Genomic DNA, 121,896 nt, shown 5'->3' on the forward strand with positions numbered 1-121,896 from the left:
TGCAAAGATGTGCACTTTGCACATGTCAAGTGTGTGACTTTGACTCCCCAATGAGAACATACTGTCTCTGTCTCTCTTTCCACCTTCTTTTTCCTCTTTCAATCTATTTATTACAGTTTATGTACGTACATCTCACTCATTTCCCCCCACAAAGCCTACACACAAAAAACACATCAGAAATCATTGTATTGTGATGACGTCACATCTTTTCACTACACCTAATTTAAAAATGTTAAGGTGCTGATCATGAGGTAAATCTATTCACTCCTATCTATTTGTCTTCAGTGGTTTGCTATATTGCATGACAAAGAGACTTTCTATCTATCTACCCCGCAATAATAAGAATTACATTTCATTTTTTTTTAGATTCTAGTACATCTTCGAAAATCGTCTTACCTGTACTGGAAAATTCTCCCGCTGCTGTGTTGTTCAGCATCGTTCATCGGCGCAACTGAGTCGATGGAGACGGACGGACCCACCTTTCTACTTCACATGATCAGTTTTGGTGAGAAACCCGCCGCAGCTGCAACACAACATGGGCTATGGCATCCGTCTGAAAAAGGAAGTTATTCCGTGTGTGAGAGAATGGACTTTGCTCGCTGAGCTCTGCCCGCCATGGCACCGCCGCTGCGTCTGGCAGGTAGATTTTACGCACAGTCTCGCACTGACTGACTGGGCTCAAGCTCCAAACAACTCCGGCAGACGCTGAGCTACCTCAAGCCAAATGATTGGTTGCGTGTGCCGCGCTGTAAACTCTAATACCGTCCACGGATTTGACATTTCCAAAACTTGCCTTTGCTTTCCTCCAGCCCAGTGTCGCATGTGCTGACTGGGTTGTTGCTTTTACGCGCCTTTACCGAGATGCTATTTTGTCTCGTTGCCTAAGCAGTGAGTCCTTTGGGGAACAGGTGGAGTGTGGGGTGCCTCCCGAGACGCCGCTGTGTTTGTGTGTGTGTGTGTGTGTGTGTGTGTGTGTGTGTGTGTGTGTGTGTGTGTGTGTGTGTGTGTGTGTGTGTGTGTGTGTGTGTGCGTGCGTGTGTGTGTGTGTGTCTGAAATTCATTTGCATATCCTGTATGACTTGGACGATTGATTTGTTAGCTGTTCAAGTGTTATTTTTCCCCACTCCCAACGCCCACCAAATGAGAAAAAAACACAACACAAAAACTTCACACATCCTTATTTCTCTCTCATTCTACTGAATGCATGATAGGATTCCCCTCATTAACACGATTTGAGCTTTTATTCTCTCTGTCATGAATTGTGCCAATTTACCTTTAGCTTCTCCAAATGTCCATGGAGTGTGCACGACTCCAAATATAGCTTATATGACTAAGCCACTATTATATTCATTGCAGTTATATTTGATGAATATTTTATACAAACCCCATGCATTTATCATGAGCCTGCCAATTTAGTTGTGATTTTAACCCCGCACCCCTAAGCTGCTTCTGATGATTATGATTCTATGCCACAATTTCTCATTGTAAACGCTGTTAACATAACATTATATATATTTCCCATGCATGCAAGCAAACGGGTGATATCATATCATAGATTCCACACAGCTTAACTAAACCTAATTTATTTCTATGCTGCTGGGGAATAATAATGACATAAGTGCTTGTATTTACTGTGGTTTAGACTCTTGCAAAAACTCACTAAAAGCAGTGTGGCTTTCGGAGGCTGCAATGCTCTGCCAAGAGCTGAAAAGACAGATATACAGCCGATAAAAACTGGACACATATCTTATTCAGAAGGAGCACTCTCTTCCACAGGCTCATAAAAATGTCTGGAGTTAATAATGTGTATGCCCAGGCTCTGTCACTTTCACTGGGAGATGCATTAAGGCGCTGATGGACACTTTATGTGGGAAACATGGGGCTGCATTTAGAAGACTGGGCCTATATGAGCCGGCTGTCATGGAGTCACCTTGTGTTAACATGCACAAGGCAGTGTGGCATAACAACACAACCATGTCCCATGATGGATACCAAGTATATTAGAAGAGGGGGGTGAGGCGCCGACCGGAACCTGCAACTGTTTAACCACTATTCCTCTTTCTTCATAGTAGCAATTTTATAATGAAGATCTGTGTCTGAATGGCACACAAGCAACTGCAGCTCAAAACACCTACATCTAAAAAGAAGGCAAAACCTGTGCAGCACAGTAGTGTCACATTAGGGGCTCAGTTTACGAGAAGAGACGATTTCTCCTTGGACCAGGCTTTTGCAAGCTCTTTCTGTGGATGGACTGTGAATAATTATGGCCCTGACTGTGTGCCCCTTTCCTCTGCTCCATTTTCCACGCTATATTTAGGCACCCATGTCACCACATAGCAGATGCACTATTCGTCAAACATGTTGTCCTCAGAGTCTTGTAATTTCAAGAAACCAACCAAAAGATTGTTAGAGCTTAATATGCCGGCATTTGTGTGACAAACAACACTTAAGTATAGAATATGTTCTAAAAGTTACCACTTACTGACTCTCCTCCACACCACTGCTGATATCGCAGCCAACTGTTGACACCATGAACTTTGATGTGGCCCATTAACAGGCTTTAATCATTTAAACACTTTTGGGAATTAACCGGCCTAATCCGACTGGCAGAGAACGTATCAAACCACTTAATTTGATCTGGCCTAGCCGGCTTTTGCAAAGGAAGGGGGATTTAAGCAGCTTTTCCCAAATGCATCATTTCCTGTTTGATTAAACACTCCACAAGCCAATAGAGCACCTCTGACCACAGGAGGCGGATGAAGAAGAACAAAAATACACCTCTAAATCTGTAAAGAGACATTGGAGTTAACATTTCCTGTACAATTGGGACACAAGTGTGCAATTACAGCTGAAAGTTGTTGAATCTCTTTCACTATTTTCATATCAAAAAGATAGAATAGACAGATTCTTATACATTCATATGTGGTTCTTTTCTTAACATCAATGATTTCCTGCTGGTGGTGTTTATTGCAGACATCAGGTGATGTGTGAGGAACTGGACCATTTGGCCAACGAGGTCAGTGTGCAGTAAACAGCGGGGCTTCAATCCCTGCAGTGTCAGGTTCAGGTGCTAGAGAAGGAGGAGGACAGGCATTTTGGAAGCTGTGGGCAGGAACAAAAAGGCAAAAGCTCCTTCCAGACCTGCGGGCATGCTGCAAGCCTCCTGCTGAAAACCCACAAGTATACTGCCTAATATTCACCACCTGACTCAGGTTACAATGAGCTGGCTAGGAAGGGAGGGTGACAGCATCACGACCAGTTATGTAAATTAGACTTGGTGATGAGGAAGATAGTAGGTATAAGGTTAGAGAATAAATAATAGATCCAGCTGAATGGCTTCAGGCTGTGGATATTTCACCCAAAAGGAGCAAATTGAGCTTAAGTGCTGACAAGCGCAACACACACTCTTTTATAAAGCCCAGTTTGTTTACCATAAAACGCTGCTATCAGGCTCCCACATAATTCAATTCAGAGGGCTGTATTATAGAACTCCAATTTAGGTCTGATAGTAAAGCTAGGTGGGTGGATTTGGATTTTAAATGAATTTATTGGCCTCTTTCATCCAGTGAAAATGAAAATGAGCTTGTCTCCAACAGTGGCCTAGGTTGTCATAATGAAAGACATAATAGTCTGTGAATGCCAACATTATGAGAAGCAATTTCATTAAAGTGTTAGAAAGTTGCACACTATGTGACTTTTCAAGGTCCTTCTACAAATGTTCAATCAGAATATTAGTAGTGTGTGTCTGGAAGCTGGCCCACATCTGCGCGCGTCGATGCAGGGGGAATGGATGTGCTGGGTAGTCCCGAGGGACCAGCAGAAGCTTTTGGCTTCACAATTTTCCAACACACAAGTGCAATATGTTTTGGATTAGTTGAAAGCGCTCCATCAGGTAGGGGAGAGGTCGGAGTTTCTCATCCACGGTTTCAGACAGAAGTACCACTTTGTAGCTCTGCCCTTCACCTATACTAGAACACATCCCCTTTAGCGGTGCATAAAAACATGCAAAGTGTGCAACTTGGGAGAGATCCAGTCTGGAGCTTTAGTAGTTAACGTCAATCATAATTGCACTTCCTCCCACCGAAGGTAAGGGGAACGGGGACAGTGGGGAGCTTCTCATCTTCACAGATCGCTGGCACTCCTTACAGTAGCCGACCGTTCCACTCCGGAGAAACGCTGTGTGCAGATTAATGGCATCCTCTGTGGCGAGATTTGAAAACTTCCATTAATGGAACACCAATGATAATTTATTTGGACAGCCAAGCTGCTTCTCTGTGAATAATGAAGCAGCCCTGAGATCATTAATATGATGGATTCCCTCTAATGTGGCGATGCCGTGCCAGAAGTCTTAGCTGTTAAAAAAACAGGAAAAAACATAATAGCAGGGTACATTGTTTGCAATATTGATTCGTAGACTGGAAACAGCAAGGATCAGATACTAACACTGTGTCCCTTTTAAAGGGGATTAAAGTTTATTTTTTTCTAAATGTTATCTCAGAGGCTTACCATTTGAAACATTAGTGCTAATGAGCAACACGCTAATCCTGTACAGAGTGTTTTGAAGGCATACCAGGTGATGAGTCAGCCAAGCATGGCAGTCTGCTGTATGACTTGCAGGATATGTTTTCATACTTAATCTCATTGGTCCAATAAGAACAATTAACAGTTAAGCGAGAGCCAACTGCTGTCTGTGATGGAGTCCCAGGACCGGCCTGCATATTAAGCTATTAAGTTATTTATTAAACAGCAGAGGAGTTGGCTTAATGTCTTCAATATGCTTCTGAGGTAAACAAATGAAGCCAAATTCTGCCCATCAGTCTGTCAGCAGTGGTGGGACTGCTGCGCAAGGGCTATAAATAGGGGAAGGTATAGGAGCTTTTGAAGGTTAGGTAGAATGGCTAGGGGTGACTCATTGCCCTGTCTCTTTGCTTAATGTCAGTTACCTGGTGTTTGCACCTGTCACTGCATCCCCTAGCACCACATCAAAACTACTGACTTACACACACACATAAAAGCCTGTAGGTGTGTGCTTCAACTACTCTCTGCGCCACTGTATTAAAGAGGTCATAATGAATATTTTGCTTTAAAGCTATTGTGCGTAATTTCTGTCACCCCCATAAGGGATTCTGAGTAGGCTAATTACAACAACAATGTCAGTGCATCGACATGAGGTAAGCCTTCGGTGATCGCACATGGATTATATACCTTCTGCTCTGCTGTATCTTCAGGTTTTTTCTAAGCAGTAGAATCAACAACTGAAACCTTTCTGGGGGTCTTTCTGAGCTCCTGCGGCAGTGTCAGGGGGTGACACCAGTTGTTGCCATACAGAGAAATACAGAGAGAGTTTTGTGGAGCTATATCGCCCATAGTGACAAAACCAGAGGGTTTTTATCACTCTGCTCTGCACGCAGTTGTTCACTGTTTTAGCATCTTTCAGCTCATTGTTTTGATATTATTACCCGCACCTTTACTTTTTCGATTTTCGATGTCAATCTAGGCCTCAGCAGGCAGCTGTTCTCAGCAAACCCCTTTTTATACCACCAAGTCCAGCAACATTGCAACTCCATATTAATGCTAATGTTGTGCTGTGTCTATAAAGATGCAAGTATTTGCTAGCATATGAGCCACAACAACTTCATATATGAGAGTTGTGTTCAATTAATTGCAAGTTTAGACAATGACCTTACCAAAGCTGTTTGAATGAATAGGTGAAATATTATCTGCGGAAACTTAGGATTGCTTTGTCTTGCTTTTAGTTTTCCATAGTTTAGCTCCCCAGTCCTATTACCGTGCAGGCACTTGAGAGCCCTATAATAAAGACTGGTTCATTTACGGAAACCCTAATGCCTTTGTGCATTCTGCAGCTCCAGCATTCTTATCCAGCAATACTTTATCAGGGTGTGTAAGTTTTTTTATCGTGCACAATATCATTTGGTACTTTGTGAAAACTGAAACTGATGTAAAGATTGTAGTAGATTACGTAATCTTCTGCAGTGCAACACGTTTGAATACAATATATAATGCAGAAACAAAAACTGAAAAAGTAATTATTTCATTTCAGTCTGCATTATGTGTGCTCCGTAAAACCCCCCTCTGATTTAAATCAATAGCCACATGTTCCCCTATGTTCCCCTCTAATGTTCTTCTCAGAACTGTAATTTCAGGTGGGTTTATTGTCTGAGTCCTGGCAGGCTGCCGGTTGTGCCCTTATTCAAAAAGCTATTTTTAGTGCACACTGACACTGTTGCGACTAGTAAACAATACAAGAGACTCCAGGATTCCTGTCCACAAAGGTCGGGAAGGACTAGTTGTTTGTGTGTGCCTCTAATGGACCCGCAGGAGATGCCAATGTTTCACGTTGAAGGTCCAATCTGAACATAATAACATCACGCCAGAAGGCTATGACGCAGCGCCACATGATCGCTTTGTGTGTCAATGGTAGCTCCGCAGGATATGTGTTGACCTGGGCAGCCTTTTCAGATAATCAATGCCTGCTTGTGCAACCCCTGGGACGGGTGCAATCATCTATGGGATCTAAGATGAAGATAGATTAATTTCTTCGACTGCTCATCCATTCTAGTGCTCCTGTCCAAGACAGACATTGAAACAACCATGCTGCTCTGCCATATTAGTTTGCTCATCTATCCTGGGACAGCTGTCTGCAGCAATAGAGCGATCCCTGTGAAAAAGCAGCAAGGAGAAGCTATAGGTAGCTGATTTTTTGTTTTTGTTTTGTTGTTTATGTAATAAAAAATTTGAGAACCATGCGTTTGCTAGATAATGAAAGCTTCTGACTATGGTAAATACTTGACAACAAGTGTGAACTATAAATGACATTGCTTCTCCCTTGTTAGGCTGAATGGTAAATGCTTGGCTATGCATTATTCAAATGAAATGCAGTATATACAGTATATATATATTTTTTTTATAAGTTCAAGTCTGGAGTTTTCACTGGCGCAGTCACAGTCCCAGTTGTTTATACTTGTCATCAAGAGAGACACGGACGCTATCTGCATGATGTAAAGAGAACATCAAAACAAGTGGAGCAATCGGAGCACGCTAAACCACAGAGGAAGTGTTTGTTTTGCCTCTTAGTTGGAATTTTAAACTGAACATTGATGCATTTGAATAAATACATGCGCATAATATTATAAATCTAAATTTAAATCTCAACAGATTTATAAGATTCATGACAAACTAACTGTGACCCCAGAGATGATGGACACTTATGTTCAGTCCGTCCAACACTGGGGACTGCTCAAAGTATACATATTTTATTGGCATATCCATATTTTATTGAAGCGCTCATTAGGTTGAGTGATGGCTCGGATGGCGATATAATCAGGTTCTTTTTAATCTCTCATTCATTTCATAATGACCTATATTTCTCGCTTGACATTGAGTCAGAGGCGAGTATGCTATTTTTTACTGTGGCATCATCAGCGTGAAAGTAACATGTAGATTCACACTGTGCAAGCCAGAAATAAAATACTAATGTACGTGAGATAGTGATGGTTTTAGCGATAGCTGGATAACACAAGGACCTTTCCCTTAATTTAAAGAAATTAAATCAAATCGAGAAAAGACTGTGGATAATTATCTTTTAATGGCTAAATCAGGGATGTAGTGGTAACTAAAATGTTGGGTAGTAGACTATAGTTGGTGTTTTATGCCTGTTTGATTAGATCTTGTTTTCATGCCTATTATGTTAACTCATGAATGGCATATTAATCAACACTTTATTCTACGGCCACTTTAACAGCTTAAGCTGAAGGCGATCATAGATAAAAAGTAAAGGAGATCGCCAAAGTTATTACGGGCCATCTTGAGGGTCCCAAAATGAATGAAGGCAATCCATCCAATAGGCCTAGTTGACGATAAATTTCACTCAAACAATAATGTGTCTTAATGAGTGTGCAGCCAATGTAGCACATCATGTATGTACATGTGTGTTATCAAGGGATTTAAGTTTAGGGCACTTTAAGGTAAACATTACGTAACTGAAAGTCTCGGCATGACATAGAGTATAGCCTCCTCCTACAAAGTGTGTGTGTGTGCGATACTCCATAAGGGATGATTGTTTCCTAAAATAGGTTGACACCTTAAGGTTACCAAGTATGAGGTATAGAGGAAGGGATTGGTTTGTGGACATGTAGGGGAAGGCAATATGGGTTATATGGCTTGGTGCAATTAATTGACAAGAGATTTTTCCACTATATGTCTGGGCATTTTCATGTATTTTCTGTGGATACAGTGTGCTGATTAAAGTCTATGTGCATGTGCATATAGATTTGAAGTAATAAACATGTGACGATTGCTATAGCAAGGAGTGCTAATATTGAAGTGCCTAAATGGCTTTGGTCCATGTAAATGTTCCTGTAGATGCAGGCTTGCTCGCCAAGTTACACTGGCAGGCAATGTATGTGAGAAACAGGAAATCATCAACAGTCATGTAGGCAAGAGAAACATCTTCATGGAAGTGTTTGATTTATTTGTGTTTGGTTTGGCACAACAGGAGGAACAATTTAGATTCTGAATATTTATGCGAAAAAAACATCAAATTAATTTGCAACTAGAGAGGTGCATGCTCTTACCACAGTGGATATTTCTGATATGAAATCTTGCTGGACGTTCACAAATACTGTCTATTAGTGTTTGCGTGCTGATCTCAAACAATAACAATTGTAGATGATTGACTAATAAGTGTATTATCCATGTATAGATATTCAACAGTTGTGCTATTTTGACATCTCAAAAGGTAGTCTATACATTATACATGTCCTGGTATTTTTAAAGTATAGTAGATGACTAAGATCATCATTTAATGGAAACAGTAATAAATACTAAATGATGTGTATGAGTGCTATCTAATGATATACTGCACGTAGTTTGAAAGAGACTATCCCGTGTTGTCTAGAGAATTCTTCAAATGATACTCTGAACTGGGGCGGCTGCATCCTAACCTTGTTTTTGCTCATTATTTTTGCTGTTTCCTCTCCCTGTCCACTTCCCATTCCAATTCTATATGTACGGAACTCTTGCAAGCAATTGCAACACTTCTCATCCCGTTCAAGCACAGACCAACACATCCTAAATACTGTTTTGCGTAGCATGTTATTCAAATTTTACCAGGCATCGACGAAAAAGTAAAAATGTACAAGGGAGAAGTGTATTCTTAGCAGTGTGGAGCCACATCAAAATTCCCATAACTCCGGGAGACATGATCTGTCTGTCCCTCAGTTTGTGAAGCATATTACACCATTCTCTGGCTCAAGCAGGACGTGAGAGTTTGAGGTTTTCTGACATGCCAGGAAAGATGTTCCTAGCCGATGTGATGTATAAATGAAGAGCTGTGGCTGCACACGTCTGAGCTGTCTACTCACATTATCTTTGGTCTTCTGCCTCTCATGGGGATTGTCGAGTCACGCAGAGGGTCAGGAGTCAGTCACATCAGCAGACCTTGTGGGACGACTGAAGGATTCCATAAAGCCTTGCTCTAGCAATTTCACAAAATTGACAAATGAGGAACAGCAAAGGTAGGTCTCGGTTTTGACTGTCGATCAAATCTACACTAATGCGAAATTCCAATAAATAAAAAGAGGACCATCTTTCACTTCCCATGATCCTCCTCTGGAGGAAGTGGCTGCAATGCTAGTGGTCACTCTCCGGGGACACCCACATGAAGAAAAGCATCAAACCACATTAACGTGAACAGTTGGCCGTTCCCTGTGGGTTGGCTGTTCACAGATGGCGGAGACGTGCTTGAGACGTGCTTGAGACGTGTTTAACTTCCACCCATGTTGACTCAAATTAACTTCAGGGATCATCAAGGTGACTACAGCCAGGAGAAGATTAACTTAGCTTAGCATTGAGACTGAAAACATTGGAAGGGGAACAAGCTAGCCTTTGTCTTCCCAAATCTAAGAGCTACACTAGTTTACCAAAATTAGGATTTTACAGGGGGTTATGTGCAGGATTATTTCTTGAGCAGTTGGCACTTTTTTTTAACTTTTTGTACACATCTTACAAGACACAGTATGTGTGAATTAGTGAATCTTATAGGTGCCAGTATGGATTGTGTTCCCTTTGGACATATCCAGGCTAGCTGTTTCTCCCTTCGAAACTGTAACAGACTTTTGGCTGTAGCATCACATAACTGTCGAAACACGAGAGTTGTATCCATGTTCTCATCTAAACTTTGTCAAAAGATCTAATAATTGCAATTTGCTAAATGTGCAACTATTCCTTCAAGTGGATTATACAAGCTGCAGGTTCCATGCGAGGCACACACGGGTTCATCATGTACATCATTGGAGGAATTGAACAATGTCAGTAAAAATCAGCACCCACTAAATACAGACCATTGTTCTTTGACATTTTTAGACAAGTGTCCTTCTGTTTGTCTTATGTGCTGTTCTAAGACAACACAATAAAATAAAAGCAGCTGTTTTTTTTCTTTTTACAGAAACGTTGCAGGATTTCAATCAGTTTTTATTCCATCATGCAGTGACCAGACGGCTTCTCATTTCCACTTTTTCTCCCGAATATCTGACCTTCAGAGAGCACATAGGGTAGATTTTGGGACGGAATGACGGAACCATCTCTACATCTGACCTTTAAGTGATGTATCACCACTGATGTGAGATATCTATGGTTGCATGCCGTTATGATGCACCAAGTACATATGTCACTGTGTCCTCCACGCATCTTGGTGTGACTGTGTTGTAGCCCACACATGGTCATGACCTTATGTCTATGGTCATTGTAGAAAGCAACAGAGAACCAACAGGAATGGGCAGGCTCTTAAGCAGCCTACTGGCCTTTATTTAAGTCCTATATGATTATTTCAGACAGTCATGATGGGGAGGTCTTGGTCTGGGGCAGGTTGTGTGAGTAAATGGTCTATTCTCTCTGCGTGGCTGCAGCAGCTAACAACTTACCATTATACGGTACATCGTTGCAGTGCTGCAAACTGAATAGCTCCATTTAACAAATTATAATAACTCTGTGACTCTGTGATTGTATTTCAAAAGCCCTGAGATTTGAGTGTGATTCAGTTTGACTGCAGCATTAACTGCATTAACGCACCATGTGCTGAAGTGAATATATCACAAGCTCTGACTGCGAGGCTCCTGGGTCGAAATGCTGAATCAAAAGTCTGGTAATATTGTCCGACTCCATACCATGGCCTTGTTAGAGAATGAATCAGTCAGGGAGATATAAATGAATATGATACGCAGCTTAGTGCCAGTGCGTATCTTTACTCTAATAGTATAGTGTTACTTCTAATTTGTATTTTCACTTTTTATAGGACACATTCAGTGGACAAGCAGCAGTTATTGCAGATGATCAATGTAATGTGCTATCACACCCAAAACCATTGCTCCGCTTATTACATTTGTCTGCCTTGTGAAATCCCCAAAGAATCTGTCCCAGCTGGAACACACACACACACACACACATATTGGAACAAACTATAATTGTTTGGAGATACACAGTGCAAATATACTGTCTACAGCCCGTCGTATGCAAATGAAGCGCAGCAGCTGTCTCGCCTCCAGGAAAACAATAAAGTCTGAAGAAGAATATGAGAAGAGAAATTGATCTAAAATAATGTTCTCTGCTTTTATTGAACCTTGTATGACTTGACAATATGTGGAATAGAAAATCTGTAGCCATACGCTAGTGCAACATTTTATTGCAACACGAAGTCACCCCCATACATCGTCATGAACAAGTTTCTAGCCATTCCAGCAGCTCTATTTAATTTGTTAAATATTTTATGACCAATGATATATATAACAGTATCTGCAAAACCAATAGCATTCCCCACGTATACTTTGTTTGGTGCTTATTAGCAAATGTAAGCGTGCTAAAATAACATGGTCAAGATATTTCCCTCGTCAGTTGGTGGGGACCAACAATGGAGCTCAAAGAGAGTAAATATTGGACTTACATTTGCCAGTTGGCCAGAAACACAACCCCAAATGAATGACAGTGTTGCTCTGTAAATGTGATAAACTTTCAATATAATGCTATGTCAATGTTGAGTTCGCAACTTGTGTGCGCGCAACTGAGTCCATGATGGTAACACATATCTATGTAGTAGGTATGTAGTAGCTACTACAATTTTGTGTACCTTATTGTAAAGTGTTACCAGCGTTTTTTTTCTTTCTAATATGTTGGATTCTTCAGTTCTTTACGTACAGATATTTACACTATTACCTAATTTGTACCACCTCAAACTTTCTAACAAGTCCAGTCTCAAGTGTTAAAGCATCGCTGGTGGTAATGTATTCATTTCAAATGATACATTTTATAATCTGACCATTTTATAGCATACACAGTCTTCACTGAGGATTCTCCAAAACAGGTGTTAAAGCTGTCCCATCCTAACGGGACATTTCTCATATCAGTGATCTGTAGTCCTACTGCACATTCTATTTCTGTGTTGGAGTGAGGAACGAGAAGGAGTTTTTGAGTATAGAGAGGGTTCAGATATAGACCAGCTCAGGCGAGCGCTTGATTTGCTCTGTGTTACTCACCTTCAATAAGGTCTTCTCACTGGGGGAAACTCGCTCTCCTCCTACTACTTCCTCCCCTCCTCGCTCTACAGTATATCAGTTTCTTTGCTGCATTGCTTTGCCTCCCTTTCCTTGATCTCAGCAATGTGTTTTGTTTCAGAGGGTTCTGCTGATTGTGGGAGCAGCATCTGCTCTACTCTCAGTTCCTGTCTCTCCTATTTTTATTATTTGTCTCAACAGCTTGCTTCCTTCTTCTTTTTTATTCAAATAAATCTTCCTCCCCTCTCATTGCAGCATTTGTTCTGTTACATACCATATGGCCTTCAGTTCTTGGCAAGAGTGAGTTCCTTGCATCAAACGCCCTGATGAAATTTGGCAGCTTCATGATGTACAACTAAGAAATGATAACACTCTGCTCTTGCAACATTCAGGTTTTCTTTTCATTCCGCCTATACTTCGCACCAGTATACACCTTGAGGAGCAGTAAAGTGAAATAAGAATCAATCATAAATTCTTATGACTGCTGCACTGACAAATTGTATGTCATTAACACAAATCTCACGTCACATAAACAACATGTAACTCAAAGCAGTACCGTTCCCTTAGTCATGATGTGTATTATTAATGTAATACAATACAGATATCTCACTATGACAGCGTGCACAAATCAACATGAATAAAGGGATGTGTTTTGGGCCTTTTTAAATGTACCATCCTGTGAGTGTTGAATGTAGTATAAGTTTGCTTCTACGCAGCCAAAATATATGCCTGTGCCAAACCCAACGGGGAACCATTACTACAGGAAGAGAAGTTGCATTGTCTGGATTGCCAACGAGAGAAATAGGCCTACTTGAAGCCACTTCATTGGATATAACATTCTGGACTCACAGATTGCTTTATGTGAGCACACAGCCTTATTCCAAGGAACTCGGAATACGGAGACTGATGTTTCTCCTGTGGGTTCTTTCAAAGCCACCAATGTTGCCCACACATTAAGTTCCCTAGTATCCTCTTCAGGCTACACCGCTTCTCTCTCTATTCGACATTTACCAGGAACTGATAAGTGGATGTAAGTCTGCATTATGGATCTAAAGCTACATGATTGTTTAAGGCCAAAGAGGGATACGGCTGAGCAATGACGTTTCTTTTGGCAAACTTCTGTACAGCCCTTCCCTTGTTACACTCCTCTGCTATCATTGAGGTTAATTAAAAAATTTCAATCCACCTCCAGAAAATTTCCAAAAGATTTGCCTTCCTCTCTTTTTTCCTCCACATACACAGTTTCTCTCTCTCTGCTCTTCCACAAGGGTCCTGTGGCCATCATTAGAACTTAATGAACTGAGTTTAATAATCTAGGGAATTAGTGGAGTTGAGTTTGGCGGTTGTCGTTTTACTATATCCTGGAGGCATTCTAACATGGTGGGGTGAGCTTGTCCGGATGTTTTGGAATAAGCATCTCCCGTGCGTTAAATGTGTTGTGTTCTCGCTGTGTTCTCCGTGTCCCACCCTCTGCTTTCAGGGGGACATGATGGGACGCTCCACATCTTTCCCTAATTAGTTTCAGAGTGTGTTCATTAGACTTAGCAGATTTACTTAATTTCTGGGTATCTCACAATGGCCCCAATTCCCCCGAAAGTGCACTGATGGCTTGGTGATACATCATCTCTGTCTGTATGCAGTAATTACTCACACTTTTGAGGTGTCACATTTTTTGCTCTTAAAGTATGGAGAGCTCCGTGGTGCTCTGTATCAGTTATCCTACATCTGTTTTGCAGTCTTCTTCAGGCTTTAAATGCATCGCAATTAATTATGTTTACATTCACCGTTAGGTTTGTAAATTGAATGTCTGACATATTAATCTGTACGATGTCAGCGTGCAAACATTTCTGCTTCCATGCTTGCATTATTGAGCTATGATGGTGTGGGAGGTTCCCTTTGCTGGGGCAGAATAATCCCCCCAGCCTTTACACGTGTTCCCTCTGTCACTTTCTCTCAGCCAGCCATGATATTGGAAATTATTCAGCATTAGTGTGCACGCTAGCCTGGTAGACTTGGGGCGTTACTCCCCTTGCAGCCGGGTTGTCACATTCTAATAGAAGTAAATTAGCTGTCACCGAGGCTGGGCTTGGGAGCTGCTGCTGTTGTGCCTCAGAGACTTATCCCTTTTTTCACTGGGTCCCTGCTCACTGCCAAGCCAATGCAAGGCAACAAGTCATTATAGCTGCAAGAGATGAAGAATCACGGAACAATTAGGGGGGCCAAATGGCTTTCCTTTCTCCGAGGATGAATTACAGCTACATAAATGTAAACACAGAATCCCAACATCAAGGAGGTATAGGCGAGTAAAAACCGCCTGCTGTTTTCAATTGTTGCTGAAGGATGAAGGTACTTGGTTTGAATCCCAGCTTCTTCAACAGCAGACAGGTGCCCTCTCATTATCTCTAGGCCAAAAGTACCCGTGGAAACTTGACTCATTACCGGCAGCAAAGCCTAAGGTACAAGGAAGATTAGGATGGTCTCCTAACAGGTTGACACAACCTGTCTGTTAAGGTTTATACTGACAAATCCATCATTCCACCATGATGGACAAGAAGATATATATAGAACTATTATGTCTTTGTTTTGTGATTTTTTTTGCCATTTAAGTTGCCATTTAACGAACAAGTAGCTAATTAGTGGGCAGCATTTATAGTACAAGTCTCTGAGAGTTCGAGTGTATCAACAATCATTAACGTGAAGCTGAAGGATATATTATGAGGCTTGAGTGACTCCCAGTGGTCAAACCGAGTAACACATGTTTTATATGGAATGCAGTTTTATTCTTACAATAAGGAAACAATACTGAGCGAAGGGATGCACCTTGACGTAATAAACATGGCACTGTGTGAACATCTTATTTACAGCACATAATACGCATTACAAACACGCACATCTTGACACCCATTCACAGCACAACACTGCTACAATGGACAAGGCAATAATAACATGACCTGGCTGAGAAATAAAAGTAAAAAGTATCAATATGATGCCTACAAAAAACACACATACAAGCATAAATAATTCACTGGAGGTACCAGCATACTGTACAAAATGCTTATTTAAGCCACTCCAAATGAACTGTGTAGTGTTGGAGACAATAAATATGAACAGAAGCGCTTAAAAACACCATGTGAACAGTGGCAATGATGTGTAGAGCAACAACAGTTCTGTACATCTGAGGCCTCCAGCTTTCATTCTGCTGCTGTAATCAGTGTGCCCTCGTTAATAATAATAATAATAATAATAATAATAATAATAATAATAATAATAATAATAATAATAATAATAATGATAATATTTAATGCACCTGTCATACTCACAATGAACCACTTGCTGCAGCCTCAGATTTCCATTTTATGTTTAACATAAATATCTGGTCTCGTTATAGTTCAATTCTTGATCAAACAAATGATGTTCTAATTTTTTCTAAAGTACTGAACTCATCCGTTTATGATGTTTATAAACCTTTTACTAACACCGAAATCTCCAACTACTCTCCATGGTCCACACAATTAAGCGAGCAATGATCATTGGGATGAATGAAATGTTTCTGTCAACTGTAAAATACAGTAAGTAGGGCATAACACTACAGCCTTTTATACTGTATTTCTTGTACTACGTATGTAAAATAAATCTGTACACACGTCAAACATGTTCTTCTTATTGGTGAGGTACTGATTGGCTTTTTTGGATTCAATCCCGCTTTCTACCATGTAATGCCAATTTGCCTGCACTTCATTGTACTGATAAAATACTTGCACTGTTCACGATCAAAAAGTTAAACAGTGGATTCAGATTTGTACATGCTGCCATACGGGGGCAGCACTTGTCACCCTGGTGGAGGTCCAGTGTGTGTGTGTGTGTGTGTGTGTGTGTGTGTGTGTGTGTGTGTGTGTGTGTGTGTGTGTGTGTGTGTGTGTGTGTGTGTGTGTGTGTGTGTGTGTGTGTGTGTGTGTGTGTGTGTGTGTGTGTGTGTGTGTGTGTGTGTGTGTGTGTGTGTGTGTGTGTGTGTGTGTGTGTGTGTGTGTGTGTGTGTGTGTGTGTGTGTGACTAGGAGGAGGAGTCCTCCTCCACAGGATGGAGAGCATGCCTCTTCAGCAGAGTCTTAAGCATATCCACTTCCCGCTCTGCCTCCTTCAGCTTCCTACGTAGTGCCTCGTTGGCTTTCTGGAGCCTCTGGTTGTCCTGGGAAAGACGCAGAAGATTTGGTTTTGATGTACGATGCATTCAAGTACTGTTCACTTGTTAGGAAGAAAAAATAAAACGTGGCATTGACTGACACCTGACTGACACTCACTGATTCAAGAGATTCGTAGTTGGGCTTGCTCTCTTCCCCTGCCTCCTTAGGCACAACACACACTCTGTTTTCCCACTTGGCACAGTATCTCTGTTTCCTCTGGGGCACCGGGCTGGGACACGGTGGGAGGCTGGGGGCTGTCAGGACCAGCAGAGACGGCTGAAGCCGGCTGGCCTCGGGGGATGCTGGGATGAGGTGCTGGGGTCCCTCTGTCTGGGTCCCACTGTGGACCCTGCCAGGCCTCAATTTACAGGTAACTGGGGACTCTGGGCTCCAGTCTTTTCTTTCTTCTTGTGGGTGGGGGAAAGGACATTCTTCTAAACCTACAGAGAGGGGTCATATTAGCTTTTTGCAAACACAGATTGTTCATCATGATAACCTTGACTGTATAATAAGTTCACAACAACTAAGCCATCAACGAGCACCCTCACATGACAATACAGCACGTCATGAGGACTCATTTAGAAAGGGGCTGTGTTAATATAGCCCCCGTGTTTTGAAGATGAGTCTAGTTGTGGCTATCCATATTAAGTAAAAACAAAAGTTATTCTGCTCTGAACATGTCAGCGTTCTCACAGCAGGTGGGTGGAACAGTGGAACCGTTCCTAAAGACACCTGCAGGGAAATAACCCTGAAAATAAGATGATGTGGTCTAGAGTTGTTTGCTTTAAGCTGCAGCAAACGCATGTGAAATCATGTAAACTGTGACTTGTATTGTTTTCTTTACAGTGTGGCAGGCAGTGATTACAGGAAGTAACAGTGCTTTCTATATGAACACATGCCTTGAAAAGTCTCTGCCAACAGATGGCACATGTCAAAGGGGCTTATTGATTGCTGACATGCTACATGCATGTTGTTGTCTTTATACTTTAGGTGAGAGTTTTCATCTTGGGGAACTTGTGTAAAAGAAGTATACAGTATTTGTGATTTGACAACACTGTGTGCATCAATGGGATTGTTCCCGTGTCACTCAAACCCACCCTCTGAGGGGCCCATGCCGACAGGCGTGGAGCTCGGTGTGGGACTGTCCATGGCGTTGGTCATTTTGGCGTTCTTCTTGCACTCAAAAGCCACCTGGTCCCTGCACAGCTTGTGGCAGTTCATCCCGCAGTCTGAGCAAGCCAAAAGAATTCACAGCGTGTCAGAACAGGAACTAGCAATAGCCGAAAATCAACAAACTGACTTCTGCACGGAATTTTTTTTAACACCGTCGGTTCTGCAAGTGCAGCAACCAGAGCTGTGCGTGCTCACTGTCAAGCAAACAAATAGCTCTCAGATCTTTTGAAGGACGGGGGAGGGGTAAAAAACTGTGGTTCTGGCTGCACTTTTTTTTCATGTGCTGCAAGAATAGCTTTGTGCAACACAGAAAACCACACTATTCCTTCTCAAGATAGCTTCACTCTACCTGCTCCCCACAAGACACTGTGTACCTCTACTCACTTTTAAGAATGACACTGACTGACATTTGGCTTAAGATCGACATGAAAAAAAGTTGTGCAAAAGTGCAATAATTACCTTTGCATCTGTAGCCTTGCTTGATGACACCCCACAACTGCAAGGGGAAACAATGGATATATGGACTCTTCCCTCAATATCATCAAGCAAAGGGCAAAACTTAAAGTTGGAGATGTTGTATAATGTGACATATCAGCAAAGCAGTGTATATATTTCATCATGCGCCTCAACTCCCTTCAGTTTGTGTGTGCTCACTTACAAATCCTGAACAGTTGTCACAGAACGTTGGTTTCATGTAAGTGGTCTCCTGGAAGTTGTGGACAAAGCCGAGACCCAGTTTGGAGCAGATGACACTGGCCCGCATGAAATAGGCCGTGATCTCCTTTCTGCTGATGAGGCCCTCCCTGAGCAAGCACAACACATACACAGCATTGTTTAAAAGAGGAACTACAGCTGGGAATGATATGGTATAAAAAGGGTAGTAAACAATCTAACTTCACCTTTAATAGATTGGTAAGGTCTGACCTTACAAAAAGAAGAAGTAAAAAAAAAAAAAGTTTGACCTGTTCTTTTAATGACTGCCCCATGCGTTAAACACTAAACCACTTTGCCATTGTGTAATGTGAGAAGAGTAACATCAACTATGGCCGTTTTCATGCTTAGGTCAGAATGAGACTTCTGATGCTCTTCTGTGGTTTGCTAGAATCATGTGCCTCTGGATGTGCATGAGAAAATAAAACTGTGACTGTTTGGTGGTGGGGGTTATGGTTACTTCTGCAGCTATTTTATGTTTCCTGTTGCTACACCCGTCACTACAAATACCACTTTTTCTTCCTCTCCTATGAAGTCACAAATGAGCTCTGAGACAGTGGGTGACCTGTCAAAACACTCACTTCTCTTTGTCCATGACACAGAAAGAAAAGGGAAAGCTGGCAGCAATTTTCTCAAATTCCCCTTGAGAAATGAAGCCGTTCTCGTCGTGATCGTAGTTCTTAAACACGGACTGTAAAAAACAAGAGGCAAACACCGTTGCTGCTCAACTATTAATGAACAATGGCTGTGAGAGCAGGCTGTCAAAATGGCAGCATCCAAAAGAATAGTTTAAAAAAACGAGTAGGGTTATATAACAGCTTTGCTGAGTTGCTATGCAGAGGGTCCACTTGAAAAAAGGAAGCACTTACGTCCACCATTCTCTGCACATGTTTGCCGATGGTTCGGGGGTCTGGTTTAGGTGCCACCCCTGGTGCCCAGTTCACAACCATTGGAGGTCGAGAGGGGGTGGCTGGCTGATTAGAAAATGAATTATTCATTAAAATAATGAAGCCTGAGCAGGCAGATACACATGTAAAATATTATCTGAGCAATTCTATTACACTAAATCTATGCACTACCTGCTTTTCAGAAGCAGAAGCTACACTGTCAACTGCCTAGAGTCCAATCAAGGTTTTTTTAGTTAAAAATAAAAAATTAAAATCTGAGAAGACTAATAATGGTATTTAAGTATTTTGCTTAAATGTTGGGAAATATGCTTATTATCTTAATGCAGAGAATACAATTATACGCTTGAGACCTTTCTCATGTCTGTTTGTAGCTGGAGCCAGCAGTCGGTTAGCTTAGCTTAACATAAAGACTGGATAACTGGGGGAAACAGTTATCATGGCTACGTTTAAACACTTTGTTTTTGTCCGGATAAAACAAAAGCGCTATTAATTGTTACTTAGTGAGCTTTAGAGGTGCTGGTAGGTGGATTTTGTTACCTTTGGACAGAGGCAGGTTATCTGTTCCCCTCTGTTTCCAGTCTTTGTACTGAGCTGATCTAACCTCCTGCTGGCTCTAGCTGGATATGAAGCTCATTGCTGAGAGAGGGATCTCTTATCAAACTCAACAAGAAAACGAATAAGCTTTTTTCCCAAAATGTCTACAAAATCCTCAATCAGATTTGATGTGACTTGTGGTTGACAGGCCAGCTGCTTCCCCCTATTTCCAGTCATTGAGCTAAGCTAACAGGCTTCCAGCTGTAGTTTCATATTTAGAATACAGATGAATACCTCGGTCTAAAGCCAACATTTCTGAAATGCATAAGCATTGCTTTAAAGACAGCTGGCAAACAGTTGTTAACTTAAAGCATGTCTGCTTCTATCACTCACAGGTGCTTTGTGGTTCTTGGGTTCCCTGGTGTATGACAGCTCATAGATCTCATCCTCAGTGTAGTAAAGGTCCAAGGAAAGCTTTAGGGCAGGAGAGAGCACATCAGCACATGGTTGGTAAACAGAAAGAGAAAGAGCCCTCCGCATATCGAGATGTTTCTCCTTGAAAACATGTTTTGATGTGGGCAAAAGTAGGCCACAGGGTAACAATGATCTCTTCATGGGCATTCTGTTGTTCAAGTACGATTAAAGCGCCACACAACAATACACACTCATGGATCATAGGCTATCATCACACCCACACGAGCACGGACAATCCACATCGCTGTAATTCGCTCATTCGCATTGGCGCTTACATTCAATACAATCTAGTGAATCATATGAAGCTCTGTATCAGTTCAAAAAGGACCTGAAGACAAAGGCGGCCTAAAAGATGCACTACCGTCAACAGATGGACCAGGTCCTTGTTAGCGTCCAGCCGGGGAGGGATCTGTTGGAGCTGGATCAGCTCATTAATGTGGCTGTAGAGTGCCTGGAGCTTCTGGACGTTCACCTTGTTGTCCTCCACATAGTCCGACATGGCCTCATTGACCGAAATCAGGTCCTTGAGGTGGACGCCCATGATAGGGATTTTAAAACCTGTGCACCTGTTGTAAGCTTGTCTATAGTTGTCATAGTTTCTGCAGGAGGACAGCAGGTCAGTCATCTCGTTCAGAACCTGCAGGAGTGAGTAGAATTTTTTTCAAAGGATTAATGTGAGGATGTTTTAACTCTGGTATGAGCTGAACCTATTCGGGGTGGGTGTCCTTTACCTTGGTGACCTCACTGGGTACATGTGAAGTGGTGTCCTTCAGTCTGGAGATCGAGCTGTGACAAAGCCCTCCCACCACTGCCATTAGTGTGTTGTAATTGTGCATAAGATGAAGACTCTGGTGGAAGCAAACAAACAAAGCACACATATCAGTCTATTCACGCACACGCACATAAACACGCACAATTACACTCGTTCAGGTAGCCCTGGTTATATAACCCACAACAGTGCCCTTATGTAAGCCACTTATATTGTTGGCTCTTTCTTACTGCGCTCTGCTATCGCACTCTTTTTTGAAAGTGCTTTTTTCCCTCTCTTTTCAGTTCTCTAATTCGTGCTGTCACTGGAGCATTACGTGTGAAACTCGTTTTCCACACCCGTGGGTTTTGAGGTTGAGAGCAGTGAGCAGCAGCAGACTGGTGCATTAGTGTGACAGAGCAAAAGGGTCTTCCAGAGAACAAGGCTGCTTAACGGCTCCCTGAAACCAGTGCATCGCTTCTCAGCAGGCTGCATGCAGCTTCACATTTTTTTTCCTTTTAAAACAAGCAAGGTCTGCTCAGGGAGTACACTCCCGAGTCATCTCTCTCCTTTCCACTTTCACAAACTACCCAATGTCTAAGTGTGTTCCACTCAATGTCTCCATTAGCTAGCATTCAGTTTATATTTTTCTATTGGTAAGATCTTTTGATTTCCTAAAACCCGCAGAAGAGCTCTTGAAAATCATTAACCAGCTCTCTGTGAATATGCATAATGCAACTGCCAATTATGTAGTGTATAGTGTTGTTCAGAGTATGACAATAGACTGCCTGCATCTATGTTCTGCTGTTCACATACCTTATCTAACTAATGACTAAGAACAACTGTGCTAAATATAGTTACATTTTTATTCTTCTAGGTAAACCAGGAACAGAAACAGTGTGAGTGACTGTGTGGGGTTGATTAAACCGCTACCTGGGCCACGTGGATAAACTTGGTGAAAACCTCAGCTCTCAGCTGAGCGGTCGGCCTGCTCAGCACCATCAGCTGAACCCACTGGGAGATACCATTACACAGGGCAATGGAACGTTCCATCGCGGGGATGTCCTTCATGCAGCAGCTGCGGATGTAGTTCTGATAGTCTACAAACTGATAGAGAGGGCAGAGTAGACGAGCATAAGGTGCTGCACGGAAACTGCAAAGCATTTCACTTGGGCAGGAAACACCTAATGACTTTTTGTTTATAGAAATGCACGTTCAATAAATAAATAATATGCAAAAGAAACACCTGTATGTCCATGTTTAGTCTTTTAATGTGTAAACTCACTGATATCCTGCAGAAGGACTTGAATTCCAGGAATGTGAGATGCTCAGCCAGCTCAATAGGCTCCAGGTGATCAAAAAGAAGAGAGACCTTCCTCTTTTTACTGCTGTTTGCTTTGAACTTCTGGCTGGCCTTCCACGACCAGTCCCGTTCACTTCTAGAACAAACCATGCAAAATAACAGAAACATATTTACAATTAGCAAAGGTTAAGTGACAACATGACAGAAATTGGAAATATGACAGCTTCTGACATTTTTGGATCAGATTCATGTTAACCAGCCCATGATATATATTCATTATTTTAAATAGGACAGAAATTGTCTTTAACAGAAAATGAAATGGCAACAGTTGAAATAATTGTTTACACTTAAAGTAAATTAAGTTCAATATGAATTTAATAATCAAAATGTTCCAACTCCACAAATGTGATCATTTGCTGGTTTTTATATTCTTCTATTATAGTAAATTGAATATCTTTGGGTTTGAGGCGGTTGGTCAGACAAAACAAGACATTTGACATGCCATTTGAAATACCAACAATCAGCCAAAGATGTGAATATTTCCCTTAATACTAAGAAGTCAAGTGTGATTGATAGTAACTTAAATTAAACACTGGGACCAGAAGACACAAAATATACACTTTGTGATGTCAAACTAACTCTTCAGCAGCTTTAAATACATGTTGTCCACATTTCAAAGTCTGTATACTTGATTGTGACTGGTTTCAGTCATTTCCATGGCTGAACAAACAACTGAGAGTCCTGTAGGCCCTAATGTCTCAGATGCCAGCTGGTCAGAGATCAAAACTTACATCCATTTGGTTTCTAGGAGAGAGCAAAGACGCTCCTGTCCCTGCTCTCTCACCAGCTCCCGGAACTGTTCCAGGCTGTCCGACAAGCTGTGGTGCAACCGGAACATCATCCAGAATTCCTGAATCCAATGCCTGGAGGTCAGAGAAAATAGTACGTAACTGATACAGGACTTACAGCTAAAGTTTGGAGGACTCTCAAATGGCGTTGGTGTGTTGAACTGACCTGATGAGGTAGCATATCCTTTGGCACTCTGCTGGCTGCTCATTGTCCAGCGCTAGTTTAAATGTAAGGGCACTGGTTAAGGAGTAGATGTTTACTGACTGTTATCATTAACCTGAGTAAAAACAAAGCGGGGTTTCCCACGAGGAGTCAGCAGTGTCTCAGTCTCAGCCGCACCTTTTTCTCGGTGAAAACAGCTCGTCAGTAAATCTGCTGATTCAGACGTTCTTCAGGACAGGTATGTTTAAAGTAAATATTGGACATATGGCTGATTTAGCCCGCAGAGTACCTTTCACACAGTCAAATCTATTAACAACAAACTACAGCAGCTAAACAAAAGGGTGAACAAAAGGGGCATTTGGTGCTGTGGGAGGAGGCAACTGGAATCAAAATTCTCATGAGCGTCACTGAATCATTCTGGCACACAGAAGTGAGTGCATAACAAAATGTACAAAACAACAATCAACACCTCATATGCTGTAGTGTAGACCAACTGTTGACTGAAGTGCATTGATTGGTGGCAGGACTCTTAACAATGTTTCAATCAATATCTTGCAATTATTTATAAGGTTGCTCTCTACATTTTGAACCACAAACAGTCTGCATTATGAATTTATATAGAATACAAACAAAAGCACTTGCTTATTATACAAAGCAGCCTCTATCAACAGACTGACACTATAGTTTGTATAGCTCTCTGTTGGCAGAAACCAGCTTGAAATTATGCACATAAAAAGGCTAATTGCGTCATGGGAGCAGAAGAACTGCCTACGCAATCCCAAGACCAGACTGCGAAGAAGGCTGTTAATGGCCCAAGTGTCTCTTCCCTGATCCAGACCCGCACACTGAATTTATTTGATGTGTCCTTCGGGGTCTTTCTGCTCAGAATGAGCGAGTTAAAAATAGCGGAAGGGCATTCTGTGTTTATGCGCGTCCGTGACGTAGGTCTGTGTGAGCAGGGGCCTCTTTAAGCAATGGACGGTCTATGTTTATATATAGTTGAAGAGGACTTGTGTGTGTGAAAGAGGGAGCAGAGGTAATTAACACCTGAAACCCCAAGGCTGTTCACCGGGGCCCGTAAGCTCCTGTGAGAGGCTCTGTGACGCCACCGCTGTTTCCTGAATGAAAGCCTAGATTACAGGCCCTCCACTCAAGTCACTAAAAGCACTACAAAAATGAAAATATGCTTTTTTTAGATACAGGTAGAATAAAACACTTTGAAAGACACCAAATCCCTGTTGGTAATAGACTCTCTGTCATTCAATGCATGAGATACAGGGCCCAGGAGTGAAGGAAATGTACACAGACAGAGGTTTTAAAAAGGTCTACAGCAGGAGTATAACATGAACTGCCAATTGCCTATCACATATTTCACTGACAGCTACAGGCTTCATTGTTAGCCAAGTACAAGCTTGATTGCCCGTTGCTGTTGACAACCACAGAAAAGCAGCACACTGTGGAGCCAGTGATCTAGTATTACATTCAGAGCTTGAAATGCTTCCATTTGAATAATCTTGTTTTGTGGTAAAAGCCGTTATAGCTTTATGTCAGAATCATCAAAGGATATAGAAGGATGAGTTTCTCCAGCAGATCACTAGAGGAGATGAGGAGACGGTGCATGGTCAGGCTGATGTTCAACAGGTGTCTGTTTCCACATATACAACCGTCAGAGTCTGCAAGACAATATGCACACACTTGAGTTTGCCACACAGCGGAGAAAACTGGCAAGATGACACGTGGTACTTAAAATGAAAGTAGCATGAGTGACACAAGGTTTTATGTGTATGTGTTTTACTGTACCTTTCGCACCTCACTGCTTTCATAAAGTGAACTGGTTAAAATGTGCTACTGCATATTGACTGATAGCAAAACAGAGCAGAGAACGTGTTTGTCCATCTCTCATTACTTTGAACCCCCCATCCTGTCTGTGCCGTGGTTCCTAATGGAGATGTACAGCTTATAAAGCGGTCAGAAATATATACTTTCATTAAAAGGTTGAATAATGTTCTAATACAGTTGGAGCTTTAACTAAATATAATTGAAACAAGAGAACATTTTGTGGTATTTGTATTACTGCGAATTAATTCACCTTAAGTGCTCTAGTGAATATTTTCATGTATAAAATAAAACACATTAAAATGAAGGAACATGATGATGGCACGCAGTGTGCTGTGGCGCACTGACGTATTATTATTATTTTTTGACAACAATAGAAGTCTGTGGCTCAGAGAGATAAGCTACTGTAGATAAAGTTGTGGCTACACTGGCAATACTTTTTAGTATGATTGATCCATTGATGGTTTTTGTCTTTTCTGAGGATTGATAAGAAAAAAATTAGATATTACAGCCTCATCCTTTAATTTTAACTTTTGAGATTATTTGCAATGTTGGAAAGACCACACTTTTCAAATAAACTAATGTCCATAGATGCACAGCATCAGAGATTATTCTAGAATGTTCCTTTTGAATACTAAATAAATCATATTTAATGTTATTTTGCATTGTCTGGACTGAGGACAAGTAAAGGAAGATATGACTTTTCCTCTTGGAAACACTTCATAACCTAAGGGGTTACTTGGTAAAAAACACAACATAAATACAGTATTTCCCTCAATGGACAACAGAGGGTTAGGTTTACAATAGTAAAATGCCAAATGATGCATCTGCTGTAGTGCATTAGTAATACTATCCACAGACCACGTTTCTGAAGATTTGCCTTTTCCTCTAATTGTGTGAACCTCTTTGGCTTGCTTGTCTCACTACCTTTTTCGCTTCCTTTTTCCTTGCGTATATCTCACTTCCTCCCTTTGTGACCAGACCACCTTTCCTTATCTTGGTTGATTGACGCAGTGCTACAATTGACACAGAGAGACCCGCAGCGCCAGAAGATTTCTTGTCTGTCATTTAAAACAAAAACTAATTAGACTATATAAGTTTAAAATATTATCTGACCTGTATCTGACCATTTATCTTCTGCTAAACTTAAAACCTCTGCAGTAAACTAGTGGTTGACACGCCGAGGAAAAGCATTTAATTGCTTCTTTGAAAATATAATTTGCATATCCTAGGAAGATGCAGGCAGTTTACATCTTCCTGTCACAGTCTGTAGAGAATGAACACATTGTGTTGAAAATTCTGAACAACATTTGAGAATTCTCAGGCTGAGTATTGTTTCCCTCAAAGCTTTTTGCAGTATCTCTTGACACCATCAAGGACATCAGGCGTCTGTGGACCCACTTTTAAACCGTATCACCTTGGAAATACCTTGGACGCCATGGCAACATGTTTTCTAATCTTTGTTATCTGTAAGCAATTCACCGCTCCGGCCGCAGCTGACTAATCCAGCCCTCACATCCTGCATGGGGTGTGTTTCTGTTGAGCCACTACCACCTAAACCCAGTGAATGTCAATGGCCTCACCAGTCAAGTCAATACAACGTGTCAAAGAGAAGTGAAACAATGTCTAGTGTGTACAATGTAATGTTTGGTAAAGCAGTGACATATTTATGCGGTCAAGACATACAGTATGTCTATGATGAAATACCCATTTCTTCTTCTTGGGGTATACGGTATAGAGCTTGTTTTACTAAAATGATCAATGACTCCTCCTTCAGTTCACTGTTTTGTAACAATCAGCTGTGATTCCGCTAAAGTCAGACCTGTGGCAAATGCACAACAGGAAGTAATGACTCTCCATCAGGTAAACAATTGCTCCATCCTTTTTCACAACTTTCCAACCACTAACCCTCCCTGTGCAGGGTTAATTGCAAGAGGAAATCCCTTTCTGGACCGTCTGTTCCTGACTGGAAAATTAGGAAAGCCCCCCCCCCCCCCCCTCTGGAACTGTATGATACAGTTGCGGTGATAACCACATAACCTGGCCTGCTTTTTAAGGTTATCTTAGACATTCATCAGCCGCTCCAAAGCTGCGTGCCACTTTTCCTTGTTTTGACAGAGCCTGTCAGACTGGATGGTCTCTTTGTTTTAGACCATTCCGAGTCAGATGCAGCAGGGTGATGGTTATCTCTCTGTAATGTACTGAACACACTTCTCCATAATAACCAGGACACGCTGTAACTGTATGTTTGAATGTACCGGTAACACTTTACAATAAGGTACACAAAATTGTAGTACCTACTACATAGATATGTGTTACCTACTATATAGGTTTTTTTTTGGTGTGTTACCTACTACATAAGTTTTTTTTGTGCTACCTAACACATAGGGTTTTTTTTTTTGGTGTGTTACCTACTAAAAAAAAAAACCTATGTGTTAGGTAACACAAAAAAAACTATGTGTTAGGTAGAACAGAAAAAAAAAACTTATGTAGTAGATAACACACCAAAAAAACCCTATGTGTTAGGTAGCACAAAAAAAACTTATGTAGTAGGTAGCACAAAAAAAACTTATGTAGTAGGTAACACACCAAAAAAAACCCTGTGTTAGGTAGCACAAAAAAAACTATGTGTTAGGTAGCACAAAAAAAACTATGTATTAGGTAGCACAAAAAAAACTATGTGTTAGGTAGCACAAAAAAAAACTTATGTAGTAGGTAACACCAAAAAAAAAACCCCTATGTGTTAGGTAGCACAAAAAAAACCTGTGTTAGGTAGCACAAAAAAAAACCTATGTTAGGTAGCACAAAAAAAACCCTATGTAGTAGGTAACACATATCTATGTAGTAGGTACTACAATTTTGTGTACCTTATTGTAAAGTGTTACCAATGTACCTTACATAACATTTAATTTAGCTGGCACTTTTATCTAAAGCGACTTCCAGTAAGTGCATTTTATCAAGAAGGTACAAACTCAGGACAGCAAGAATCACGTAAATACATTAGCTTCAAATAAGCCAGACTACAAAGTGCTACAATTGCAATATGTACAGTAAGTGCAATTGTTCTTTTATTTTAGTAGACTTAAATATCTAAAAGTAATGCTCAAACAGTTGAAACTGTAATAGATAAGAATCTACACTATCTAAACAGTTTAAATAGTTAGACAAAACTAATCATTAAAGGCCTACTTCACCGGTTGGAATATGAAGGTGTATTGAACTCGGAGATCCTATTTAGTATAAATGTGCAAAAAAAAAAAGAAATCGGATCATCTTAGCCTGAGAAAAGGCAGAAGAGTGTTTTTTATGGTCTCACTGTCTAACCCTACAGTTTCCTTCTTGTGACATCACAGTAAGGGTTAGGTTTAACAGGACAGCTGGGCCAAGGGAAGACTGAGGGAAGAAAAACCTAATTCATTATATTATAATAGTTATTTTATAATGATAGAACGCTGGTTCCGTATGGGTGAAGTATTCCTTTAAAAAGTTAAGCTGTGCTTTTATCCAAAGCATTTTACACGTTTTTTATTTTATTTTCTACACATTCATTCACCTGTGCAGGCGCACACTCACACACTGATGACTGCAATACAAATTAGTTGTAATCTGTACAAAAAATAAATAAAATGGAGGTTGATCCCGGCCGTGCGGCGTGGCCAAGAGATGGCAATGATGTCAACAGCTATTGATCCACACCTCACAGTGCTCTGCATTTCAAAGGCTGCCAGCATCTGAGGACCACTGTTAGGGGAGCTGACCTTTCGGCTCAGCCGGGCTTGAAGGTGCCATAGGGTAATCCTTTAAATAGCTCCTACGTGCACTCTCACATTTGAAAAGGTGGCAACACTTGCAGACCTTTAGGGGTAAAGCCTGTGATCTTCTTTTTATCAGGAGAAGCTGCTCGAGGAACCCCAGTCATAACAAACCTGGTGATATACCATCTTGAGCATGTGCGTATGGATATCATATTTTTCACAGTGACACTTAAATGATTGTCACAGCACAGCATTATACCGTGTTTCCGAGTTCCTTAACTTCTCTTCTGATTAATTCAATTTCCTTCATGGATCTGAAATGAGCAGCAGACTGTCATTACTGCCCACAGATAAATGTAGTTATGGGATGTCATTTTATGTGCCAGCCCATTGTAACACCTCTCCATTGCTCCGCATCCATTTGTGTAACCAGGCAACGGTAATTTGAAAGCTTGTCTCTTCAGAGACGCAATCACCATAACTCTGAGAGCCCTCCAGACAACTTGATGAAGCCAATGATCTTTGCTTGATTGAATAAACCACAGCCTACTCAATCACTAACTGCTGCTCTTTTCTCATTCAAAAAACACTGTGCATCTCACATACAGTAAAATAGTAATACTAATCCACAAATACAGTGCAGCCATAAACAGGAGGATTTAACATATAAGAAAGTGTCAAATTGTACTTTCCTTCAAAATTTCAAATCAATAAAACAGACTAACCATAGGATTGATTTTTGGCTTCAAAACATGAAATTCTACATGAAAACAAAATAGATTCAACTGCGTTCACACAATCCATTTTACTTTCAGGTGTAAAGTTTCTCACTTGTTTCATTGAGAGAGGCCTGCCTTAAGAAAACACAAGGAAAGGTGGAGGGACAGACAGATACACACTCACTACATCAGTGAGTGATGGTCACACATTCAGTTTGTCAAAAGTCAATCGCTATACGCCACAGGCAGGTCAGCGTGGACTTACCGAAGGCCTCTAGACAGGCTTGGATGAGCTCCTCCCAGCTGGCCCCCTTGGTGAGGCTTCCCAGGGACATCATGGATTTACCAGGGGCGGTCTGGGCCGCACTGGGTTTGTGGAACCTGTGAGGACGCCCTGGAGGAGAAACTATAGCCCTGGAGCTGCATCCTGGCGTCACTCTCCTTGAGAAAAAAAAAACACCAACACAAGAAGAGTGAGGGGGAGAGGAGGGGGAGTTGTATTGTAATGAAAGTGTGCAGTTTTTGCGTATGAGGATGTAAGGTGCGTGTATGAAGGCTATGTGTTTCGAAACATGATCTTTTGAAACCTGCACACTGTTGCACATGAAACGATCGGTGTAATTGTCAAAAATAATGGAGCCATTGTTTGAGTTTACCTCCCCCCCAAAAAAAAACCACACATACACACACACACCTGGGATTTTGTTATTCATTGTTCTCATTTCCTTCCTTTGACTTTGGGGAAATACCGGTTGATTGCGGACATCCAACTGTTGAGTGACCAATAAACAAGAAGGAATTTAGTCTATACTTTTGAAGAGCAGCAGCTCAGAAAGAAACGACGATTCCACATTATGAGGACATTAACCTATGCGCGTTTGTGCGCAAAATAATTGGGTATAGCGTCGGTTCACTTTTAGCACCATTTAGACACATATGAAGAAGACACGCCTGTTTATGTAGCACAGCAGTCAGTAACACAAGTATCATAACTGAAATAATGTGTTGTTCAATAGCCTAACTATGTTTTTAACGCATATTGTCTCCCAAACGACACCAGACATCCTTCTGTAAAATTAAAAATATATAGAAAATTACAAATGACTTACGCATCGTCCTTTGACTTTTCATTCGGCGCACCACTTTCGTTTTGGTTGTTTTCCTTTGATTGGCATCCCATGGCGAGGTACTGGGCGACGAGCGGCTGAACTAGGCTGTCCATCTGTGTTCTCCTCGATGGGAGCAAGTCATCGCTCCGCTCGGCTAAGTGCGCCTCCTCGGTCTCGGCAGCATTGTGCTGACTCGTCAATGAGCGTTACACAATTAAAGAGTCACCACAGCTTGTCTGCGAGTGGGCGGCCGCGGTGCCGGGCTTGTCACTCACACACACACACACACACACACACACACACACACACACACACACACACACACACACACACACACACACACACACACACACACACACACACACACACACACACACACACACACACACACACACACACACACACACACACACACACACACACTGTGGGCTAGGTGCGTCTCCAGTAGGCTACAGTATGTCGTTATTAATCCTCGCGTCCAAAATCGAGATCTTCCAGGTTTAATACTTTAAGAACTTGAAACAGAGAGTGTAAGGTTAGGTTTGGTTTGGTCGGGGAAGTATCTCTCCAACGGAATGAGAAGTTAATGCATGTTACTGTCATTTGAAGCTGTAATAATGGTTGCAATTTTGATCATAGATTTTCATTCTCCACACCTACACGTTTATCAAACATCATATCAAATCGTATTTTAGGCAACAAAAACAATTTCACTAGATATGTCAAACTAGGCTACATGTCTCTCACAGGTCCCTGACCTGCACACATTTTGGTGAATCTGTGGAATGTGATGCCTTTTTTTGTGTTTGTTCAGTCCGCAGAACAGGAAAAGGGTGGACCTTCCTCCAAAAGATAACAGTGGTTCTAGTTTCCATTATTTCTTTTATGGAGGGGTATCGTTATTTGACCATGGTGTATAGGTGGCCCAGAGAGGGTGCTTCCTGAAATCTTTCAACTGCTTTAAAGAAGTTCAGTCAGTCTTATCTCACTAATCCGGGTGGAGAACAGGGCTCTGTGATAAGGGGAACAAGAAACAACACGTTGAGTTAGTTGACATCTGGCTGCTAAAATGCCACCCAAGGGCCATACAGAGAGGATTGATTTAAGGGATTGCAACGTAAAAACAAAAAGTGTGTTTAGACATCTTTCCATAAAAAAAGGAAAAGAAAAAAGAGGATATCACTCAAACACAACAGACAGAGGATAGTGTTGATATAAGGGGAAATGCACTTAATCACAGCTTTCTTTTTATCATCAAACATACAATTTGAGCCAAAGGGAAGGTTGTCAAATAAGTTCTGGAGCTCTGCGATTATCTCTTTTCACTTAAGTTTAACAGGCTCAGGAGGAGAAACACACACCACAGGACAAATAACAGTCTGTGATTATATGTGAGACAGCTCTGCTTCCTGCGCCCCCACCGGGGAGTCCTCCCTTCCGATTAGGTGCCACCCTGTGTGCTAACAGCGTTTTGATCAATGGTGTATCCACAGGCAGGGTGAAGTCATGAGGAGCTGTGTATTAGCGTCTGGCTACTTCTGATAAGATAGCATGTCTGTAGCCCTTTTCCCCACCACTTGTCAATGTTGTTATCAGACCAGTAAGTGTTGCCTTCAGCCTGCCCCCGTGCGGCAAATCTGATGTTTTTGTTGTAATGTAATTGAGCCCAGCACTGCTGACAGAAGTATAAAGAATAACTGCAAACATTTTGACTGAACTGTAAGGAATGAGTGAAGCAGTATACATTGCCTTTTGTGTTTTTTGTGACCATTGCCTCCTTGTGGGTCTCCATACAACCCTGAGTAATAACAAAAACGTCCAAAAGGGAAATAGAAAGGTAGACTTTTAAACATGTAATTCTACCATAGGCATGACATGATTGACATGACTTATTCCAATCAATCCTCCTGTTGCAACTCATCTCATTGAAGCACGGCTTCTGCTATTATTTGATAGATTTGGCTGGATCATATTCCTACATCTGCCTGTATAAGCCTAATTATGTCCCTCGGAATGTTCAAAGTTAGAAAAGTAGCTTGTTATTGGCCCGATCTTATGTTATTATCATCAGGCATCAGTCCACATGTGGCCACGCGCACAATATGTGGCATGGCCAATTAGTAGTCAGCCCTACCTGTTTCAGGTTTCAGCATGTAGATGTATGTCTTAAGGGCAGTGTTTCCAGTTCCACTACATTCATGAATTTTGTGCACCGCTGCAAGGCTGATTGAGGCAGGTGATGAAGAGGAGGTAAGGTAACTTAGATAAATATTGAAGGAAACTAGGTGAGGGAGGGTACAGCAGACCCCTTCGTCTAACATCAATGTGTTGGAAGGAGGTCATTTAAGACCTTTTTGTTTTACTGTTATGATACGGTTAAAAGGTGTTACCACCACATTTAGAATTAAAAATAAAAATATTTGCGCCAACGATGACCTCCACTGCTATCCCGGCAGGGCGAAATTACAAATGCAAAAAACATACTTGCACCCCCAAATGCCCCGCTGCTATGTCTAAATCCTAGGGGAAAACAGAAGGGTTCAAGAGAGAGGGGCTGTGAAGGGTTATATACATTTAATATATTATTAGTATTACTATCACACTGTAGACACATTGTCAAATGCACAAATTTTCTAATATCGATTAAAATCTGTAGCTTGTTGTGTCTTCATCAGATTGAATATTGTCAGATTTCTAATAAACAACCTCAAATCAAAAGAGTGAAAGACTAACAGCATAAAACGTGGGCTGTGAGCAACCCCTGGTGGATATTTTGAGTTATCTGGGAGTGTGCTGTGGTCAGTTTGTATTAAACTACTGTAGCCTACGTTATAAGAAGATATAGATCCCACAGGTGTTTCATTCACTTGTAGGAAGTAGGCTATGTACAACCGTGGACCTATTATAAAAGCTTACAACCTGCTCAAGCTGTTGGTCCACCACCATAGCCTCCCCACTGAGATATTAGGAAAAAGTCAATCTGACTGAGCAGTAACCATCTATAAAACATACACGTTTGAGTCAGTCTGTAAAGCTTATCTTGTATTTGCCTATTTACTTCACAGTATTTACATTTTTTACTTGATCAGACGAGCCCCTGAGTTCGAATAAGCCTATGTTTGTTTGGCCTGATTTAACATCATCCTACTGAACAGGGCCGCCCATAAGGGGTAGAAAGTGGGAAGGCTTTCTAGGGCCCAGCCACTTGGGGGGCCCATGGTCTTTGGCAGCCAAGAACCTAACCAAGCTAAACTTTATTTTTAGATTTTTAGATATTTATGTCAATATCTATTAAAAGTTGGGTGTTTACACAGAGCCGTGGCTCTGATTACGGCCATTTAAAAAGCAGTAGAAAAGCAGAAATATTCAAAATGTTTCAAATTGAGCACAGCGGAGTGTAACTGTTTCAAACATAATCCATCCTATAAACCCTTTGTGTGCCAAATGGTGACAAGATTGGATTTTGATATTAAACAGTTTTGGCTGGATTATATTTCCTGAGTCGTTCCTGCTCACGGAAAACACATGTAGGTCTACCTGCTACTTGTGTCTGGGTGTCGTTGTGAAAAGTATTTGGACCCCATGAAAAAACAGGTTGGGTACCTTTTGTAGTTCTTCTACATTCTTATAAACAGGACAGGCTAGTTACTCTGTAATTTTCTACAAACAGGTTTAAATTCTCTCTCCATATAATGTACATTTTTGTGAAAAAGAATTTCCCTTTGGGGACTATGCCTTCTAAAGGCGTTGACATAAGTCTTCAGGTTGACACGACCAGCCAGGTCTGACCAGTTTTTCAGAAACCTGGCCAATTGACTAACCAGCCGGGTCCTACCACAATGAAGCTGACGAGCAGCATCATCCTGTTTTAATTATTGCTGTAACCACCAAGGTCCTGCTTTCTGTATTGTTTCTAAAAATAAAAAATAAAATTAGACCTAAAAAAGTTCTTAATGCAAAGAAAGACACAAGGCACAAAGAAGTGCCTTGTGTCTTTGTGCCTTGTGTCTTATTTAATAAAAAAATAAAAATAGACCTAAAAAAGTTCTTAATGCAAAGAAAGACACAAGGCACAAAGAAGTTGGAAATAATTGAACAGATTTGAGTTCAAAGATTAAGAACTTTTTTGTAATGATTGCTTTTGCAGTGATGAGAGGAGAATGAACTAAGCCTAAATGTTGCAACCAAACATAGGCCAACTTTATAGGTTTGAGGGTAGGTTGGTTTGGTTATTCATGTAGAGAACCGCCTTTTTTCATTTGTGTGTGAAGAATTTGTTGTTGATGTTGTTTTTTAAGTATTATTTATTTCAAATGATTTAATGTCATGTGCAGAAATACAAAAAAGTGCAATATATGGTGCAATCAATTAGTGTAAATGTATCTTACCAGAAACTAGTAGCATAGAAAACGTGCAAATTGTGAAAAAACTGTTTGCTTTAGTGAATACTAAAGAAGAACAATGTCTCTGTGTGAACTGATTATTTTGTAGAGATCTGTTGATCTGTTAAACAATTGTGTGAGTGAAGGGAATCAAAATAAATTGGGGTAACACTTTACAATAAAGGTACACAAAATTGTAGTAGCTACTACATACCTACTACATAGATATGTGTTACCTACTAGGCCTACATAGGTTTTTTTTTTGTGTTACCTACTACATAGGTTTTTTTTTGTGCTACCTAACACATAGGTAGCACAAAAAAAAACTATGTGTTAGGTAGCACAAAAAAAACCCTATGTGTTAGGTAGCACAAAAAAAACCTATGTAGTAGGTAACACAAAAAAAAAAGCCCTTGCTCCCCCAACTGTCCCTGGTTGATAAGATAGTTAGTCTCTCTTCAAATGCATGTATGTGTTTATTGAGGGATGAGCACACTCACACTCATTGTTGATAGGAGGAGCAATGGGTAAGGGGGGCCCATTGACTGGAGGTTTTCATGGGCCCAGCCATTTGTGTGGGCAGGCCTGCTACTGAATACAATTTGTAAAATATACAACTTATCTTAAATTCATCTCATATCAGACCATATCATTACCTTCAAGTGATCCTGACCGCTGCGTCCAGCTGTTTTTTTTTTATTCCACTAGGGGGCAGTCGGACATTTTCAGATTAATTCATAGACTGTAGTGTAGCCTAAATAAAAGACGTACACATTGTAGCTTAATAAAACAATAAATAATTGGGATTTGTGTAGGAAAAATATATAATGATATAGGCTACATACATTTCATGTATAATATTAATAATAACCTATTGTATTTCAAAATTATCAACGGCTTGGTTTTATTTGTCTTGGTTTTATAGTGTTTCCCAGGAAGGAGGATGTCGAAATTGAAATGACCGAGGAGCTGTTGAACGCAACGCAAACTAATCTCACGCTGCTAGCTAGCCTCTCATACTCACACTACTAGCTGTAGTTTGGTCTGGCTGTGCAAGACTAGATAGCCTCTGACAAGAAGCTCGGTCACGGCCTGGTTCAATGTCGTACGCCTAGCTAGTCATTGGGCAAACGTTTTTTCTCTGCGATATTTCTAAGCTAGTAGCTTCATTGTTTTGGACTGCTTAACAACTCATACATGACATCAAAATGGTTGTCGACGACGTCCAGTTCCTGAATATCCTCAAGGGAAAACGTGTCAAACTGACCCTCAAGACTTCATCTTACCTCGGCGTTGTCCAGCGTATCAACTCCAACAAAACGTTGATTTTGGCGGATGGTGAGTCACATTTCCATCGTGTATTTCGTACATTTATTTGTGTTGCACAACGTTGCTGAGGAGTTAACTCCATAATTGGTTCGTTAAAAGGGCATTGACCCGTGGAGGCCTATAAAAAAACTTACACCGTACGAAGCTAAAGTAGCCCCAACTTGTGTGTGTTTTTCAGTTGTTAGTGGCGGTGATGGCTGCAAATATCCTGGATCACACATGTTCTTCGGGCACGAGATTCTAAATGGTGAGTTCACTGACAGTGTCGAGGCTGGGGAGGATATTTAAAATCTCCCTATTTTTGTTGTATTGCAATATTTAATGTCTGACATTAATTTAATTAACAGTGGAATTCACCAATGGAGGACAAACTGACAGTGGGTAAGTAATCAACAATATTTCTGATGTGTCAAACACTCTCTTTCGGCTCTGCCCTTATATGCAGTTTGTGTGTTGCACAGAAATATTCCCGACTACAGACTCGAAGAGCACTTGCATGTGGCAAAGTTTCAGCCATACAGGAAGTCGATGGCATTTGGTAAGTAAAATAAACGTGTTTCCCTAATAAGTGATATTCATCCTCATAAATCCAGCAAAGGTCTAGTTCAGCAGCTTCAAACTCTTCCAAATTTAAATCAGTATTCACCATTGAGAGGCTCCTTTTCCATAGGTGCTAATGATGATGATGATGAAAATGACGAGGAGTATATCAACTATGAAGTCATTGATGAGTTTCATGAGAAGTTTGGAGCCGCTGTAAGTTTATTCTACTTCCTCTTTTTTCTGACACGTAAATCACTTTAATGCTCTTGATGATTGCCTTTCAATATGGAAATGTGCGTTACTGACGAGACATCCTCTCATCCTGTCCTTCAGGTGATGCACATCAAGAAGCAGCGAGTGGTTAGTGTGGGAGCCGATGGAGTGGATGTATTTAAGCATGGGAGACTGTGTTGGCTGCAGGTGAGACGTTTTCGAATTCCCATTTCTTAATTTTTTTTGTCCTTCCTTTCCCTAAAGGTGTAGTCAAAACTAATTTTTGTCAAAATGAGGGAATATTTCCACACGATACGCTAACGGCCCATACTGTGTGTACACTGTAAAAAAAAATCCAGTGTTAATACACATCCTAGGCTCTGTTAACAGGGTATGTTGCGAGCTACAGTGGGCCCCCTTTGTTTAAATACCCTTTGTTTACATACTACCAGTTAGGAGGAGGAGATATTCACTGATTTTGACAAAAAGGGATTTTGTCAACAAGCGTACTCCAGAATCACTGACCCCACCTTTTATGACATGAATGGAAAACAACTTGAACTTGCAATCTTTCATCTAGATCGCCACCAAAACCAAGGTGTACCTGTTTGACATCCTGTTACTTGGAGCCCGGGCCTTTAAGAATGGTCTGTCCATGATCCTGGAAAGTAAGCACATACTGAAGGTGAGCAGTGTAACCTGTATAAAAGAAAATCACAGTGGGGCATTATTACCATAACATTCATGTTAATGTATGTTTGTTTGGTACAGGTCATTCATGACTGCAGAGCCCTTGCTGGATGTCTGATCGCTCAGTTTAGAGTCAAGCTAACGAACGTCTTTGACACACAGGTAAATATACAGTGGCCTACAGTGGTTCCAGAGCACTCTGTTTCTGTTTCTCCCCTGTGTGAGCTTACTGAATTTCGTGCTTTGCTTTCTGCATGGGATAAGGTGGCAGATGTCCTGTGCTTCCACACGGAGACGGGAGGTTACCTTCCCGACAGAGTGAGCAGTCTGCAGGAGGTGGTGAATTTCCATCTGAAGGTGCCCTCTTCCCAGCTCTTATCCCTTCAGATGAAGGCACAGCTTACCAAGGTACAGCATTCAGACTCATCCCAGACGGTTTTTACTTAATGCTTAGTTGTGTGTGATGTCCTCACTGATGTGTGTGTGTGTGTGTGTGTGTCTGTATTTTTTTTGTGTGTGTGTTTGTGTTGTTGTTTTTGTTACAGGAAGAAAGGGAGATCTGGTACAAGCGGTCCTGTCCTGTACCCCTGCTGAAGGTGATGGCTCTTTCAGTGATCCACCTTCAGCCTCTCAGACTGGTGCTGCTGGATACTCTCATGACAGACTACATGGCCCTGGTGGACTCATACCTCAGCAGCAGCTGCTACGAACCTGATGAGTTGGAGCATGTCAGCATGGTGGGTAATGCAAATGTATAAGTGGTGTCTTTATTTTTTATTTTCCTTTTACAATTTTTGCTTTAACTAGAAATCTTTCAAATTGACTCAAATACAAATGTTTCCAAGCTCCGTAGTCATCAGCCTTTAATAGCTAAATCTGGCACAACTCGTCTTTGGTGGATAATACAGCCAGTATTCTGTATACCTTTTGAAATGTGTACACACATGTACAATATATCTTACAGTCATGGGTCATCATCATGCTGGCCAAAATTATTGCGATTCATGATATTTTCCCGATATTCTTAAAATTACTCTGAAAAAATCTGGAATCAATTTAACTTGCATTAAGTCAATAAACAAATTGTTTAATTGCATATAAAATAGGACAAATCTTTATGTTTTGACAATAAACAATCAATATTAAAAAAAATAAACTTTCTTGTGATATATGATACAGCAATAGGATTTGAGAATGACTGGGAAACTGCAGGTCCACCTTGAGGCAAATCCGAAAAGACCTCATGAAATTAATATAGGACTGTGTATGAATATCCTCACTATATAAATTCAACTTTTTGGCAGTGAAAAGGTCTTTCCTGAAACAATTTCAGTGTCAAAGTCTTGCGTTGTTTAGGCGGCCGTCTTAACTATAATGAGCTGCGGGAAAAACCCTGAACAATCTACGTGTCTTCATCTTCAGGAGAGTGTGATGGAGTTGCCCAGAGAACTCAGGCAGCTGGAGCAAATTCATAGTGAGCGGCAGGAGTCGGCTGCCGACCGCTACCCCGTCACAGAGCAGGGTCTGCTGGCTCGCTTCAAACCCCGGACTAAGCCTCCTCCTCAAAGCCAGACTCCCTCTGAACCGCCAACTGCTGTATCGCCTTCAGAAACACAAGTGGACCTTCTCATTGACAAGCCACCCACAAACCCTCCGAGCGACACCAATGTTTTGAACGAGGATGTCCATGACTCCCCAGCTCAGGCTCCATCCCCAGCCACTGCGGCAGACCTCAGGATGCAAATGTCTGTGAACAGTCCCTCGTCTCTAGGTGTAGACAGACAGGCACTGATGGACGCAATGGGTAGAGGAAGGCCTTTTGGGAGAGAGCAGTCATCCGTCCCAGCCTTACCCGCGATGGGAAGAGGCTTCCTTCTCCAGATACCACAAGCTCAGACCAGAGAGAGAGATAGCCCCGGGGATTTGGATACCCCTGGTAGGATGGGAACGACTCATTCATTGCCCAACCATACTCTTAACCAAGAAGTGATGCCCCAGCCTGGTCCCAGTGCCAATGACCAGATAAAGGACTCTTCTGGCATAACAGGAGACACTTTTCCACAGCCCCTCTCCTCTTCCCTCAGGCAGTCATTCAGGTCTTTCAGATTTTAGAAATGTTACAAAGCCATACAAGGACATGTCCTCAAAATGTTTGCTGTTCCATTGATTGTGATTTCCTTGTGCGACCAGCAGATGGCAGTAAATGTTATGTTATGTGCACAGGTTTGTTTGTTGCCAGGTGTTTGTAACAAGCCTCTTTATGTTTGGGGGGAAATTATTTTGTTATTTGGATGTTACATGCCAGTTTTCTTAAATAAATTTGTATTGTTTGTGAAAAAAAACATATGCCTATCCGCTTCTTTATTGCTATTAAGCATTTTTGCTCGTATATCCTTCTCAATATTGTGTTTTGATTGAGTGGAAATTGATTGCGCTCTTAAAAGTAACATTAAGATAATCTGTGTGAAGTGATATGATTTATTTTTATTGCGCAAAATGTGCTCTGATTATATGTTACAATACCTCAAAGTGCCAAGAAAATGCTGGCCTTGGTTGTTGGAACATAAATGATAACGTAAAACAGTCCCCAATGCCCATTACACCATAATGTGCTAAGCTTAGCGTGATTGATTGCCTGTACAGCTTGGCTTCTGTGCTGTAGTTAATTGATTGTGAAAAGCGGAGAAGGACATTGATGGATCTGCTGTTAATTGAGGAAAAACATTGTTAGCTGATACTTCTTTTGATTACTGATGGCCACAGAAGAACCAACACATTAAACCTGGCACAGGCTGAATAGTGATACTGACTCTGCAGCTTCAGTTCAGATGTACATGATCACAGGTGGCCCACACCTGCCATGTTCTACAATAGCAGATCCTATCCTTCTAATTTGCCCCTTGAGGTGCCATGCAGACATTGCAGAGAGTAACTCGAACAGCCATCTCTTGCCTGGATCGATCTGAGGTTGGTGGGTGGATCAAAACGAGGCTTGCCTTGGGCACAAAAGCAGGGCATTGCTGCAGCCTGGAGCGCAAAAGGGCCCCCCACGTATTAATCAAATCTTATTGCTATGGTTATCTGCATGCAGAGGCTTGGGCCCTTTCCAGAGCGGTCTAATTGAAAGCATGAAACAGATAAAGTAGGATTTTAATTAACTGGGAGGCAGCCCAGCACAAAGCCCTGCATCTCTCTTAGCAACCGGCACCTCCTCAGCTTCTGCTAAACACAAGCAGGATGGATCCTACCCATATGCCTTCTTTAACCCTTTGAAATGCTGTTGTTGCTCACTCAATCTGTGTGTGGGTGGGTTCAGCAGGGAACAAAAAAGCTTAATGCATCATCTCAAAGCTAATGTTTCCACCTGACATTACCTTTGTGCAGCTGGAATCAAATTTTAATTTGATTATGTAGTCTTTAACTGCATGGAATTTCTATTTGTATTTATTTATTGGATACACAGAATATAAATTTGCTTTATTTATCTGCGTCACTCAATAGTGAAGGTGTATGGGGGGGGGAGAGACACAGGTCTCTGTGGGGCTTTGGAGGACAAGCTCTTGTCATTGACAACCAGATTGGGGCTCTTATTTTAGAGGACCTTGCATTTCCTCTCCGTCACAATAATGCCTTATGTGCAGCACTTCCTGTTTCTCAGGCCTGGGAGGAAGGAACAGGGCGCTTGTCACACGGTAGTCACCGCTTCCTCCCTCCGTTCCCCCTCCCCCCCTCTCCCAAACTTCAGACAGTGTTGTGTCCTTCAGAGGGGAAAGATGACTACACCTTAAGCATCACAGCAGGATGCTGCAGAGCTATTTTAAGACTCAAGTCGGAAAGGTAGCGCACAGACATAAACACAAACTTTAGGATGTCCAGCTGTGTTGATTTAGCATCCGAAAATGGAGGTTCGACTGTGTAAGGCCAATTATTGTTTTGACTGAGCAGCGGGAACCAGGAGGCCTGCTGTTTGCTCAAGGTTTAATGGAAATAGGTCGCCCATAAACAATGGTTATCACTTTAAGATATTGCACACATTGTCCTATGGATCCTTTTGAACTACAGCTATAGTTTGCTTAATCACAGGTGTTAATTCTGTACCGTTATCCAACCACAGTATCAATAGGCAATGAAGCCACCAGGACACGTGCCAGACTGCATTATTGATCTCTTCGGCTTGTGGCGCCCTTCTGAAGAGACCCAAAACAAAGCGATTGTGTGTTTGCTCCTCAACCCCCACCCAAGCACCTTACTTACTTTCCGCCATGTTACTGTCATACTACAGGGGCTCAAGTTACCAACAACACCAAAGCGACAAGGTTTTCAGAATGGGGCAATGCTCCTAGGCAACCGTCCCTTCTCTTGATGAGTGTAAGGCTACAGAATTATTCATAATTAATAGGCTTTTGTTAATTATTAAGAACGAAGGGATGATTTACCAAAACAGCTTGGTAGAACTGTCATGTTGTCAGCTGGTTTACTCTCCGAAGCACATCGTTTAAACTCATTGTTGTCGAGTTTGCTGACAGTGCACATGGGGGGACTTGGCATGAAGCGACTTATTTGATTGGCTTGTTGAATGAACTTGATCTTGTTGGTCTTACCCGAGTAATGCGGTAGAAAGAGACAGATTGATAGGAATTATTCAGCAGTTCACGTGTGTGGCACAGCAAATTAGACGCGTGTCAACAAAATAATCTCAATTTCATTATTCATGTAACCACATGTAATCCCTTTATATTCACTGTCTCTGAGGAATATAATCGGATATCAGATTCCAGTACGACACTGAACTATATCCCTGCAGCCAATCTTCCATCTGTTAGGAAAAACCTATTGTTTAGTCCTGCCCCCCACCCCCCACCCTCCACCCAACTTCACCCCCTCACCACTGCCACCACCTCTCCCTCTTTCTTTCTCTCACGTTACAGAATGACCCTTTACTGCTCATCCCTGGTCATATTCAGCGGTATCATTAATATTTAACATGGGAAAGGCTGACCTATCCAGATGGCCTCAAGTAAAGCAAAAATTAGAACAAAACACAGCAGCAATATTTCAGCCAGCCTTACTAACGGTATGCATATGTGTCCCTGCAGTCAGGAAACCCAAGTCCGGAAGACCCCTCAGCATGCACACATTCATTCATACACAGATGCGGGTAAACAATATGCATCTTTATGAACTGCTGCGCCATGTTTACTCAGGCTGCATGGAGCATCGGGACCTTTAGGGCATCTCCTATGGAACCAGCCATATTGTGACCTTCAGCTGGGACAGGCATGCTCAGATAGAGGATGAGTGACAGATGAAGGAGCAGATGAGAATGTGTTTGATGCAGAGAGAGGGGGCCTTAGGAATGTCAGTCCTCAGCTGGTCCGACTGTGTGCATAAGCACACTGATGAACACTTAGTCGTGTTTTAGCCATGCTAGCAACTTCCCTCTATGGATGGCAATGTTGGTCTGTACACCCACGACTTTGTTTCAGATAAAATACAAATTAGGACTTCAACAGCTATTTGATGGATTGCCATTCAATCTTGCACAGACATTCATGGTCCCCAGAGAGCGTCTCCTAATGACTCCGGTGCTCCCCTGACTTTTCTTCTGGCACCATCATCAGTTAAAATGTTCAATTTACCGAGACAAGATACCCGCAAAACTACATGACATTCTCTTCAGCCTCAGCTCTACTTTTTGTTAAGTGCAAATTAGCCAATGTTAGCATGCTAATATTTTTAACAGGGTAAATATTAACAACTAAAAGTCAGCATGTTAGTCGTGTGTTTTTTAAGCACAATTGCTCTTATAGTACAGCCTCACAAAGCCACTAACATAGCTACGGGTCCTCAAGAGGGTTAAGAAAAGAGATGGAGTATTGTATTTTTACATATTAATATGGGGAGGGTGGGACGTGAGATGCCTTTCAAACCTGGTCTGGATAGGCACAGGCATAAGAGCAGTGAAACGAGGGGAAGTCTTTTCTGAAAGTTAGGATACTGTACCATGATTTTTTTCATAAATTATGCTAGAAGACCGAAAAAGAATTGGTAGGAGAGAGGGAGAAATTTGGATAGCATGCAACAAAAGTTGTGGGTAGACCTTAAGCCACGAGAATACTCTTATTGCCATACTCTTTGTGGAGAAAAAGTTTGTCCAACCATAAGCTCAGTATAGGGGGAGAGGCATTGGACACAGCAGGATTTTACCATGGAAAGTTTTCATCGCCTCCGAAGAGCAGCTGAACGCTTCTGAGCATTTTGGCTGTCACTTAGCCCACCACAGAGTAACCAGCCTGGGACACAATCCCTGGGGCTCAGTGACTGCACTCTCATTCATGGGAGATAATGACAAAACAAGCGGGATGTTGCAATGAACATGGACGTGTATCAATGGTAAGCATATATGATTCAAGCCTCCCCCATCAAGCTTGAAATGTTCAGAAATAATTACAAAATGTGTGTATTCGAATTGTTGTAAATATCTTTGGACACATCTTAAACTGTTCCGTGTAGGTGTCTAAAGCATAAAGCAAAAGCTGTTCCAGATTTTCCTGGATCGCTGGCTTTGAGAGATTTTTCAGGCTTTGCTTGATTGAGAAAGGCCACCGTTGGTCAAGAAAAAAGGTGTTTATTCACTAGAAATTCTGGTAATTAGTTATTTGAATATTGGCAACCCCCTCGGCTACAAATGTCTTTGATTAAAATAGATGGGAGATTAGCTTTTGGCAAGTTTGTCATAATTAAAGCCTGCATTGTGAAAGGTGTGTATGTGTGTGCACACGCAGATGAGGGGGTAGTTGTAGCCACAGGGAGAGCCTGGAAGAAGAAGGGTTGGAGGAGGCTCCCTGTGGCTGGCTGAATTAGTGCCCGCTGGTTTGGACTGGCAGCTGCTCTCTAAGGCTGGCACACTGACAGCCTGGCACTGTGGCGCTGGGTTGTCAGGGCCAACCAGCAGACAGTGAGGGAGGCGGTTATGCCAGGCCCACCAAACATAAACTCTTACTTATACCGTAGAAGGCTTTGTCTTCACACCAGCTTGCCATACTTGTGTTGCTTGTTATGGCAATATCATAAGATTATACGAGATTAAGTTGGGTAATTAAAAAGGGCAAATTACATTCATATCATCAGGGAAAATGTAAATGCCAACGTAAGCTGGTCATGACATTTAGCCATAATGAAAAATGTGACCATTATGTATTTTGAAGCAGTATTTGGTTCCAAAGCAATCAGGTGTTATATTCACTGTGACACGCCGTATTTTGTCCCATGATTGGCTGATATAACTATGTATCTGTATGATTCACTAAAGTTAAATTTAATTTAATTCAAACTGCTGCGCTAGAGAGGGCTCCACAGTCAGAAGGCCTAAACTATAGACCAAATGTGATACACAAAGCAATGCCCTCTGTTTAAAACTTACTTGTTACTGCAGAAACATAAAGACAAGCATGTCAACAATAGGCATTTCATGGATCTTCTTGGAAGCCTGATATGATGGAGGATATTTCTTGATGCATTTTCTAACACTGAACATGCTTTGTCCAACATCAAAAAAATGTTTGACTACTAGTGTTGAACACCAAACTTTTGGCCCATCTAACAGTGTGTTGATCCTGAATCTAACGTGGAATGCTTGAAAACGGATATAATTAAATTATTAGCCACTTCAGACTGTCATTTTCAGTGCCATATATATAACTATTTCATCACCATTGTAGTGACATACTGAATGTGTCATTATGGATCCACTGCAGGCTGCTAAAGGTGTTTATTGAGTATTTGACCACCCTAGTGTAGAGGGTGTCACTGGTGGGATTTGGGGAGATTCTGGGCCTGCCAGGGCCGGCTGGGTCTGTCTTGGCCCCAGATGCAAGCGGCTTCTGCCCAGGCATGGCACTGGATATCTGGGGGGCCCAAATACACCAGCTGCTATCTCCGTGTCACAGACAGCTGTATCTGAATATTCATACAAAGTGCAGATTAATGTGTGCTTGTTTGGCCCTGCATGTTGTGCCAAGCTGTGAAACTGCCCAAATAAGTCATAGGTGTGCAAGCGCTGTGAATGGTAAGACTCCCGCAACCCCTGAATCTAACCTCAGTTAGAGGGACAGGATATAGTGGAGCTCTGAAGGGTGAATCTTGTAAAAACGAAGATCGACGTTCATTGACACAGTGTGCTGTTTGCCATCCATACATTTCAGGAATAGATTTTAGCTGCTATAGCATTCTGGCTCATTAACTGTGTTTATATTTTGGCACTTTTATTTCTGGCTGTTGGAGGACCAGAGAGCAGCTGCCTATCTTTTCTTTTCTTTTTTTCAAACCAGTGGCTACTCCTTTGCTCAGTCCAACTTCTCCTTTGGTTGGCACAATTTATCTCAGGCCAGTGGGAGATGAGGAGCAAGGACTCATGCATTCAAATTTAAAGCAATGGCCGACTTCCACTGCTGTGGCTTAGTTCACCTTTGCCTTCTTTGAGACATGTTTTGGACGGGACTTTATGTGGGTGTTTGGTCAAATAATCTGCTGGCTTGCGGCAATAGAATCCGTGAATGTGCATTCGTGAGTGTTTTGAGACTGGACTTGTATGAAATGAGCAGATGGTCTTTACTTCCCCGCCTGAATAAGTGGAGTGAACCAGTGGGCATACAGAGGGAGATTTGTGGGTAAACTGTTTTACCTCCCCTCTCTTTGTGTTGTAATGGGGAAGGCAAAATGGTTGCTTACTACTGAAGACAATGGCTTGGTCCTAATGAGAGCAAAGTGTTTTGGTGCTGCTAGTATAATGAGGATGAAGTGGTCCAGCTAATCATTGCAACCATCTAAATGTATCAGAGCCAAATGAGTTTATATATAATTTCCCCTCTTATACAATACACTTGGTGTTAATCTCCAGTGTTTATCATAATTGTGAATTCATATAATGTTGAAAATATGTCTTTGAATCAGTCCACCAAATGTAAGATATTTGAACTCTGGGTGTGAGGGGCAGAAGTGCTTGTCAAGCAAACTGAAACAGAAAGGAGTATTTTATCACAACAGTGAGAAGTCTACTGTATGTAAGTCCATCATAGGATTGTAAAACCATAATGTGACTGGGTGTACAGCTCGTTTGTTTAGCCCTTATCTGCTCTGTGTCCCCTTGCTGACCCTGAGACTCTGTTATGCTAAAAGAATACCAGTCACTCAAGCTGTAAAACCTGTCGGTCGCGAAATCTTCAATTCTTACTGAAGAGGATCTTCTTGACAGACGTCTTTGTCGACTGGGTGTCTTGGTAATTTACGGAGGAAATGGTGTGTGTGTGTGTGTGTGTGTGTGTGTGTGTGTGTGTGTGTGTGTGTGTGTGTGTGTGTGTGTGTGTGTGTGTGTGTGTGTGTGTGTGTGTGTGTGTGTGTGTGTGTGTGTGTGTGTGTGTGTGTGTGTGTGTGTGTGTGTGTGTGTGTGTGTGTGTGTGTGTGTGTGTGTGTGGTCTGTTCTCCTGCCCACAGCTGGGTACATATCTTTAGGCTGTCTTAAAGCTCCCATATTATACACTTTTCGGTACTATTATACACCATATTATATGGTCTTAGTGGTCCCTAATACGTTTTTCTTTAATTGTTTGCTGAAAAAAACTTTCAGATAATTTATTGTACTATGCTGATGTTCAGCTAATCTCACAATGGCCTATTTTTTAAAAAGAGCTGCAGCTCCCCTCGTAAATATACAATCTTTGAGCTGCCCCCGCCCCCTGTCCGGAAGCGAAGCCAGATACGCCTCGCCCTCTGTCTGTCAGGGCTGTGGACCAATAAGAAATAGGGGTGTGGGCTGCACAGTGGAAGCTTTCCAGTTTGTGAGGTCAGAAAAGGGGAAAATTCTGACTGGAGTATATTGGGGGGGAGGGGTGGGAGTTTCAGAAAGGGGCAGAGTGAGAACAGGAGAGATTGTTATTTTTAAAAATATTTTGGCAGTCTCTAGGCACACCGTGGACCCATGGATATGTTAGAACACATTTAAAAAGTGCATTTAGCATAATATGTGACCTTTAAATTTGTGGAACACTGGATGAAAAGAAAAAAGAAAAGCTCTTTCGTATAAACCCACCATCTCTGCCAGTCATCAATCATTTGAATTTGTTGTCCAGAAACATTTCATTTTGTTTTTAATCTGTGGCACATTACATCATTCCGCTCTAACCGCCATGGAATGGTCTCTGATAATGAGCTGGGATTTGCTCTCAGGAACCTGATTGACTGTTTGTTGATTACAGAGTGGGTTATATCCTTGGATAAGAAGTATACACTCTCCTCATCAACAACAAGCGTGCAGTGATTGCTTTACCAATGTCAATGCAGAATCAAACTGGATGGCAGTGATTGCCCTTGCAGACTAGGTGCTACACATAAACGCCTCATTTATAGACAAAAGGTTGTGGGCTAACCGAGCTTGTTGTAGATTTGAACATTCGAGTCATTGAAGACACTGGCTTTTTATAGCAAAAAACATTTTATACACCTACAGCATACATACAGCATGATTACTACATTACTGCTATTTTGTATTTAAATTAATGTTGGTTACATTCAAGCCATTGCCAAATGAGTTGACTCAAAGTTGATTAAGTTGATCAGCTCCAAAAAGCCCGCTCTGTATTTCTGAGCATGGCAGTGTTAAGTAACTGGTGTTGACCACCGACACTGGTGCTGGAGCTCAAGAAGCGGCCACGAAATATTATAGTTGTTGATTCTACTGCTAAGAAAAAACCTGGAGGTACCGCAGAAGGAATCAAATCCATGCGCAATCACCGAAGGCTTATGTCATGTAGATGTGCAGACAGTGTTGTTGTAATTACTCAGAATTCCTCATGGGGGCAACATAAGTTACACATTATAGCTTTAAATATCAAGAATGACAAAAATGTATTTGACTAACTTTACCCCACAAATACCTGAATAATGTGCACCTCTCCATTGAAATGTGTCATATATCAGTGTGTAAAAAAGAAATGTAAGCATATGAAACAACATCTAGACAGACTGTGAAACGTTGCTCTTTTTAAATAAAATTGAGAAGTTGACTTCCTCCATGAGATGTTAGGGCTCTCTAGACTCCAGACGTCACTCTTTTCAATCTCCCTAATTTAGAAAAAAAAATTATATTGTATAAATAAAGATAAGGGCCACAAGCTATTTCATCTTGAGCTATTTCATCAAATTTATGGTTGGAGAGTGTGGGTGTAACAGAGCTCACAGAGCCCTAAAAGGAGACATTTTTGCAGAGGCTTGCAGTTTCCCATCAAAGCCTGTGCCTTTTCTCTCCACAGCAGCAGGGACAAAGCACTTTCCCGTCATTATTAGGGTTGCAGAGGAAAAAGAGAACGAAAATGGTTTCCAGCTTTTACTTTAATCTGGAGAGGGAGGGGTTAGGGGGAGGTGGGAGGGGTTAGAGGGAGGTGGGAGGGGGCGTTCGGTCGCAGGTATAGCTCCGTCATCTGTGAAGTAACTCTAGGCTGTGGGAAACCAGCGCACAGTAGTCGTGGGTCACAGCGACATGACATGATTCCTAAGAAAAAAGCTCTTCTCTGCAAGGGCACACAAAAAATTTACTTTTCGGATTATCCGTTGTTCATCCGTTTTTCATGCATTATTCTCCTTTTGTCAAGGGGGCAGCCATTAGAACAATGAGCATTGTGATGTCGTGACAGTGACAAACCCCTGCAATTCTATGAGTTACACCGGGGGATGACACCCATGCAGGGGGGGGGGGGAAATGGGTGTAGATTAGGAAGGGAAATGACACAATTTATAATAAATGACATTATTAAATATTCTTGCATCCAAAGCGCTGCTTTCTTTTGGTCTTTAACCTTTCATTGTTTTCATGCTAAACAATAAAGACACATGGTATGCCAACGATATCCCGTATTTTAGATAATGATCACATTACACTCTACATAAGAACTTCAATTCAGCAAACTCAGCAGGCAAGGTGGTTCCTCCCGCAGGGTTCCCACATCTCCCAATGTTCAGACGAGAGCCTAATTGTCTGAGGAGGAGCCACTTTGTCTACAGAGGGTCCCATTCTCTTTTGCGCCCTGATAGTTTTACCAGCAGCAGCAGAATGGAATACGGAGTCACACTCTCCCACAGGACAAACAGGAACCAGCCTGAAAGTGGCCCCGATGCTTATCTATTACTGCCATCATGAATACTGTCTGCGCTTAGGAAATGAAATGTCACTAATTTCACTGTGACAGTCATTCAAATCAGCTGTGAAAGTGGAATAGTTTGGCATCTTGAGAGATATGCTTCCTTGGCTGCAGAGAGTTAAATAAGAAGATAAAAACCCCTATAATGTTGGTGCGGTAAATATTAAGCTATAGCCAGGAGACATTTAGCATAGCTTAGCACAAAGACAGGAAACAAGGGGAAACACCTAGCCTGGCATTGTCCTAATGTATAAAAATCCTCCTAAAATCCACTTCTCTTGCTCACTAACTATCATGTTGTATCTTACTCATTTTAATCGTACGAAGATCACAGAATAAAGACCCATGCTAGCTGTTTCCCTCAATTTTCAATCGTTGTGCTAAGCTAAGCTAAGTGGCTGCTGGCTCTGGCTACATATTTACCGAGTGAGAGTGGTATCAACATGTGATTTTATGGCATTTCTTGCTTTTACTTGACATAAGAGAGTGACAGGGATCATGGGAGGGAGCGTGAAAGGACTTTGAGGTCAAATGTTTTTTGTGTCATAGACTGCTGGTCCAACAGGACAACCCTCTCCAGGGAGAATACACTGCCAAGAAAAATAGCAGAGAACGCTGATGCAGATTAGAGTATAGCCAAAAAGCACTGGATCTAAAATACAATGTTTCAATTGTGATTAGCTTTAATATTTCTTCTTTTCGTGTCCTTAAGGGTTCATTTGTGCTGATAAGGAAATCAAGAAATGCACAGCAAAACAAATGCAAAGTCATTCCAAATGAGGCATGCAGTATTTGTTCCTGTACTAAACTGGAAGCACTCCTGTAATACATTGTGACATAATTTAAAGCAAACATGCTTAGCTTTGCATAAACAATCAAAGCCAGAGAACAATCCACTCTCCTATAAGGGAGGAACTTCCTTTTGATTTCCCCTACACTTGCAGGAATATTGTTATTTTACAGTGGGGGGAAGTTGTTTTCGTACTGAATCGCAGTAATTTTTCACGCTCCTGATGACTGCCAGGGTCCCCTTTCCCTCGCCTTGCAACGTTTCCTTATCAAAGCAATTTTGAAAAACGGTTACTTGTTTGGCTTTATATCAAAAGCTGTGTGTATCGTGGGCTAATCTCAAGGTTGTGTGCTTAACTCAGTTGGTTCCCAGCATAGTTGAGCCTGGCATGAGGTAGCAGGGAGAAAACCCAGCTGTAAACGGGGCCTCATGTGTGACCTGCCCGCTGTCCAGGGGGGAATGACTACTGGCATAGTTTGGTTTTTAAGTGGGGGGGGTTCCCATGTCACAGGGCATGCTGATGTTTTGGGCCTACTTTACTGCATGTTTTTACTTTTGCTCCTCTGACAGGCCTCTTGACTCTTTAATTCCTGGTCCCACTATGCTCACTGTCAATCTCTGCATCCCCGGGGGTCATTCCCATCCATGGGAACATTGGTTGTGACAGTAGGATTCCCGGAGGGGATGGCACAGGGTAGATCTTGACAGAAAATTATGGCAAAGCCAAAGAGGCATAGTTTTTTAGTACAAAAATGATCTGTGGCAGCCAAGCTCCCTTCCGGGAGAACTATATGGAGTAGAAGGATGTGTCACCTCTCCCGAGAATAGGTCACTGCTGCGGGACCTTGATGATGTAGGTAAGAGCATGAAGGCTGATTAAGGGCCAGGATGTGCGTGAGACATCCTCTGATGTTCAGGAATTCCTTCATTAAAGAGGGTCACGTTGATGGTCAATAGGAATCAGGCTGCGGAATAAACAGGGGTGGTTCCTCCTGCAATTTCAAATAAACACACTTTTCATTGAGTCAACATGGAAGTGTTTGTTGCAAGTATGTACATTTCTTAAATGTTCCACTTCCTTTTTTAGTTGGCCAGAAAACTGCATTACCTTTGAATAACAGGGCAAAATACCAATTTGTCCATTTGCTTGAAGTAAATTTAGTCCATATGCTGTAGTCCATCCATGCATATACAACAACTCAGCACTTTAAAGCAGCATGTCCCTTAAAGTTATACATGTATGGAAATGCCAGGGAAGTGAAATAGGGTCGCGCATTCTGAGTAAAGAGTAAAATTAGAAAATGTCTTGCAGATAGCTGATAGTTACGCGTTCGGGATAATATATTTTGTAATTGCCTGAATTGCAGCGATTATAACCATATCTGTTCAGTGTATGGTTCATTGCTGGGGCCACATCAGTGCCCTGATTTTGTTGTTGTTTTTTTCCCTTTCCTGCTCTCCCCCCTTCTCGTGTCTGACAAATCGTTTCCAGCTAATTTACGATGGTCAAACTGTGGGAGAACAATACCCCGCGGACGTAACACGGCACAAGCTCTACCACATGTCATAGAGAAGAGCGAGGTGCTCACAGGAAACACTTGCTGAGATAACAAGATAGTAAGGAAAGCAGGGTCCACTGAAAGGCCATGCGGAGGACTGCAGAGAGAAGGTGGGTGGACTGGAAAATGTCCATCCAGCAGGGGGTTCGCTTTAGGTTGGCAACACAAACTTTGCATCACATTCACATGTTGTACACATGTCCTCAATCTGAGCTGTGTGTATTATTATAAAAAAAAAAAGGGATTTAAGGAATCTTCTGTAAAATAGGCTAGCATATTTTCGAGTAAAACATACTGCTTGACTGAGTCATAAATCAGCTGATTGAGATATAAAATCATCGATGTTGTTTTAGCTTCAATGACTCACTCGGCTGACCATCACAGTCTGTGACGTCAGACCAGCTAAAGTCTTGCCAGGACAAATAGATCTTGGCTAGCATGATGGGGCAGCTAGGGTACGACCCCTGCAACCAAGCAAGGAGACACTGCCATATGGGCATGTATACACATTGTGTTTTCATTGTCTCCATCTCCCACGCACACAAACAATGCTCTGCCTGGCCTACCAGTGGGAATAAACATTTGATTTAAAAGTGTATATGTGCATCTGCAGAGGTTGATTATATGTATTTAGCCCAGATCATCCTTTCTGAATCTTATGTGCCGTATAATTGTAGACAGCACCTGTGCTTGGCCCATCTGCAGTTATTACCATGAATGCCAAGCAGCAATTTTACCATAATTATATCAACAGAAGAGAGGAAACATTTAGCAGCAGTACAACTCAATAACTTAGCTATTCAAAATGCTGCTGTGTGTTCATCATGAGAGGAAAAATCTCAGTCTCAGTAGGATTCCTGGAATATGAAAACATTTACAAACCCCCGACCGACCCCCCCAGGCACATCAGCGTTTAAATCTTGCCAGCTGGGTTAGGGTTGAGCAATACAGGTGACACTGAGGACAGCAGGATCAAGGTTATCAGTCAGGGTAATTGATGAGCGTACTTGTTTTCACTGAGCCCAAGTATAGACACAAGGAGGAAAAGGAAAGCAGTCTTCAAGGCTGCCATGTTTGTGTTGTGAGGACAGAGGTGAGAGGTTGTGTGGGAGATTTTTACAGCCTTTTAAACCGACCCTTTCTCTGTCAGCGAACTCCAGGGTGGTGCAGGGTAGGTTTCTCGACCATACAGTTGTTCTGGTGGGAAAGGAGAAAACTGGGAAGTTGCAAACCCTCTTAAGATCAATGAATGTGGTGGAAAAAGGAGTGGCCCAGGGCAGCCAATAGTTGCCGGGCCACAGGGAGCTGCAAGGGAGATAACGTAAACAAGGAAACCACCTGATGTGAGCAGGGTCAGATAAATGCTTAGCCCTCCGCACAGGCAGGTGCTTCCTGAGTCCTGCTCTCTTGATCAGTTGAGCCATGAATGATATTGCAGTAAAAGCTTTTTGTGTTCAAATTGAGAAAACAGACAATGAAGGCAAGTCAGGAGGACAGCGAGGCATGATGGCGAGTTTATGGATCAACCCACAATCACTGACAAAAGCAAACATCACAAGACATTTAAGATTCCCTGAAGGGATAATGATTATACAGGCAGTAACAATAATACTAGCCTTTACTGTTTGTCACTATGGATAGCATGTTTTGCTGGGGTCTGTCTGGGTCTGCAGATAAATGTCCTTTACCTTTGAAAGGGACGGTCGGGTGAATACTGGAGATTGCAGGGACAATCTGTCTGTTTTGAGCCACAGTCACAACCTGCAGAGACCTCTCACGCTCACCTCTCCCACTGCTCTTTTCCCTTCTCTTCTCTTTCTATTTCACTTTGCTGGTTGGTCTGGGATTGTTTTGTGCTGTCCAATGAGGAAGGAAGTCGGTGTGAGAAAGTGCCTGTTTTTTTGAGACCAACAGGAATTGGCCTCATCACAAGCGGTTCCTTTTTTTGCCGCTGGAACAATGCACTGGCGTCACACCCCTCGACTGGACCTCGGCATTTCACATGGAAAAATGTTCCCAGAATTCCGCTCCCAGGCTCAGGGTAAGGCCGAGGATGGGGTGAGGGTGAGAGGGCGGGAGGTGGAGGGCGGGAGGGCGACTGCTGTTAGCGGAGCGGGTGACACGTATAGTGATCAGTGGACACTTGTCACTACCACTACCATGGAAAGTAAAGCACCACTTCCACATTGTGGCTTATGTTATGGCTACAAAAGGGAAAACTAATCTTAAAATCTTTATACTTTCAAATAAAACCTTGAAAGTAGTAGAATTTTTCAGAGTCCATAATGCACTCTGCACTACTAAAGCTATAGTGTGTTATTTTTTTTTATATAAAAATTATTGTCTGTTACATTCAAGCCATCACCAAGGGAGTTGACACAAGTTGAATCAGCTCCACAAAACTTTCTGCAATTCACAGTATAGTAGCGTTTGTAAACTGGTGTCTAAACTGGCCAGGAGCTTTAAAAAAAATGCCAAGAAGGATCCACTAAATGTTTCAGTTGTTGATTCTACTGCTATGAAATTACCTGAACTACATGATGAACTACGTGATCACGGAAGGCTTACCGACAGTGTTGTTGTAATTACTCAGAATTCCCCATGGGGGTAACAGAACTTACCCATTATAGCTTTAAATTCTCGTGTGGCTTTTCAATGCGATCCTACAAAATAAAATCTCTTCCATAATATCAGAATGCTTCCCTCCACTTTCCTCCATAAATGACACAACACTGTAGGAGACCCGACCACTGTTACTGTATCTTCCATCCGGCATCTGAATGACTCAGTTAGTTGATTGATAGGTCGGCTGAATACTCCGCAGGGTTTACATCACCACAGCAATGTGTGTAATAAATGCTGGCCAAATATGAATGAACAAATCTGTTCTGCCGAATCTTTTTCGAGCTGGGAAATAGTTAAATGCTCGCACTCCGAGCATGAAAAAAGCTGATACCTTTTCCCGCCATTCAACGCTTTTAAACATAACAAACAAACTGCCAGTCATACAAATGTTAGAAGAAGATACAACCTTAAATAGTGTTACAAACTCACTCGAACATTGTGTGACAAAGTGTAGCTTGCTTTAAGATGGTGACGGACTGGCCTCACCAGATTCATTTACACATCATACAGTATAGACCCCACTATACAGAGTTTTAAGGGAGTATTTACTTCATTTGTCAAATTATATTTTCATAGTTGTGGTATATAGTTTTTTTTCTTTGTTTGTGTTATTTTACCTGGAAATCTACTGCAACACTGATCAACTTCATATTCAGATTATGATTTATATTGTCCAATGTCGAATTGTTAACGTTTTATTCTTTTATTTTTTATATGCCGATCATGAATTCCTTTGCAGATAAAAACATGGACAATATGAACCGCTGTCTTTATTGCAAAACATTACTTTGACTATAAGTATTGGGACCCTCCATGTATAGACTTAAAACACATGTGCGTATATCAACAATCTGGACAACTGCAGAATATGGTTGGCATCATAGTGGTTGCCCTGTGATGTTCTTCCCCTCTGGTCCAATAGTATAGGGCTGTAAGATAAACAAATTACCCATGCTAAAATGTGCAATCTCTGCCCTTATACTACTAGTGCTATTCATCACCCTGACTAATAAATCATTATGGAGTGTATGAGAACTCAAAAGCTGAAGAGAAAGATTAATTTGCATGGTACCATTAACAATTCATCTAAATCCATTATAAGTGCTTCAGCTTTGAAGGAAAACATTTTTAAAAATCCATATGTGTGCATGTTGGAGCGGCATAACAGGCATCGTTCTGTCACTATAGGCCACTGGCTGCGATGAGGAATCGCTGCTCTTACACGTTAGTTTTTCCACAGTTGTTTCCACATAAGGAAGAAATCGGTTGTTTACAATGCGAGCACTGCAGTGTTATGCATTTTTTGAAATGTTTGGGATTATTAAAAGTATGACATCCATTCTATGAGTATTGGTCTGGAGAGCACAGAGTTCTTGAGAGATGTCAAATATTGGACAGAGACACGAAAATTGCCTATGAGAGCCAAGTCACAGGGGTAAGAACTGGGGCGACTAGGGACTCACAAGGTTAAGTTGTAACAATACTCCACGGCCATTAGGCATATAGCAGCCTAGGGAGCTCCTTCTGGGCCGACCTCAGAAATAAGGCTAAATGCATCAGAGCTATACTGAACATTCATCACTGTGAACGTGAAGCCCCTCTCCTCCATCTCATTAGTGAAGATCGAGCATCAATGAGCCTTCACTAGACAAACAGGCTGCACCCATACTCCTCACCACCAGGCTCCCACTGAGGGAATTAATCAAAAGACATCCAGTCAGCCCCTGTGGTCTCAGTATGAAGCTGGGTAAGCATTGTCAGAGGCCTTAACGATGTCAAACATGGCGTGAAGCCCAATTTCTCGTTGGCCACACAGGATAACAACCAGGCCGCAGAAACGTATACATCTTCCATCTGTGCTGCACACGGCTGTTAATGTCATGGCCGGGCCTTAAGTTGACTTGGATAACAATCCCTTTCACACAATAGGGATTTGCATCTGTTGTTTGTCCTGCAGAGTGGAGATGGGTCTGTGTGTATGTACACAGTGAGCAGTTATGAGGTCAACTGCAGTTCAGTTAGCTAAATGGAATACAAACGAAAGGTCACATTTCTGCAAAAAGATCTTGGTATAGGACTTTGTAAGGCCTCTCACGGGCACAGAAAATCCCACGAGTGGGTTCCCTGCCTCCACGCTCTCTGAGCCTCTCACCTTCAAAAACACAAAGGCCTCACTTGCTTTGCCCTAAAACAAAACACTCCCTCACACAAACCCCTGCTAAATAAATTCCCAAGAAACCTTGTTCGTGGAAATCGGAAGCAAAGTTAGGAAGCCGCTCGTGCTTAGACCAAATGGGAAAAGGACAAATAGGAATTTCAAATCGTCAAAGGAAAAAACACTGGACCCTCCAAAAATACTTTGAGATCTGTCTGTATAAATAAACAATATGGTGGTGTAGTGCACTGCGGAGGTCATGAGCCCCTGGTCAGGAAAGGGAGGAAGAAAAGCAGATTAGCGATCGTTATTACGTCTATGGATAATTAAAGCAGAATCACAGGCTCTTATCACACCAAATCTCAGCATCTAACAGCGTCGCATGCCAAGGTGAAATTACCAAGACGCTAATCACGCTGATGGTGTTCAGTGATAATGTCGGATTTCCCGTTATGGTTAACTTTGAAGATTAATATTGCCTATTACTTTGATGAATCTTTACCCTGATTCACAAAGCTGGCCAACTTCAAGAAAATACTATTTTTTGCCAAAACCAGTAGAAGACACTGAAACCCCCCTGTTCATGAAGGGCATGCACCTGTTCCCGCCAAGAGGTAGATCAGTGTATGAATTGCAGGTCCTAGATGCCTGGGGGGTCCGTATAATCTCAGACTGGCCTTCCTGATATAGGCCAACTGGTGCGGTTTTAACAGCCCTCTTCACACCAGCACGCTCTTCCCTCTCCTCCAGTTATCCCTTTCCTTTTCCTGCTGTGAGGTTTTGTCTTTGAGCAATGATGCTTTGACTCTGTGGCAAAGGGAGGATTTCCTCAAGCCTACAGTAGCTTCTTCCACACTCACACACACACACACACACACACACGCACACACACACACACACACACACACACACACACACACACACACACACACACACACACACACACACACACACACAATTAGCTTTGTGCTGGAAACCACTCTAGATGTGCTTGGACACAAAAACATGTTTGGGCTTTTCATGTGTGGTGCGCGTGGGAGTGTCCTTCACATATTTATCTTCTGTTCAAGTGCAACACAGGGTGGACAATGACAGAGTGACACTATAAAACGGAAGTGCATCTGCTGAAATGTAGCAGGATATGACGTCATTCGGCTGGAGTGACAGATGTGGTCACATCCATCCCTGCTGACAGCCAATGTGTCAAAGGTGGAGCTGATCTGTCAGGATCAATATTGAGTATTGAAGTAGGTGGCCCCAGCCTGTCGGGAAAGGAAGTATGCACTGCTGTCGCTTGGCACACTGGCACAAACACAGCTGCTACATACATGGACTGGGATCCCCCCGACCTGATTCACGCACTCCAGCCTACGTTTCGGCCTTTGATTTGATGTGATTTATTTGCACAATTAAAACAACAACAAGAAACAAAGGCAACACAAATATAACATATATAAAAATACAAACAAAGAAAAATTCAAAAAAGCCTTGATTTCCAACTGACACAATTTTTTTTATTTTTATTTTTTTTTTTTTAAGTGCTAGCAAGCGCTATGTGTGCTTGTGTATGGTCATATCCGCGCGAAAGGCCGCGATTTTCAATAAATGTCCACATGTGTCTCTGTAGGTTATTTAAAAAGAAATCAAGCAAGTAGACTAATAATAACATAAATGAATTATTGGTTATCGCATCACAGAAGGCCTATTGGCCTATAATAATAATAAAAAACACCACCTTAACTATGTTTACAGTTTAAAAATGTTTTGAATGAAATGCAAACCTCAGTGAATCATTTGCTCTTGTTTCTCTGTCCTGAGATTCACACAGACTGAGCAGTCTTGTTTAAATGTTACAAATTGAGCTAATAAACTGAACTTTGAATGTTTTTGCTGCAGAAGTTATCTCAGCTAATTTTTGTTATCTAATTTGATAATAAGGTAATTGTATGCAGAATGCTCGTGCCAGAAACTCATACAGTGGTTTTGTACAGATAAATAAATAAATATTGGCAGGTTCTCAATAGGATTTCAATTTAGGGGGGGCGCGAAAAAATGTCTGTCCCCTATGACAGAAAATAATTGAGAAGCACTGACTTAACAAACACAAACAAAAGATAAACAGAAATTAAAATTGGCCCTAATGTCAGTCATTTTGGGTTTTAACTGTCTGGATAGTCAGACAGGTCCTGAGCCTGCGTTTGAAATCCAATTGAGAAGTGGACTGCAGCTGCAATTTCAATATAGCTGTTGGGAGGTGTAGCCAGTTGGCTTGTCTAGTAGTATAGCTGTGTACAAAGCTATTGGGTTGGAACAATACTTTACAGGTCATAGGAATAGAAGAAGGCGAAAAAAAAGAGGGTCCGAGTGTTCTTGAGTTCTGCTAAATGAGTTCTGCAGTACTTTTTTCTTGCATGTATAGCTTCAAAAGGTGGTATGGATAAGTACCTCCCTAAATGATATTACAATATATGAGATAAGGATACATTGAGCTATAAGAAAGAGTTTTGTGTTTTTTTAAATATATATTTTCGGTGTTTTAACCTTTATTTGACAGTTCAAGATCATAAGAGTACGGAGAGGAAATGGGGAGAGAGAGGAGAATGACATGCATAAAGGTCTACGGGTCGGATTTGAACCCACAACCACTACGACAAAGACTGAGCCTGTATGGTACGCGCTCTACCCACTACGCCACCGGATTGAGATATTTTATTGCAAATAGTCTGGATATGATTCTTCCAGCTCAGGGTTTAATCGATCAGGACCCAAAGGAACCTTGTAGATGAGACCTGAGTAATTGGTTTAGGTAATATTGTGATACAAGAGTCAGATTGACAATAGTTTTATTGTAAAACAACTTAAAACTACTTTAAAACGTTGCTAGTGTTGAACCGTAAATTAAGCCATGGGCAAAAATGATGTCATGATGCCATTTGTAGTGTCACCAACGTAACGTCCATGACATGGCGCCAATGAGCAAATTGTGTTGTGGGTTTCAATTTAAAGGTTGAGGAGTGCTGACAAGGCTGTGTTTTGTCAACAGCCTAACAAGAGGGCGGCTGGAAAGTTCCACTCATCAGAACAGGGCTCAGGTTAGGATGATGTCAGGGTCTCTTAATTGAGTCAAATGTCATCTGAAGGTTTTGACGCAATGGAAAAGGTGTCCGAGGCATTTATACAAGTTTAAAAACTCGCAAACGCAGGCGCCAATCAGTAAAAGTGACCTATTTAAATAATAACTCTATATATGTGCACTATATGGTATGATTCAAAACACAAATAAATCTTAACTATTTTAGTGGCAATGTCAAAGCATTTAACGGCATGTTTTCTCTTTAGCAACGCTAATTTGAAAGTTCATACCCACAAAGTTTTCTTCTAAAACACTAGAAAGTTCTCTTAACACTCTGAGCCCCCAAACCCACTCACATATTTTAACATTTTTGGGCTGAAGAAAATAACCCCAAGAAAATATTTCTGTATCTGAAGGCAATATTAAGTATTACACAAGTTAATACATGGCAGTGTGGTGCTGTGAGGGAGAGAAACCACCCCTTGCTTTTCTAATTGCGGCAGCAGGTGATTTCTCCTCTGAGGGCGACATGCTTAGATGCCTCCGACCCATTGGCAGCGCACATCAAAGGGCCCATTGACTGGCTGGACAGATTGGGGCGTAGAGATCAATGTAAAAGAAGTGTTAAACTGCTGTGCATTAAACGGGGCAGATTTCTGGACTACAAGGGGCCATCTGTTAGCACTGTATTCCCATTGCACACTTGCCCAGATTGTTGATGCTGTTGGAACAGTGGCCAGAGCAGGTCCAAATTAAGCCATGTAGCCCAGTGAACCTGGGGGGCAGATAAAGAGGGGAAAGTGCTCTAAGCATAGGAAATAAAATAAATGCTTATATTATTTTACGAAGTCACATAGCCCAATGATTTCACCTTTCACTCGTGTCCTCCGGTTCACTGGAATAGTCACTTACCGTCAAGTTTGAATTAACAGTAAACATGTATTGGCATTTAGCGGATGACAGATTAATTTAAAAAGGCCTTTGATCCCTGCTATATTGATGGAGGACACATTCATTTGCACGTGTTTTGGAAATAGATAAGTATCAACAGCAGCCAACGTTTTGAGTAAATGTGTGAGTCACTTGTCATTTGTCATTTGAAAAAGCCCAGGATTGAGGAGAGTCGAAAGAGCACATCTCTGATTTGATTAAATTATCAAGATGTTGGAGTGATGACATTTGTTAAAATCTATAACTTATGCGCAATGGTGAGGAGGCAAGCTTGCCTGGGAACAAACATTAGTCTGCAAAAAAGAACCAAACAATTACATCAGGCTGTTTCTCATAAATAGCAACTTGCCTAATAAGTCCAAGTCCAGATACCTCTTCGTTTCCCAATCAAAATGTTATTTTTAGGGTTTGGATGCCAACTTTAAAAAGCCATACAACAATGAGAAGTCAGCTTTACAAAACACTGTCACAAAGAAAAATGATGCCCTATACAAAGCTGAGATGGAACCGTGCATGGTGGGCCCATGTCTTTTTTTCCACGGCTGTGTTTATTCTAGAGCAACACAGCAGAAAGAGCCTGTTAAGTTATTGTTTGCATTGGCCAGGAGTAAATAACCCATACAGCTCAAATAACCTATTATTTCAGGCCAAGCGTTCTGTCTATTCATATACGCGCAAACAAAAGAAGTAAAACAATGAGATTGATAAAATCAAGGGGATTAATTGGTAAATATTAAGAATGCCTGATGAGAGCAACACCAGAAAGGCCCTTCTCCATATCTGATCTGAGGCCAATGTTTTTCCTTATGCTGCACCAAGAAGCTCTCATCCAAGCGTCACTGCTTGTTTAGCACAGACCAAAGCTTTACAAGGAAATGTAACCTGAGGCCCAGTTGGGAAACCTTAACCATGGCCCATCAAATATTAAAGTGAATAGATGTTTTGACATGTATGAAGGGGGGGCAGGAGCACTATTACACGATACACTTCTCTCTACAAAAGAGAGTGATGGGGCTCTAGAGTCCGTGGCGGCCATATAAACTAATGAGATCCCTCATAGATAAGTGAATGAGAGTCTTTTTTTTTTACATAAAACAGAACAGCGTTAAAGTTGGAGTCAGCATTTCTGGAGAAAGCTTGATGACGATATCAATTTCTCCTCACGATCCCCTACTATATATATTTTTCTTTTTGATTTATTAGGATCCCCATTAGCAACACACCGGAGTGAGAGCTAGTCTTCCTGGAGTCCGAATAATGTGTGTGCTCTGAAAAAAAACACAGCCTAGGCTCTGTAAACTGGTAGGTAAACAAAGGGTATGTAAACAAAGGGGCCCCACCATATCTAGCAACATGCCCGTTTACAAAGCCTAGGCTTTGTATCAACACCATATATTTTTTTCTGTCCACACACAGTATGTACCAGGCGGTAGTAGATTGGGAGGAGATAATCACTGATTTGGAAAAAAGTGATTTTGACAACCCCATTGCTGACCCCACCTTTTAAAGCCCTGCATTGATCCTCTACAGGATCTGTGTGATTTCAGTCAATGGTGGGAACGCCAAACGCTTCAATACAGTAGAGCTGTGAGATGTCCGGGCCTTCTTAGTCACACTGCTCCACACTCAATAGGCCATTGTCTCTGCCCTAAAGTGCAGCCTCAAACCTATAAGTCAAAGGTGGGGGCTTTAGAGATGAAGTCATCTCAGCAGGAGAGCCCGTTCAGCCAGACACCTCCATGGCCAGGGAACAGGTCCCAAATCCTGTTCCCTCACTGTAAATTCTTCCCAGACAAGTTGGCTCGATGCAGGGTTGACAAAGGTAACAATGCCCGTGCCCAGCATGAGATTTGCGTGTGATCAGAATCAGAATGCATATGGTACATGAATGTATTTTCTTAGCTGCCTTTATATACTGTTTGGGAGTTAATTTTTTCTTTTCTTTTCCCTCTTGGAACAATTCTGCCAACACTTAAAAGCAAAAGAAAGTTCAGGCTCTTGTGGATGTTATTTCAAAAAACATGTAGTAGGATACAATCTCGACTTTAATTTTGACAGATTTGCTTTCAATTGAGGGTATTATTACTTTCTGATGTTGAATAAGGTGCCTGAACGGCTGGGTGCTTGTACTTGATATGGTCTTTTTCTTAACCATAATAAACAATGGCTTAAAGTAAAATATATGGTCTCTCTTCCTCTCCTTCTACAGTATATGTAACACAAAGATTTGGGGTTGTCTTTGCTATAAAAATCATTCCAAATAAAAACTATCCTCTTGATAAAAATAACAATAATATCAATCTGTTTAGAGCACGTGAGTCAGATCTGTAAATGTTTCCCAAAAAACACTGCGACATGACATTCATATTCGTCTCTCCTTAAACCTGCAGAATAAATCATGGGATCGTTTACGCGCCAGATGTTTGTAAAAACGCGGGTTCCTCGTCTGATTTATGAGTGGAACAATGTGTTTGCTATAAGAACCCATTATCGGACAGCTGTGCAGTTATATTCTCCGGCTTCGTCCACCCTATCTAAGATGAACACTAGCAACGAGAGAGAAGGCGGCGGGGTCACGCGCGTAAAGACGCACAAACAATCAGTGATCCCTGAAGAAAAATTACAGATACCCCTTAAAGCTTATTGTTGCTACCGCCAACAGTGAATATATTGACCTTGTCGATCTGTGGGTTCAGCAATTAATGATTTGACATTTCCTCGTTTTTTACAATGATGTGTTTTGGATTGAGGGATGAACAATCTCCTTTTTGTGTGTTATCAGGTGAGGCAAACACAATCTCCTCCAAAATTACAGTGGCTGCTGATGATATTCCAAGTGAGAAGAAGGTGAAGGGAGAGTGGGCGGTGTCTAGTGACCAACGGTGTCAGTAGCACTACATTGGGGGTTTATAAACGGGGAGGGCCGTCAAACATCCCTTACTGGGAGTCTCTGTGCGCTGATGCTCCGTCACATGCCCGCATCACTGTTGACACCACGCGCCTCGCATCAGCACAGACAACTCAAACCACGTCTGACCGGCACGATGGATGGGTCACATAAAGACCGCAGACAGAGTCACTTGTGGATATTGACTTTAATGACAATTGTTTAACCTCTACCACTTGGATAACTCGCTCTTTTTACAACTTCCTCTGGATACGGATTGTCGAACTGGATTTGTCCTGCGGGCTTTGGGCAGAAGGATTATACATATTTATTCTTATCGCTTCATTTTTCATCCCTCCCGGTTTACGCCACTTGGAATAGGAGCGTTCTGCTGGAGGAGAAAACTGAATTTTCCAGGATACGCACATCAATCTCTAAAGAATGGCCGTTAGGTTCACCTCTATCCTCGCAATATTTATAACAGTATTTACTCAGGTAGCTTGTTTATTTTTTATCTTTGCAAATTAGGAAATTTCATTATTTATCAAAAAATAAAAAAGGGCATGTTGCAATATTTTGTTGAGCTCACTTTTTGTATCCTTTTAGGTTCTGGGATCAGGTGTATTCGAGATAGATCTCCATCACTTTCAGAATACTAAAGGTTTGCTGGCAAACGGACTTAGTTGCAGCATGGCAGGCTGCAGGACTTATTTCAGAGTCTGTCTGAACTTCCAGACGGTGGTGTCTCACGGAGACTGTAGATTTGGCGAAGTCACTACACCTGTTCTGGGCACCAACTCCTTCAGCATCCACCAGGACGCCAGGCTGCGTCTGCTGCCCAACTCCACCTGGCCGGTAAGAGCACCTAGCCTGCCTGGCTCAACGCAATTTAATCAGAAACCAACCCAATATACAAAAAACACAAAATGTTGTATGGTTTTGACATTTAATTGGTATTAAATATATTCATTCTTCCCAGTTGCATTTTTAAAATTTAAATTAAGCTATTAGTCTATTTTAGTTATGGTCTTCATCAAATAAATGCAAAACGATTTGTTGCACCATTAACATAAATATATTAAATGCCATATAAATGTGTTTTTAAAGGTCATATAGGCCTACATGACATAAAAGCCAAACCTTATCAGAACTTAAGCTGTTTACTGCATCACACACTGTGCGTAAAGAAAGAATAGAGAGCCAGTGAGAAAGCATTCATCCTCAAATATTTTCAGTGTGTGATCATTCCTAGCAAATTAAAGTGAAATGTAAGTATTTTATAATGACAAGAGTACTTCAGTGAAACAAGGGTAAAGACAGACTATCACAAAATTAGCCTTTTATTTGTCTATATGTTTTTGGTGACGTTCATCTCCCTCTTTACTTCCCACAGGGTGCCTTCTCCTTAGTTATCGAAGCCTGGTTTTCTCCTGCAGAAGACGTGCCTGGAGGTGAGGAGACATGCACTGCCCGGTCCACCACTAGAGGGAGACATGATATATGTGCAGTCCCTTACGGCTTATTACCTATGTCACACCTTTGCATCAATAACCCATTCAACACTTTACGTGCTGCTGGCAAAAGCATCTGGCGTTCCCAGCGTCATGGACTCGTGTTTGTTAGGATGCCTTATGAGTCAAACGACAATTCCTTACAATCAAATCTCTCCAACACAATTGCAACTTCCCCTGTTTTATTTTTGGCATGCATGGGAAAGTGCACAGGCTGCACTGAGAATATGAAGCCTGGCCAAAAAAATCCCATGATAGCCTTTTCCTGGATATTACACCTTTTATTTGTTAGGTCCTTCATCACAAATGGTCACATGTGAAAGGAAGAGGACATTTCAATATGCACTTTGTGTAGCCTATTGTCACATAAATCACTAAAGGATTAATTGAGATTAATGAAATGCACCATAAACTGCTGTGAGCTGTGACAGTACAAAACATGTGCATGCCCACAAACTAATCTTTGTCATGTCTTTATGTTCTGTTCTTTGCAGACACCACCAACCCTGAATTCTTGATTAGTTCTTTTGCCATCCAAAGACAGTTGGGAATAGGGCCTGAGTGGTCCCAGGATGTGCAGAGCGGGACCCAGACGGAGCTAAGGTACTCATACCGGTTCGTCTGCAATGAAAATTACTACGGGGACACTTGTTCCAAAATATGCGTACCGAGAGACGACTTTTTTGGCCACTACACCTGCACGCCTGACGGGCAAATAGCCTGTCTACCGGGATGGAAGGAACAATACTGCCAAGAACGTAAGCAAGAGTGAAGACACCATGTGGACACTTTCCTCTGTTTGTGATAAAACTTAATTTTATTGAATTAAAAAAATATTAAATTAGGGCAGATTTTAGGCGAAGGCACGCTACACATTGCTCCTGAAGGGAGCTGGCCTGAAATTAAGCTAAAAGTCTAGGCCTTGGCCTTATTCATAGAAAATAGGCTAAATTAAAATGAGCTAATGCGTATCTTAGAGTTATGAAACATTGTTGAATTCTTGTGGTAGGCCTCATGGACCTGGTAGGCCTACATGTTGTTTATGTAGTATTTTGCGAGGCAAAGTTGTTACACGTAAAATATGCTGCAAAGTGACCTAGTACATTTCCTACATAATGAGTTTCGTTCAAAGCTTTGACGCCTAAATTAGGACCTGCTTCGTGGTCACAGGTGTGTGTTTTCCGGGCGTGTGCCAGCGAAACACAATCGGAAATAGGAGCTGCAAAGGTGAAATTTGAAGACGAGAGAGAGAGCCCACTGTGGCACACTCTCTCTTGTGGGCGCGTGCGAACTGTCCTTTAATTCCGGCCGGTGGTCGCCAAGCAGCGCGCGCTGGGGGTTAATCGCGGCATTATCACCCGCCACGCGCCACTAAATTGCGGGCTCTATTGTTGTAGACGTTGTAGGGCAGCAGCTGCAAACGGGGCTCGAACTGCACACCGATAACAATGGGGCAGCTGTCCTGCATTTTTTTTTTTTTTTGGAGAGCAAGCAATCTGCTCCGCCCTTACCAGCCGTTTAACACCATAAAGCAATGCAAAAAAAAAAAACAATATTACGTATAGGCAAAATTATTTGTTTCCCATCTAAATGATAAGGTAGTCCTAACAGTTTTTATTGTGCTTAGGAGGAAACATTTAAAGGTGATAGAAGACCAATTTATAGCTTAATAGCATAACTTTAAATATCACTGTCTTTCTTCTTCTTTTTATACAGCCGTATGTTTTGAAGGGTGCAATGAAAGCAATGGAAACTGCACTTTACCCGGAGAGTGCAAGTGAGTATTCACTTTCTTACCTACATTTTAATGATATATTTATAATTATCTAATTAAATTATCAATTGCATCATGGGTTCAACCCATAAAAAACTACTTATGTTATAAACAGGTGACATTGAAAGTAATTGTTTTGGTGTATACGAGTAGAGGAAAATGAGCAGGCCTGTGACTCTTGCTGTGAAAGGGCAGAATAATGACACAGTTATGTTGTGCTGTTTCACACGTGAACAGGTGCAAAGAGGGCTGGCAGGGGCTCTTTTGTGATGTGTGTAAACTCCATCCCTCCTGTAAACATGGTACTTGCAAAGAGCCGTGGCAGTGCACCTGCAAGGAAGGCTGGGGAGGCATCTTCTGCGACCAAGGTGCGTGGCGTCCTCTCCCTCTGACACAAGGCAACCGAATGAAATGTTTGCACTGCGAGGTTAAAACATTGTGTTGTTGTTTTGCAGACCTGAACTACTGCACCCACCACAAACCCTGTGCCAACGGGGCCACGTGTATGAACACAGGCCAGGGGAGCTACACCTGCACCTGCCTGCCGGGCTTCACCGGGGTGAACTGTGACTCGGAGGTCAGGGAGTGTGACAGCAAGCCCTGCCGCAACGGAGGCCACTGCCTGGTGAGTCCGGAAGTTTCTCTCTCTCCTTTCCCACAACACAGGCCTTCCTGTTTTTGTTTTTGCCTCGTCTATCTGCGAGTCCAGGAGGATGCTAACGATTGTCAAGTCAGTAGATGACCCAGTTCACAGAGTGTCGACCGTAAATAGAATTCCAAAACTGAGGATAATGGGATTTGCTGGGGCAGTCGTGAACAGGATGTGATAAAAAAGAAAGAAAGAAAAAGCAATCTGATGGGGAGCTTTTTGGTCAAATGTGTATCTTTTCCCATGCAGGACACGGAGAACGGCTATATATGTGCATGCCCAAAGGGGTTTGAAGGGGCACACTGTGAAGACAAGTCGTCGCTGACCTGTGCAGACATGCCCTGCTTCCATAGAGGCAAGTGTTGGGAGAGGGATAACGGGCAAACTTACATATGCGAGTGTCCGGCAGGCTACACTGGACTCAACTGTGAGAAGAAAGTGGACAAATGTACCTCACTGCAATGCAGCAACGGTAAAACATCATTCCCTCCTCTACATCAAGGGGATGCTCCCCTCTCTGTATATTTGTGTTTAAAATCATCTGGAACACAAGGGTGTGTAACACTTTTTTTTCCTTTTTTTTTTGTCTTTGCGCAGGTGGACATTGCGTGACCCACGGCAACCTCCGGCTTTGCAGCTGTCGATCGGGCTTCGCGGGCCTGCGCTGCGAGATCAACATCAACGAGTGTGCTGGGAACCCGTGCGCTAACGGCTCCACTTGCATCGACCGCATCAACGACTACACATGCACCTGCCCCCCGGGGTACACGGGCCGCCACTGTGACAGGCCGACGGACCGCTGTTCCTTTAAACCCTGCCTGAACGGAGGGACCTGCACCACCGGAGCAAAAGGCCAGCCTGTGTGTGCCTGCCCTGCCCTTTACAGCGGCCCCCTGTGCCAGTCCAGCGACGCTCCGTCTCCGCCCAAAAACACAGGCTGGGTGTCAGAGGACAAGTTGAGCGTGGGGGCCATCATCTCTGCCGTAGGCCTGGTGGTTGTTTTGGTTCTTCTCTGTATGGTATTGATGGTAAAACGGCACGCGAGGAAGCAGAGGAACGAGGAGCGGGACTCGGAGACCATGAACAACCTCTCCAACGGTGACTTTCAGAAGGAGAAACTCAACTCTGTGCCAGAGCTCAAGAACAACAATAAAGAGGTGGATTTGGAGGTGGAAAAATCGAATCGCAAACGCATCAACCTCTACCACCTAGACTATAAATCCTCCTCGGGGAACAAGGATGAATTGTCCCCTTTGGACAAAGATACAAACTGTGAAAAGACAATAGAAGACACAAAACATTTGAGTAGAGCATACAGGTAGGCATGTTATGTGTTATATGGTTATGTTTTGGTCACCAGAAAGATTTGAAAGATGTCATGGCATTTGTTTTGTTCTCACTAACTGACAACAATGTATCTCCCCTCCACAGTCAAAGACCAGAGTGTAGAATATCAACAATATGTTCTTCCAGAGATTCCATGTACCAGTCTGTCTTTGTAATAGGAGAGGAGAAAAATGAATGCATCATCGCAACTGAGGTAAGCTCATTTTTTTTCATAAGAAATCAATTTTTTTTTTTGTTTCTTAAGAGCATGACCTAATTATTAAGCAGCAACAACATTTGTATACATCCTACATTCACTGTTGAAGTAGCCACTGAGATTCATTCATCTTCATTCTTTTCCAGGTATAATAGTGGAGGACATTATTCACCGTCAACATTGGATCTCTTGTGGACTGTTTACAAGTGTGGAGAGAGACTGGGATTTATTGAAATGAAAGTTGCTGCTCTTGAAAACTTGATAACTGGATGGAGCCAGTGTGCTCTTCGGATTCACTAGAACTAAAGCCACTAATCCGTGTGGGAATGTAAAGACTGAAAAGACAGAAAGAAATAATGAGCTTCGGCGCCTGAGACATTTCTGCCTGCGTGTCGATCATAAGATGTACTGCTCTCCACCTCATTGCGGTAATCGGCAATCAACAAATCAACTTACTGTCAACAAGTCTGTGGAAGGAGCCAGCCTTTTCCATTTTCTGTGGCCTGCGATGCACTAAGCAAACAAAAATCAGCAATGTGCTTAATCAAAAAGGGACAAAACCTACTGAAAACGGTTCATTTTTGTAGGATGTTAAGGGTTATCAGTTTTGTTAATGTTTTTTTGTAAAGAATGTATGCAGCCTAGATCACAAAGCCTTATATATGTGTTTTAAGAAGAAGAAAAAAACACTGTGCCCCGCCTTATCTTGATTTCTTTGCACAGCAAAATGGAGGCAAAATACAAGATCAAAAGATGCGATGGAATGTCCTGCGGCACCTTGCATGGGAAACTCATGCTAATAAGGCCTTGTTTTATTATGCAAGATCTCCCTTAAATAAAGACAAAGAAATACAGTGAAGTGACTATCGCACCAAGGACGCCTTCAAAGGAAATGACTGAACCAATCAATGATGACATTTTGTAAGATTAGTATTGCTTTAGTAATTTAAGAATATGACGCACTGATCTTTCTCTTTCTATGTTTTATAAGATTATTTTGTATATATTGTATATTTATATGTCGAGTTTAGAAGTATGAAGTGTACATCTGTTTTTAAGTGGACGCCCAGAAAAGGTGAATTTATTTTGAAAGTGTCGTTGGTGTTTTATGTTTTGTTTTTTATAAAAAGAAACAATGAATACATATCTGGTACATATCTGGTTTGTTTTGTTGGTCTTTAGTTGTTGAGTGGACAGTACATGAGGTCAAATGGAGACTCTCATTTATTTGTCAGAATCAACAAGAAACTTTTATTTAAGTCAGCCGATGTGCTTGTGGCTTCATTGTTCTATAGATACAAGTCATATATTTGGCAAGGTAGCATTTTCTAATGATTCCAATTCCTTGTCCATGACATTTGTGTCAGTGTGATGTGAAATCAAATGTGCTAGCAATCACTTAGTGGATGGTATTGTTATTGGCAGAAATGTGAGGAATTACTCCGACAAAGAGATATATATATTTAAAAAAACAACAAGAAAAAATATCTGTATGTGAAAATAAAGAATCTTTGTGGTCTTTCTACAGCATTTAACGGCTTGTCTAGAATGCTACCTTTGTCTTTTGATATTGTATCCCTGAGGAACCGAGAGGCTCTTAGGAACAAAGCACTGGAGACTGGATATGATCTCTGCTTATAATTTATGTCTTATGGCTATGGCTGTAAACTGAAGGGGGGAGGGGGATTTACAATGAGACAATCCGCATATGCCCATTCACTGCTGGAGCGCAAGAACAGCATGCGTTGGCCCCAGAGGCAATGGGGCAAAGAGATGGACCATAACAACCCAGCAAAACACAAGTTCAGTGCAGTCAGCGCTGTCTTTTACTAGACTGCCACCTGGGGGCAGTACGCTTTGTGTGAAGTTCCACTCTTGCATGTTAGGTCATCATCATATATCACACAATAGTCAAGAGTATAGCCAAGGTGACATTCATAGGGCAAATGATCTCAAGCAAGCAGTCAGTCAGAGGGCATTGGCCTGTGCCAGCACAACAGTGTGCTAGAAGAACACAGACTCTTAATGAGCTTAAGGGAGCGCAGATAGCTCATAGGCCTTCAGTCCCAGCTTTTAATAGGTAATGTGATTACCTGCTGGCCTTTCACTGTCTGTACAAGAGATGCATGCTACCATGGTGTTTAATACATTAACATAATGGCAGGATTATAATAATTTCATTAAACCATGTATGTTGTATTGTATTGTTGTGAACATAACTATTTGGAGAAAAGAAAAGGAGGGGGTGTTCGGTAGGCTAGAGCCTAAGTAGAAGAAGATGTTGTGAATAATGTATGCCTGTCAGTTAGGGGCAATCGCCTACTGTTTCTCGACATGCTTGATATTGCATAAGCCATATTTCTGGAGTTACTTAATTTCTATATGTTCACTGGTTTGCACTGTTGCACATCGAAAGTAATTCCCGATTGGCTTATCCGTCAGCTAAGCCCGCCTCTCGCGTGATTTCATTGGTCGAGGTCCTCCTCCCTCTTGCGCGTTCTGAACAACAAATACACGTGTTTGTACCATGGACCTATAAAGAGGTTTGTAACGCAGGATGCTTTACGTACAATGTGTCCACGCCACATCCATACGGTATTGAAAGCACTGCGTCTCAATCACAGACGAAGACTTCGTTGATTATTTCTGCACTTTGTAACTGCGACATTCGGATCTTAGGCCTATTGAAAAGTGCAGGACAAGTTAGAAAAGGGTTGACATATCGGAGAACAGCCACTTGTTGAGTGGCATAGGCCATATGCACCTTAATCGTCTCGTTTCTTAAAGAGCACAGTCAGACGATTACAATGAAACCTCGGGATATTATCAAAGAAAAAAGCAGCCTGTGGATATTTGGATATGGTTCCTTAGTGTGGAAACCTGACTTTGCATACAAGAGGAGAACAATCGGCCACATTAACGGATACAAAAGGCGCTTCTGGCATGGAGATGATTTCTATCGAGGGGACAAGGAAAAGGTGAGATTTGAAACAACACATCAATCGTTTTTCAATATATTATGTTGTAGGCCTATTGCTCTGCAGGTGGGTCAAGTGTTGTATGATGGCTTTGGTCGTTTGTTTATCCATTTGTCTTAGTGTATTCTTTGGAAGTAAAACAGCTTATGAGATGGTGGCATGAACTCACTGTGTGTGTTTGTGTGTTTTCTCTCAACAGCCAGGCAGAGTGGCAACCCTAGTTGAGGATCAGGAGGTATGTGAGACTCTCCCTGTCTGTTTTGATACTGTTTACACTTACAGCCTGCGCTAGTGAAACGCTATATGCATTAGTGAACATGAGAATTTTTTTTAAAGGTGCCATTGAACAACATCTGAAACCGGCTTAAGCCCCTATCTCACTGGGCTGCGACTGTTTGCGACCAGTTGGAGACACAACATTGCGACAAAATATGCCAATTTGCGACAATTTTCACTTGCAGTCTCACTGAGTTGCTACTTACGACCCGTTTGCGAATGGGAGGTCGCATTTATGTCTCACGAACGTCTGGCGAGTGTCGCACGAACGGAATGTCAGTCTCATTTTTGTCTCAAAGCAGTCGCAATTTAGTTTCATATGTCGCCAAACACTCGCCAAACCCTCGCAAAGTTGTCTCACACTTCTGGCACTTTCTGACTCGCGGAGACTAAATTGAGAACGGTTTGCGACGCGTGCGACACACCTGCGACGACTCTGAGACTATTTTGAGACTGATTTGTCGCACACTTTTTTTGAACATGTTCAAAATTCATGCGACAAGACTGCGCGGCTCTGCGACTCATGCGAGGAAATTGAGACCTCCGCGAACGTTTGGAGACAGTTTAGAGACTCGTTTGCGAATGCAGTCTCCAACTTGTCGCAAACAGTCGCAGCCCAGTGAGATAGGGGCTTTAACTTGATAGTAAACTACATTAATTACATTGATGTGAGTCAAACTATGCTCACTAACTCCTCCATTCTGTTTTCCACCTACCAGGCTTGCACCTGGGGAATAGCTTACGAGGTGACGGACTCGCAGATCGAGGGGTCCCTTCAGTACCTGAACATGAGAGAGGTGGTGCTGGGGGGCTACATCACGGAGATGGTGGAGTTCATCCCCAAGGAGAAAACACAGGCTCCTCTGCTGGCCTTGGTCTACATCGCCACCCCTGACAACCCCATCTACCTGGGCCCGGCCCCAGACACGGAGATGGCGGCCCAGATTGCCGTCTGCAGGGGTAACACGGGCCATAACATTGAATACCTGGTGCGTCTGGCAGAGTTCATGAGGCTCTACTGTCCTGAGGTGAAAGATGAGCACCTCTTCTCCCTCGAGGCGGCCGTTCTGAACATTTACCGTGACAGTGGAGAGATCAAATCCCTAGGTCAAAGTCCCCAACTGCTGGGCGCAACACAGGCCTAGAAGACTATACAGGCACTCCATGCAATAAAGACTATATGTTCTTAATAGTGGGTGAAAGGGAAGGATTGAAGGTGCTAAAGACTACTCTAAAATATAACAGAAACCCAACTTTTTTCTGGTTTTCGGTCGTAAAATAACCTCTCTTTTCATCCTTATCACTTGAAATCTAGAAAGTATTCATTATGTGTAGGTCATACATGCTTACTACATACAGTATACAAACTGTAGAAGCACATGCAACTTGAAAAAGACCAACACTCAAGATATTAGCTCTCTTTTTGAATGACTAATGTCTTACTCCTTTGTTGTAAAAGGGTCTCGGAAGCATTTGTACTTGTGTACATTTCTTTTTTTGTATTGTATTTTAATAAAAACACTCAAATCTGCATGAAGTCAATGGGTTTTCCTGAGCTGAAGTTTTTCAAGTCTCCTACATGATTTACGAGTGTGGTTGAACGCAGACTGCCTTGCCTCTTGCGCCCACCTCTTGTGGCAGAGGAATGTACAGCTGCATAGCCTCCAGCGTCTGTCTCACATGAAAATGCTGACTCTCCCTCAGAGAGCTTGGCTGAGCAGCTTTCAGACACCTTTTGTGTACATGCATGTGCTCTACATTACTGTTTATTCGGGATGTTCTGTGGACCTCCAAATGCTTATTTGCAGTACTTGAGCGTATTACAACAAGCATGAGAAAAACACTATTTTCATCCATGATGCCAGGGACACTGGTGGGTCCATCTTCTAAAATTCTTGTTGTGCAGTCAAGCACCCCTTAAAAACATAAAAACTTCACTTTAAAAACTATTTTGAATCCCAATGTTACCAAAGAAAAACCCACCAAAGACACCATCTAAGTCACATGAAAATCTGATATATGTTCAGGCCCTACTTCAAATATTTCACTCAGTGTAAAGAAACCTCAAGGAAGAATGAAGCATGATTTATGAATGTCTATTTCGAATGTGTCCAGTCACAGTGTTGCTAGAAAACAGTGTATACGTGTGCAGGCAGACAGCTATGGAAGACACGCCTGCTCTGACGGTATACTGTATGTACATAGTGTATAGGGGGAGGTGGGAGCTCCAGATAGGGGTTTATTTCCCCCCTGTGAGCTGGGATCACGTTGCAATACCATGTGCACGTGCCACATGTCAGCATTTGTTAAATTTAAAAAAATGAAAATAAAGTAGTACTAGTAGTTTTACATCAAGTCAAGCAAGCCCACGTTTCAAGCAGCACACTGTGACACTTTGTTCTTCTTTTCCTAGAAGTCAGCTCAAAACTGGGTCAAAGGTTTGAGCTGCCCACGAGAGAGAGAGTATAGGAACATAGAGTTCAACAACAGCTCACATGGTGGGGGGGGGGGGGGGAGAAGTAATGGAGAAAGACATGGACTGCATATCTGGACAGCTATTGCATAACTCAAGTGTCCTTTTACAGGGATGGCAGAAAAAAGGGACACATGGAAGAACTGTGTATGGCTACTGCTGTTGCACAAAAACCACTAAAGAACAGTTTGATCCTCTCTGGTGACTTCATTCCAGACAGACAGCAAGGAGGTCACAACACAACATGTTTGTCTGTTAGTTTGTCTTGTGTACACATGTTTTCCCCAGCGAAAAATACCTGATTAGTCAAGGGATTTGTTGTTGTTTCTGCCTTCCACTCCACAACCTAGATGATGTGCATCCTCTGAGCATTTCTTAGGCTCAAAACAATACAGCACAAAGGCATATGTTCAACCTATTAACCGTCAGAACCCCTTAGGTGAAAATCGTTGTCAGCAGTTCCATCTGTATGCTATAAAAAAAATACATGTGGCGCTTTACAAACACTGTTATAAGAGTGTTGATTAAGGCAGAAAGAGGCATTTATTCATGTATTTGCAATGAAAGCTCAATTATGAGCACTTTATTAGAGCATTGTGATTAAAAACTCACTATGGCATGACTCATTAGAGATATAACAATAACGATAAATAAATCAATACATGTACCACCCCATGCTTCTAGGGCTCCTTGGGGACGTGCAGAGGGAATATGAAACCTAGCCATCACAAAGTTAAAGTATACTAGCACTAAAACGTATCAACAAAAAAAAACACACATCCATATATCTGACTGTCTATGTGCAACTGCAGTGAAATTATTGTAAAACAAAAATAAAGAGCCAAAACATTTTTTCTTATTAATTGTACTGTTTTAGTAAGGGGTGATAATGTGGCTTAAGGGTTAAAAGTTCAATGTATGTTTACATTGAACTTTTAACCCCTAATCCAGTGCTTCTGAAATGGTGGGGCAGAAAATAATTGAGAACCACTGCCCTAATCCATATTATAAAAACATGCCAGTAATTATCCTTTCAAGAAGAGCCTGGCGGATTATGAGGAATGCACATAAAATAAAGCAAAATTAAGGTTGAGGTCATGTTAAGGGCATGCGTTTGGCCTATCACTGCCCAAGAACAGTGATCACACACCCCACCCCCCTCCCCCCCTCAATAAACACTGTCCCTACTGGTCCATTTTGGAGCCGCCACCTGCATGCTAATGTGCTCCACGTCTGAACCATGACCCTTGACCTTGGTGTGGTCAGCGCAGGCCTGAAGGTCATCCTGGAAGTGTTTTAAAGCAAAAGTGATTGGGCCACTAATGGAGTCCATCCGCTTTTAGAGCCCTACAGCCCTCTGATATTGGGAGGTCAGGGCCCGTCCGCTGGGGGGGGCACCTGATCCCTCACTGAGCTCCTGCCAGTGGACATGAGTGCTGTGCGGTCATGGACAACACTTCACCACGAGAGGAAGGCCTTCCATTAAAAAGGCACTAACAATGGCTAATGATTTGGCAGTAAAGCACATGGCTTCTTTCACCCCTCTATCAATCAACAAAAAAGAGAAAATGATACTAATATTCCATATGTTCTAAATGAGCAGCTTTTTAAGGAGCCCTTTATGTCCAAATAGGTCGTATCGTTTTATCTTCTGCGCAAAAGTAATTTCCTTTGATCAGAAGTTTAAAAAATAACTTAGTAAAAATAAAAAGGATAATTATCACATGCGAACAAGATAATATTTATTTGGATAAATAAATCAAATATATACAGCCTTCTGGAAAAATGAAGAGACCACTCCAAATGTTCATTGTCTCTTGTTTCACTCTCTAAAGGGAAATGTTTGAGTAGAAATAATATTTTGAATTTATAACGTAAACTACTGACAACATTTCTACCAAATTCACAATAACAATATTGTAATTTAGTGCATTTTCAATAATGTAGAAATAAAGACTTAAGAAAAATCCAGACTGGTCTCATAATTTTTTCCAGGGCTGCATATCACCTTTAAGGGGCTCCTTGGATTTTTGATAGTTTACATCAAAAGACTGAATATGGTTTGGTGCTCGGGCGTGCACCACATCTTGTTTGAGGAGATCACAGTTAAGACTCATCCATCATTGTGCAATTATAAACACCATGCTTTAATCCAGTTATCACCGCCTGGGGTTGATGTAAAAAGTTGTTTCTTCTGATCCAGACAGAACATGACTCACACCCACTGGATCTTTTAATCCAATCTGTTTGGAGCAGGACCGGGGACTGAACCAGGCCTGACAAAATGAAAGCCCCAGCCAGAGAGCTGCCTCCTGCTTCATTAGCCTGCCCTGCACTGTCCCCGAGGAATGGTACTTTTGCTGCTCTTAATTTAATTTCCTTAATCTCTTTTTATACTCGAAACCCACAACAGCCGGCCTCGCCTGGCCAAAGGGGTGTCACAGGCTCAGAGGGGAAATGTTGCTGTGAGATCATCTTTGAGGGAACATTTGATCTATTTTAACTGATACCATTTTATTTACTATGTATTTTGAAATTGCACACACTCTATGGTTTACTGTATGGTGTAGGAGTCCTTGTTGCTCTTGTTGTACCCAAACCCCAACCTCAGCGATTTTTACCAGCATCCAATAAGGAAGTGACCACAACTGTAGTAACCGGAAGTGCCACTGGGGGGTGGTGCCAAGACCAAGCAGTTTTTCTTTGACTCACTTGTTAGACAGGCCGTTTTCAAAGTCTTATTAAACCTATTTACAGCCTGGGCCACAAAACCATTTTAGTCTGTATGTTTAGGTCATATCTCCATGACAACACTGAGGGGGGTGAATTTTGGACCACGCTAGTTTTTATTCTTTTGGAGGTTAAAATGTATTGGCGCGATCTCTTGAGTGACAGCTCTCCGCCCGTTGTCCCGGAGGTATACGTCAGCTATCTCCCGCCCACAGGCTTCTTTAAAACTGTTTTTAGCTGTATGGCCTCAGATGTTCTACAAATTGTCAACATGTCCCTTCAGACAGGTGTATTCCCACAGGCCCTGAAAACAGCAGTCATCAAGCCACTCCTAAAAAAGAACAATCTAGATACATCACTCATGAAAAATTATAGGCCCATATCTAACCTACCATTTTTAAGCAAAATCATTGAAAAAGCTGTTTATCAACAGTTAAATAACTACTTAGCAATGAATAACTGCTTTGATGTCTTCCAGTCAGGATTTCGACAACACCACAACACTGAGACTGCTCTGGTTAAGGTCCTCAATGACATCCATTTAAACACAGACAGTGGCAAAAGTTCTGTCTTAGTTTTACTGGATCTCAGTGCCGCTTTTGACACAGTTGACCACAGCATATTACTAGATCGACTAGCAAACTGGGTTGGACTTTCTGGAACTGTACTAAGCTGGTTTGAATCCTACTTAAAGGATAGAGACTACTATGTGTCAATAGGCAATTTCACATCTGAGTGGACAAATATTGAATGCGGGGTCCCCCAAGGTTCCATTCTTGGCCCTCTTCCATTTAACATCTACATGCTCCCACTAGCTCAGATTATGAATAAGAACAAATTATGCTACCATAATTATGCAGATGACACACAAATTTACATAACCATATCACCAGGAGACTACAGTCCGATACAGGCACTGAGTAAGTGCATTGAACAAATCAATGATTGGATGTGCCAACATTTCCTTCAATTAAACAACGATAAAACTGAAGTAATTGTCTTTGGTGCCAAAGATGAACAATTAAAAGTCAGCGCACAGCTTACATCCGTTATGTTAGAAACCACACCCCAAGCCAGAAATCTTGGTGTTGTTGTAGACTCCGACTTGAATTTCAAGAAACACATAAAATCAATTAATAAATCAGCCTACTACCACCTAAAAAACATATCAAGAATTAAAGGGCTTATGTCTCAGCAAGATTTAGAAAAACTTGTCCATGCATTTATCTTTAGTAGACTTGACTACTGTAACAGTGTCCTTGCTGGCCTTCCAAAAAAATCTATCAGACAGATTCAGCTAATTCAGAACGCTGCTGCTCGAGTCCTCACTAGGACCAAAAAAGTAGATCACATTACCCCAGTTCTGAGGTCTTTACACTGGCTTCCAGTCACTCAAAGAATTGATTTCAAAATACTGATGTTGGTTTATAAAGCACTAAATGGTTTAGGGCCAAAATACATTACTGATATGCTGATACGTTATGAACCGTCCAGAGCCCTTAGGTCGTCTGGAACAGGTCTACTTACAGTCCCTAGAGTTAGGACTAAACAAGGAGAAGCAGCTTTTAGTTATTATGCACCAACAATCTGGAACAAACTCCCAGAGAACTTGAGGTCTGCTGCAACTCTCAGCTCTTTTAAATCGAGTCTGAAGACTTTTTTGTTTCAATTTTAACCTGCAATTTTCATTTTATTTGCTTCTTTTATTTGCTTTTAAATGTTTTATAATGTGTTTTATGTATTCTAATCTTGCCCCTGTAAAGCACTTTGAGTGGCCTTGTGTCTGAATTGTGCTATATAAATAAACTTGCCTTGCCTTGCCTTGCCTTGCCTCCCCCTCACAAAATGGCGATGCGCACAAACCAGGATTATTGGATGCCGTGTGAATAACTGAGGTCAGCCCGGATGCTACATCCATATTATTTACTATCTATGGTTGTACCATGTAGCATTCCATTAGTAGCTCCGATAAAGAGGGAATTTGCAATTGTATGCAGCCTGGTTGCTATTTGTGTTTGCTTGGTAAAGGATCGACATGGTCTCAAGGATCCTCCTCAAAGCTGTCCAAGCAATATGCCACAATTTTCTGGACAATGTGGGGAACACAGTGACTTTTTCTTTCTTTCTTTTTGAACTTTGTTCTCACTGTTTTATGACAAGACTATAGCGTGGCGATATAGGCTGACAATGCTAACATTGGCATGTTAACTGTGTAACCACCCCAACATGCGGATGTCAAACCAAGTGATGTTTTATTGATGACACATACAAGATATGATATTGTAGCTTAAAAGGTGCTTGTAAGAGGGGTTTGTTACTTTTGGACTGAGAGAGACAAACTATTACCCACTCTTTTCCATCTTAATACTGAAGGTAGCTGCTGTCTCCTGCTTCATACTGATCTAACTCTCTGCAAGAAAAGTGAATATACCTCCCAAGAAATCAAATTGTTCCTTTGAAATTAGCCTTTCTTGGCTTCTGTGGTTCATAAAATTAGTGTCAGCTTCTGCAATCATCAATGAAATTTGTGAATTCCTGTTGCCATAGTTGCATTCAGGGCCAAAGAGTTGGAAAATTGCCCAGAGGTTTATTGTCCCAGTTTTCCTTTCAGTTTAACAGTGTCAGAGGCATGAGACCGGACTTAACCTTCATTAAAAGCATATTTCACCTGACAATGGTATTTTGAAGTAGGGCAGCTAGCAGTGCCTGGCCTGCTTTTCACAAGAATCTGGAAACCTCTGATTCCAAGTCAGTTGGGCAAAGCAATGGTATAAGACAGGGTTTCATTGCAGTGTTTAGTAATCACATTGCACAGGGAGGGACAAGTGTTTGTTTTGGGAAAAATAACTCACCATGTTTGCATATATTCTACATGATAACTGGGCAAGTCAATGTCTTAGACACATGAACTCCTTACTTGTGAATGACGTAACTTTCATATCTTGATGTCAGCACATAAAATAACTGCAAGAAATTTCCACTGAAAGGGCCACGCCAGGACTGGTTTGAGGTGTAGTCAGTGGCTAAATGTTGACAAGTGACAGCAAAGGAAAACAACGGGGACGTCAAGAAACTCTGGTTTGATTAAATAAATTTCACTCTAGGGGGAATCTTTGAGAAAAGGCTAAATGGACCTGTGCTTTGGATGGGGTGGGACAAGTTGAGGTACTACAGATGAGGCTCCAGCAACCCCTCTTGGCAGATACAAGCTGTAGTCTAGTAGAACAGTAAGCACAACACACAAGTTTGATATATAATCAAAACTGCCCTTAGTACTTGGGCAATCCAGATTGTATATGTGACCTGCATCTTGCTGTGTGATATGTCAGGTCTAGCCAACCCAGTAGGGACATTCACATATGATTTCTGTACCAAACGCTTGACTTTGACATTTGTCTTTAAAGACGACCCTGACATTATGAGGGGGAGGGGGCTCCTACTCTGACTCGTTTTTTTCTTAGCCTGAATCAAAAGGCCCTGAAGGTTTCCTGCCATTTTATTCTGGAGTGTTTTCTCTCAAAGAACAGGAAAGGCAGCCCCGTTTCCCACACACTCACAGACGTTTCGATATCAATGCCGTTTTACGGCGGGACCACTACGGCACACAATCAAGCAGCTGCAGAGTCATTGTAATAGTCCCAGAGGCTTTGTGTGGCAATATCACTCTCAACTACTGACGCTGCTTTGTATTATTTTAGAGGCAACATTATGATTATAGCCTCCATCTGCTTGCAAATGTCTTTTATCGCTGATTATGATGTCAGTTTATGTTGTCGTTCTTGTTCATGCAGTGTCTTTGTTCAATCTGGAAATCTCACTTCATTCGTGTTTCAGAGTGAAAAAATGTCCCTTAACATTGTTAAACTTCTGCCCACTCCCCATCTCCGTAACGTTCTGTTCCAATCTAGCTACACTCATGCAATAAAAGGGAACATATTTATCTATATTTATCACCACACAGCACTTCATTTTCAGTCTGAGTCAACCCTTTTTAATGGTAAGTAATGACACTTTGAGTTTGTTTGGAAAGAATAATCCCTTAGTAAAGGTCAAGTTCTCATGTTTATCAGCCAATTGCGGCTGGGTTTCCTGTTTAAATATATTCTGATAGGACTCCGTAACAGCATGTGCGTGGATTGATGTGAAGCCAATTGAAACTGAAACAAGGCGAAAACAAATTAGCTTCAAATGCCAAATAAGGGTAGGACCTCTGTGAAAATTGTTATCAGTTCCCCGTAATGCATCTAAACTAAACATTAAGACGTTGGTAGGCTTTTTTGGATATGTATTTACAGTACATGTGTGCTGCTAGCTTTTCATTTAAAGTTTAAAGCGGATATGGTTTAAATTTTAAAACATATCCGCTTTAACAGAACGGACAATAAATCGTACAAAAAAGCAAAATGGTTGCCACCTGCCCTGACCGGAATTTGGAAAGAGCAAACCTCAGGTGATCCTTTGACCTCAATTCTTGTGTGAATTGACAGAACATCAACATTCAAGACTTGTGAGGTCATCAGCTACACACGCCAATGACAAAAAGTGAGGAAGGGTTTGAATATTTCAGATATGCATAGACACAAACATGCAGGACTGTAACAAAGTGATACACCTATAGTATATTATAAAAGGTGGAGCAACACCTTGGTTCCATAGCCAGGAGAAATACACACCTTATGGAGAGAAATGCAGTTTACTCCTCAGTTTATTTTTTGGAATCCCACCCCTTTTGCGTTCTACTTTTCCTAAACAGCTACTCATGACAAGTGTGTTGACATAAACAATAATTCATTTATTATTTAGTTATTGTTAAAGGAAAGCTTCCACAATTTGATAAATATGTAAGAGTTAAATGATTAGATGTGGAGAGTTAGAAATGTACGTCCCTCTCTTCCCTCTCAAACCTGTACGCAAATGTGAAGCGTACGCGGGTAGCAGGTTAGCTTAGCAAAGCACGAGGAATGGAAACAGGGGGAAACAGCTAGCCTTGCTCTGTACTAACACCTATAAAGCACTGTGGTTTTGTTGTTGCTGTTTTTATTTACATATTTTGTTTGGGTTAATTAATAGTGAGGATTAGTGAGCTTTAGAGATGGGTGGAGAGTCTGGCTAGCAGTTTTCGGGAGCGTACATATGTTCCCCGGGTCTTATGTTCCCCGCTTTTCCCAAAAAGGGTCCTATGTTCCACGCTTTGTATGTGACCGGGGAACATACAGTGGAGGAAATAAGTATTTGATCCCTCACCGATTTTGTAAGTTTACCCACTTACAAAGAAATGAGCGGTCTATCATTTTCAAGCTAGGTTTATTTTAACAGTGATAGACAGAATATCAAAAAGAAAATCCAGAAAATCACATAAAAAAAAGATATCAATTATTTTGCATTTCATTGAGTGAAATAAGTATTTGATCCCCTATCAAAACATTGCTTAGTACTTGGTGGAGAAACCCTTGTTGGCAAGTACAGATGTCAGATGTGTCTTGTAGTTGATGACCAGGTTTGCACAGCTCAGGAGGATATTTGGACCACTTCTCTTTGCAGATCCTCTCCTAATCTTTAAGGTTTTGAGGCTGTCACTTGAGCTTCAGTTCCCTCCACAGATCTATTGGATTAAGGTCCGGAGACTGGCTAGGCCACACTCCATGACCTTGTTGTGCTTCTTCTTGAGCCACTCCCTTGTTGCCTTTGCTGTATTTTTACGGTCATTGACGTGCTGGAAGACCCATCCATGACCCATTTTTACAGACCTGGCTGAGAGAAAGAGGTTGTCACCTATTATTTCATGGTACATGCTCCCATCCATATTTCCTTTGATGCAGTGAAGTCCACCTGTCCCCTTAGCAGAGAAACACCCCCAAAGCATAATGCTTCAACCTCCATGCTTGGCATTATATAAATATGGATGGGAGCATGTACCATGAAATAATAGGTGACAACCTCTTTCTCTCAGCCAGGTCTGTAAAAATGGGTCATGGATGGGTCTTCCAGCACGTCAATGACCGTAAAAATACAGCAAAGGCAACAAGGGAGTGGCTCAAGAAGAAGCACAACAAGGTCATGGAGTGTGGCCTAGCCAGTCTCCGGACCTTAATCCAATAGATCTGTGGAGGGAACTGAAGCTCAAGTGACAGCCTCAAAACCTTAAAGATTAGGAGAGGATCTGCAAAGAGGAGTGGTCCAAATATCCTCCTGAGCTGTGCAAACCTGGTCATCAACTACAAGACACGTCTGACATCTGTACTTGCCAACAAGGGTTTCTCCACCAAGTACTAAGCAATGTTTTGATAGGGGATCAAATACTTATTTCACTCAATGAAATGCAAAATAATTGATATCTTTTTTTTTATGTGATTTTCTGGATTTTCTTTTTGATATTCTGTCTATCACTGTTAAAATAAACCTAGCATTAAAATTATAGACCGTTCATTTCATTGTAACTTACAAAATCAGTGAGGGATCAAATACTTTTTTCCTCCACTGTAGGACCCTTTTTCCATGACCCTATGTTCCCCAGTCTGTTATTGTTTCCACCCTCTTACCCCATAACCCTAACCCTAGCGGGCAACACTAACCCTGTAATCTACTGTAAAATAATGATGAATTAAATCAGCGAAAGCTTATGTCATGCAATTCGGCAATTATGGGAATTATGGTGGAAAGATGAAGCCCTTTCTAAATATTATTAGGACCCGAATTGCGGGGAACATAGGACCCTTTTTCAGAAAAAGGGTCCTATGTTCCCCAGTATTTATTGCGACCGGGGAACATAGGACCCTTTTTCGGAAAACTGGGGAACATAGGGTGATCCCTATCAGGTGCTCCGAGGAACCTTCAGTTTTGGTTCATTCTTGCAGCCCCTTTGGACAAAAGCGGCAGTGTTTTTACTATGCCAGCTATAGTGAGGGACCCATGACAAAGGCATTAAGAAAAACGATATAAAAATAGCATTCCTGCACTGTTGTTTGCTGTTACATGTAATTTATGATCATCAGATGAAAAACAAGACTGTTTCAGAAATATTTAAAAGTTCCTCGTAGCACCTTTAAGGAACAGATGAGAGAGGAGTATCGATCTTCTTATTTAACTCTTGGCAGGGGTTGGCAACTTGGCACAAAAAATTCACTCCGAAAATGTGGTGGAATTTTTCAAAGGTAAGTCTAGTCCAAGACATGTTATCCCATTGATACCCGGGGATGTTGATATGCTCGCGTTTCACCAGGCTTGTTTTGGTATGGTTTGGCCAAATCTGATTGACTTGTGGCCTATAAACATATTCAAACAAACAAACAAACCACACAATTTCGTCATTCTCATGTCATAATACTTCTTAGCAAATGTTAAGAAGATTATTATTGCATCAAAATAAGTGATGCCATCTTCTCCAAAATAGCTTGACCTCTTCAAGTGAGAAAAGTGAAACAGCAATCCAGAAAATTTCTCATGTGAAATAACCAAAACAAAACTAACCCCCCCCCCCCCCCCCCATTCCAATTCCATGTAGTACCCCATTCCATTAAAAGAAGCTGATTAAGGAAATTCCTTCATGGGGACTTTAGATGTATTTTAAATAAATCAATTAATTAATTTAAGTGCATGTTCCCATGGTCACATCACCATGCAGATGAATTAAAGAATAATTATTTGAATCATTTGGAGTAGGGCACACTGAGGGCAGCCCCCCTGTGATGCTCTTTGGAGGGTAAAGAAGGATTACTGCGCTGCTCCTCGACCCCTGCCAGGGTTTAATGGAGCAGGAGTAACTACACTGACAGCGATGCTTGCTGGCCAACAAAGGCCCCAAAACACTGAGCCTTTACTTAAAAAATTGGGACATTATGATTTACCATAAGCTGGTTCAGATGCATATTATACTGTACAATTCTGGTTCTAATATTAATTCAGATTAACTGTAAATGCACTGATCAAAAAAAAAAAAAGGCAAAGCAGAAATATCTAGATTTACGCGATTACTGTGTTCAGATAAGTATATTATGATTTCCTGCAATAACCGTAAGTCAATAATGTGAACTAGGGGTCAACTGGGAGTTGACTGGGAGGCGGGGGGGGGGGGGGGGGGGGGCATCATTTGGTGCAGTGACTGAGGTGCTAGAATTTGAGTTAACCTGGGAAGCCGACTGTATTCGGATGCTTATCAACTGCAGAGCAACACATTATGACTCTCACATTGAGTGGAAACTCCACACCTCAAGCTCAAACCAGTGAAAATATCTCAGCAGCCATTGGTTGTTTGTCAGTTGTCGGATGTTTTTCAATAAACATTGAACACTCATGGTCCCCTCATTATTGTTACACAATTGTTAAAACTCATCTAATGCCATCATCAGGTCAAACTTTTAATCTGCAGGCCTACTATACTTGTTATGTTGATGACCAAATATCTGCAAAAAATAATTAAATTTACATCAGCTTTAGCTGAAATATCTTTAGTGCTACTTAGTGAGTTTTAGCATGCTAACATGCTTAACAGAATTTGTGCACATGGTAAACATTACACCTGCTAAACATTGGCATATTTGCTCTGTTGTTGAGGGCATTTTACCATTATATCAACAAGTTAGCAAGGCTGCAGACTTTAGCATTGTTTTTGCTCTGACAGCATGCTGTGTAATCATACGCCAAACGTCTGGAATGTGGAATTCTCAGCTTGGGTTTTGTAACATTAAGTTGCACAACAGGCCATGTGGTGGATCAGTTAAGGGGTTACAAGAACATGCTGTGCTTTGAGTCATCAATAGGCACACAATAGAAATGAATCCAAACCAGGGTATGTTTTGTGTCACGTTCAAGCAGGTCAGGACCTTTGACATCACACTGCAAACAGTACCACAGATAAAACAGATACATGACGTGAGAGTGTGACCCTAACACCTAAAGGAGAGGGAAATGAGGATGAGGTCTTGGGGTGATGGCAGTGCCTATCCTGCTCTAATCCTCACCACTTAAGAGGCGATATCTACTTAAAGAGACATAATGCAGGAAAATGTTATGCAAATGGCTTGTTTATCACTTCATCTCTGCACCAGCCACTTGTTTTTTGCCGTGTCTGTCTACAGTGTGCCATGCTTATCTCTGGCTTAGGCAGGAGCATAATCTTTTAACACCTATCTGGCAGATTTCACCATTGTTGTCCGATTTTCTATGCGACAGGAACTTGATTCACTTACTGGGTTAACTTTTGAGCAAATGGTATGTCACAAGGTAATTTCAAGTTCATTTTAAGCCATTTATTTGTATAAATTCACAGGAGAGTCAGGCTTTCAACACGAGTGCAATGAATTTTGAGTGGTGACGTGTTTATATTTGGGGCCCTGGCTTAAGCTGCACACACTGACACACCCTTACTAAGGAGATTACTTCTATGAATCTATGTCAGGATACATTTCGGCATGTCTCGTCATGCACGGAGAGAGAGAGAGAGAGCGTGTGAATGCAGATGCAAAACAAGTTGGCTTTATGCATCCCAGTTCACTAGCTATCTATTGGCACTGAGCCACAGTTTAAGTCACAAGCGTACTGCTGACACCTGCTGCACAAGTTAAGGTACATGAAAACCTTGCAACCACATTTGCATGCAGTTACAGACATTGCACATTATTTGCATTGGCACTGAGGAGCAGCTCACGGCTTGATGTGCGATGATAAAAGTGGCTGTTACAGGAAAAAGAAAGCGTTGGATGTAGAGATATTTAAAGACCGTTTCCTGTGTTTGACGTTTACCTTGGAATAAGGAACAGCATTGTGACTCACAGCTGCCAGAGGTGCAGCATGGGAGCCGAGCTGGCAACATGATGTGTGCCGGGGTTAGGCAGGGGGTGGGGGCAGATGTTGTCCTCCTACCACGGGGAATAAACTGTATCACTCACACCGCAGGTGGTGGGAAAAAGGGGGGAGAGAAAGGGAGAAGAAAGAACGAGTTAGTGAGAAACAACGGCAAACAGGAAGCAGAGGCCTTACAACACAATGCTTGCAGGGTTTCCTGCAGGCGCAGACAGATAAGGAACAACACTTTGTTTAAAGCTGTATTTTCACCGTCAAACATTAACCAAACTCTAAAAAAACACCAATTTCAATGCTGGTACTGTGCTTCTGCACTACAGCTGTGATGGTGAGAAGGGGAACTGAGGAAAAGCTGAAATCCTTATATCAAGTCTTTCTTCAGCACAATCATTAAGTTGTTCGGTGATTCCACCTGCAAAAGCAATTCAAATGCATGAAGGAAGTGTGGAGCAAATTCCTAACAAGTTCAATGTGATAGCCTACTAATGATAATGGCAGTGAAACCCCCTGTACTAGGGTAAAGACAACAGTATACGTTTATGACGTTCACAGTTAACGGTGTGTGCATGTTGTGCTGCACCATATTCATTGCACCAGTGGACCCACAGTGCAGATTGTTATTGTTTATTAAGGTATTACGATTATCATTAGTGATAGCAGTTGTGCAGCGTATCTGCAAGTGAATGTTAACCAAAGTTCAATTGTTATTTCCAGTCAATCTTTTTTTTTGTCTATTTATGAACCCTGTCACCCTGAAACGACAGGATGAAACATGGCACATGGGATTTCTGCTATAAACTGCAGCTGGTGACAGTCTAACAATGCCCTCTCAGCTGTGCTCTGTGCCCTTTTACATGGGAGAATAACGCTGCGTTTGAGTGCTTTCAGAACATTTTAATTTATGGTGTTTGATGATTGTGTGGCAATTCGACAAGGTGGCAACCACGTGAGGGCAGATAATTAATGGCTGTTATAGCAAAGGTGCTGAGATATGATGTTTGGGGGGCGTTTATCTCCAAAGCTGCGCCAACAACTCACCTCTTTTGCGAGGCCAAACACCCCTGTTCGTTTCCACCTGTAGGCCTAAACCAGAAACACTGCAGCCACTGTAGGCCTACAACACATAAACTAACCGTGAATATTTGGAAAATTGTAGTCGGTTCAGTAGCATACTAATAGCAACTTGCAGCAGGAAACGTACAAGGAGAACATTAAACGCTGATTCAGGATGAAGCGCAAAGGAAGACAGGCACCAACACGCAAACGCCGCTGCTGGAGCAACATCTCTCTCTATGGGCCATTACAGGTATAACACTCAATTATTGAGCACATTGAATGTGCGCAGAAGATCAGATAAGCATTTTTAACTTGACATATCAGTCTGAAAAATAAGTTTCCCGATACATACAGTTTTTTTTTTCAAGAAAAAAAAACGATTTGGATCTCCCATTACAGTAAGTCACCTATATAATATAAGCCTATAGCCTATCACTTTCGATTTTTTTAAGTGTTCTCTAACACGTTAATTTGCGTTCTTTCTCGGGAACCTAAAATAATTGATTAACGTGTAATCCATGTTACTTTACCTCCTTTATCATGATGCATTCAGAGGTCAAATCAGATGATCTCTACCAGCGGCCCAGGCCTGTTTCAGTGGGAGTGACATTAATCTGCATCAAACGGAAACGGACAGTGTGTTGGGGGCATCACACTCATCTGATTGGGCGCCTTTTGTTCTTTCAAATCGAGGTGTCCCTTGCCCTGGCCTTTATTGGCACCAACGGGCCCCAGGGGGAGAAGAAGACGTGTTTTACAGTAGCCCAATGCTGCACTCCTGCATGGACTCTTTTTTCTCTCTCCCTCAAACTGCTTGGATAATGGAGTGATAATCTAAGGAAAGATGGCCTGTCAGAGACCTCACAGACTGAGGGAAGAACTGAGCTGCATGCTGGTTGGTGATGGAGCCGTGGGGAAGACCAGCATGGTCATCAGTTACATCTTCAACGGGTACAACAGCGACTACAGACAAACAGCTTTTGATGTTTTCACTGGTGAGTGAAGGTTGATCTTCAGAGGTGAGTGGCTGCTTGAATCAGCAATAATACTGATGTTTCATTTCTTCTACTTGACCTCCAGGTTTGGTTCACGTGAATGGAATTCCAACTCGTATCAAATTGATAGACACTGCAGGACAGGTTAAGATCCCTCACCTCATTAAAATCTTCTTGAACATGCCAGTGGAAGTCCTTTTCTCCTAATATTCTTTATAATTTGATCTGACAGGAGGAGTTTGGACATCTTCGCTCTCTGTGCTACGCCCATGTGGACGTCTTCATCCTCTGCTTCAGCCTGGTCAACCCTGTCTCCTTTGACAACATCACCACCAAATGGATCCCACAGATCCGTGCTGGCAACCCCACCTCTCCCATCGTTCTGGTGGGAACTCAGGCTGACCTTCGCCACAATGTGGAGGTCCTCATTCATCTGGACCAGCGGCGCACAAAACCAGTGCACTTCAGCCGGGCCAGAAGGCTGGCAAGGGGGATAAGGGCTCACGACTACGTGGAGTGCTCGGCTTTGACACAGCGCAACCTCAAAGATGTGTTTGACTCGGCTGTATTCGCCGCCGTCCAGCACAAGAACACAAGCACAAAATCGAAAAAACTCAGCCCTCTTAAACGCTTAAAGACCTTCTGTGATTGTGGATGGAGGAAAATCTTCAGATTCATCTGATGTGGACTCAAAAAGAGTGGATTGAACGCACTATCCTTGGTGGACCCAGTCTTTTTGGAGATTTTCTAGAACAAATCATGCATTTTCTGAGTGTGCATTGTGCACTGAAACAACATAATTTAAGATCATCCTGTGACAACCTTCTAAAAGTCACTATGAAGAATACATATTCTGCTCTTGTTTTACTCTCGCTCTTCCTTGGTTTAATTTTTTATTTGTTGTTCATATTTGTGTGTTTGTTTGTTTTGTAATAAATGCATTACAGTGCTGTATTACACTGCCAGTTGATGTATTTTCTTTGAATCTGTGTTTCAAGGATTGCTTAATTGATCAGTCCGAAAACATACAGTCTGTGGATCCTGCATTGGAAAGTACTGACAGAGAAGAAATGGAGGGAAAAGACAAAGTGCCATTTGGAACAAATGGTCACCTGCTGATACTTTTAAGTCCTACTTTACAAGACAAAGGCCTTTTAGGGCGCACTCACACTAGTGCCGTTTGCCTGTTCCGTGCTCAGCACGATTCAGCACGATTCCCCCCCCTCCCCACTCCCCCCGCAGGCCCGTGCTCACACTGCTCGTGGCCTGGGCATACTTGCACCGTGCGCGTTTAGGATTTGGAGCGTAGTCTTGTAGGCTATACGACTGTTTGTGAATATTTTCATCCGGCCAAATTTGCATCAAATATTCCACTTCCACATTAGAGCAACGAGAATCCTTAAGCTATTGTTTTTTTAAATGTAGCCTTGACGTAATAGGTCGCGGTGGACAGTCTCATATTTGTGCAGCACGCTGTTTATTATTAATATAACGGCCCGTCATCAGACCATAGGCTATGTATCCGGATGGTTTTGTACACATCGATCGCTCCATCAAATCCAAGTCAGAACTTTTTGTATGGGCAGAGATCGTTTTTTTAAGTGTCTTTATAAAGTTTCTTGTTAAACCTTAGCGTAGGCTACTGTTTCCTTATCACCGGGCCGCGGTGTGTTGTTTTGGGTGCGTCTCCACCGCCATGCGTAAATGCAGTTATGACAGCTGACGGGAGGAAAAAGAAAAAAAATCATCTGACGAACGTGAGTAAACACGAAAACATTTTTGCTTTGCTTTCTGAGCCGACCTAATTAGCTCTCTCCCTCTTTTATTAGCCCACACCTAGGCCTACACACACGTTAATTCTCACACATTATAGCTACAAGTCCAAGTGGTGGGCAATTCTGGTGCCGACTAGTAAGGCAGCGGACGTTAACGGACAATGCATCCTTAATAAATTCACGTCAGGAACGCCGCCTGTGCGCTTGCTTGTGCGCGTGTCATCTCATTAGCATCTGTACTTTGGCCACGGCACACCTCTCCCAGGTGTGCCGTGGCCAAGGGGCTGTTCCGTGCTGGAATACAGTTGGCGTGGTCACACTAGCCAAACGTTCTAGACTTTAGTATGCTAATGAGCTTTGGCACGGGGCCGTGGCACTAGTGTGAGTGGGCCCTTAAATCCGTCCCCTGTTTGAAAGCTTATACTCAGGCAACATTACAACAATTACTTTTAAAACACCCACCCACATGGAATTTCCTTTGGTAAAATGGGGATCAATTATGTGTTCAATTGTCATATCATACATAATCTAGCCTATTACAAATTATAATATTTATGAAATTGCAATTTGCAACACCAACTCAAGATCTTATTAAATCTTATTTATTTGTATAGCTTAGAGAAAAAACTCAAAGTTACTACAAATACCATCCATTTTTCAAAGTAATGTGATTATGTTTCTGTCTTTCATGTTGTTGGTAATAGTAACTTACCCTCACCCTAATAATTGTTGGTGATGTTTTATTGCGCCTCCAGGCAGCAAAAGTCGAGGAGGTTAAGCTGGTTTGAGTTCTTAACATGCTAATGTTAAACACTGGGTGTGAAAGAGTAAAAACTTCTCCCCTCCTTCAACAATTATTTGCATGTAATAGCCTACACCCTAAACAAGAAAAAGATAAAGACTAGGCCTAATTCATTCAAATACGCTACATATACAATTGTATAAACTTAAATTGTATAGAAGTGCTCGTTCGAAAGTTTAATTAATTGAATTACATAGCAAAAACTGAAAAAATAAGAAGATGTTTGCAGGGTTTTCCCAGAACTTGTCGGTTCGCTCCATATATAGTAGGTTCGCTCCATGGTTCGCTCAGGGCGCATCCAGTCTGTTGTCGAACTACGTTTCCCGTCATGCCTCCGCTCTTCACCCTCCCCTGACCCTGTTGTGACTGAAAATAATCTGATCAGCTGATCTGACCTGGCAACAAAATAACGTAGCTAGAGAGATCTGCCAGGGAGGGGGCTGAAGAACAAAACAATGACACGGCTCGGAAAGACTCAAATACATAACACTTTTTAAAGACTTTTTAAACTGACTCGCGCGGATTTGCCTCCTCCCTCCCGCAATTGTAAAGTAAAAGAGTCCGCGGATATCCGAGATTTTGACACAGACTGGCTGTTGTTTTTGTTGCTATGTTGTTGTAGCTCAATTGACAGCCCGGAGGCTAGCCGCTTATTAGGACGTCTATGAACTGTTAGGGCTCGCTAATTACACTTTTTCCTCGGATGAAGTTGAACCGTCCGTCGAAACCAACTAACCGCAAGCCACGTATTGCCGCTTTGCTGCCAAATTATCCCCCGAGTTTGCCCAGCGAGCTGTTTGAGGGTCAGTTTGCCAGCTAGCCTGTTGTTAGCATCAACATTTGCACATTCATCTTGTCAGGGACAGCTCATTGTCTCGGTTGGGATAGACTGCCTGCATAAGTATCTGTCTTATTTCAGTTTTATTCGTTAACCGTGGATATATTGTATGTGATGCTGCAGCTAAATGCTAACTTTAATACACGAGCAAGCTAACTGTTGGTGGTAAATAGCAATAGATATATCAGGTGTAGATAAAGGAGGCAGCTGTTTCTGCTTTACTGTTACATTGTTAAACCCGTTTAGTGTTTGAAATGAATGCTGCGAAAAATACTTTAACAGATTGTATTATTGCCGAAGCTTAGTTGTTACAGTCAGTGGACCAGCAGCCCTGTTACCATGTATCTGTTTTAAGTTGTTTGGGTCACTGTATTTGGTCGCCTTAGTTGTCAGTATTAACGCATCTTGGGCATTTTCTCATCAAACTTTTATTTAACTTACTTTATTGGAAATCACTGGTGCTGTTGTCAGGGGTGTTCAAGTAAGCAGTGCATCTGTGTTGAAGTTTACCTCGTAGGAAACGATGAGTGGCCATGGCTCATCTTCAGAAAAAGGAGTCAATACTAATCTAATATGTCAAGAGAGTTATGCATGTGGTGGCTCTGAGGAAGCTGCTTTCGAGTGTGATCAGTGCAAAAGCTTGCAGTGTGTGCGCTGTGAGCTCGAGCTCCACAATCAGGAGCGCCTGAAGAACCACGAGCGGGCTCTGATAGGCCCTGGGCATGTCCCTTATTGTGACAACTGCAAAGGAGGAAATGGAGACAGTGGCAAACGCCATAGGTCCGTGGTCCGCTGCCAGAACTGCAAAGTGAACATGTGCCAAGACTGTCAGAAACGCACCCACAGTGGAGGCAACAAGAAGAAGCACCAGCTCACATATTACCCTTCACCGCCCAAACCACCTGCCGAGGTCATCGCTGTCCAGGCTCCTGCCCCGCCCGCTGTCCAAATAGCAGATGAGATCAAGTCTCAGAGAGCCAAACTTCTGGAGAAGGTTTCCAGTTTCCTCTTGGTGGATGAGAATGAGGAAATGCAGGTGAGTCGTGCAAAATTGACGTTTGTCATTGAATAGAAACACATTCAAAAATACCTAATAAATCAACAACAAAAAATCCAAAGCCTGTACATTTTGTTGTGTAAATAAATAACTCCTTTGTTTTTCGGTAGGTAAAAGATGACAGTTCATTCGTAAAGCGCCTGAGCTGTGAACCCGACCAGCTGCTGAAGGTGGTGTCCATCTTTGGCAACACTGGAGAGGGGAAATCTCACACCCTAAACCACACCTTCTTCATGGGCCGAGAAGTGTTCAAGACTTCTCCCACACAGGAGTCCTGCACGGTGGGCGTGTGGGCGGCGTTCGACCCCACCCGTAAAGTGGTGGTCATCGACACAGAGGGGCTGCTCGGGAACAGTTCCAAACAGGGCCAGAGGACCCGCCTCTTGCTCAAAGTGCTCGCCATCTCCGACCTCATCATCTACCGCACCCATGCCGACCGTCTCCATGACGACCTGTTTAAGTTCCTCGGGGACGCGTCGGAGGCGTACCTGAGGCATTTCACCAAGGAACTGAAGGCCACTACGGCCCGCTGTGGCCTGGACGTCCCGCTGTCCACCTTGGGTCCTGCAGTGGTCATCTTCCATGAGACGGTCCACACTAAATTGCTGGGTTCAGGTAGAATATCTTCACACTCTTGTTTTTGGCTGGCGTGCCATGACTTCATCTATCAAACATTTATTACACAGGTCAAAGCGCAATGTTGAATCTTACCGAAAAACCTCCATTAGAGCATTATTGTCACTGTATCAGCATGGCCGTGGGTCTGTGTCAGCTGAGGATACGTGTTGGTGCCTTTTAAGGTAAACAACATTCTTAGCCTAAGAGTCGAGATAATGACAGGCTTAGCAAATATTAGCCTGCAGTGTTTCTCTCTCTTTTGTCTATACCACTGGAGGTAGCAGTCTGCATTCCAACAAACGCTACTTTTGTTGACTATACAGACAGCTGTTCACACTGCATAGTGCCATTTTTCACTTGTAGTCACACACTTTAAGGACATTGTTTTAATGGGTTTCCCAACGCATGCAACTCACTACAATTGAAATAACATTTTACATTTTTTTTGGCTACTTTATGAAAATCAACTCGCAAAACTTGCAGGTGTATTTTATATTCTTTTATAGGCAGGTTTATTTATGAAGTATTTGCACCATTGCAATGCAGCATTTAAGTAATTGAAGGGAATGAAAGATCTGATATTATGGCGCATTTCCTCACTCACTGTAAGTTGCAATTCTCCCTATAAAGAAATGTCTGGAAGGATCTATGGTAAGAGCCTGTATGACTTTGGAAAACAACAAAGAATGAGCTGCATGTGTTTTCTCATAGCTTTATTAACTTCTTTTTTTATCAGACTGGTGGCTGCTGCTGCTGCTGCAACATTCACACTTTAATATTTCATGAGCACACAATTCTTCTCTTACATCACAATGAAAAACAGTATTTTATGTATTGTGTTGTATCTGATGCTAATGAAGCCGTGTATTCTGATTACACTCTATGGTAACACCTTCCAACTTTGTCTTTGTTTTTTAGATAAGTCATCCGAGTCGGTAGATAGGCTGCTGTCGGAGCGCTTCAAGAAGCTTTCCCGTTTCCCGGAGGCCTTCAGCTCTGTCCAGTACTGGGGCACCCAGACCCTCAACCCCCCTACCGACTTCCGTGGCCTGCAGGATAAACTGGAGCAGCTCCTGGATAACAACGCCACCCGTTCCCCACGCACCCCTGTGGTCATCTTCAAAGCCCTGCAGGTATGTTAAGCCAGCCTGCTTCAAACTTGCTTCAGACCAGCCTGTGTGTTGTCGTAAAGCGAGCGATAAACTGGACTGATAAGCAATTTGCATAACAACGTTTTTTTTGATTAAGTTTTTTTTGTGCAATATCACTGTATGAAGAGCAGGTGCAACACATTGTTTTGTATGGCTCTAGCTTATTCTCTACTCGTCTTTGATTGCAGGCATTGAGTGAGCGCTTTAATGGGGAAATTGCAGGTGAGCTTGTGGCCCATAGTTGCTTCTTCCCCGATGAGTACTTCACTTGCTCCAGCCAGTGCCTCAGTTGTGGGTGAGTGCCTGCCTTAAAAAAAAAAAAAAAAAGAGGTCAGGGTTAACCGTAACCGCTATAATCTCTCCTTTTCAGATTGCTAAACATTCAAACGTATACATTTTTCTCCCAGATCTGGCTGCAAAAACAGCATGAACCACCTTGGAGAAGGAGTGTGCCATGAGGCGAAGCATCGCTGTCGTTATTCTATTCAGTATGACAATCGCATTTACACCTGTAAGGTAAGCAAAGAAGCCTCTCTATATAGCATTGACTTTGCCATCACTCTTGTTCCATGCCCGATGAGTCTGATGTTTTAATGGTTGTGTTGTGCATGTCTTTAGGCCTGCTATGAAGGGGGAAAGGAAGTGATAGTTGTCCCTAAGACCTCAGCTTCCTCAGACTCTCCATGGTTGGGTCTCGCCAAATACGCCTGGTCTGGGTGAGTTGCAGCTGAAGGACCTTAAGGGTCAAGTGTGTAACCAGGCGGGTTATGCTTATGCTACCTTTTCATAGCCTTATTATAGCACTGGTGTTCCAGACTCTTAACCCTTTTATTCAAACTAACCCACATATTACAAATAATGCCTCAGATACAAATGCATTTACATTAGCCTTTTGATGGAGACGTAACGAGTTATGCCCTTCAGGTACGTTATTGAATGTCCCAACTGTGGAGTGATCTATCGGAGCCGCCAGTACTGGTATGGGAACCAGGACCCCGTGGACACCGTTGTCCGCACCGAGATCCAGCATGTGTGGCCTGGGGTAAGAAAAAAAAGAAGATGTTTGATTAGTTTATCTGGTGTGCCTTATGCCTTAATGATCTGTAATCACACAGACCTATAACTATGGCTACAGCTAACTGTTTATCTACTTGTGCTGTAAACACCTGTTTATGTTTTGCAGTCAGATGGCTTTCTAAAGGACAATAGCAATGCAGCGCAGCGTCTTCTGGATGGAGTCAACCTAGTGGCCCAGTCTATGTCAGAGCTCAGTGTCAAGCCTGCCAAGGCCGTCACCTCTTGGCTGACGGATCAGATCGCCCCGGCCTACTGGAAACCCAACTCCCTCCTTTTGGTGAGTGACACAAACAGCCCCACCCTCTGCCACCCGCTCACCAAAAGCCAAGTCAACACTTCTATGTCCAGAGTGATGTTTACTGTCTGTGGCGTTCTGCCCCATATTACACAATCTATGCTTGCAGGTCACAAGATAAAACCTAGATATACCTTGGGTTGTGTCGAACTCTTTGGTCAATAACAAGTTTTTGCTGTTTTTGTTTGTTTTTCTCTTGTACAAGGTGTGCCATAAATGTAACGCAGTCTTCCAGGACAACGACACCAAACATCACTGCCGTGCCTGTGGGGAGGGTTTTTGCGACGGCTGCTCTGCCAAAGCTGCGCCCGTCCCTGAGAGAGGCTGGGGTCTTGCCCCCGTCAGAGTCTGTGACGTCTGCTTCGAGCAGAGAGCTTCATATGCAGGTACACGTGCCCTCTGTAATGTCAAATGTTCCCTGATACTCCTGTTCCTGTCTTATGCAGCCGTTTAAAGGCCTACTTCACCGGTTTGAATATGAAGGTGTATTGAATTCTGAGATCCTATGCAGTATAAATGTGCAAAAAAAAAAAAAAATCGGTTCATCCTAGCCTGAGAAAAGGCAGAAAGAGTGTTTTTTTTAACCCTATATTTCTCTTTCTCGTGACATCACAGAAAGAGAAATATAGGGTTAAAAAAAAACGTACTTTGTAAATATTACTGTGATGTCACAGTAAAAGACATCACAGTAATATTTACAAAGTAAGTTTTTTTTTTAACCCTATATTTCTCTTTCTGTGATGTCACGAGAAATAGAAATATAGGGTTAAAAAAAGGTAGGCCTTTAACATTTGGGGTGAGCTCTACTTCAGCAAAGATATATTTTCTTTATGCAGAAATCGTGGAGGCAGAGCTCGAGGAGGAAGAAGGTGGAACCCTGGCCAGGAAGGTCGGAGAAGCAGTGACCAACACCATAGGAGTGGTGGTCACTGCTATTGACATCCCACTTGGTGAGTGTTGCCTAAAGAGGATTGTTATGTAAAAAGTATACTTGACCAAGTAAACGTGAGTGAATAGATGCAATGCCCTCTGGTGGCAGAGGCATTACTTGCTCATGCACAGTAAGAATGGAAATGGGGTGAGGTCATGTGTTTTATAGTCTGAACTCTCAAAGATGTCATGTAGGAATAAGACCTGCAAAACCTCCTTTGTAAAATTTCCAGGATGCCCTAATTAAATATTTGTAATAGAGCTTGTAAAAGGTCCAAACACTCACAGGTCTCTTGATGACTTGCTGTAAGTCGTTCAAATGCCAGGAAACATCTGCTTTTAACAAATGGTCTGAGTCTACTTCAAATGTGTTACTTTTGCCAAGAAAAATGTTTATAGACTACGACATCATGTATCAGTGGCAGCTCTCTAACACAAAAGGGTTCTGCCATGTAATGTTTAACATTAGCTTTCAGCTTTCGTGTATATTGTTTAATCTTAGTGCAAAGGTGAGGCGGATGACCAGTTACCCTGTTTACTCATTTGGTTTTATGAGACTTCCTGCTGTAAACTCGCCTTTGGTGTATATTTGTTTCACTGTCAGTGTTGCTGCTGCTTTCCTGCTTGAAAGTCTCTTCAAGTACGACTGGAGTTGTCGCTTCCACACTCTCTGCACTAACGTCTGGAATGCACTTCGGTCCAGTGATAACATTTTCTTAGCAGCCGATATGACACGTTTCTATCAAGATTATCCAAAAATGTGTTTTAGATTGAGAGAACATGGAAGTGTCTGCAAGAATAAATGCGGTACTCACTCACTCAAATACATACCACACATCATGTACCTTATTTTACCTTCTGGTTGTTGTTTCACCCATGTCTTAATCATATTTGATGCACCTTAAACGATTTGTTTATTCCAAAACATAAGTGCTCTGATTATTATTAAAATACTGGTACTGTATATTAGGCTGTAACATTAGCCGACTGTAGACCTATAATTACTGGTAAAGGGCATTGATGAAGATGTTTTAGATAACCTGATATCCAACTGCAAATCACTCGTTCCATCACCACCCCAAAGAAATACCTCAGAGCAAGCTATGCTCCAATCACAACAAAATTAGCCTACTTATTTCCAGATCCCGATCTTGTTTCCACATTTCCATGGATACCCCAACCAAGACAGCCGAGGACTTTATTTTACATTGGGGTGTACTTCAAACAGTAGAGGAAAAGCTTCCGGATATGTCTTGCGCATGGCACGAAGGTGTGTATCCTTGATTGATTTGGAAGTTTCTTGGACCAAATATGTAGACGTCACCATATTTATATCATGCTGGCGGCGAATACATGCGCACACTGAAGGCCACAGTAACGACAGGCATGAAGTAGTCTCTGGCTGATTTGCTAATAAAGAATAGAGGATTATATATGGCGCAGCAAATATTAAAGAGAGAACATAAGTCACATTGACGAGCGATGTGACAGCCATTTCAATGACTGTGACACTGCCTATGTGTAGGCTACATGGGTTACATTTAAGCATAAACTACCTGCTTCCTACAGGCACTGCACTAGTTTAGTATAAAGTAAGGGAATGCAAATACAGTATGTCAAATTTGAACAGCCTGTTTGTTCGGTAATCTCCACCGAGCATATGTAGCAAAGAATAAACGTGTTTCCTAAAATATCAACAGCTCCTTAAAATCTCTGCACTGTAATGTTAAAAGTGAATACCAGGGATAGTAAGAAAGTGTTCACCTTATACATTAAATGTCATTTAGGACCTTTACCTGGAGGTAGGCAGTTAGCATTGAAGGTCGAGTTAGCAATTCTGGAGAATGCTTGTTGTCAAAATCAGTGAATATCTCCTCACAATCCGCAAACTGTCCATACTGTCTGTGTGCTGAAAAAAAATCAGTGTTTATACACAGCCTAGGCTCTGTAAAGGGCCTGTTTCTAGCTATGGTGCCCCCCTTTGTTTACATACCCTTTGTTCATATACCAGGTTACAGAGCCTAGGCCGTGTATTATCACCAAGTTTCTTTTTTCAGCGCACATACAGTATGGACAAGTAGCTGATCGTGAATATATATTCATTATTTTTGACAAAAAAAAAATTGAACGACAAGCATTCTGCAGAATCACTGACCCTACCTTTAAGGGTCTTGCCTAAGGACCTTTCCTGTACTAGCCCTGACTTAACAGGGAATCGAACACTGATTTCCCGTAGTAAAGTCAGTGGTGTTGCCTACTGAGCTATCCTGCTACTGTAATGAATACACACTTACATGTGTGTATTTGTGTCACATGTTCCCCCTAGGCTTAGTGAAAGATGCAGCTCGTCCTACCTACTGGGTGCCTGACCAGGACATCTTGTCCTGCCATAACTGCCAGCGTGAGTTCACTGCCAAGCTGTCCAAGCACCACTGCCGCGCCTGTGGCCAGGGAGTGTGCGACGACTGCTCCCCGGAGCGCAGGCCAGTCCCATCGCGGGGCTGGGACCACCCTGTGCGGGTCTGCACCAACTGCAACCAGAAGCCTGGAGAACTTTAACAGGGAAGTGCCTTCCTTCCCTCGGTGCACAGGAGAGAACCAACCACTCGCTCACCCAGCTCGCAGTCTGTCACTGCTTTACCTCCGTTATTCTAATGGTTCTGTCTTGTGTCTGTGGAAAGGAAGTTTTTAGGGATATACTTAACGTAGGACATTAGCAGATTTGGGATTTCAGAGTTCCTGTGGCCTTTGTAGAACAGCCAGAACATGTGAGTAACTTGACTTGAGTGTGAAACCTGCATTTCCACTCATGGTTATTCACAGAGTGAATATTTTGATTCTTATTGACGCAAATCCCTGATTTTTCGTTTAATAAGGCTGTCGAGCTATTTTTCTATCAGAAAATATTAAAAAAAATAATAATTATAATGATATTAGTTAGTTGAGAACCCTATGGGGTTGGTGTGCTTAGTTTCCAGCAATTCTTATTATTGAACATTGTTTCTCTGATGGCGTACGTGTAACGGCAAGGAGACAGTTTCTATCCATGCAGGTATAACTGCAGGTTCCATTGCATGCTGTATTGCAACATTTTAGTTTTTGCACTAAGCCTTTTTCAGCTGTTGTAGGCTGTTGCTTATCATGGCCATAATCCAGATATCCAAATGGATCAAGTTGGTGTGTCCCAAACTGAGCTGACTCATCGACTACAGTAGGTCTAGCCTGTGGATATCTGGTGTGCCAAAAATCATTCAGGTCACTTGTGTCTGTGCTGGTATAATGTTTATATTTTATCATGTAATTTGTTGTTGTATGAAGATATTGAACTATGTTAGAGGAGTGTACATTTGAAATGTTGAAAAATTATTTATGTATTGAAGATAAAAAAAAAAACTTATTAGCTCTCTGGCTTGCATGACAGACTGAGAAATCCATGGCCTTTTATTGCTCAATTAAGCGCACCATCTCTTTTACCAAGCGGCATTTTTAATGTGCACACGTTATGAGTTGTTTGTACTTCATGTTAAAATTTGGTTTCTTGACACCTTGATTTTTTTTTATTGTTTTCTGAAATGTTACAGTTGTATCATGTATATTGTTTTGCAGAACAAAGGAGAAACAATATCCAAATTTGTCTTCAAACCAGTGTGGAAGGATAAAAACTCCTGACACATTTTTATTCTGTTAAGCTTCTCACGGCTCGTTCTTCCTTTGTATCACATCCGTTTATTTAAGATGATGTACTTTTTTCTTTTTCTGTTTTTTGTTTGACATTAGTTACTGTATGAACACGTGTATACTTTGTAGTGACTATGGGAACTACACTTTCTCCCCATGTAGTTTATTTTTGTCTTTATTTGTTTTTCTCTTTCAGCATTACACAAAAAAACATGATGCTCAAATATGTCAATGCTGAGATATTGAACCATTCTTAATGACTGAAAGCTTTAACTTGTCTTGCATCATTACCGGTTTTGAGTTATCGAGTAATGCGACCGTGACGTCTGGTGATCATACTAAGCACAAGGTGATGCCTTTAACACATGCTTGTATTTTGCTGTTACAAATGAGAAAAAAAATAGAAAAAAGGGTCTTTTGTCGATTGTAAGCTTTGTAGATAAAGTAATTATCCCTTTGCTCCTAACATGGAACTTCTTGGTTCTGATGTCTGAGAGAGGATTTTATGTCTGACTTTTCTCAAAATAGATTTTTTTCGTCTGAATGTCGCAACACACAGACCCTCCTCTGAGATCATAAAAACACACAGCATAGAATGGGAAATGTACCACCTCAGATGACTTGAGTTCATTACCGTGCAAATGTGTGCTGTCCATTGTTTCAGATATCCTTTGTGGTGTTGAGATGCATTCAGTGATGTCCATTTTTTTATTTTATTAGATTGGGTGCAATTATCAACACTAATTTTAAGCAGGAATAAAAAAAACTGTTGGAAACTAACTTGATGATGTATGGATACTTCTTAAATGGAAGATCTGAATAAGATTAAAGTTGTATCACCTCCCATCTGTCATCTGTCAATGCAATTGCCTCCATGTCTTTAGTGTGTGTACGTGTTTGTGCGTTTAAAATCTTGCTGTGTCTAACCGCTCAATGCACTGTACGTATGTGGGAAGAAAAGATCATGTTAACGCCTCTGTATTATGAGCCTTGCTGCTATTCCGTTCCAACACTGCAGCTTCAGATAAAGTGAGGGAAAAATATTTGCTTGGTGCTTATTGATGATGATAAATGATTTATAATTAATTTGAATAAATAATGAAACCCAAGCTTCCATGTTGCTATTCTGTGCCACTTGCACTGTACGGTCGCAGTACGCCAGGGGTGGAATTGCTCTTTAGAAGTATCTATGCTCCGTAAGTAAGGGTCTCTTTAAAAGTGCTGTTATTCAGTTAGTCTACAATATAAATACAAGGGAAAACCCTTTAAAATAATTTTGACAGTTTACCTCATGAGGCCACGCCCCATCCGCGCATGCTGCAGATGTATTGGTCCACGAATTCAACCCGTACTCTGATTGGTCCATTCCTGTAGGTTTCCCTCAGAGCTGCAAGACTCCGATATTGCGTTACATTGTAGCAAAATGGCGGCTGTCATTCAGAATCCACTAAAAGCGTAAGTAATTTAGACATTTAGCAAATTGTGAACAATTACTTTGTTGCCAACTTGAACATGTAAACTGTCTGCGCGTGCATGTGATTTGCAGCTGTGTGCATATGACCGGTTAAGCTGTCCAAATTCATTTTGTGTACTTCTTGCATGGCAAAGTAGCCTCGTCTACTAGTTCTTTTATTCCACAAGATTTTAACATTTAGTCCGAAACATGCGCGCGAGGCTGCCTGACATTTTGACCGCACCAGAGGAGCTTTTCCTACACGCGGCTTTGCATTCAACACGAGAGAATGTCGTCTTTCCTGGGCTATACATTTATTTGAAAACTGTCGACATTGTGTCCTCGCGCTGCTCCGAATAATTAAAAGCCGATTTCGCTCGTGCTCGGCTGGGCACAGCGGCGGAATATCATTCTGACATTCCGAAAGTCGCTTATAGTTAGTGTGAATTGTCGACATGTCAACTTTAGCTCCTCTGAGCGCAGACGTGGTCAGGACCCGGTAAAGCAAGGGAGGAGGCATTTTGTATTTGCATGCTTGCAGACGAAATCGACAAAAGTGACAGCGATTTGAGTCGGCTGTTGGAAATAGGCTGCCACTTTGTGCTCAGATAGACCCGTGCAGTGGTCATTTGTATCCCTCAACTTCAAAGAAATGATCCACCTTTTCCCCCATTTCTCCTTTGTTCTTCTGTATTGTTTCCCCCAATTCTCTCTGGCTGACATAGCCTATCACCGCAAGTTAGACCCAATTAGCCTCCCGCCTCTTGTCATTTTATTTACATTTAAACTACATCACAATTTGGCATTTCACGACTCGCCCGTTTGGCAGGACGTGACAGAAGCCGTTCCGCCCGTGTTGATGTGCTATCTATCACCATCATGGCTCGTTGGGACTGTGTGGAGGTGTATGTAGCCGGCGCTCCACTGTGCCTTTAAGTGGAGGAGTGCTGGAGATTAGCTTGGTCCAGGATCCTGGGCCCATCTGTCGGAGAGATGCTCCGACAGGGAGGAAGTGTTGGGCACGAACAGGAGGAGAACCATCTGCTCCTCCACAGAGGTATCCTGGCACCTCCGTGGACTGCAAGCGCAGGGAGAGGACCACACAACACCTTGCATGTCACCCACACTGCTGCCATTGTTATTGTCACATTGTTACCATCCATAGGCTTTAGGAAAGGCTGCAGAGTGAGGTTTCTGATACTCAAATGTCCACTTCAAACTGTTTTTCCCCAATAGAATTTGTCCAGTTCAGAGACTATTCCTATTATTTTTCTATTATTAAATTAAATATAAAGGCTAACTAAAAGGGTCTGAATACAGCAGGACAACCTCTAACCTGCACTCTCATAGTGCTGGTGAGACAAGCCTGATGTAGGAGCTTCACATTAATTTCTCTCCTGCAGATCAATCTGGATTTTCTCCAATCTCTGCGGGGAGGTTTGACTGGGTCAATCAGAGCCCGCATTCAGACCTTAGTGGAAGGCAGCGCCTGATTGGTTGTTGATGTCAACATAAATCGTCAAATGTCTCACAAGACTAGATTGACAACTACATGAACCAACCAAACAGGGTTCCGCCTTCTATGGTAATAGCCATGGGCAATGATTGGCCCGGTCTCTTCCTTGCAGAGAATGGAAAAAGTCCAGCCAGAAACAAATGTGAAGCTCGCAAGATTAGCTAGCACTCTCATTCCATGACTCGCTGATGGTGGTGGCTAAATGTAAATTTTATGTTGAATCTGTATTCTTATCATAGATAGTAAATAATATGGATGTAGCATCCGGGCTGACCTCAGTTACTCACACGGCATCCAATAATCCTGGTTTGTGCGCGTCGCCATTTTGTGAGATTTTTACTCCGCCTCACGTCGGGGAGAGTGAGATAGCTGACGTATACCTCCGAGGCAAAGTGAGGGACAACGGGCGGAGAGCTGTCACTCAAGAGATCGCGCCAATACATTTTAACCTCCAAAAGAATAAAAACTAGTGTGGTCCAAAAAAATTCACCCCCCTCAGTGTTGTCATGGAGATATGACCTAAACATACAGACTAAAATGGTTTTGTGGACCAGGCTGTAAATATGTTTAATAAGACTTTGAAAACGGCCTGTCTAACAAGTGAGTCAAAGAAAAATTGCTCAGTCTTGGTACCACCCCCAGTGGCACTTCCGGGTTACTGCAGTTGTGGTCACTTCCTTATTGGATGCTGGTAAAAATCGCTGAGGTTGGGGCTTGATTCTTAAGCACTGGATGTTAAAGTACTTAATGTGTTAAATGAATAACGCCTCCTTGTAGCTTCTTCCGTTCTCTCATCATGTATCTCTTTAGTTTCAAACGAGTGGGATTGTTATTGAGAATTACATTTTTCTTATTGCTGTATTGGACCATTACCGTCACAACAAGCCCCATTGTGCTCCTGCCGTCAGGCTGCTGTTTCATCTCGGTGGCGTTTTAGCATTCTGATGTGGAATGTCTCCTTGCTATAAACTGTGCTTAATGAAGTGTTTCAATGTGCTATAATTAGCCTCTGTCTTGGGTTTCTGACTTCATTTCACACGTTTGTCAGATTATAATTAGTCACACTTGACACTAATTGGATGTCGCTCCTGTGGACCAGTTTGACCCTTTTTTTTGTGTGTGTGTGTGTGTGTGTGTGTATTGAGATGATTCGCTTTAGGGATATAAAATGCTAGTTTGACTTTGTCCTAAACAGGATGAAGCTGCGTTGTGCAGGCCCGTGCGTCTGCGCGAGGTCTCTCTCTACTGCGAGCATGGGAGGGCCGTAATCTCTGTAATCTGCTGATTAAAATGTAGTCCTGGACATTTGGTTAATAAAGGGAGTTCATAAAGCTGCTCATTAAAACTGTAGACACAGCTGGATGGTTGGACACATCTTCTAGCCACAGCTCTCCTGGCTTCATCTGACTGGAGAGATCCAGTCCCTCATTTATTCAGCTACCTTTGTCGTCACTGGCGTTGAGTTCTACTGTGAGTGAGTCAGGCCTGCTGTTTATTGGCTCTGCGGTGTGGAGGTGTATGGTCTGGTGTTTCTCCTGCCCTCACCCAGACTGTGTTGTTCTGATTGGTGTAATCAGAGGTTGTTGTCAGGATGCAGTTACTGGGTAGGTCCTCCTCCTCCTCCCTGCCTCTTGTTATGTGGTAGCTGTAGCTTCCTGTGAAGGAGCAGTGCACCTGCACATTTGAGAAACCTCCTCAACAGAGCTGGGGAAAGACAGACTTATATAGTTGAGTTGAGACTGGATTTTTTTTTAGATCAAAGTTTGTGTTCTCTCTCTTCAATTTTTAAGTCCGTTCTCTTGTGTTCCTGACCATTTTTAAAGTAGATGCTGGATATTTTGTTTCATACCTTCACATAATTCCTGCAAAGTGTGGTTTGTCAACAGATATGCAAAATGAGTGTTGACGCATGCTCACATTACGGCCTCAGCCATGTGACACGGAGAACCGTTGACAGGAACACGCTGATAGCGGAGGCCCCAGCCACAAGATTTGCTTTTGTTCCTCGCCCTCATGCACGCACTAACCTTCTCTACTCAGCTGGAAGATATTGGGGATGGATGTGTAGCACATACCTCTCAGAGGCACCTTTTTGGGCCCTGTAACACACAGTGTTTCTAGTTCAGTTTGAGTCTACATAATGTTTTCCACCTTTTATGCAGAGCTAGACTTAAAAGTATATGAAGGGTTACAATATACATTTGAGGCATCTCGAGAATGCTTAACATATGGGTAAAATGAAAGTGAGAGCCCTAGAAATGTAATGAAATAGTAACCCATGGACATGGTATGGAAAATGTGTGTGCGCATGTCTACGGTAGTACGGTAAGTCAAAGTTGAACCATGAATCCGGTCTATAAACCATGATGGTTGTTTACAACAGGCGGAGTAATAAATGAAGTGTTCGCTTTAGTTTTCTCTTGATCTGAAAGCTGGATGATCGTGAGGCTGCTCGGGTTTATTTGACTCATCACTTCATTTGGTGAGTAAAAAAAAAGATCATCATTGACAAACCTATAGACAAAATTGTGATAAACTGGAGTTATACTTAAACCACTTTAGTATATTTGATTTCAGAGGAAAAACAGGAACGCGTGTGTGTGTTCGGTGTGTGTGTGTGTGTGTGTGTAAAGGTGCGAACACACTACACGCGTTACCCGCGTATGCTTTACGTGCGTAACGCAGCTAAAATGTTGCTTGATCATTTTGTGTCGAAAATGGTTATACGCACGTAACGTGCCTAGTCTCCCTCCCGATATTGTATTTCCCTAATCAACCATGGCTGCGATCAGACCCAACACAACAGCGTGCATGTTCGCACAAAAACAACAACAACACGGCCAACAACTGAGCCAAAAGACAAACTGAACAGCACAAATAGCCTAGCATTAAAACAGCATTGCATATGCACGGCAGCTACATAACACACACAGTTACAGCAGCATTGGTGCACGGCGGCACAACATAAAGGCAAGTAGCCAACATTACCCTACCTGGCTGTGACAGGGGACCGTGGCTGGCGTAGATCAACACCGGTGCTTTGCTGTACTTGTTGTGAAAGTCTTGTTTGGGTTCATAATATGAGGCGCTAGCCGCCCGCACACAACCGGGCGCTAACTTGGTTTATCGGCTAAAGCACAGCCGCACATATTCACTGAATTAATCAGGAAGTCCATTCTCCTGGTTTACTTTCCCCACGTCTTCCATTCCCGAGCGGCTGTCATACAGCACCGGGCCGCCCGCAATACATTTTACTCTTCGGTGTTTCTCAGCCTCTGTGTACACTGTTCTCCGACCGTGCCAATGCATGTGACGTCGGCTCAAGCCCAACGCGGCTAATCGTCACGCGTAGGAGCGTAAAAAGTTAAATGTTTTGAACTCTGCGCGTAGGTGCGTATATACGCGGCTCATACGCGGCTAACGCGGCTAAAATGTTGCTTTAGCGCGAGTAACGCATCTACGCGCGTAAACCAATGGTTCCCTATGGAAAAATAGACGATTTTATACGCGTCTGTACGCGTGTAACGCGTGTAGTGTGTTCGCACCTTAAGACGCTCTCTCCCCTTTTGTGTTGTGTGGGGGTCTTCTTGTCACTCATTAAAAGTGTCGTGAAGATCTCTCACCTAAGCCAGTGGCACCTGCTGCTCGGTGCGGCGGGGGACCTGACGGCGAGTGTGTTGTTGCTGCCCCCCAGAAGACTGCTATCACTTTGTTCTCCCTCATTCCCCTCCCTACCCAGCCCCTTTCAATTGAGACAGATCAGCATCCTCTCCTGGTTTTGTTCAACTCTAGCAATCTCAAGCGCTTCTTGGCATGCGCTCGTAACTGACTTCAGGGAGTGTGTTTACAGCTGGTGTGCTTTTAGTAAACTGATATGTCAGTCACACTGTGTCCCCATTAGAGCTGTGCATTAATATCAAGGAATGTTTGACGGGGATTGGTAATGATACACTCCGCCATCATGCGGTGTAAATCTGAGAACTGAAGTGTATATATACTATTACGTCTGTCTGTTGTTAGCCAAATATTTATCTTTTTAAAATAAATTCTTGATGGAGCTACTGGTGAATATGTCAAACCTCCATACTAGTGGGCGGAGCTTTGTGGTCAATCTGTTTTGAGTATATCCCTTTGTGAATCCTCTTGTAAAAATTCCTGCATCTTATAGGGTGAGAGTGTGCTGGTACGTTTCAGAAAATCTGGGGTTTCTTCGCTTTTTATGCACTAAGCGACGCTATTTGCCATCTTCATGTGGCAGAGTATTAGTGATATGATTATTTACTACAATAAAGACCCTATCTTCGAGATGGGGAGGCACAATGTGCCGTAGTTCTTAGTCATGACCTGCACTGCTTGGTAACTTTCAACCATTTTTCACTCATCGTCTTGCCTTCTTGAACGCCCAGTCTTGGTGTTTCTATTCTTCCCATTCCCACATCTTTTTATTTCTCACACCTTCCCTCCCTCCCTCCCTCGGCTGGTCCTGTACCTGTTACTGTTTACTCTTCTCAGTCACACAGACACGAAGCCTCTCTCTCTCCCAGGAGCCTAACACACACACACACACACACACACACACACACTGTGGCTCTGTCCTAACACGGCTCTTCATCTGCCGGACGGTTGGATACAGACTGGACAGGATCTGGGAGACGTTGACAAATCAGGCTACCACCTCCCGATGCCTCCGGTTTTAAAATTCCAGGCTCCACTCGCAGCCCCCGCAGCTCATTAGTTTCACTTCAAAATGGCCGTCTTCCTAATGTTGTAATTGAGAACACGTGGAGGAACTTCATGATGCGGATGTGGAGGTGTTCATGCTAAAGACAACTAAACCAGTGGCTATCATGTGCTCTGTTGATCCTGTGATATAAAAGCAGATTGTGCAAAACACATACAAAGTACCTTGCCACGATTGATTTCTGACTTGCAGCATTTGCCCCCATCTTTGATATAGTCAAATTAGAACCTGCCCTTGTGCTAGGCTCTCTGCTGAGATTAATTAAATAGGCTAATTACCATACCAGGCGTGTGGCAGCGATTGAGGGCTTGAATGTGAAATATCCTCCCCCATTTCACTCTGAATATTAACGTTGAAACCCTGAGGGCCTGCCAAAATCTCAGCGGCGTTAAGAAAAGTGGAACTAAAGTGGGAGAGTCTTGGAAGCTGCTTTGCTGCTCGGAGGATGGACCTCGTATATCAGACCCTAGTTTTTATGTTGTTGTGATAATCTGACTCACCCAGTAGTGCATAGTTTACAGCCCATCTCAAATCCGATCAGACAAATAGCCCAAAGAGGTAATAATATGTTTAGCTTCAGGAGTGGGAGCACAAGACTCTTTGCTATGTTGTTACTGGGTTGCATTTTTCCTCTTTCCACAAATTCCTCCCCGGTGGCAAGCTAAGAGAGAGAGAAGCTCAGCTGTCGGTTTCAGTTTGATACTTCCATTGAACAGTGCTGATTAGAAGTTTGAACAGACGTTAACAGCATTATGTGGGTTGCAGAGAGTCTCTAAAGGGACTTGCAATCAAATGTTAAAGCTGGTTTTGTGTGTTAATTTAATGTTCTATAACCAGCAAAGCAACAAGCCATTGTCAAGGCATTTGCATGATAAAAGGCTCCACATCAACAATACTGCAATTATGATCACATCGTTTCTACTTTTAAAACCAGCTGGCAATGTCTCGCCTGTGTCAACCCGACACCCACTGTCACTGTTGCTGATGTCCTCCCTCCCCCCCCCCCTTTATCCGCAGGTTGGGCGACCAGTTCTATAAGGACGCCATTGAGCAGTGCCGCAGCTACAATGCCCGTCTGTGTGCAGAACGCAGCGTCCGCCTGCCATTCCTGGACTCACAAACTGGCGTGGCCCAGAACAACTGCTACATCTGGATGGAACGTCACCACCGCAGCCCTGGTGGGCAAAAACACACGCACACACAAACATGTTTTAGTGCGAGCTAAGAGTTTTTGGTCCATTTGGCTTGTAAAAATGATGTCTGCATCTACACTACTCGAAAATGATTTACTAGTGTTGTTGCTTGATAAAGCAACCTATTACAATGACATGCAATAGTGAAAGCCCCAAGCACATGGTAGCATTGTCAGAAATGCTTATTTTGTTCATCCAACAGTGCAAAACGAGCAAATATTTGGCATTTTTAGCCATGGCAGACACTTGGCTCTGGGGCTGGCTATGTTGGCAAGTCGGTAACTTATAACCTCTGAGCTACTCATAAATGTTTGGAGGTGTCTAAATGTTGTGTAAATCAAAAAACTTGAAAATCTTGTATAAAAAATAAAATAATAATAAACAATTTGACATTTTTTCCAATGTATTCCAGCTGAAACTGTCTTGTTGACATGTTTACTGTTATTGTCCAGGGGTCACAGCTGGGCAGATGTACACATACCCTGCCCGCTGCTGGAGAAAGAAGAGACGGCTGCATAACACCACAGATCCACGCCTGGGTATCTACGGTCTCCAGCTGGGTAAGATCCTGCAGTCTACCTCTTCTCTCAAAGGGGACTGTCCACGAAACTATAAACAAATAAACTAAACTAAACCACCAACTCACCTGTCCGTCACTGTGTGCTCCTCCCTGTGTCTCTCCATGCCCCACCCACCTCCACCACCTCCTTCAGCTCATGTGATTACTGGTGACGATCTGGAATAATCTGGCTAAAAGCATATCACTCGGCCTCAGCGCAGAACAGGCTGCCAGTCATTTCTCAGCAGATGAAATGCGGCTGTGTTCAAGCCTGGCTGGTAAACTTGTTTAGTAAGAAGTAGAACATGTAATTAGATTTACCACTGCTGGGAGCGGCGAGACGGGAGTTCGGCCACTGCAGACAGTATTTAATAAATATTATGGAATGGAGTTTGGCCTTCTCCTGCTGCCACTTGAAACGTCTCACTCAACACATTTACCCTCTCCGTCTATCTTGTTTTCTCCTAACCACCCCTTCTCGCTCGCCAATTTGTTTCGTATTTTTTTTTTCTGTCTGGCAGCTCTCCATCTCTCCCTGTGTGTGTGTGTGTGTGTGTGTGTGTGTGTGTGTGTGTGTGTGTGTGTGTGTGTGTGTGTGTGTGTGTGTGTGTGTGTGTGTGTGTGTGTGTGTGTGTGTGTGTGTGTGTGTGTGTGTGTGTGTGTGTGTGTGTGTGTGTGTGTGTGTGTGTGTGTGTGTGTGTGTGTGTGTGTGTGTGTGTGTGTGTGGTCAGTGTTTCTGGGCTCAAGTAACTGGTCCATTCTGTGCCCAAAGCTTGCATTGCCCACTGGGATGTTACACTAGCCTTAGGACTGAACGTGACAAAAGGGAGAATCTCTATCAAGAAATCATTGTTCCATATTTCACCTTCTAGTGGTTTCTATGAGAAATCCATGGTGTGTTGACAAATCTACATGATCACGATGCTTCAGTTCAAATATTTTTCCTGCATTGCATGGTGGAAAGACAAATGTTTTGAGAAAAAAATTGTGAAAGTAATAAAAAGGGAGAGGGCCCGGAAAGAGAAAGCAAGATGGAGAGATAGCTTATGAACCAAGCCTTTGTTTCCCAAACACATCCCATTGTAGCCTATTGTTTTCCACTGAGCCTGCTCTCGCTAAGACCCCGCCACCACCCTGCTGTCCCTTCCACTCTCCGGCAACAGTGAATTGTATGTGCTGTCTGCGAGTGCCCAGGGGGAGGGGAGAAGAGAGGGGGGGAGCGTATCCTGATTTAACCTGGCGTCTCTTCTCCAGAGCCCATTGTGCAGCTGGCCAGAGGTGGCCACAGCACAGGGCAGCAGCCACATTCTGTCTCACTGCCTCACCAGGCTGTGGAACTGATGGTGAGCTGGAGACTGGGGCTGCATGCAGAATCAGCTCCATGCTGCAGGCTGCTGCCCGCTCTATTTTTAGCCCCCCAGCTCCCATGGGTTGGGAGGGAGGGAGGGAGGGGGGGGACACTGTCTCGTCGCAGAGAGTTGAAAGTCAACGTGTGTAGACACAATGGTGAGGGGCTGCCGCCGTGTGGTGAAGGGACCCATTTTAGACACATCTGCTTCTCGTGCCTATACCTCCTATATCTCCCTCTCACCTATATGCAGTCTTCTGTTGCTTCAGCACTTTATTTTCTATATTCTGCAGAAGTCTTTCTAGCGGGCGCAGTTAGATGGTGTAAAAACTGGACTACCTTGGAGCTGTCTGAAGAGATAGTGTAAATACGATGTGCAGATCAGACTGTCAAATTGACTGTTGTGTTTGTTCTGCTTTGTCTGCTCAACCTGCTTGCCTCCTCCTACACTGTTTGTTTAGATCAGCAGCTCACTGTAGGAGGAGATATCTGCATGATCTGTTCAGGTGGAAGTGATAAGCCACTTAAGTGCACTCTACCTCAGAGATTCCTGTGGACAAAGTCAGGCTAGAGTCTCCATAGGGCAGCATTATAGAGGGCTCAGTAGTGACTCCTCTTTCAGAATGAAAACATGAACATGTTTTCAGCTATATGGTGCTGGGAAAATATTGACGATGAGACATTCTGTTGCAGGCACAAAAAAAGAGATGACAGCCGCTATAACAAACAAACGCTCCAGCAATGTGCCACATGCTTGAATTAGGTCTAGTGTGAGTGGAGGAGAAGAGACATAATGAAAATGTGCTGAGATAAAGCTGCTCACAGGTCACAGTTTGTAGCACTGATGGTTCTTGTCATAATTAGAGATTGAAGAGATTGATGGTGATGCAGAGGAGAAACCTCACATGCTTAGAAGCCTGTTATATACTGCAGCTTGTCAGCGTTTCTGGAGAACGCTTGCTTTCAAAATATCTCCTTAAGATCTGCGCCCTGTACGTACTGTGTGTGCTCAAAAAAAATCCAGTATTAATACACAGTCTAGACTCTGTAAATGGGTATGTAAACAAAGGGTATGCGAACAAAGGGGGCCCACAGTAGCTGGCAACTTGCTTGTTTACAGAGCAGAGGCTGTGTATTTACACTGGATTTAACCCTTTTTTTCAGCGTACATGCAGTACGTAAAGGTTACGGAACATGAGGGGATATTCACTGGTTTTGACAAAGTGGTTGAACAACAAGCATTCTCCTGAATCGTTGACTCCACCTCGAACACTGTACAGGTTCCATAACTTGAATTATACATACCCGGAACCTTTTTATTTATTTATTACCTAACACTGTATAAACAATATAGACATGTCTTAAAGTACAAACACTGAGCTTGTATTTTGATGATTCATGACTTGATGCCTCTTTTTGTCTTAATGCAGACAACGGACTCATGTCCAAGGACAACTTGCCCGCCCAGGGCACCACGCTGGAGGCCCTGCTACGAGGAGAAGGTCTAGACAAGAGGAACAACTCTAAGAACGATGAGGATAGCCTGCTGGAAATCCAAGTGAGTTCAGTCAGAAAGGCTATCTGAAACAACGTGTTTGTCAGCCAAATGTTAACAACCTTAATGTCCAGTGAATTTCACTCAAACAATCGAGGTCCCTGACACTGAGTCAAGTGTTGAGTCCCCAAGTAGTCGTCAAGGCAACTTGCCAAGTTTCTCCAGCAGGGATCTGCAGGCTTGTAAGCTGACTGCTGCTTCACTGGGAGGTCGTCTGCTTTAACTCTGAATTACCATTCCCTGAGTATTATAATATATGGTAATGCCAGTGTAATGATATGATTTCAAAGAGGAATGATAGGGAACATCAATTTAGTTTCAGAAGCTCTGTTAGTGCAAAACATTGCTGATCTCTGTCGTCTGTTGTCGAAAGTCAAAAGCAGTCATATCTCAACATCACACATTCCACCAAATATACACGTGGACACGTGTTTCAACATGATAGACATTTCTTTTTAAAACACCCAGAATGTGTTGAAATGGAAAAAAGTTTTTTTTTATGCTGTGTTATGCTATCAGTGTGTTTTCAAAGAGCTTGTACTTTTAATCTGAGTATTGAAATTATCTTCTCTCTCTGTCTCTGTATCTGTCTGTCTCTCTCTCTCTCTCTTTCTCTCTCTTTCTCTCTGTCCGTCTGTCCTTCAGAGGGTTCTTGAGGCAGACGCAGCAGAAGATGCTTTCATTGACGATGACGACTACGAGGTGGACACTCCCAAGAAGAGACATCGGGGAAAAGGAAGAGTAAGTGACCAAGTAGACTCCAGTTGTCATCACAGTTAAAAAGCTTGGTTTGTTGATGACACATGTAGTCAAGTAGCAGCTCATTTGTGCATGTTTGATAGATGTTACCGCAGATAGTAACAGTACCTGTGTGTTTTTCCTCAGGGTCGGGGTTCAGGCCGCAAGAAGACAGATTTAGACGCCGACAAGCCATACGTCTGTGACAGTAAGTTGAGATGAAACATGACGTGTTATAGTGTCTTTCCTTGTGCAATGCTGAGTTTGTGACGTGGGGGATTCTTTATAATTTATCTAAAATAAATCTACCCTTAATTTTGTACTGTCCTGTCAAAATGTAATATATCCTGTACGTTTTATTAAATATGCTATAATAATATAGAATAATAAATACACTGTTGGAAAATGGGCTTTTTTGGGTCCTATTCAGCTCACTACAAACACATTTTATATTAAAAGAACTTTGAATTTGAAAAAAAAAATACAGAGCGAGCAGCCATCATTACCACCACTGCATGCAAATTGCATGAGGAAAATCCATGTAGGGGGGTATTGTATTTGACACTGTTGTGACTCTTCTCAGAAGACACACTCTCATGCTGTTTTCTCTTCAGCTCCGCATTTCTTTGTGCCTTCTCTATTTCAGACAGATACAAACAAAAGCAGAACTCAAAATCTTCGTCCTCAGGTACCTTCAGTTGATGCATATTTTAATTTCAAATTTTTTTTCAGGATAACTGTTTTGATTGTTGAGTGGTGGTGTTGCAAGTGATGTGATTATTGATTTAGCTCCTATATCATCTTACTTTTCTCAAGCCTTAAAAGTGCCCTTGGCGCTGTAAACTGATTAAGGGTTATTATGTTATCTCAAGTTTGTGTTCTGATTTGATTACATAATCAGATCTAGTGCCTCCTTTTTTATTGTTATGATTCAGAAGTAAAATGGTGCCTCCATCAAACAACATGAGTCCTGCTTGGTTGTTGATACTTGATGAGATCATCAGTCTGCACCTTGTTGATTCTGCAAATTCAAATGTGAAAGTCTTATTAAGATCAAAGCCTATCGACGCCTTTATTCTTAACACAACCAGTCAGAAAAGGGGGTGATTCTGCATTCGGGGTTGATTTGTTGCTGGAATAATTTTTAGATACTGAAAGGCAACCTCTGTTCTCTGTTGCAGTCTGTGCGAAGCGCTACAGGAACCGTACGGGACTAAGCTACCACTACACCCATTCCCACCTGGCAGAGGAGAACAGAGCCGGAGAGAGAAGCTCGGTGGCCTCCAAATCCCCCTCGGCACAACAGACTGACAGACACAAACGTAATGTTTCATACTACTGTTCCTCAAATCTGTCACAATGTTTCATCAAACAGACATCGCTAACCATTATATACAGTATATGTCTTTTCACTCCAATGCTCTGCAGACAAATTGTAATTTTTTTTTTTTAATCTTTATTCAGTTTTTAACTTTTTTTCCGTTTAGGATAAAATAAAACAGTCACCAGACCGGACTGGCATTTATAAAACAGGAACAAGGGTTACAAATCAAACTGTTCAACATGAGGCCAATCCATGGAAGGCCTGACACCAAAACATGTCCAAATAAACAAGAATAATACAAACCCAATCTAAAAATAGAAAACAAATAAAGAATCCTCAAAATACAAATCTATCAAGACAAATGATGCTTAAATTCAACATTGAAGGTCAAGTTAAGGAAGTACATTTAATTGTAACGCTATTTTAGAATATGTGGACTGTATTTCATCCACAAATCCACCAGGTGTCCCAATAATTAAAACTTCCATATTGAACAGCTGATGGGATCAAGACAGTTTCTTTGACTTTAACATTTGTTGGCAGAAAGAGCAAACACTACAAGGAGCAAACTAAGCTACAAAAACTGCAAAAAAAATAACAAGGAATTGCATTAAAGAAGCTGAACATGACCAGACAAAAACGTTGTCTTTTTTTTAATGGAATTCCCTTGTAGGTGCAAAGGGACCTGGCGGGACGAGCATTCCCAACAACTACTGTAATAAATGCCAGGGCTCCATCAAGAAAACGGGTAAAACATCCTCGCCCTACTCAGCCTGCCGGTGCAAAAGTGAGTCCATTTAGCCCCAAAGAATGATGTACAAACAATGCTAAAGCCCAGACATTTTCAAGAATGTGTAGATGGAGATTGTGTGCACTGACTGTGTTCCTCTCCTGTCCTGTGTGCCAGCTGCCCGTGGAGAAGAGAAGGAAGACGGGGTTTTTACCGGAGCGGAGGAGCTGTTCGGCACCACCTCGGAGAGCGACACGTCTACCTTTCACGGCTTTGAGGACGACGAGCTGGAAGAGCCCGCCACCAACCGCAACGGATTATCCAACCGACACAGATAGAGCGAAACCCTTTAACATTTTGAAGAGACCCTTTTTTTGATATGGATTAACCTCTGGCAAAAATCTGCTGCTTCTTTTTTCAATGTTTGTTTTTGTTTGCGGAAAGCACAAACCCGATAATTTCAGGACAGAAATGCGAGTGGTATTTTATCTACTGAACATTGTCGAATAATTTATGAAGACCTTTTTTTATATATAAAATATAAATTAACTTTTAAGGCAATGAACAATTGTCAGTGTTTTGTGATGAGTAACTTTATTCTCCATGCAAAACAGAAGATGTTTTTTTTTTGTTGGGTTGTTTTGGTTCCCTGTCCCCCCTCACTGGAGCAAAAGGAGCATAGACATTTTGAACAAAAAACACTGGAGAAATTTCAACAATTGAATAATCTAAAGGTATAAATGATTCAGTGCGTATGGGGAAAGGTGACGTTACAGACCCATACTTGAGCTACTGGATTTTTAAAGTCAGTGGTCGCTGTGACGATGAAGGTCTCCTTTTCCTCTCAAACTCTGGATTAAACTTGTATGAAAATGAAGGAACCAATGAAAGGACTGCCACAGGCTGCTGGAGATGTTTGGAGATGAAGAAACATAAATATACTGTAATCTTTACAGATATATAGTGGACTTAATCAAATGAAAGGTAAGCAACAGTTTTTTCTTTGTTCTTGTTTAGAAATCGAATGAGTTCTGCAGATGGTTGATTAGCAAAGGAACAAATTCAGACTGCCGAGTTGTTCTGTAAAAGTTTATTGTTGGACTAAATACATTGTGTATATGTTTGACAGTCGGATTCAGTGTAATTTGGCTTTGCAAATAAAAAGGCTTCGATCTCTTGTGTGTTTAAGCTGCACAATTTAGTCTGACGATACACGAACAATCAAACATTATAGTTTTCGCAATGGTAGAGGTTATAAGGATGGAGATGTCTGGTCTCCATAACTTCAATAACTGTGGGATAGTTACAATTTTGTTCAGACAACTGTGGTCCCCACATGATGATTCCTAATAACTTTAGTGATCCTCTGACTTTTCCTTTTGCGTCACCAGCAGGTTACATTTCAATTTGTTCAATACTTTAGTTAATGACCGAATAGCTGTAAACCTAATGACATCAGCCTCTTTTATACTGTCTGTTTATGCTATTTAGCAATTACTGGCATACTAAACTAAGGTGGGTAATATGGGAAACATTTAACATACTTAACCTTGGCATAATAGCTTTGTCATCAAGTGGTTTTTAAGTCATGTGGTAAGCCTTTAGCTCAAGGAACTCTGTATCAGAGCTGCTGTTATGTCTATAGTCTCTTATTAAGACATATTATTTTCAAGACTAACCAATGTTGTCTGTGTTCACATACTGTAGGAGCACTCAGCACATTGGCATGTTGCCCAGGAGTGGTGGTGACCAGTGAAGAAGAGGATTTAACTCTTAAAAAAACTAATGAGCCTTCATGTCCCTCCTGATTTGGGCCTAAAATAACGGACTGTAATGGATGAATAGTCATCCAGCACTTCTACAGGCCGCGTGGCCTAAATTGAAGCAACTGCTCCCTTGACGACATGTATCGATCTCTTTCTGAACATTTGAAACATGAGTAGAGCCAGCTTCAATTCATAATTTTTTTCTGCACTGTGCTGGAGCCTCCACTGAACTACGGGAACACTAAAGGCCAGGCCTTGGGACTGTTTGTGGGCCCCACGGCCCGGCCTGCCCACTCCGTGTCTGCTGTGTGATCCGATGTGACACTAAGACGTCATTATTCTCATCACTGTGCCAGCTCTGCCGCTCTGCACTGGAAAACCAGCTCTGACAGCCATTGACCCTCCAACCTGATTGGACCAGTGACCCCCCCACTAACCCCCCCCAGCCATAGAGATGGTGCTCGAATCCACCACTATAACATGCAGACCTCTGGACTCTACTGTATTAATACTCTGACACGAGCGCAAAGGTTTTTTTTTTTATCTTTTCTGCTTCTTTCCCTCTGTCTGGTTTTTGCTCTCTGCTTTTCTTGCATCGCAACAATTTAGCTTTTTCTTTTTCATCTGTACTCTGTTGTATAATATTTATATGTTTTAAACTCTTCAAAGTTTGCTCATTATGACTCCTAGGGTTTTTTGTTCAGACTGTGTTGTTACCTCTGTCCTGATCAGGTGCACAATAGCCACAACTACTCAGGCATCCTTCATTCCCTCTGCTGTTTGATTGTTCAGCCACTATTCTTGTGATTGTATTCAGTCGGCACGGACAATAACGCCACACACAAGGATCCCGCCGTAATCAACTCCTGGGAGGGATTTGGGATGCTGCCGTCTCACGCTACAGGAACAAATGGCAATAAACTCGGTCTGAGGTTTTTACCTGGTGTCACACTCGCCCTCTCCACTTTCCGATTGTGACAACGGCGAGATTCATCTCGGATTCATCGGAAAACAATACTGTTGCTAGAAAGAAAGACTTGACCCTGATTGGATCCACGTTCTTAGTGAGAAGCAAATACTGTAAAATCCAAGTTATCTGTGACATTTCCGTTGAGTGCTTTAGACGGCCTAATTGCTTTATGACATTTAGAAGGTGCTTAAAGTTTCTGTATCAAAAAGCCTTGTAGGTCCATAGGTTGCATATACTGTGTAAGAGGTCTGTGTCCTTCCATGTGATTATTCAGTATCGCCGCAATGCAAGAATAGCCGCTCTGTTATTATTAGTATTTTTTTTTTTTTCATTTAGGTTTATCCAATGTGTCTGGTATGACTTGTGCATTCAAACCATATTTCTTCACTTCCCTCAGGGACCCTCCTCACAGCAGTTTATCTCCCTCGGACAAAGAATGGATCTGAGACGTCCCGGTTATTTCGTCTTCTTTTCGTGTATCGGTTAAACAGTAAAGAAATTTGGTCTTAGCATCTTTTTTTTTTTTTTAATAATCTTCCAAAGTCATGCCTGTAAGTGAAAGCATGTGTCTTCAATCATAACCTGCTTAATGTTATCTTACCGTATATGAACAGGCCTTGTGGTGTGCAGTTTCTGAACAAAAGGAGAAGCTCGTAAAATGCAAAAGTCAGTGATGTCCGCTTTCGGGTTACTCGTCACCAATCATTAAAATAGCCTGTATACCTCGTCAAAGACACAGCAATAGGCCCTGGTTCTCTCCTGTCAAGCCATGCCGGAGTGTTGGAGGGGGGATGATCAAGGGTGGGGAACGGAGCCAAGAGGAGATGAAAAAAAAAATGGACATGACTGGGCATTTTGTTTCATCCTCAGCTGTAAATACAAGTCGAAACGGTGAGAATGAAGAAGTCTTTTGTTTGTTAAACTATTTTTATTGTTCTGAAAAAAAATAAAGAATGAACGGTATTGCTTCAACGTTTGTTTGTTTTCTGAGGAGTTTTTTCTTCTAAAGGGCAGCTGATAGGCAGAAGCATCCTAGACTGGATCAATAGGTTGGATGGAGTGGACCTCAGACTCTGCAGGCAGATAAAAAAAAGGAGGAAAAGAAAAACACCATGAGTTAGAGACACCAAGAGGCTTCTGAACTGGGAGCTCTTTATTGATTGAAAGGTGCTGCTTGGGAAATCACAACTAAGCCTGTAGAAGTTATACATGCACTGCAAAGACTCCCTGTAGATAAGGATATTGACTGTTGGCAGGATATGGTCTCTGAATGTTAACCGTAGATATGAAGTTGAAAGGTCTGGAGTCTTAAAAGTGATTGAAGGGGATTTAGAAGAGCAGTCTGATGGGTGTTATGAAAGCTGATTTCACATGAATTCTATTAAATGTGTCTTATCACCTCACCAGAAAAATAGTAAGAAACTAGTTCACTAGATAGAACACATCTCTTGGAATAGAAAAACCTATCAAGGTCAAAGAAACAGTTTCATAATGAGTCTAGCTGTGAAGCACTGTATGTAGGCTATCCATTCATAATAGGAAATTCAATCATAAGGATTGCGATACAGTTTTAACCCTAAAGATATC

At 42.1% G+C, this 121,896-nt stretch overlaps 7 protein-coding genes across 8 annotated transcripts; 6 read left to right on the forward strand and 1 right to left on the reverse strand.

Moving 5' to 3' along the window:
* Nucleotides 1-16,535: 16,535 nt before the first annotated feature.
* LOC307262073 (RAS guanyl-releasing protein 1-like) lies at nt 16,536-31,192 on the reverse strand. Its single transcript, XM_080042813.1, has 17 exons — nt 31,025-31,192; nt 30,181-30,356; nt 25,171-25,278; nt 23,609-23,669; nt 23,386-23,517; nt 22,577-22,730; nt 22,225-22,398; nt 21,275-21,391; nt 20,905-21,180; nt 20,463-20,543; nt 19,497-19,601; nt 19,209-19,318; nt 18,575-18,719; nt 18,376-18,412; nt 17,841-17,972; nt 16,861-17,183; nt 16,536-16,748 (listed from the first exon to the last, which is right to left on the reverse strand). Exons 1-17 carry the CDS (start codon nt 31,135-31,137, stop codon nt 16,614-16,616), a joined length of 2,379 nt encoding a protein of 792 aa, XP_079898939.1. The 5' UTR covers nt 31,138-31,192; the 3' UTR covers nt 16,536-16,613.
* Nucleotides 31,193-36,614: 5,422 nt separating this feature from the next.
* Nucleotides 36,615-64,417, forward strand: exd1 (exonuclease 3'-5' domain containing 1; the record flags this gene model as incomplete). Its single annotated transcript, XM_080042702.1, has 12 exons — nt 36,615-36,744; nt 36,914-36,997; nt 37,181-37,273; nt 37,406-37,491; nt 37,612-37,698; nt 38,072-38,176; nt 38,263-38,343; nt 38,446-38,589; nt 38,727-38,918; nt 39,604-40,117; nt 63,180-63,347; nt 64,308-64,417. The coding sequence occupies 12 exons, from the start codon at nt 36,615-36,617 to the stop codon at nt 64,415-64,417; spliced, it is 1,794 nt and encodes a 597-aa protein (XP_079898828.1).
* A 99-nt stretch (nt 64,418-64,516) lies between these two features.
* Nucleotides 64,517-71,308, forward strand: LOC307261767 (delta-like protein 4). Its single transcript, XM_080042372.1, has 11 exons — nt 64,517-64,907; nt 65,019-65,267; nt 65,806-65,863; nt 66,418-66,681; nt 67,640-67,700; nt 67,935-68,065; nt 68,153-68,322; nt 68,596-68,818; nt 68,944-69,664; nt 69,778-69,886; nt 70,036-71,308. Exons 1-11 carry the CDS (start codon nt 64,854-64,856, stop codon nt 70,039-70,041), a joined length of 2,046 nt encoding a protein of 681 aa, XP_079898498.1. The 5' UTR covers nt 64,517-64,853; the 3' UTR covers nt 70,042-71,308.
* Nucleotides 71,309-72,488: 1,180 nt separating this feature from the next.
* On the forward strand, nt 72,489-74,622 carry LOC307261328 (glutathione-specific gamma-glutamylcyclotransferase 1-like). The gene is made up of 3 exons (XM_080041836.1): nt 72,489-72,867; nt 73,067-73,102; nt 73,863-74,622. The coding sequence occupies exons 1-3, from the start codon at nt 72,697-72,699 to the stop codon at nt 74,286-74,288; spliced, it is 633 nt and encodes a 210-aa protein (XP_079897962.1). The 5' UTR covers nt 72,489-72,696; the 3' UTR covers nt 74,289-74,622.
* A 15,422-nt stretch (nt 74,623-90,044) lies between these two features.
* On the forward strand, nt 90,045-90,877 carry LOC307261709 (rho-related GTP-binding protein RhoV-like; the record flags this gene model as incomplete). Its single annotated transcript, XM_080042287.1, has 3 exons — nt 90,045-90,195; nt 90,281-90,339; nt 90,428-90,877. 3 exons carry the CDS (start codon nt 90,045-90,047, stop codon nt 90,875-90,877), a joined length of 660 nt encoding a protein of 219 aa, XP_079898413.1.
* A 2,453-nt stretch (nt 90,878-93,330) lies between these two features.
* Nucleotides 93,331-103,208, forward strand: LOC307261568 (zinc finger FYVE domain-containing protein 1-like). Its single transcript, XM_080042146.1, has 11 exons — nt 93,331-94,646; nt 94,778-95,282; nt 96,204-96,418; nt 96,625-96,731; nt 96,844-96,952; nt 97,055-97,152; nt 97,361-97,478; nt 97,620-97,790; nt 98,014-98,194; nt 98,645-98,758; nt 101,065-103,208. Exons 1-11 carry the CDS (start codon nt 94,134-94,136, stop codon nt 101,295-101,297), a joined length of 2,364 nt encoding a protein of 787 aa, XP_079898272.1. The 5' UTR covers nt 93,331-94,133; the 3' UTR covers nt 101,298-103,208.
* A 631-nt stretch (nt 103,209-103,839) lies between these two features.
* LOC307261283 (zinc finger protein DPF3-like) lies at nt 103,840-121,103 on the forward strand (the record flags this gene model as incomplete). 2 transcript variants are annotated; one of them, XM_080041786.1, is made up of 11 exons in its annotated part: nt 103,840-103,871; nt 111,144-111,304; nt 111,772-111,879; nt 114,657-114,784; nt 115,427-115,522; nt 115,667-115,727; nt 116,166-116,207; nt 116,701-116,841; nt 117,517-117,630; nt 117,751-118,557; nt 119,281-121,103. In XM_080041786.1, the coding sequence occupies 10 exons, from the start codon at nt 103,840-103,842 to the stop codon at nt 117,909-117,911; spliced, it is 1,044 nt and encodes a 347-aa protein (XP_079897912.1). In that variant the 3' UTR covers nt 117,912-118,557; nt 119,281-121,103. The 2 variants fall into 2 exon arrangements, with proteins under 2 accessions (XP_079897912.1, XP_079897913.1); XM_080041787.1 differs by lacking the exon at nt 116,166-116,207.
* Nucleotides 121,104-121,896: the final 793 nt, after the last annotated feature.

The sequence above is a fragment of the Ammodytes marinus genome (genome assembly GCF_949987685.1).
Source record: "Ammodytes marinus genome assembly, chromosome: 15".
Classification (NCBI taxonomy): domain Eukaryota; kingdom Metazoa; phylum Chordata; class Actinopteri; order Uranoscopiformes; family Ammodytidae; genus Ammodytes; species Ammodytes marinus.

Bases quoted from the DNA above. Each gene is read 5' to 3' on its own strand.
- LOC307262073 (XM_080042813.1), bottom strand. From the start codon at position 31,137: ATGGACAGCCTAGTTCAGCCGCTCGTCGCCCAGTACCTCGCCATGGGA. The intron at 23,518-23,608 runs GTCAGTTCAACA...TCTGACCTCCAG, and splicing joins AGGATATGCTACCTCATCAG to GCATTGGATTCAGGAATTCT. The intron at 20,544-20,904 runs GTAGTGCATCTT...CCTGCCCTAAAG, and splicing joins ACCTGGTCCATCTGTTGACG to CTTTCCTTGGACCTTTACTA.
- LOC307261328 (XM_080041836.1), top strand. From the start codon at position 72,697: ATGAAACCTCGGGATATTATCAAAGAAAAAAGCAGCCTGTGGATATTT. The intron at 72,868-73,066 runs GTGAGATTTGAA...TTCTCTCAACAG, and splicing joins ATCGAGGGGACAAGGAAAAG to CCAGGCAGAGTGGCAACCCT. The intron at 73,103-73,862 runs GTATGTGAGACT...TCCACCTACCAG, and splicing joins CCCTAGTTGAGGATCAGGAG to GCTTGCACCTGGGGAATAGC.
- LOC307261767 (XM_080042372.1), top strand. From the start codon at position 64,854: ATGGCCGTTAGGTTCACCTCTATCCTCGCAATATTTATAACAGTATTT. The intron at 67,701-67,934 runs GTGAGTATTCAC...ACACGTGAACAG, and splicing joins ACTTTACCCGGAGAGTGCAA to GTGCAAAGAGGGCTGGCAGG. The intron at 68,819-68,943 runs GTAAAACATCAT...GTCTTTGCGCAG, and splicing joins CTCACTGCAATGCAGCAACG to GTGGACATTGCGTGACCCAC.
- LOC307261568 (XM_080042146.1), top strand. From the start codon at position 94,134: ATGAGTGGCCATGGCTCATCTTCAGAAAAAGGAGTCAATACTAATCTA. The intron at 95,283-96,203 runs GTAGAATATCTT...TTTGTTTTTTAG, and splicing joins CACTAAATTGCTGGGTTCAG to ATAAGTCATCCGAGTCGGTA. The intron at 96,732-96,843 runs GTGAGTGCCTGC...TTTTTCTCCCAG, and splicing joins AGCCAGTGCCTCAGTTGTGG to ATCTGGCTGCAAAAACAGCA.